The sequence below is a fragment of the Haliotis rufescens genome, unplaced genomic scaffold (genome assembly GCF_023055435.1).
Source record: "Haliotis rufescens isolate VD_foot unplaced genomic scaffold, xgHalRufe1.0.p SCAF_92, whole genome shotgun sequence".
Classification (NCBI taxonomy): Eukaryota; Metazoa; Mollusca; class Gastropoda; order Lepetellida; family Haliotidae; genus Haliotis; species Haliotis rufescens.
Window position 1 is genome coordinate 260,536 of NW_025964386.1, and position 144,179 is coordinate 404,714.

General features: G+C 39.4%; 6 protein-coding genes across 6 annotated transcripts; 2 read left to right on the forward strand and 4 right to left on the reverse strand.

Annotated features, from left to right (window-relative positions):
* Positions 1 to 2,704: 2,704 nt before the first annotated feature.
* On the reverse strand, positions 2,705 to 26,346 carry LOC124135627 (probable lysosomal cobalamin transporter). The gene is made up of 15 exons (XM_048391589.1): positions 26,194 to 26,346; positions 22,554 to 22,730; positions 21,339 to 21,402; positions 20,337 to 20,437; positions 17,679 to 17,746; positions 17,200 to 17,288; positions 15,642 to 15,715; positions 14,476 to 14,610; positions 10,635 to 10,843; positions 9,232 to 9,334; positions 9,020 to 9,124; positions 8,493 to 8,633; positions 7,244 to 7,310; positions 6,719 to 6,822; positions 2,705 to 5,296 (listed from the first exon to the last, which is right to left on the reverse strand). The coding sequence occupies exons 1-15, from the start codon at positions 26,251 to 26,253 to the stop codon at positions 5,180 to 5,182; spliced, it is 1,614 nt and encodes a 537-aa protein (XP_048247546.1). The 5' UTR covers positions 26,254 to 26,346; the 3' UTR covers positions 2,705 to 5,179.
* Positions 26,347 to 26,464: 118 nt separating this feature from the next.
* Positions 26,465 to 51,716, forward strand: LOC124135629 (DNA primase large subunit-like). Its single transcript, XM_046501046.2, has 12 exons — positions 26,465 to 26,707; positions 27,640 to 27,749; positions 30,858 to 30,952; positions 37,694 to 37,814; positions 39,385 to 39,471; positions 41,032 to 41,169; positions 42,186 to 42,329; positions 43,621 to 43,803; positions 44,993 to 45,119; positions 46,666 to 46,748; positions 48,410 to 48,572; positions 49,661 to 51,716. The coding sequence occupies exons 1-12, from the start codon at positions 26,554 to 26,556 to the stop codon at positions 49,822 to 49,824; spliced, it is 1,569 nt and encodes a 522-aa protein (XP_046357002.2). The 5' UTR covers positions 26,465 to 26,553; the 3' UTR covers positions 49,825 to 51,716.
* Positions 51,717 to 73,382: 21,666 nt separating this feature from the next.
* LOC125377683 lies at positions 73,383 to 75,582 on the forward strand. The gene is made up of 2 exons (XM_048391594.1): positions 73,383 to 73,464; positions 74,453 to 75,582. The coding sequence occupies exons 1-2, from the start codon at positions 73,383 to 73,385 to the stop codon at positions 75,580 to 75,582; spliced, it is 1,212 nt and encodes a 403-aa protein (XP_048247551.1).
* A 38,719-nt stretch (positions 75,583 to 114,301) lies between these two features.
* Positions 114,302 to 117,427, reverse strand: LOC124135671. The gene is made up of 5 exons (XM_046501113.1): positions 117,377 to 117,427; positions 116,321 to 116,568; positions 115,782 to 115,875; positions 114,654 to 115,337; positions 114,302 to 114,450 (listed from the first exon to the last, which is right to left on the reverse strand). Exons 2-5 carry the CDS (start codon positions 116,540 to 116,542, stop codon positions 114,440 to 114,442), a joined length of 1,011 nt encoding a protein of 336 aa, XP_046357069.1. The 5' UTR covers positions 116,543 to 116,568; positions 117,377 to 117,427; the 3' UTR covers positions 114,302 to 114,439.
* Positions 117,428 to 124,358: 6,931 nt separating this feature from the next.
* On the reverse strand, positions 124,359 to 127,678 carry LOC124135670. The gene is made up of 5 exons (XM_046501112.1): positions 127,608 to 127,678; positions 126,552 to 126,799; positions 126,095 to 126,188; positions 124,710 to 125,393; positions 124,359 to 124,507 (listed from the first exon to the last, which is right to left on the reverse strand). Exons 2-5 carry the CDS (start codon positions 126,771 to 126,773, stop codon positions 124,497 to 124,499), a joined length of 1,011 nt encoding a protein of 336 aa, XP_046357068.1. The 5' UTR covers positions 126,774 to 126,799; positions 127,608 to 127,678; the 3' UTR covers positions 124,359 to 124,496.
* Positions 127,679 to 134,659: 6,981 nt separating this feature from the next.
* Positions 134,660 to 138,896, reverse strand: LOC124135669. The gene is made up of 5 exons (XM_046501111.2): positions 137,909 to 138,896; positions 136,853 to 137,100; positions 136,396 to 136,489; positions 135,011 to 135,694; positions 134,660 to 134,808 (listed from the first exon to the last, which is right to left on the reverse strand). The coding sequence occupies exons 2-5, from the start codon at positions 137,072 to 137,074 to the stop codon at positions 134,798 to 134,800; spliced, it is 1,011 nt and encodes a 336-aa protein (XP_046357067.1). The 5' UTR covers positions 137,075 to 137,100; positions 137,909 to 138,896; the 3' UTR covers positions 134,660 to 134,797.
* Between the last annotated feature and the right edge of the window lie 5,283 nt (positions 138,897 to 144,179).

The window sequence follows — 144,179 nt, forward strand, 5'->3', positions numbered from 1 at the left end:
ACCGAGCCTGACCACCTGATCTTGTTAGTCGCCTCTTACGACAAGCATGGATTGCTGAGATCAGTTCCATAACCTGGATCTTGACGGATCGGCAGGCGAGTGTGCCGTGGTTCTAAGATATGTATTCTGCTCTTAATATTGCACAAACTTTGATTGTTCTTGCACATGACAGAAGTTTCACTTCGGTGACAACATGTACATTTCATAAAAAGTAAATATCCATATATAATGGATTCTTGTAACAGTATTTATTGCATAGCTTGATGAGATGAGTTTGAAACCGCTTTGAAAAGTTCAGTTATATCAACGTCTGACACGTATGAAAATAGAAAAACGGACGCTGACTGTCCTATATTTGGTAGTGTTAACGGCACCTCTATTTCCACGTGTCTACTTTTTATAACTTACCATGTGACACTAAAAATACCAACAGGCAGTGAGAGCATCCTCCGAATGTTTGTCAGTTACATCTATAAATGAACCATTACGGAAGTGCTGATGGACCTAGACCTTGCCTCGAAGATCAAACCAATGGCTGCTATGGCTTTGACCACCCCCGTCGTAACTGGAAAACAAGTCAAATTGGTCAAAACTGTCTCGCCGTCCATGTTTGTTTGTTTGTTGTTTGTTGTTTAACGCCGCACTCAGCAATATTCCAGTTAATTGACGGCGGTCTGTAAATAATCGAGTCTGGATTAGACAATCCAGTGATTGACATCATGAGCATCGATCCACGCAATTGGGATACGATGACGTGCATCAACCACGTCAGCGTGCCTGACCACTTGACTCCGTTAGTCACCTCTCACGACAAGCCGCCGTCCGTGGACAGTTTGGGCCAGATGAAACTTGTTCACCGTGTCAAAAGGGGTAGGATGGTGAAACATCGCCTGTACCATCCCCTCTTAATGTTGCTGGAACCATTTCTTTTAATAGTTTGTTTCCATGGCAATCATATTCGAAAACCTAGTTTTGCTTTTTTCCCCCTAAAGTATGCAGATTGTTTTGATGAACCATTGTGGCAGGCTAGTTGTTTGTTTGTTGTTGTTTAATCATATTCCCGAAACAAAGGAGTTAACTGACTATAAAAAATCCACACTGGGCTTTTACAGTTTACTCCCTAGCATCGGGAAGATGTTGTTTAACGCCGCATTTAGCAATATTCCAGGTATATCGAGTACGGGCCAGACAAGCCAGTAGCTGGCATGAGCATCGATCTATGATACAATGACATGCACCAAACCAAGTCACCGAGCCTGACCACCTGATCTTGTTGGTCGCCTCTTACGACAAGCATGGATTGCTGAGATCAGTTCCATAACCTGGATCTTGACGGATCGGCAGGCGAGTGTGCCGTGGTTCTAAGACATGTATTCTGCTCTTAATATTGCACAATCTTTGATTGATCTTGCACATGAAAGAAGTTTCACTTCGGTGACAACATGTACATTTCATAAAAAGTAAATATCCATATATAATGGATTCTCGTAACAGTATTTATTGCATAGCTTGATGAGATGAGTTTGAAACCGCTTTGAAAAGTTGAGTTATATCAACGTCCGACACGTATGAAAATAGAACAAGTATTTGTCACAGAGTGACGAAATATCCCCCGCCTGTACACCATACTACCAAATATGAAGACAATCCAGCGATTAGTTCTTGAGATATTGTGGCAACACCGTTTTCCAACTCCAAAAACAGATTTGCCTGCTGTGACCTTGAAAATGGGGACAAGGTCACCAAAACCGACTGGTGTCTGCGGAGTCTGTATATACACCATAGTTCCAAATATGAAGACAATCCAGTGTTTAGTTCTTGAGATATCGCGGCAACACCGTCTTCCAACTCCAAAAGCAGATATGCCTGCTGTGACCTTGAAAATGGGGTCAAGGTCACCAAAACCGACTGGTGTCTGCGGAGTCTGTATATACACCATAGTTCCAAATATGAAGACAATCCAGTGTTTAGTTCTTGAGATAACGCGGCAACAAACAGGTGGGACGGACGGACGGACGTACGGACGGTCGTGAATACTATATCCCCCGCTTCGCGCTTTCGCGCAGCTGGGGGATAAAAACGGACGCTGACTGTCCTATATTTGGTAGTGTTAACGGCACCTCTATTTCCACGTGTCTACTTTTTATAAGTTATGGCATGTGACACTAAAAATACCAACAGGCGGTGAGAGCATCCTCCGAATGTTTATTAGTGACATCTATAAATGAACCATTACGGAAGTGCTGATGAACCTTGTCTTTGCCTCCAATGGCTGCTTTGGCTATGACCAGCCCCGTCGTAACTGGCAAACAAGTCAAATTGGTCAAAACTCTGTCTCGCCGTCCATGTTTGTTTGTTTGTTGTTTAACACCGCACTCAATATTCCAGCTTTATGACGGCGGTCTGTAAATAATCGAGTCTGGACCAGACAACCCAGTGATTGACAACATGAACATCGATCCATGCAATTGGGATTGAAGACATGCATCAACCAAGTCAGCAAGTCAGTCAGTCGCCTCTTAAGACAAACACAGTCGCCTTTTACAGCAAGCATGGGTTGCTACCCCCGAATCTTCACGGGGAAGTTGGGATGTTTCCACATTGATGGCTTGATGAAATATGCATAACCAGATTTAGTTGTTGCTTTTACAAACGACAAGGGAATGAATGGGCGTGGGCTTTCTAATGAACAAAACAGTGTTGGTCATATTTGTGGTGGCATGTTTATTTCAAATCATCAATGAATATGAAATATACACTACAAAAAGCAATAAGCAATCATGGCCCCTAATTATTGCTGCTCGAGTTTGTTTAGATAAGTGCCGGTGTTTGAGCCACTCAATTTCCTTAAAGGCAGGGCTAATGTTTTTGTGTAATACTGTCAAACCTATCCACAATTTTGTAAAAGTGAAACAAATATTTAATAAAATGATGTTTGATTGAAGTAAAGCTATTTAAACATTTTGTGCTCTTATATTTCAAACACTTTTTGGGGAAATTATTCTCAAATCAACTCTGATAACATATTTTTGTATTTTGCCTTTGGGTACATTGACCAAGAAAACTTTATAAAACAAAAAAAGTAGTTTGGCCTGGCTTAATGTGTTTATATCACAGCAATAACACAAACCCAGAAATATGAAAACGAATCCTTGGTCAAAATACGATTGAGCTGACAAGCCTCAAATCATTACTACTCAAAAGAACACCTGATTCTTTCATATTAGTACAGTTAATCTACCATACATCAGTGAGTATGGTTTTCGTCGCTTTTAACAATATTCCAGCAATATCACAGGGGGGAGGGGGACACCAGAAATGGGCCTCACACATTGTACCCATGTCGGGTATCGAACCTGGGTATTTGGCGTGACGAGCGAACGCTTTTACCTCTCGGTGTATGAAAGAATCAGGAGTTCCTTAACTTGTTTTGAGTAGTACATAACCATAGACAAACTTCAGGGTATAACCTGCAATATTTCTTGCTATGTACAACTGCTCTACAAAATGTCGCTGACAAGGCTCAAGTCACATTTACCTTACACAACAAACATGATCAATGAAGCTCAGTTCATTGCAAATGGTCTTGTTAGAGCTGTATGACACATGTATATATATTTGACACATGTGATATATTAGTAATCATTTATTTGTGATAAAAAAACATATAAATAAGGACATATTTACATTATCAAATAATACTCCAGATTTGAATACAGGACTATTTATCCTTAAGTCTGAATTTTGTGTTTTCAGCATATTTCAGAAAAAGGTTGCTGGAACAGGTCATCAAGAGCTTTGATATGCACAAGTTGTTTTCAATCACTGTCAGTTTTGTTTGTAAAAATGAAATATAAGTACTTCCCACAATAATACAAAAATGTTTTCAAAGGAATAAACTTTGTACATGTGCTTCACAGACATCCCACAGAAAGCACATGGTAATAGCACATAGATGGGTACCAGCAAGTCCTTAAAACACTTTTTTTCAAGCACATGATCTTAAAAGAGGAAAAATAATCAGGTTTAGCCCATGAAATTATATTGAATGCTTAGCAGGTTAATCCATGTGGCAAATGTCAACTTTGAGATAAAGGTACAAGATTCTATATTAAAGTTTGGACCAAGTCCAAGGTTTGAGATGCGCTTTGTATTCTTATCTCGAATTCGAGTTAAGCTGTCAAGTTTATATACCCATTTATATAGTGAGGCGGTCAGGGCTGGAGAATAGGTTCAAAACATCGCTGCAATCGAGATAAAGTATTTTGAGATAATGGTGTTTGACTGTATTCCACATTATGTACAATATCACTATCAACATTTATATACATGGACAAACAAATTTACACATTTACAAATTACACTTTCTCATAAAGAGAGTATTGTTTGTTTATTTGATGCTTATACGCACTCAGCAATATTCCAGCTATAAGACGACAGTCTGTAAATAATTGAATCTGGACCAGACAATCCAGTGTTTGACATCAAAAGCATCGATCTATAGAATTGGGATAAGATGAAATACATCAACAAAGTCAGTGAGCCTGACCATCCTATCCAGTTGTTGCCTTTTACAAGAATCATGTGTTGCCGAAGACCAACATTAAGTGAGTAATGAACATATGAGTGGAACAAGTTTTACACATACAACACAGAAAAAAATGGATTCCAAAATACCAATAACAGGAATTCTATAAGCTTAAATAAGTGAGTTACAATTGAATACAGCCATGGCATTGTGTCAGCCATGCAGTCTCTTAAACTGAAACACCAATGACAAAGCAAACATCTAATAAATAAGGTAACCATCTGATAGTCATTAACATGTAACTATCTTTACGCATTAATCATTTGGAGTTATGAATTACATCAAATCAAGTTAATGAGAAAAAAGAAGAAATCAAAACAGAAATAAATATACAGAAAATAAATACACACCAGAATTCCAGTTTGTTCTTGTGCTCATGTTCTTTTTGCAGAAAGGAAACATTACCTAAATGTTTTCCTTGAATATTTCTTTCATCACTTTGAGAAACTGATTTAATACTAAACATATGCAGTGATAAAGGTCCCAAACTGTGTACCTTTCTTATAAAAAATGTGCCTGCTGCATATTTAAGATGTAATTTTTATTCACATCAGATGTAGCTAATTGTGACATAGTCCAAAGGCATTGTGTCTAGCCGCGAAGAAGGTCTTCATCGTCACTCTCATCAAAGTCATCCTCGTCAATTTCCCCATCAATTGACGACTTTCTTTTCTTTATCACAGCAATTATGAACCCAAGGACATATATCTGGATAAAGATAAAACAATCATTGCAGATTCATATATTTCTTGCATGGCCATTGAACAGTGCCTTTTCTAGGATTCAGAACTGAGTACCCTTGTCAGATAAATTGGGAATATTGGGTTATTTTGTTCTAAATTGGAACTTTTTTTAGTACAATTTTAACACTGTATTTTAACATGCACCACAGTAATGCAAAAGTGGCACAAAATAAGTATCGTGATAGTATTGTTTTGTCGTACACAAACTCCACAAGAGTAACAACAACACGTCTTGTCTTGACTTCATATACCGGTAGTCAAGTGGCTAGAGGTGCAGCGCAGGCACAATGATGTCATCAGCTTGAGTCATGTGACTTGATAGTCCATAAACACAACAGCGATATGCATCGATATGTGAGATAGATGCATGATGACATCCAGTTGCATACACATATTCTGCAACGCTTTGATATTTTGTCATTTTTGGCAAAACGGCCACAAAAATCAAATTAAGTTGTTCTGGATACTTAGGCATGAGATGATCAAATATCACATGTCGTCATATGGTTTTGAACCTAATTCGATGTGTTTGGAGACGAGCACAAAAACACATCTTTTCTGACTTTGAGTTTAAGTTGATTATGCATTTTCATTGTGTTTCAACAGTGTTTAAAATTCTGCAATGTTTCAGTCAGACAACAATTGCAACGTTACCAGACCAGATAAAATGTTGCCAGTCCAGAACTTTCTGGATTAACGAATAAAAGGGTTAACATAAGAATTGTATGAGGACAGAAACTTGATATCAACATAAGTGGAAGTGACTGAATAATGTGCTTAATGTTTACAGTTAATTTAACCTTTACATTGAATTAAAACTACAATTCTTAGGTAACCAAGGGAAAACAATAGTACCTCGACCATTGTGTGTACAACTTTTCAAATTAGACTGTCTGGGACAGTCAGGGAGGTGCTACTTTAAACTCTTGTTTCAGTATAGTTACTGTGCACTGCGCACTGCTCTGTGTATACTGACCCCAAGGAAGACCCAGGTGCCCCAGTAGTAGGCTGCTCCAAAGAATTAGACTGTCTGGGACAGTCAGGGAGGTGCTACTTTAAACTCTTGTTTGAGTATAGTTACTGTGCCTTGTGCACTGCTCTGTGTATACTGACCCCAAGGAAGACCCAGGTGCCCCAGTAGTAGGCTGCTCCAAAGAATTAGACTGTCTGGGACAGTCAGGGAGGTGCTACTTTAAACTCTTGTTTGAGTATAGTTACTGTGCCTTGTGCACTGCTCTGTGTATACTGACCCCAAGGAAGACCCAGGTGCCCCAGTAGTAGGCTGCTCCAAAGAATTAGACTGTCTGGGACAGTCAGGGAGGTGCTACTTTAAACTCTTGTTTGAGTATAGTTACTGTGCCTTGTGCACTGCTCTGTGTATACTGACCCCAAGGAAGACCCAGGTGCCCCAGTAGTAGGCTGCGCCAAAGAACCACATCTTGTAGAAGAACCGCGTCAGAAGCAGCGCCATCCTTGTCACCACACAGTCCTCTGAAGAACCACAAGCACATGCTGTCATGTTACAACTCTCTGAATAGAAGGTGACAGAATCATTCTCTAGATTTTTATGATTGTTGAAAGAGGCAAATAGAAAGGAGATTTGATGGTCAAAATGTCTGAATATTACTATGAGGGTGGCCACCATGAAGTCTAAGTCTTAACTGCAACCTGAGCAAATGTACATTGTTGCTCACACTATCTACTACTTGTTTGCCACACGCTCTTCTATCAGCCATCGTCAGCATCATATCCTTGCTCATAGGTTTCGACAAAGTGGTAAACATCTGAGACCTGCATCACTTCAGGCTTTCCTCACACATCAAGCTGACACGCCGTGATACAACTGGAATACTGTATAAAGCACCATTTAAACCAAAGTCACTCACTCACCCCTATCAGCCATCACACTCACCTGCCACCTCCGTTGTGCACTGATGCAGTGGAACAGATGTCGTGTTTGATGCTCCAGTCATGTTGCCCTTCAAACAGAAAGCAGTATTAATAAGTCTATTCAAACATGAATACACTTTATACCCCCTCAAATATTAATCATTGAAACTATCTTACTCCAAGAAAGCTGGTTGTTACATGAACGTATCACTCATTGTCTTCAGCCTAGGGGATGGTAAGAAGGCAGGAAGCGAACTCCTAAACCAGAGGTGACTATACCTTCTCTTAAGCTCTGACTGGGCTGAATCTTCTAAGGACATCCTCTGGATGTTACGTCAACTATAATATCCATGCTTGGTTGGTTGGTTTCTTGTTTAACGCCGTGTGATTAATGTCATGAGCATTGATCCACACAATTAGGATCGATGACAGGCATCAACCAAGTCAGCGAGCCTGACCGCCGTTAGTTGCCTCTTACGACAAGCATATAGTCGCCTTTTACAACAAGCATGGGTTGCTGAAGACCTATTCTACCTCAGATCTTCACGGGTCTAATATCCATGCAATTTAACTTTGTATTAACTGTTCTTAAGATAATATAGTATTGAAATAGTTACAAAAAGAGTGAAGCTGTTGGAACAGTGGAATAGCTATTGTAATAGAATTGTGTTTGTAAGATGAGTACCTTTTATTTCTCATAATACAGAATACTGGCATTATTCAACATTACAGAACAGAGGTTGTCAGGTATTATTGCTTTATGTAATTCATGAGTCATTCTAAATTATTATTTGTTTGTTTGCTTTTTAACACTGAATTCAGCAATATTCCTGCTATATCCTGTAAATCATCAAGTATGGACCAGATAATCCTGTGATAGATATTGTGAGCATCGATCCACACTGTCGGGATACCAGGACACACTATCAACCAAGTCACTGAGCCTGACCACCCGATCAATTTGGTCGTCTCTTATGACCAGATGGTTGCTGGGGACCATTCTACCCTGGAATTCCCACAGGGATCTGAATGATTACTCACATGTCTGTTAGATAAGGTATCTTTTGAGTTAATGACTGAAAGGTGAGGTAACATTATTTCAGCTACATTAAGAGCTATCGAGACTGGATCAGAAATTATTTTTTCATATCATGAGTAACAACACATCCAATCAACAGTGACAAACACAGGTTACTGGGAACCAATTCAATTCCAGGGTGGACAACTCTAATGGAGAGTCTCACCGTGTGTGTAACAAAAAACGGACTCACATATTTCTGGCTGCCAAAGGTGGAATATTGTGGCGTGAGTTCGTACACGATGATGTTGATGGCCAACACGATGAACATCAGTATCATGCACAGCATCAGCAGCCCCTGGGGGCGTGTGCGACGGGGACGGATCTTGTACATCTGATACACCAAGACATGCTCGATTATTGGCAACCCTTTAGGAATGTGTAGTTCAGGTACAATTTGAGCCTCATAAGGCCAATATAATTTCTTGTCTTAATCACCCATTTGCTAAACATACCAAAAAAACATGAGGCAAATACGCAATGTTAATATCTTTCTCCACATATTTACATTTTGCTTCCAATTAAAAGAATTTGTTTCTTTTGAGACACAAACATATCTACTTCAATAAAAGGGAATCAACTCACATTACATTGAAAGATAGATGCTCTGTACTTCAGCTCTATAGTAATTCAGCCTTAAATAAACTACTGTAATTTAATGGCTCTGCTTCTGAGTGATCTTTCTTCACATATAGGGAATATGAAGGAAGAAATGCTGACCCTGATCCACAGGAACCAGACGCCGATGTTGCGGATGCCGGACATGGAGCAGAAGACGAAGTACATGATGATGCCAGACATCAAGATGTAGTCCAGAGGGAACACCTGCAGAATAACAACAGCTAGTGTTGGTGACGTCATCTATCACAGACGTATTGATGCTTATGGTAACTGGAATTCTAAGGTCTGGAGTCTGACTGTGAAGTACGTACCATCTGACAGAAGACCAGCACGATGTCTATGGGGTTAGGCAGCTTCCTCTGAGCCAGGGCGTAGCCGATCTTGTACCCTTTACTGTGCATAGCTTTGTCAATACTGTAAAGAACATTGGTCATTGATAAATACATATTTGCCCCATACGAAATAGCACCAAGCACCATGACATTGCTGCTCACCAGGTACATTCAAACTGAGCTGAATGCTGTGCATAGTGAAAGTTTTAGCCAACAAATAAGAGGTGATGTGATTTGAAATAGGTTAAATATCACATTCAAGATTACTGCACTTAAATAGTGACATACATGCACTTGTGTGTGGCTGCTTGTACTAGTCCGGACGGTTTTATAGAGCTAGCCCACTGAGACACCTTGCTCCAGTTAAACATGAATACCCCACTCGGACACATTATCTGATTCCAAACAGTCCTTGTTTTATGCCTATATCACCAAGTGCCAGGCAGGGTAACAATTACAATCTTTTAACGTCTGTGGGTAAGACACAGTGTGAGTAAAAGTTGTGTCTATTACTGAATAAATCGTGTGTCCATTACAAGTAAAAGTTGTGTCCATTATGAGAAAAATGTGTGTCCATTACAAGTAAACCTTGTGTCCATTATGAGTGACACTTGTGTCCATTATGAGTAACACTTGTGTCTATTATGAATAAAGCATGTGTCCTTTATGAGTCAAACTTGTGTCCATTATGAGAAAAAAGTGTATCCATTATAAGTAAAACTTGTGTCCATTAATGAGTAAAACTTGTTTCTATTATGAGTAAACCTTGTGTTCATTACGAGGAACACTTGTGTCCATTATGAGTAACACTTGTGTCTATTATGAATAAAGCATGTGTCCATTATGAGTCAAACTTGTGTCCATTATGAGAAAAAGATGTATCCATTATAAGTAAAACTTGTGTCCATTATGAATAAAGCGTGTGTCCATTACAGTAAAACTTGTGTCCATTATGAGTCAAACTTGTGTCCGTTATGAGTCAACCTTCTGTCCATTATAAGTAAAACTTGTGTCTATTATGAATAATTGTGAGTCCATTATGAGTAAAACTTGTGTCCATTATGAGTCAAACTTGTTTCCATTATGAGAAAAACATGTATCCATTATAAGTAAAACTTGTGTCCATTATGAATAAAGCGTGTGTCCATTACAGTAAAACTTGTGTCCATTATGAGTAAAACTTGTGTCCATTATGAGTCAACCTTCTGTCCATTATAAGTAAAACTTGTGTCTATTATAAATAATTGTGAGTCCATTATGAGTAAAACTTGTGTCCATTATGAGTAACACTTGTGTCTATTATGAATAAAGCATGTGTCCATTATGAGTAACACTTATGTCTATTATGAATAAAGTATGTGTCCATTAGGAGTAAAACCTACTTGGTCAGCAAGAGCGAGATGAAGATGAGCAAGGCCACAAGGAGAAACAAAAAGCCAAAGAGCATCTCAAACGGACGTAGCACCAGCAGACATTTCCGTATACAGCTTCTATCATTGGCTTCCAGGTGGCGCAGCTGTCTTTCCATCAAACGATCCTGCTCATCAGTATTTTGTTGGTCACGGTTGCCAAACCTTTTGCGACTTGAATACTGGAACAAAATTTCATCCATAAACATTTTCCGCATGACACCCCTGGGACGGCCCTGAGACACATGGCTCAAGGTCATCCTGGAAACTGGTACTTAATGGTATTTGTTTGGTTATTGCTTACAGTGCACTCAGCAACATTTCAGTTATATAACAGTGGCCTGTAAATAATCGAATCAGGACCAGACAATCAATCCAGTGATTGACACTGTGAGCAGCGATCCACGACACACTATCAACCAAGTCACCATGCATGAGCTCCTGATACATTTTGTCACCTCTTACAACCAGCATAGGTTTCTGGGTAATGTAGAATCTGAATAACAAGTACATGCAGAATTTTACCAGAAACAAAATGTGGAATCCTATCTTGACAACGGAAAAAATAATTTACATTGCGACTCCTGTGGGAGGTAAACAAAAACTGTAGACTCAAGCTTACATAACAGACATCTCTATTCAGATAAACACTCGAAGTTGAGAGTGCCAGTGGTAGATTTTATTCACTTGAACACTGAAGGCCTCTGAGGATGTGCAATGATCAATCTCATTAAAATTAGATCTTAGTTCTCGTTACCACTACACAAAGATCTGAGGACATCCCATTATGGGTCACGTCAGACCGAACTTGCGCGAACTTTGACCGACCAATGGAATGACCAATCAGAAGGCAGCTTTCTTGTGCTTTACGTCACAAATTTCAAATTGGCGACTACGCTTCGAAACATATTTTGACAAATTCTTGATTAAAAATTTGAAAACTCAACAAAAAAATATTCTGGAATGGCTAATAGATGGTCTAGATTGTATGGATTCGGTCGTCAAACCCGTAACTATCGTTCGGTATGGTAAAGTTTTCGAGATTGCATGATTAAAAATCACATTCCGACTGTCACTTTCATAATTTGGTAAGCGACGCACTGATAGGTCAGATGAAAGGTTGTTCTGACGTGACCCCCAATGGTCTTCAGATCTTTGTTTTGCGGTAGCAAGAAATAAGGTCTGATTTTAATGAGATTGTGCAATGATAGGACATCAATACAATTCATGGAACTCAAGTGAAGCATACCACGTGCTGTCAGTATGGAACCCCTTGGACAAAGATTTCTGATTCCCCTGGGTCCTCTTGCACAAAGCGATCTTAGCGCTACAATTATTGTAAATCCTTAAGATCGCGATCTTAGGCTTACGCTACAATTGTCATCCACTTGCACAAAGCGATTGTAGGTTAAGATCATTGTAAGCTACAATCGAAACTTACAATTGGTCCAGACCAATCTTGTAGTCCCTGACAAAATGGCGTGCAAGACAGGGCCAGTTTCACATTAATAATCTGCTTTACGATCAAACACTGCCTATTTATTTTGTTAGATTTTATGATTCGAATCGACACTTCAACAACACGAAGACCGCACCACAGATTTAACGTCAAAAATATCGTTAATTGCGATAGTGAACCACATAACTATCGAGTCGATAGTTAAAAGTACTATTCCCACCCGTGTCAATGCTGAAAGAAGTCTAAAACAACATACCTTATCAAGGGAAGGATAAAACCTAAGTCGTCTGCAAGCGATTTGTAACGTCCGTGACCTTTAAGATAAATCAAGGGCAGCTAATCATAGTTTATATTCTAGATGGGAGTGGTTTCCCTTTGTATAAGTATCGTAGAATCTTCCTTGCCCAGTTAGTGTATTAATGTTGTAGAACCGCCGAGCTCCCCTTGTATATCTTTTGGGTCACATTCGTGTCAGTTATTTTGTCTTTAGTTTATCATTAAATAATCTACAAGTAAACACAAGTTGAAGTGCAAAATCATACGTTTATATCCAAAATCGAGTGGGACAGTCACGAGCGGTTGTAATATCTGAATTTATAAGAAACTAATACAAATATTCATCAAACAAGCAAATACACATGATGAGACATTTGAAATTTGTGTAAAATATCCCATAAATAGCAAAAGTAAAATTCACACATTTTAAAAAATATAATTAATACCAAATGAATATATATTAAACAACTTCTTTCTTGAAACATTATTCTTATTTCCCGTACATGCATTCTTGAAATCTCCCGTCTTACTGTGTTTTGAAAAGGTTGTCATAACATCCTTTGTAATAGCGGCAAAACTAAAACATGAAGGATATACATGTATTTAGGATTTTACGGAAAGCTCCCCCAAATAGATGACGATCATACATTTACCTGTTATGTTATTTGGACATAGAGATCTATTATTATTTTCTTTTTTTACTTTCAAAATAAGAATGTCACTAAATCTATATGCCAACATTCTAATTATAGTTTCCTTCAAATAGTTGAGACCTTTCAACTGTGCAAGGTGCGTGGAGGGAGGTACGTGTTGTATGTCGTAACCGGTTCTACACGTTGTATGCGCAGCAAGATTTGCGCGTTTGCAGACAACCATAGACAGGAGTCTAGTTTAAGATATTTGTACCTCCACCATTGAAGATTTCAATCTTAGTTAAGATCGCGATCTTAACTCCAAGCCGTCTTACAATCGCGTTAAGATCGGTTTGTGCAAGTGGAATAGGACAATTGTAGGGTGATTGTAAAGTTGATTGTAGCCGCCTAAGATCGATTGTAACTAAGATTGTTCTGTGCAAGTGGGCCCTGGACTTGTAAATAGATCGACCCAGGCAAATTTGTGTTTATGTCTTATTTGTCTGGACCATGTGGACCAACAGAATGACACAGTGTACAATAAGGGAATGTAATGACACACCTTGTCATGATGCAATGTATGTGATGATAGTAAGGTTGCACTATGAAGCATGCTAGAATACAGATTCTATTAAGTGTAAGGATGAGCCAGTTGGTTTCCTGTTAGAGTTTCTGAATGTGGTGCTCTTGCTATAACCTTGGCCAGTACAAATACAGCTGTGTCACTGTGATTACCTTGCTGTGTGGCTGTGATTACCTTGGCCAGTACAAATACAGCTGTGTGGCTGTGATTACCTTGGCCAGTACAAATACAGCTGTGTGGCTGTGATTACCTTGCTGTGTGGCTGTGATTACCTTGGCCAGTACAAATACAGCTGTGTGGCTGTGATTACCTCGGCCAGTACAAATACAACCATGTGGCCTGGATTACCTTGTCCAGTACAAATACAGCTGTGTGGCTGTGATTACCTTGTCCAGTACAAATACAGCTGTGTCACTGTGATTACCTTGTCCAGTACAAATACAGCTGTGTGGCTGTGATTACTTTGGCCACTACAAATACAGCTGTGTGGCTGTGTTTACCTTGTCCAGGACAAATACAGCTGTGTGGCTGTGATTACCTCGGCCAGTACAAATACAGCTGTGTGGCTGTGATTACCTTGCTGTGTGGCTGTGATTACCTTGGCCAGTACAAATACAGCTGTGTGGCTGTGATTACCTTGGCCAGTACAAATACAGCTGTGTGGCTGTGATTACCTCGGCCAGTACAAATACAACCATGTGGCCTGGATTACCTTGTCCAGTACAAATACAGCTGTGTGGCTGTGATTACCTTGTCCAGTACAAATACAGCTGTGTCACTGTGATTACCTTGTCCAGTACAAATACAGCTGTGTGGCTGTGATTACTTTGGCCACTACAAATACAGCCATGTCGATGTGTTTACCTTGTCCTTGATAGCCTGTCGTCTCCCTGCCCTCTCTACCCTTTCCTCTCTCTGACCACGCACTTCCATTTTTTCCTTCCTGGCGCTCAGACGGCCCTTGATGAGGTCAATAGGCATGGCCGACATACCATACGCCTGAAAATTGGAAAAATACAAGTATATTTAATTATCTCTGCATTTGCATCAGTTCAAAGAATCATAATCTCTAGGACAAGTGCCCTCACAGAACATATGAGACAACAAAATAAAGACCTTTATAAGCATGATAAGCGACAAAATGAAATATTTTCTCAGATTTGTTAAATGAGCATGAAGTCTTTAGAATAACTCATATCAGGTATCACTTTCACAAACGAAGTTTCAATCATATCAGTTTAAAATTTGGGTGGAGTATCTGGGATTTGACCCATGATCAGCAAAGCCTGCCTCGACCAAGGGATGGAACTCTGCACAGAGAACAGTAGCAAGGTTTTACCTGGACATACAAAAGTAGGGGACCAAGGGACACCCAATAATTAATTATAAGGGTCCTTGCAGGCAATATGAGGGTCCTGTAAAGTAATGAAATGGTGTCGTGTACTGTACGTTTTCATAACTACTTTAGAGCCTGGAATGAATCAATGATCATGTGGACAGTGATCATGACTGATGGGTTAAATGACAGACACCATTAACTGCTCTTGATGTGCTGCAGGTACAATGAATATTATTGTGCATCCTTCGGGATGCAGTACATTATTTTTCTGCATCCATTCTTAACATTTCTGCATCGCTTAAAACCCTGCAGTAGCATGAAAGATCACAAAGAAGCCAACTCTGCCTCTCTCAAACTTTTGGATATCTGGATTCTATGTGCGTGTTTGTTGCTCTCCAGCGCTGCACTCAGCAATATTCCAGCTATATGACAGCGGCCATTAAATAATGAAGTCTGGACCAGACAATCCAGGGACTTATATTATGAGTAACAATCCATCAATGAGAATGGCATGACATCAACCGAGTCACTGAGCCTGATCACCTGACCAATCCATAAAGTCACCTCTTACGACAAGCATAGGCTGTTGTGGACAAATTCTAACCCAAATGCCCCAAGGGAGCCAACAGGACATACATTTGATGGTTCTCACGACCTTGACTTAACAATCTTGTGATTTCTTTCCACATACCGTATACATGATGAAAGCCATCATCCCCAGCAGGCTCAGCACACTGATGACGAAGGACAGTGAATCTTCCATCCCTGTCAATACACACAATCCGATCACAGTGAGTCATGGAGTCAAGTCTACAGTAAGGGTGCTACAGCCGTATCACAACTGAATACCTAGAATATCAGAATGATTACTAGCCACAAAGCCAAAGAAATGATCTCTACACAGAAGGCCAGGGTTTGATGTATTACATGTGCATATATTTCAGGGATTACCGTATTCGACGTAATAAGTGCCCTGCTCTAATAAGCGCCCAGGGCGATATTTGCTAATATATTGGCTAGTGAACAATCCCAATCAGCACCCCTTCTGATTGATCAATGCACACAAGACTTATTTATTCGTGTATAATATGCAATCGTGTGTTATATGCACCCTTAATTAAATTCTTGAAAAATATATCTTTCGAATGTAAACAGTTCAGGCTGTTAGCATAAACCACAAAATTAACAATCTTTCAAATCAAAATAATATTCGAATAAGCGCCGCCTATTTCTAATTTTGAGAGCTCCCTCAGCACTTATAATGTCGAATATGGTACTGCAAACAGAATTGGGGAAATTCTATAAAAACTAGTGTTTATCAGTTCATATAAGATAGCTACGCGATAAACCGCAAAGACCAATGAAGAAAGAAGGGTGGTTTATTTCATGATAAAACATTTTTTCTATCATGACGTAATTTCTAGAGATTCGAACATGCGCTTGCAAATTGATAACATATGTTGGACGATGTTATTTTTGAAAGGGAAGAGCCTAGTGAGTTGTTCCCCATAGATGTAACTGGGCAACGCAGATAAACACTATGGCCAAATGATAGCATCCATAACTGTGAGAGATATGACAATCAGTATTTGGAGAAAAGGTATAGGTAATCGACGTGAGGACTGTGAGAATATATGGGAAACACCCACCTATACATAAAATGGACGTGTACGACATTGCCAAGGTCGGATTCTAATTAGGGAGTCATCATTATTTAAATACAGGTAAATATTCTCATATAAGAAAAAACCGACTTGTGCGCCCTTCGTGGTTTATTCTCCCTGCAGTGTTATAGTATGATAAACAACTCCCATTCATCGTCTATTTCTTAAATCATGTTAACAGTGTACTTATGAAAAACTTGCCTAAGTTCATCACGTTTTTACAAATACTCTTGACTGGACGAAAAAAATCATTCATTTTGAATGCCATATAACATGCATAAAGTACATTCTGTATTACCAGGGTTCCTCTTGGAATTATCTGACATGGGCCTGTTACCTGAACATTTCAAATATCCTACAGGATATGGCCTATACAACACCATGTTAAAATGCCCCTCTATAATGAGGGCCTGTTTTCAAATTTAGGGGCTAAAAGCACAAGGGCCGCTCCTAGAATTATCCCTGTATTACTAACATCCTAATGCCCATATTGATGAAACATATGCTCAAGACAATGTGCTTTCTATTTCTGCCATAAGGTTGGAACTATCCAATGCTATACAAGAAACAGACAAGTGAACTTACCATTGCTGGCCAGGTCCTTGAACAGAGCCTCTATCTGCTTCCACTCCGTAGAGTTAGCATTGGGTGCGCCCTTGGTGGGGACAAACGCACTGAAATAAAGCAGGAAAATAGTATTATAAATCAAATTTGAAAAAAAGAAGAAAAGCAGTACAGGTTCATAAAGGCACACTAATTGAGTCATGAAAACATCTTTACACATTACCATGAAAATCATTCAATGTGTTTTTATCAGAAGATAGGAGTGCAATTAGTAAGCAATATACAATTCTGTTCAACTATTCTCATGTAATATCTATGCTTGAAGCTGCTTTTCTTGCCTTGCTGAGCCTTGCTCAATGCTGCTTAACTGAATTCAATTTACAAGCAGTATGCCTTGTTTGTTTACAGATGGATCCTGCTCTATCTTGCTCTAGTTCAATGGATGCTAATTGGTACTTTCACTTCAACCCATAAATGACAACACACAAACATATACCCACCCAATCAACATGAGAGCAGCCACGACCAGGATGAACACGATCAGGTACTTCAGAGCAGTACAGCATCTCTGAATACACAAGTCTATTCACATAAGGATCTCTGAATACACAAGTCTATTCACATAAGCATCTGTGAATACACAAGTCTATTCACATAAGCATCTCTGAATACAAAAGTCTATTCACATAAGCATCTCTGAATACACAAGTCTATTCACATAAGCATCTTTGAATACAAAAGTCTATTCACATAAGCATCTCTGAATACACAAGTCTATTCACATAAGCATCTCTGAATACAAAAGTCTATTCACATAAGTATCTTTGAATACAAAAGTCTATTCACATAAGCATCTCTGAATACACAAGTCTATTCACATAAGCATCTCTGAATACACAAGTCTATTCACATAAGCATCTCTGAATACAAAAGTCTATTCACATAAGCATCTCTGAATACAAAAGTCTATTCACATAAGGATCTCTGAATACAAAAGTCTATTCACATAAGCATCTCTGAATACACAAGTCTATTCACATAAGGATCTCTGAATACACAAGTCTATTCACATAAGCATCTGTGAATACACAAGTCTATTCACATAAGCATCTGTGAATACACAAGTCTATTCACATAAGCATCTCTGAATACACAAGTCTATTCACATAAGCATCTCTGAATACACAAGTCTATTCACATAAGCATCTCTGAATATACAAGTGCTTTCATTTCACCATTATTGTTATTGTAAACATTATTTGTTAGGCCTGTAGCGATACACGTTGTAATGATGCGATGTACAATAGGGAACATTGTCTGTTAGGCCTGTAGCGATACACGTTGTAGTGATGCGATGTACAATAGGGAACATTGTCTGTTAGGCCTGTAGCGATACACGTTGTAGTGATGCGATGTACAATAGGGGACATTGTCTGTTAGGCCTGTAGCGATACACGTTGTAGTGATGCGATGTACAATAGGGAACATTGTCTGTTAGGCCTGTAGCGATTCACGTTGTAGTGATGCGATGTACAATAGGGAACATTGTTTGTTAGGCCTGTAGCGATACACGTTGTAGTGATGCGATGTACAATAGGGAACATTGTTTGTTAGGCCTGTAGCGATACATGCTGTAGTGATGCGATGTACAATAGGGAACATTGTTTGTTAGGCCTGTAGCGATACACGCTGTAGTGATGCGATACACGTTGTAGTGATGCGATGTACAATAGGGAACATTGTTTGTTAGGCCTGTAGTGATACACGCTGTAGTGATGCGATGTACAATAGGGAACATTGTTTGTTAGGCCTGTAGCGATACATGCTGTAGTGATGCGATGTACAATAGGGAACATTGTTTGTTAGGCCTGTAGCGATACACGTTGTAGTGATGCGATGTACAATAGGGAACATTGTTTGTTTGGATTATGATACATGTTGTAGCGATGCGATGCACGATGTCACAATACGATACATCATATGGAACATTGTTTGTTAGGCCTGTTTGTTTGTCGTTTAACGCCGCACTCAGCAGTATTCCAGCTATATGACAGCGGTCTGTAAATAATCGAGTCTGGGCCAGACAATCCAGTGATTGACATCCTCAGCATCAATACATGCAATTGGGATACGATGACATGCATCAACCAAGTTAGCAAGCCTGACCACCCGATCCCTTTGGTCGCCTCTTACGACAAGTATGGTCGCCTTTTATTGCAAGCATGGGTTGCTGAAAACTTATTCTACCCCGGATCTTCACGGGTCTTAGGCCATTGTTGTGATGTGATACACAATACGTAACATTGTTTGTAAGGCCTGTATGATACATGTTGTCACGATGTGAAACACAATATGATACAAGAAAACTATAAAAAGCCACATTAAGAGATATATTCAATCATCAAAGACTCTGAAAAGTCACACAACCAAAACATATTTAATATTAATTAACTCCCCACTCAGCATTATTTCAGCTTCATGATGGCAGCCTGTAAATAATCCAGTATGGACAAGACAAACCAGTGATTGACGTTATGAGCAACGTCTCAAGCTGTTGGGTTTGGATGACACGCAATGAACCAAGTCTCAGACTCACGATCCATTCTGTTACCTCGCATAACAAGCCTTATTCCTAATCGAAATTCCCAAAGCAGTTTGTGACGTTAGCCCTGAGTCTGAAGTAACAATCTGTTCTGTCTAGTAAGCTAAGCTAATCTTATAGCAACATCAAAATAGCTGAATTTAATCCTACTAGACTCAAAAGTATTTGGCACAGACTACAAAAGTGTTCAGTGCTCAGCATATATCAAAGATAGATATGAACAAAATAAACATTAATATTTCACACATGTGCCATAGTCCCCAATTCCCAAACTGAATCAGATGCAATATTACTGTGTGGTAGTCATGGTGAATCCCAGTTGGGAAAATCTGAAAGGGAGTGAGTAAGAAAGGATGGTTTTTCGCCACTTTCAGCAAATATTCCAGCAATATCACGGTGGGTGACACCAGAAATGGGTTTCACACATTGTATCCATGTGGGGAATCGAACCCGGGTCGTCGGTGTGACGAGCAAACGCTTTCACCACTAGGCTACCCGACCGCCCCGAAACCTGAAATCATGCATCCTGACTGTAAGTTTGCAGCAAAAGACTTACGCTCTTGCATGATGCAGGGGAACCCTCATCCTTCTCCTCATAGAAGAAATAGAAGAAGGGTAGCAAGATGAACAGACAGAACGTCACCAGGGCATACAGAGCTGAAAATGAATGAGATTCCCAAAATGAAATCAAGTACAGACAGCAGGCTGCTCACCTAACGTATTCATGGCTACTTTTATAAAGTGATTCTATGAATAACACTTTGGGAAAGTAATGAGCCTAAAATATAAATTGCTTGGCTTGGCTCAGAGCCTCTTAATGCTTTGCTCACTTGTACTGAGCATTTAGAAGCCTCGATGCTGATTGGCAAGTCAAAGATTTGAGTAATGGAGTGAGTGAGTTGGTTCTGATGCTGCTTTGAACAGTATTCCAGTTATATCAAGGCGTGTCAGCTTAATGTGGGAGGAAAGCTCGTAATGATGCAGGTCTCAGACATTTACCACTTCGGTGAAATCAACAAGCACGGGTATCGTGCTGACAAACCTAGAAACATAATTGGGACAAACCAGAATTTGAACCAACAATCATAGGTTCCTGGCAAGCCTACGGGGAGCAACTCTGCATAGCGAATTGCAGTGCCTTAGATGACTGGGCCACCTGTGACCCAGATAGGATTTGAATGAAACTGGATGTCCTAATCATGCTAATGGTGACAGGAACCAAACATTTTAACATCATATACTAGAGTCATCACACTATGACAAATCCGCCCCTGGCCCCACAATAGCAAAAGGCACCACTTCAGCCCCTTGTTAATACATGTACCAAGTTTGGATGAAATATCTTTCATGGTTTTCAAGTAATGCTCTGGAAACGAAACGCGGATGGACAGACCAGATGATGACTATATCCCCCAAAATTATATGCCAAGGGGGTAATAATATTAACAAAATGTCTTTATTCTTATATGATTACCAAATTCTTAAGTGCTTTTTGCTGCATCAGCATTATTACCCACAACAATTTGCAGCAACCGTTACAACAGTATATATCACTTACTGTAATAGCCATACAGGACTGACTGTTCAATTGACTCTCTGGAGGCGGAGTTGTTAGCCCAATCCTTTAATATGAAAAAACCCAACAATGTTCAAGTCATGACTTGTTAATAACAATGACATCAACTACAATTACTTTGAGCTTGAACACAAATGATATATTTCTTACGCATCATGTTAATTTAATCAACCTTCTTTAAGAATACCTATCCAAAATGAAACTTTTTTTGATAAATGTTTGTAACTGTAAAGGCTAAAAAATATAATAGTCTTGGTTCTCAGGCACTGCCCACATCATCATACAGTTCATTGCACGTTTTGTTTTTGTTTCCATTTTCCATTTTTTTTGGTATTGTGTTTAAGTACATGTATTAGGATTTTTATATTTTTAAAAAATGGAAATAAAAATAAAACGTGGGGCAGACATTATGATGATGCGGGCGGTGCCTGAGAACCAAGACTATTATTTTTTTTTATCCAAAGATAGAAAGATTAAATCTGATAATAATAAAACATTAATAAAAAATAACAATAATACTAAAATAACTTCAATATTCTAAAACTATATCACTTGTAATCATTTGGCACTATTTCTTACTCAACAGCCATGACATGAAATGTGAAAAATGGACATACACTCATCTAACTTTTGATAAAACTGTATTTTTGTCTGTTAACAATATGTCTTGATTCATTCCAATATGTACAATGCATTAAAAATGAATAATGTTTTTGAATTTCTAACCTAAACTTATTTTATGTTGCATCATTTATATTGTGTATCAAATAATTACACCAACTTTAAAAACAAATAATTTCATGACATACGTCTTGTTTGTTTGTTGTTTAACTCAACAATATGTCAGCTTAATGATGGCAGCCATGTCATGAGGGCCTGTTTGTACTGAAGCCCGGTCCAGTCAGTTGGGTTTAATGACGTGAACAGTATTTTAGTTATATCACAGTATCAGCTTGAAGGGGGTAGAAAGACTGGAGTGATGCAGGTCTTTGACCTCTACCACCCTGGTACTGACAAACCTTGAAACACCAGTAGGCAAACTGGGATTCAAACCCATTAACATATGTTTCTAGCATGACAAAGGGATACACACTGGGTCACCTGTGCCCTCCTTGGCCAACAAACTAGCAGTTAAAAGTATCAGTTAATAATAATATGAATAATAATATCAGTTAAGTATAACCATCATAATGTCACCTTGAATGTTCCATCAGACGTTTTCATGTAGGACACGAGGAAGATGTCGACGGGAACAATGGCCGATGTGAGCAAGGTGATAGTTAGAGCAAAGATGGTGGCCAGGGTTGTCGACAGCTCACTGTCATATTTGCTCATGTAATAACGGATGTATATTGCCGAAAACAACAAGGTCAGCTGAAATAAACATAAGTAAAACGGTCATTATTTGACATAGCATTTTATTTGTTTATTTGTTTGTGGTTTAACGCCACACTCAGCAATATTCCAGCTATATGACTGTGGTCTGAAAATAATCGAGTTTGGAGCAGACAATCCAGTGACTGACATCATGAGCACTGATCCACGCAATTGGGATACAATAACATGCTTCAACCAAATCAGCGTGTCTGACCACCCGATCCCGTTAGTCGCCTCCCACGACAAGCATAGTCGCCTTTTACAGCAAGCATGGGTTGCTCAAGGCCTGTTCTACCCTGGATCTTCACAGGTCTGGCCGTCCGTAGGAAGGATGGATGGTGAAACAGCGCCTCTTACGACAAGCATAGTCGCCTTTTATGGTAAGTGAGTGAAAGCTTCAGGAAGCAATATTCCAATTCCACCAAGCAATCTTAGCCTTGTTATTGTCATAAGTCTATGTTCATGTATGGAAGTTTCAATTGTCTTTGCAATAAGACTGCTTTGTCAAACTGGGAATGATCCTCAATGGCCACTTTTGAGTTGGGCTCAGAGAGCATTCCATCTAATCCTACAACAACCCTAACACTCATAGTACACCGGCCTGCATTAACACTTGTCTGTTGGCCCCAGTCTAGAATTATTTCTCAGGAACCAGTGAACTGACTAAATGGTGGTCCAGCGGGCTAGTGTTTTTTAGGTTGCTGTTTCAGTTTTCATGAACTTCGTAGTTTTGCACCTGCTTGACTTGTGGCAGACATTTTTAGGATAAACTTATCCATGGCTAGAATGGCTTATTGGAGTGAATCTGGAGATCACTAGTGTAAGCATACGGACATGCAATTTCAGTAAGCAAAAATAATACAAAGTCAATTTCACTGAAAAACGAAATCAAATCCTGTGTAAACCTAAATCAATCTTCTGACTTACATGTCAAAATTCTGTAGTGTATTTGACAATTTCTGCTGCAGATAAATGCCAACTTCTGCATAAGTTCTGAACAAAATATGAATTTCTACAAGATTGGTACATTTCTGCACCCAGTTGGCATTTCTGCAAAATATTCCACAACTGTGGAATACAACAGGGACTGATATAACAATTTAATTAAATATATGTTTGTTGCGGGCAGGACATTTCTATCTGCTGGTCCTCTGGACTACTAGCAAATTATGATGTGCGGGACCCAAGGGCAACACTGTGTGGAATGACAAATTCTATAAGACAACACAATTAACCAAATGATTGCTGTCAAGGACAAAAGACGTTGAATAGGTGAGATGGCAGACTGTGCCTGGGAAATAGGGTTCAAATGTATAACCTGGGTACCCAAATCCCTATTACCCAAACCCCTATTACCCAACCCTACCCAGGTACCAACTAGAGGTTTCAGGTTAGGTACAAAATGTCAAAAATATATCATGTGACTAGCCACAGGTCCGGGGAGTCTTCTGGGTACCCTGTTCCTACTCGGAACCCACCCGACCCAAGTACCCGAGTTACCCATCCCAGGCCTAATGGGAACTTGACTTCTTTCACCTAATCTTCTTAAATCAATCACAGAAATTCATAGTTGTGCACAAATAATATATTTTTAATGACCAACGTATCCTACAAGAATACTTCAATAATGATAACTCGCCAGAGATGTCAGGAAACATTTCTGAGCAGATTCTATTAGCAGTGCAGTTGTTTATGGGGGAAGTGGACAATCTGTACCCACTGAGACCCGTACCCAAACCATTTTGGCAGACTTGTACCCAAATGTTGGATAACCGTTACCAATTTGTATCTTATCAACTGGATGACTCGTACCAATCACTGACTGTGTAAACTTCTTACACTGGACAACTTCCAAGAATGTATTTTGTTTAAATACTAAAACAACAACATGCCACCATTGGGTTAACTTAATTCCTACTTCACATCGATTGAGTTAATTGGTTGATTGTTCTTTCTCCAACTAGTGAATGAAACTAATCAATGAGTGTTTGAAAAGTAAAATGAATGAATATTTGAAATGTATAATCAGGGAGTCTATATATAGACTTATTTAGTCTCCCTGTTAAAATGAATGAATGTTTGAGATAATAAATGAATAAATATTGGAAATGTCATAGTGCTATGAATACATTGCAATGAAAGTGCAGGTCAGAATATATGAGAATTTAGTGCTGAATAACTTATCAGAAACATATACATGTATTTCTTGTCGTTTTTAGGTCTATACTGGTTAAAGCAATCACAATTTGGACGTGTTGCTTTTAAAAATAAATGGGTACGAGTCTCATTAATCTCATTAAGACCCTAATCTGTGAGACATCACAGTTGTTTAACGTCTGTCCAATCTAATTAAATACAGATCAAGTTCTCGCTTCTGCTAAACAAAGATCTGAGGACATTCCATTACAGGTCACGTCAGACTGATCTTTCATCCGACAAATTAGAGCATTGCTAACAAGATCATGACAGTGACAGTTGGCATGTGATTTCTGATCATGCAACCTCGAAAGATTTAACATCGGGTATTCCGAACAACAGAACCTTACAGCTTTATAATTGAATCCATACAATCTAGGCCATGTATGTTTGTTTATTCCGTTTTCAAATTATTAATCGAGAATTTGTCAAATGTTTCAAAGCATATTCGTCAGTTCGGAACTATTACTGTAAAGCACGAGAAAGCTGCATTCTGATGACCAATGTTGACTTCTTGTCAGTCATTCAATTGGCCGGTCAAAATGTACAAAAGTTCGGTCTGACATAATGGGATGTCCTCAGATCTTTGTATAGCAGTAGCGAAAACTAAGAACTGATTTTAATGAGACTAGAGTCATACAAATTTGGGTATGGGTCCTCCAAATCAGGGTATGGGTGAGCCAAATAAGTATGAATGCTCCAAACCAGATGCGATTGTGACGAGAATTTTAGGTACAGGTTTGCCATTTTCGTTGGGTACGAATCTCTGTGAGTACAGATTGTCTAGCATCCGTTAGTGACAGTTTTACCCTGTCATTCATGAACATAAACTTCATTTTGAAGCAAAATCTTAATTCAAGAAAACGTTTACCTCTACAAAAAAAAGAAGAAAATCAGACTACGAATTTGTCTGGAAAATAACCTATTTTCATATTGATAATTTCTTTATTTCGGAAATGTGCTATTGATATAGTACACGACGATCGGGGAACAGACGATACGTAGTTTTGGGTATTATACTACCACTGACGTGATATTCTACGCTCATCTGTTGTTATCCCTGACCTGCTGAATGAATAACAGAAACGCATATTGTAGAAGAGCGACGTCCATGTCACAATGACAAATCTGCTAATGCTATTCATCAACCACTGTCTACCTATGCGTCTTCTACAAATATGAACATTTTTATGAGTATTGCAACCTAATGCGGGAGGTGCACGGTCTGACATTCCATATTTAATGATATTTTTATAACACTTACGACAATAACAACAACAAACGGAATCCATCCTGCAGCCAAAACTGCACTTGGGATCGCCATTTTGTTTTGTTTGTATCACATGATAAACGATCATACTACTTAAAAGGGACTACTCTTACTCTACTTTAGTTGATTCATTTTCACGAGGAGAACGGTTTATTAAATCGTTTTCCTCAAACTATCAAAACGCGTCAATCCATATAAAAACGATGTAAACATAAATACTATGTTGTTTTCCAATGTTGATCAAAGGAACACGAATAGTTGATAAGAATATATGATATTTCTGTATCGTAAACCGGAAGGGAATCCCCAGTGTAAATAATTTGGCGGGAGTTTCTCCGTGCACGAAAGTTAGCTATGGAAATCATTAAGACTAGACAGCGACGGCCAGGTGGTATTAAGTCAGAAGTTAAGCAAAAATACGCACATCCGATTCAGTTTTACTCACTGCCACCAGAAGAGACGATTTCACTTCAAGAATTTGAAGAATTTGCAGTAGAACGCTTAAAAGGTTGGTGCTGTCACAAAAGGCAGAAATGTGTCATCTGGTTGTCCTTGCCAATGCATGTCAGTTGCATTCTTCTAACGTATTCGAAATACAGGGATTTATCTGGGATTTCAGACTGACTTCCCTTGTCAGGCAAATTCAACATAATAATATATTAAATTTCAACAAAACAAATTTCTCTGATTCTAACATGAAACGTCAGCAAATGTTACTATTCAACATTCTCACCAAACAGTAATTATCATCTGTTGTATATTTTCGTGACTGACTTCATTTATTTCCTCCATGGGGATTCCTGGTTAGAATTTGTCCCCACCATCCGATGCTTGTTGTAAGAGTCGACCAAATGTAATTGGTTTGGGTCAGGCACTGTCTTGGTGGGTGGTGTGTCATAGTACTCAAATGGCATGGCATGTTGTTTACAATATCAATCACTGAATTGTTTGGTTCAGATGCAATTAATGACAGTTCGCTGTCATATAGTTTGAATCATACTGAATCATGCGGTGTGAAACAATAAACTACAATGAACAAACTAAACATTGATTTATTATATAATAACAATAATAATCCAATCATCTGCCGAATCACTTTCCAGATACTCCTACTTTTGTTTTTGAAAATAAATGTATCTAGTATGAACTTATTATACCCCCATTTATGAAGTAAATCGGGGGTATATAGCGTTCCGTCCGGCCCATAACTCTTTAACCATGCACCCTAGCTTCACCAAACTAGCTACACACATTTACCACAATGAGCACTTGTGCCTTTTGCTAGTTTGAAGATTCTGAACTTTTTAATTTTTGCCGTTTCCATGGAAACATTAAGAAACTTAAACTTTTAGGGTGGGTGTTTTGTACGGCCTATATCTTTTTAACTATGATAACACAAAGTTGTCAAACCCTGTTGTAGTGTATTCATTACTGTTTCAGTTCTGAAAGCTGTGGAGACTGCCTCTGTCCGGCATGTTCGAGGCTCAACTGAATATGTTGCATACTTGGAAAAGGAGATAAAGAACACCAAGTTCAAGTCACTACTGAAGGTAAAGATGTCAGAAAACTCCTCTCATGCTTTACCTATTAAAAAACACCTGGGACGAGAGAAAGTGTAACCTTTTGTTGCTTAAAATTGATGGATCCCATTTAGTGTCTCATTAGTCCTAATGATTTCCACCGAATCAGTGTCTGCGCTGGCTTAAATTTTCTTGGGGTCACTTGGACCCATTCATCATAAAATTAGGGGTCCCAAACAAAAATGGAGGGGTCCAATTTATAGCATCATAATATAACATAAACAACAGAATACAGTGGTTGTGAAAAATCAGACATCTTTTCGCAACTGCAAAATATCAACAAACAGGCAAAGTGAGAGAAAGGTTCACATCAGGGCACATCCTGCTCTAATGACCAAGAGGTTTACATTAAGGGACAAACAATTTCTTAAAAGGGACATTTGATATTAATGAATATTTTAACACAAAATTATCCATGTTAATATCTAACTTCGTAAATGAAAAGGCAGTGCACAGGTTATCAGCCATTGGTAAGGGGTCATTGTGACAGACATTTGTGAATGTTTTTACCGAGATCTACCAATGATTTGAAGTTATGGATTCAGTTAAGTTCAATGGCTGTTCTGATGCTACTGTACTGAGTATTGAGTTCATGTTGTAACTGTGACAATGATCAATGAGTCATAAAATATAATTGGCACATCAAACGGTTTTTTAGTAAGAGTATGTTCAGGATCCAGTATTTCCTTGATAAATCTAGTCAACATGTTTCAGGTGCTATAAATGTTTAAACATGTCAGTTACACTAATAACGGTTCTGATGTGTTTTGCAATTCTTAATATAACTCACAAGAGATTGAATTATTATCAGCTTGATAAGTCTGTTGTAGAATAACTAAATATTCAGAGTCCGCTAAATAAAAACAATGCTTACATCATTGTACATTCAAGTGTTCGCATTTATTCTTTATCATATACAGTATCGCGGTGTCGATAAATCTCGTAATCCACACAACCAGTCGACTGTTTACTTATGCAAATCTAAGCACGATATATTTCATCGCATGATCGAATACAGGACTCGTTGCGGTCTGTCACGGCAACTTTTTTATGATAGTTTCTGGGATGTTTTTTAAGTGGAATTACCCCTACCTCCATTCGAAATTGATTAGAAAAAGAACCCATTTGTTCAAACAAAGTCCCTTGACCAAACCTCGGTCGTATGCAAAATACAAAACAGGAAGTGATTCTAATCCACACAGCCTTACTTACTGCGGTAAGATTCACCAATGACAGGTACTTTGTTTACCCAACTCGGTAAAGAAAATCAGTATCGATCAATCGAATGAACAACAAACATTTTGTGAATCACATATTTAATATTTGGAAGCTTGCCCCATTACGATCCATTATAAATTAACTACCGCGATAACATAGCGTACCATCCCACACGGTCGTTGATTTCGCTGGTCACTGTTACCACGTTCTGAAGTATACCCTTGATGTGCCTGGCTATTGTTAGTTTGACACAAGGTCGGGATATTTTCGACCAATCATCAAGCTAAATGAATTACGACTATATCCGACCTGCTTAATACATGTAACATGCGGCACCTGATTGGCTGAAGCAAAGCTACGGACCATACCGAACATTAATACATGCAAAACCGAAAATAGATATAGGTCAAGAAACCGGTTTGGGTATTTGTCATAAAAAGGTAGAGAATAATGAAACTGGTTTGGTTTAGCAAACGGAAGTGTTAATCAACATGCTTTGCTGTCTTGTTTGGCAACAAATACCTTTACGCAAAGACGTACGTCTTTGATTTACGATAACAGTGTCAATTCGATATGAAATTAATAACGCCCCAGTCACTGCGTCCACGAGACCCACACATGATACGCAGGTGTGTTCAAACTCATTTTTGTGCGTCCAAGACGCAAAAACGCGCTCTTCAGCCAACACTGCGGAATACTAAATAATTTAGTATTCCATGGAAATCATTAGGACTAATGAGAGCTCTTTTGTTATGTGTCATTGATGTTGTGTAAAAAAGTGAAACTTGTTGCCAGTATTATGTTGACCATGTTGACCTGAAAAAATTCAAATGAAATCATTCCCTGCTATTCCCTGCTGACAGTGTTGCTTAATTTCACCTTATTTGTGATCATACCATAATTGATATAATTAGTCTTGGTGTTTAACCAGGTCAGATGCAAAAGTGTTCAAGAACGTCTACAGTTATCTGGTCATTTCAACAGAGATATTATTTTGGTAGAAATCTTTGTAAATGCATGAGTTTTGCCGAAGCAGTTAGAAATAAAAGCTTTTCTGACATGAACTGACAGTGGTTTAACTAAACCTGTTTAGAGGCCGATATTCAGCCCCAAGTCAAAAAAACCTCATCAAAATCAGATCTTAGTTCTGCCTACCGCTAAACAAAGATCTGAGGATATCCCAATTATTGACCGACCAATGAAATTAGAAAAACAAGAAGTCAACATTAGCCAGTTAGAAAGCAGCTTACTTGAGCTTTACAGCACTAGCAAACATAAAACTGAACATTAGAAATTTGTCATTGTCTTATCGTGCTAACAGATGGCCGAGATTGTACTACCCTCGGGCTATGGAAAGTCTCTTCCATTTATCCCATTGAAGCAAGAGATAGAATAGACAATGATTTTGACGGAGTCAGTTGTACAGCCAGCAGCTGTCGTTAGGAATACACTATCTTACCTATACCTCCATGTTTAAGAAAATATGATTTAAAAAAAATCCCAGTTTTAAACAAAAAATGATTTTTTTTCCAATTTGTCAGCCATGTGCACTTAGTTTGGAATCCCAGATAAATCCCTGACAAATCCCTGACCGACATCTTTTTGTGTAGCATTTGCATGTTCCACGAGGTTCCCACACTGTCATTGTCAAGAAGCGGTGGGGTAGCCTAGTGGTTAAAGCGTTCGTTCGTCACGCCGCAGGCCCGGATTCGATTCCCCACATGGGTACAATGTGTGAAGCCCATTTCTGGTGTCCCCCCACCATGATATTGCAGGAATATTGCTAAAAGCGGCATAAAGCCATACTCACTCACTCACTGACTCACTCATTGTTGTCAATGATGTGCTACTTTCCAACAGGTATCTTATGGCGGTGAGGTGAAAGAGGACGAGACGGATGCTCGTAGGCTGGACCACATCTCTCACTTCATCCTGAGGCTGGCATATTGTAGATCGTAAGTTTAACTTTGCATCCACTGCATCCACACGAAAGATGAAATTTAAAGTTTTTAAGCAGCGTTAAACCCAACTCACTCACTCACTCTTTAATATTTATTGTTGTACAGATATTCTTGATCAGAATGTCAAGAGGCATGGGGATAAACAAATAATATGTTGATTTGGGGACAGATTTGTAAAACAAGTCTTTATCAAAGTTTATACTGTGTAAAATACTATTTACCATATATACTTGAGTATAGTGCGCACCTAAGTATAAATCGCACCCCTCTCTAGCGGATTCAGTATTTTGGAAAAAAAAAAGTTCTAATATGCGCCGAAAAAAAATACCCCATACCCCTTCAGCGAATTCTGGTAAATGAATGGGTGGTGAGAAACTTGGTCAGTACAAATTTAAATTTTTTGATAAGAAATCACCAGACATGTTGATTTACTGTTTAAATTGTATTTTTTGTTCTGCTAGGCATTGTTTTACATCCAGGGATTAAGATTACCTTGTGTATTTTCCCGTATACTAAGCTGGAAACAGCAGTCAGCTGTACACACATTTTCTTGGAATCTACCGGTGATTCGGTCAAGACACACCCAATGATATAACTTTACAGGATTTTAATGCAAGGATCTGCAAAAATTGTATCTGAAACAAATTTTTTATCAGGAATAATATATTCCAATATCTTGTTATTTTAGTTGCAGCTTTTACTAAATATATTTAAGATAATAATAACCCTAAGCGTAGCAGCTGATCGCTCTTCCCGTTATTATTTTTCACATGGAACCAGTTTGACCAGTCACCGCCGAGGCTCCCGGGCACATGATCACGAGAACTACGTGTTGACATAGAATCGTCAAACTATAACAAATATGACTTTAAACGAGATTAGTATGGCATTTATGATATACGAGATGTATCACATTCTCTGTCAATTTAAGTTTGTTTCAAGGCGTCAATAGCGGTAATCTGACCGTGGTTGCAGTTAATAATGGTGAGTTGTGCGATCTTCAGATCGCTTCACACACGACTTTGCCAAAATTAATTAAAACAATATTGAAAGGAATTTATAAAATAAGTTTCAAACATAAGTCCAGATATACAAAAAAAACACTTTTTATAGCCAGACAGTGTAATTACATGATTAATTTGCGTACTTCAGTAAGGATTTGTTGACATGGTATTTCCGGTGTTACGTGCTCATGGTAAAGTCTTGTTGGGGGAAAATAACCCATCAAAACTCATTATGGCGTGCAAAATGAGCACCCCCTTCTACACAGCTGTGTTTTCTGGAAAAAAAGTGTGCACTATACTCCAGAAAATATGGTATTAGATTATCCTGTCTCAAACTGCGTTTCTTCTTTCGATCCTTATTTGGATCTTTGTGCTTCCAGCTTCTAAAAACATTGTAATTCCCTTTTCGTGTGACCTTTCATGACTTGGCCACCTGACTACCCCTGCCACATCATTCTGATCGCCACCCCGTGGAGTCATGTATTGAGTTCCAGTGAATACATAGTTTTCACGACCGTACGTCCGTACGTCCCACTTGTTTGTTGCCGCGATATCTCAAGAACTGAACGCTGGATTGTCTTCATATTTGGAACTATGGTGTATATACAGACTCTACAGACACCAGTCGGTTTGGTGACCTTGACCCCATTTTCAAGGTCACAGCAGGCAAATCTGCTTTTGGAGTTGGAAAATGGTGTTGCCGCGATATCTCAAGAACTAATCGCTGGATTGTCTTCATATTTGGAACTATGGTGTATATACAGACACCAGTTGGTTTTGGTGACCTTGACCCCATTTTCAAGGTCACAGCAGGCAAATCTGCTTTTGGAGTTGGAAAACTGTGTTGCCGCGATATCTCAAGAACTAAACACTGGATTGTCTTCATATTTGGAACTATGGTGTATATACAGACTCCGCAGACACCAGTCGGTTTTGGTGACCTTGACCCCATTTTCAAGGTCACAGCAGGCAAATCTGCTTTTGGAGTTGGAAAACGGTGTTGCCGCGATATCTCAAGAACTAAACACTGGATTGTTTTCATATTTGGAACTATGGTGTATATACAGACACCGCAGACACCAGTCGGTTTTGGTGACCTTGACCCCATTTTCAAGGTCACAGCAGGCAAATCTGCTTTTGGAGTTAGAAAACGGTGTTGCCGCGATATCTCAAGAGCTAATCGCTGGATTGTCTTCATATTTGATACTATGGTGTATATACAGACACCGCAGACACCAGTCGGTTTTGGTGACCTTAACCCCATTTTCAAGGTCACAGCAGGCAAATCTGCTTTTGGAGTTGGAAAACGGTGTTGCCGCAATATCTCAAGAACTAATCGTTGGATTGTCTTAATATTTGGTACTATGGTATATATACAGGCGGGGGACATTTCGTCACTTTCTGACAAATACTTGTTGTTTTTGTTTTTGCTTCTCTGTATTTTGCATGAGCTACCTCCTCATCCGTAATAACATCAACGATACTAATTGAAGAAGATGATGTGAATGGAACATGATAAACACCTGGCCTGTAAAAATCGCAGACGTACTTACTCCACTTGGGATCCTCATGATCAGTGCTGTGATTGTCGCGACCTTTGCCCAGTGTTCTCACCTCTCGGAGGAAGCTTTCCATTGATATTTACGCAAATGCCACAAGCGGAATGTTGAATGTTGGTCTAAATCTATGGATGTGGAACGCAGGCCATTCACTGCCAAGAAGCCCAAACATGTCACCAAGCCAGCTGTCCATTCCACTGTAACAGTCATGAAACCACCTCCTGCGTCTTCCATGCCATCCTTGTCGGTTGAAGACGATGGTGTTTCCTCACTGATGTTGTTCTCACCAAAAGGAACCAATCACAGACCACAATCTCTATCCAGACGCCTCATGTTGTATTGACCTCATCTTCCCAAGGCAAGAGAGTTAACTGACTTTAACAGTCCAGTTTCCACCCTTGCCGAACTAGGCTGGAATTCCTGGCCTCGATCGTAGCGCCACCAGAGGTTATTACATGTTATGTTCCATCTAAGCCTCTCCTATGGACCAATCAGATTCCACCTCTCGTATCACTTGCCTTTGCTTCACACAAAATGGTGGCGCCCGGTCAGGACGATCTGATCGATTATCAAGCTCCATATTGTAATAAAACGGGTCTTACATCGCGAAATGCATCAAATTACGTGAGCACCTTGATTATAGACATGGAAAGATTTGGAAAATATCTGTTGACAACGAGTTGGCGCTGCACATGCTTTGCAAATCTTGCAATCGACTGAAATCTGTCCGACAGTTTACGAATCGGATTTCGATTTCGGTACACGATTTTGATTGGACTATACATAGACTCGTTAGTCCAGCCAAAATGTAACTCCATAATACCAGTCTAGTTCGGCAAGGGTGGAAACTGAACGTTTATAGTCAGTTAACGCTCTTGCCTCGGGAAGATGTCCGCTGTCGACAGCCAGTAGGATCGCCATCGCTTCGACCTATATCCCTCTCCTAGCCGTTTAGTAGATCAACATTGATACCAATCTTCTAAGGATCTACATCGATACTCATCACCTACGGAACAACATCGTGATTGACGTCGATACCCTCCGCTTATGAATCACCATGTGGAGCGACACTGACACTCTCCTCGGGGTTGACATCAACATCGATATCGGGGCACAGGTTCTAATTATACACAATGTCTGCAATGTCACGGACTTTCTGAGATGGATTTATGACCTGACATCGCAATTGTCAAACGTTAGGCGGATCTGCGTTTCAAGGCTTTGTTGAAGAATTGTATACTATTGTCAGCCAAGAATCCTAAGCGAACAGGCACCCCATTGTTGACGTACCTCCCTCGGTTTTTTTCAAGACCACATCAGTGACTTCACTATCGATGGAGGAAGATGCACAATTGATCACTATTGACAAAAATCTTAACGTCGAACCACTTGCGGAGTAGAACTTTGAGTTGATCACCCTAAAAACCTTTTTTCTCCTGACCCTTAGAACTGCTGCTAGAGTGACTGAGATCCACACTTGTGATGTTAACAGGGTCCAGTTTGAGAGCAATTTCATTAAAAACAGATCTAAGTTCTCGCTGCTGCTAAACAAAGATCTGAGGACATCCCATTACGGGTCATGTCAGAACAACCTCGATCTTTACGGAATTCCTTTCAACCTGGCTACTTCCATTTCAGACTACGCTTGAAAAATATGTTGACACAGTTCTAGATTAAAATTTTGAAAACTGAACAAACGAACATTCTGGAATGTCTAATATATAGTTGAGATTGTATGGCAGTGCTTCCCACGTATTGTGCAACAATTCCTCCATTCAAAGTTAATCCCACAGAAGTGAGAGACGATAATTTTGACGGAATCTGTCTTGGGGTCCGTAACTTCGGAATACCCCGTGTTAACGTTTTCGAGGTTGCATGATTAGAAAAACATTCCGAGTGTCACTTTCATGATCTGGTAAGGGACACTTCTTTGATTGGTGGGATGAAAGGTCGTTCTGACGTGACCCGTAATGGGATGTCCTCAGATCTGTGTTTAGCGATAGCGAGAACTAAGATATGATTTTAATGAGATTGGTTTGAGAGAATACACAAAAGGAGAAGGTCTTTCTGGGACTTCCCACGGGATTACAGTGCCTGACCCATTTATTATGCCCCCGACAAAATGTCTGGGGTATATAGTTATACCAAGATTCCGTCCATCTGTCCGTCTGTCCGTCCGAAAACTTTGTCCATGCGATTTCTCTTAAACTATTCAGTGGATTCATCTCAAACTTAGTACATATAATCTATTTTACATATATTAATTTTCCATTTTTTTATGAATTTTTCAAACCCTAATGTCCATCTGAAGACTTTGTCCGCGCGGTTTCTCTTAAACTATTCAGTGGATTCATCTCAAACTTAGTACATATAATCTGTGTCATATGGAGGGGTAACAGTCAAAAGTAAAAGAATGTTTTTATTAATTTTCCATTTTTTTATGAATTTTTCAAACCCTAACCAGGGTTTCCCCTGCTGCAGTATTCTTGCGTATATGACTCTCAATTAAGGAAAAATACGTCCAGAAATTAATGACTGCGTCATGACTGACGCAATTTCAAAATATCTGTGTTGTTGTTTACCAGCTTTGGAATGAAATATTACAACTACTCACCTGAACTTAATTTATAAACATTTTCTGAAGACAATATATGCAAACATCTTAAAATTTATGTCTAGTTTGTAATTAATCGTCGTTTCAAAATATATTTATGCATCAAAGTGAACATAACTCTCACACTCCATGTGGCTTCGATGACAGCACGTGATGTAAACAAAGGAAAATTTCGCAAATGGACATGTTTTTTCACGTTTCGGCATATTTTCTCATTATAAGTTAACCATGACATATGTTTATCTAGATGTGTTGACTCGTAAAAAATGAAACAGAAGAAAATATTATCATTGTTGCGGTGAATAATGTGATTTGGCACGGTTACAGTATGTGGTTAAGCAGAACCTATTGAACGGGGTAAACAGAAGTTGTAAGTATCGGAGGGACACATGTTTTTGCCGAAAGTTAGGTAAACATTATTGAATGAAATTTTAAATAAAATTTATAAAATAGATGACAAACATAAGGTCAGATATACAGAGAACACATTTTTATTACCAGATAGTGTAACCACAGGATTAACTTGCGTAATTCAATTCGGATTTGTTATGCTATTTCTGATGACGGATCATGACAGCCTGAAATAAGACTTAAGAAAAGTCTGTGCGTATTATACACGAGAGTTATTTCTTTCAGGATTTAATAGCCCATAATTAGGGGTGTGTATTATACACGAGCGAATAAATATGGCATATACGAAATGTAAAGCTTTGGGCGTGTTTGTTGTTGCTAATAAACTGTATTCAACCAGAAAATATTAGAGTGTTCACAAGTCTTCAGTTCAACTTCACTGTTGATAGATAATACAAGATAACTAGATAAAAGATGTAAATGAGCTAGTGGTATTAGATTATAATCTGACATGAAATGTATTTTAATATCCATCCATGATTAAAAATTATGTCTCACAGTTGAGACTGATGTTATTTATTCCTCCTGTATTAGTGTCACTGTAAATTGTTTCATGAGCTGTGAAGTAATTAAAGATTGTGAAAAGATAAAACCAACAAACTTTGTTTTTCATTCATATGTCCTTTATTTCTCTGTAGTACAATCAGCTGAGAACATTAATTAGCACTTGTTAACTTAAACTAAAGACATATAATATTTAAAAGATACTTAACTTTAAGTGTAACATTAACAGTGAACACTTTAAATTTCATTAATCATACAATAAAACATTTGACTCTCAAAAAATATTTTTGAGTCCCAAAAATTCATAGGCTGAGTCAAGGTGACTCTCAGATATTGGAGTCTAGGGGGAACCCTGCCTAACCCTATCCTAGCTATTTAATTTGTAACTACTGACACACTAGGCAGGTCGGGGGTGTTAGTGAGCCATGCTCACTCTTGCACTTGTTTGAGTGGTGACCATGGTGATGCTGGGATGTGTTCGGGTGAAATGTTTTTAGTTCAAGCATGTTTCCACATAAGGATCGAAAGAAGAAGGAAGAAATGCATAGTGTGAGATACGATAAGTATATATGCAATTTAATGTAAAATGTACAATTTTATCTGTTCATCTGACAGTCTATTGTTTGGTTTCATTTTGTTTCAGAGAGGATTTAAGACGATGGTTTCTGCAACAGGAGCTAGACCTTTTCCGTTTCCGATTCCAGAGAGAGACAAAAGACTCTCGTCTTTCTTTCCTGAAAATCAACAATCTTGGTTACAAACCAGTAAGTATTCAACCAGATTTATAAAAACCCAAAGTACACGTGTTACAGTGTCCTTCCTTGTCTCAAGAGCTGACTGAAGATCGAGAGGTTACAATGTGTGATTGTGTAGCATCGTATCCCAATGGCATGGATCCTTCCTCTTACTGTCAACAAGTGGTTCGCCTGGCCCAGACTTAATTATTTACAAAGGTGTAATCAGAGCTACAGATAAGCTGTGTATTCGCGTAAAATACACCCCAACCCCCCCACCCCCCCACCCCCAAATTATTCAAAACCCAATTGCTTACAATTAACTTGCGTACAGAAACGTGTGTATTAAATAGAAAACAATTGTTTGAAAACAGCACCAGTAAATACCCAACGAAGCTTTTGCAGCATGCGTACAACAGAGCTAATTTCAGAAACACAATTACAAGCCAAGTTACTTTCTAAGTCAAGCCTATAGTTAGAACCATTAGATACATCTAAAACATTATTTCATTTTTTTAAAATCTCCAAGTGCTTACTCATTTTGGGAAAAACTCAATAGACTGAGTGAAAACATATTGGTTACCTAATGACAAATGTAATAACCCAAGTAAAAGAGAAACCATCGAGTAAAAACTCATTTGCTCAAAAATTTATCTGGAGCTGATTATGCTTGTCGTAAGAGGTGATTAATGGGATTGGGTGGTCAAGGTTGCTGACTTTGTTGATGCATGTCATCATATCCCAATTGTGTGGATCGATGCTCATAATGTCAGTCACTGGACACTGTCCCGACACGATTATTTGCAACCAACCGTCATATAGCTGGAATATAGCTCGGCATTAAGGGGCTATAAAACAAGGACAGGTCGGCTCGGAGTCAGTAAACTGTGTCTGAGTGGGGTATTAATGTTAAACTGCGGCATGGTATCTCAGTGGGCTAGCACTGTAAATCGGCATCAGTCCGGACTAGTACAAGCAGCCACACAAAGACACACATGTACATGCAAATCGCTATATAAGTGCAATAATCTTGGACGCGACGTTAAACCCAATTTCACCTCACCTCACCTCACCTCACCTCACCTCACCTCACCTCACCTCACCTAACTGATCAGTATTTACTGACCAATGTAGGCACCACATACATGAACTCTACTGCCGTGAATAATGCACAAAATAGTTACCTCACACTTATTGTGTCATAGGTATATATCATTGTTGTGGTCTTGAAATGAGGATCACATGATTTCATGCTTTGGAACAAGTGCATGATTTAAACACAGAAAATGTCTACCAAAAATCTGTTCCACAAACGGTGCCAAAATCCACCAAAAATTATTACAACCAAAAGAAATGAGGTCTGTCAGTTGGCTTAGAATACAATAGACAACTTTTGTTAAAAATAACCAAATGGACTGCACCGAAAGGTGTAAGTATATTGAAAACTTCAAATCAAAAGATTATCTGCATGAAAATATTTCTTTATTGCCTATATCTGCTGCATGTGCGATGAGGGATTACGATGTTAAGCCTAATTTACTTCTTCAGTATGTTTGAATGTGTTTATTCCTTTATTTAAAAGTAATCTTTCTGTCAACAGATTCCTGATGAAGAAAAGACAGAAGTGTTGCCATACCTCGTGGCTTGTGACACACCTGCACGAGTAGAGGTCAATGAGTACTACAAGGTACATGGTCAGCATGGGATTCATGGCACAGCTTAAACAAGGCTTTCAGCCTTCATCAGAAAGATGAACTTTGGCACATATGGTTCTCTTTATGATGACGTTGTTCAAATCATTAGGATATTTACAGTGTTTTTGTGAAACTATTAGAAAAATTGTATGGTATTAGAATAATTATTCCATGAGACATGTTAGAAGGTTTATGAGTCTGGAGTTGAACTGTGTGTAAAGTAAATGTAACTGTTGTGTGTGGGACAATGTTCGACAGTAGTACTTCATTCTTGGATTTGGTTGGTTGGTTGGTTTGTTTGTTGTTTAACGCCGCACTCAGCAATATTCCAGCTATATGAGGGCGGTCTGTAAATAATCGAGTCTGGACCAGACAATCCAGTGATTAATATCATGAGCATCGATCCCCGCAATTGGGATCGATGACATGCATCAACCAAGTCAGCAAGCCTGACCACCCGATCCCGTTAGTCGCCTTTTACGACAAGCATAGTTGCCTTTTACGGCAAGCGTGGGTTGCTGAAGACCTATTCTACCCTGGATCATTCTTGGAGATTTAGAAACATTGTAGATAGTTACTTGTTCTGTATTTGTTTATACCTTGGCTCTCAGTATTTATGCAGAAAATATTTGAATAGCACTGCTTACACAATCACATTTAAATCAGATCTTAGTTCTCGCTACCGCTTAACAAACCTCTTAGGACATCCCATTACGTCACGTCATCCGACCAATCAAAGTGTCGCTTACCAGATCATGAAAGTGAGAGTCGAAATGTGTTTTCTAGTCATGCAACCTTGAAAACGTTAACACAGTATATTCTGAACAACAGTTACGGCCCGTACGACTGATTCTGTCACAATTATAGTCTATATTTCGCTTCCCTGGGATAAACATTTGAATGGAGGAGGCGTTGCACAGTATGTGGGAAGCCCTGCCATACAATCTCAACCATATATTAGACATTACGGAATGTTCGTTTGTTCAGTTTTCAAAATTTTAATTGAGAACTGTGTCAACTTATTTTTCAAGCGTAAACTGAAATGGAAGTCGCCAGGTTGAAACGAGTGCCATAAAGCTTGAGAGAGCTGCTTTCTAATTGGCTGATGTCGACTTCTTATTAGTTATTTCAGTGCTCGGTCAAAGTTCACGAAAGGTCGTTGACGTGGTTGTTGACGTGACCTGTAATGGGATGTCCTCAGATCTTTGTTTAGCGGTAGTGAGAACTTAGAACTGATTTTAAGGAGATTGACTGCTCACAGGAACTTTATGTGCCTGCTCAGGTTGACATTTTTTACGGCTGATTACATACCTAGGTGAACTATTTCTTTCATGGTGATCAGTACTTATCCATTGAAAAATAAATCTTGTTTTAAAATTAGTCTAGATTTTAAAAATACAGAAGCATTCTCTCCTTGTTTAAATGATGACTCTATTGTTGCTGGCATGTTTGACAAGTTTCTGCCTTCTGAGATGAAAGGACCTGTTTTGAAAATATGCTCTTTCACTCAAACTAAATATATGTTTGTATCAAGGTCCTTTACTCTGTCACAGGTTCATTTCACTGAAGCACTGGATTTGGTCCGAGGAAAGAGAGTATACTTGGAACAAGGCTTTGCGTTTGTTGCCCAGGATGACCTGGCTTCCATTTTGTTGTCTGTGTACAGGACGAGACTGTCACATGCACTGGCTGTAAGTAGAACTGCTTTTCAAGAAAACAGAATTGAGGGACATGCTCCAGTTAACATGGGGCGGTCGGGTAGCCTAGTGGTTGAAGCGTTTGCTCGTCACGCCGAAGACCCAGGTTCGATTCCCGACAAGGGTACAATGTGTGAAGCCCATCATCAACCACTATCTAAAGACTTCCAGACATATTGTACATGTTACATGGTTCCCTTACTGTCTCATCTAAGTAGGGAACACTGTTGTCAAACTGGAAAGGCAGCCCCAATGCCATTGAACTCGCACCCAATTGAAATCCGACGATTACAGACCTTAGAAACTTTTTAGATCTCTTCTGAAAACTCACCTGTTCAAAGCCTGTTGCTACTGACGTGCAAACAATGATGTCCAAGTCCTTGCAAAACTGCAGATCCATCTCTTTATTGTGTCTTACATTACATTGCATTCCTTCTAAGCCATGCCCAGGACAGTTCATTGCACCGAAGCGCTTCTGTGCAGTTATAATCAACTGGAAATAAGCTCTTAATAAATGTATAAGTTTTAAGTTATTCTTCTTTTTATTTTTAAGTTATTATTTTTAAGTTGTTGTTGTTGTTATTATTATTATTCACTGGATTGTGTGGCCCAGACTGAATTATTCACAGGTGATATAGTTTGACTGTTAATGAGTGTGGCTTTTAACGAATAAAGATACAAACAAACTGAACTATTTAATCGTTGTAATGCAAAGTTCGTACACCAGCCAGATGACACAATTGTACGATGGTATTTGTCACACTTTCATATTTGATCTTGTAGCTGTTTTGTACTGACACTAAACCTTGGAATTAGTCTGAGCAACAATATCATGAAATCACCTTGGATATTTTTTCTGCAATTACTTCTGCAGTCATTTATGGATACAAATCACCTGCTGTTATTAACAACGCCACAGGAGCCTCATTCTGGCTAGTTAGAAAAACTTGTGACGACTTCCAGTTGAGACTAATACTCCCAATTAATTCTTTTTGATGATTACGTATCAGGTGACTTGTCGAGCCTTGCCGCATCTGGAGGAGGACGATCGCCTTCTGCCAATGTTGTGTGGTCTGAGCAAGCGCTACCTGGGTCAAGACTATAACAACAAGAAAACCACAGTAGGGCAGATCACTGCTGACATGATCGATTTGGTGAGTGTGTAAATCAGATAGACCCATCCTCCCGAGGCAAGGACATTAACCGACTATAAAAGTGCAGTTTCCACGCTTGCCGAACTAGGCTCTATCGTAGCGGCACCAGTGACTACTGTATTCGACGTAATAAGCGCCCAGAGAGCTCTCAAAATTAGAAATAGGGGGCTCTTATTAGAATATTTTTTTGGGGAAAAAAAACAGAGTTGAAAGATAAGTTTTGTGGTTTAAGCTGACAGCCTGAATTGTAAATGTACGACAGATATATTTTCTCAAAATTAAATGCCCATAATTAAGGGTGCATATATCACACAAGTGCGTATTAAACGCAAATAAATAAGTCTTGTGTACATTGATCAATCGGAAGGGGTGCTAATTGGGATTGTTCACTTGCCAATATCTTAGCGCTGTGGGCGCTTATTATAGCTTGGCGCTTATTACGTCAAATTATTAAGAGTTATTTCCTTTCTATGTCCCTCCTATTGACCAGTCAGATTCCATCTCTCATATCACTTGCATTTGCGTCAAACAAAATGGCGGCAACCTGTCAAGAAGATCTGATCTATAATCAAGATCTATATTGTAATAAAACAATGCCCAGTTGGCATACACATGCTTTTCAAATCTTGCAGTCGACCGAAATCTGCACTTTGAAATCAGTGTTGTTTACGAACCAGATGTCTACTTCATAGCGCGATTTTGATTGGAATATGCATAGACATAGTCTAGCCAAAATGTAACTCCTGTAATCCAGCGTAGTTCAGCAAGGGTGAAAACTTGACTTTTATAGTCAGTTAATGCCCTTGCCTCAAGAAGATGGATAGCCCTTCCAAGCTGATAAACTTTTCATGAAGTCTAGCCCCGCCCCCCCCTGCGAAATATACACCACTCATTCTAGTCATGTATTGAATCCAAGTTCCACAGCATCATCAGTACTGGTGGTGTATATCTACCGTAAGTCATGAAATTAATGCATCACCAAATTAATGATCCATAATATCAAATGGATACTCAAATACTTTGTTTTGTTTCTTGTTTGTTCATGTATTGATGCTTAGGGCCCACAAATACTTATTGCTCCTCTTATCATATATTGTGGAACATTGCTCTTGCTGTCAACCATAGGTTTGCCTGCCCAAGCTTCATATATTTACAATATGGAATTTAACCCTTTGTTTTGCTAACTGTAATGTAAAAGAACAGAGACACACACAAGTTCCTGTGAAATATGCCATTGCTTGAGTTTCATAACAGAAGAGATCCTGATTGATGATGTTTCTTCCTTGTGCAGCTGTCGCGGACATCCTTTCCGCCTTGCATGCAGCAGCTGCACCAAGGCCTGCGCAGCAACCACCACCTGAAGCACGGCGGCAGGATGCAGTATGGACTCTTTCTCAAGGGCATCGGTCTCTCTCTGGACGAGGCTATGAAGTTCTGGCGAACTGAGTTTGTCAAGGGAATGGATCCTGATAAGGTTGGTTTTGTGGGTGGAGTTTAGCTTGGTGATCATTGGTTCAAGCCCTAGTTTATATTCTGATTTTGTTTCTTGGTTTGTCCGCACCATACTGTTGAAACCATGCCGTGCAAAGTGGTGTTAAACCCAACTCTGTCACTGGTTGTTTAGCATTAGGAGTGCAGTGATATGGAAGGCTACAGTATCAGAGCTCCAGATAAGCTTTTGGTGTTGTGGGATTTTACCCATGCATTTTAAAATCATTGGGTATCAGTAATTCTATCTAGGTATTCAAATTTCTGTTACCCACTAGTTTTTACACATGTGGGTATTTAAGTTAAATATTTAAAAACACTATTCATCTAGTCCCTGCAAACTGGTGTTGTGTGGGTTCGAGAGCTTTATAGGACTAAAAAATACCACGATTCTTCCACAAAAAAGTGTTATGTCAAATGATCATGATGTAACTGTCATCGTGGAGTTTGGCAAGGTTGACAGAATGCCCGTTTCTAATTTCAAAATAAGTTGCTGATTTGCTAATTGAATATGCAGGGTTACTTCACAATATTTTGATGATACGCACAAGTTTTATTTTTGTAGCGTATCTGTAACGTTCGTTGCGTATTTGATACGCTTGGATTTTATTTTACTGCATATTTCTGCATTTCTGATGCGTATTTTACGCAGATACGCAGCTTATCTGGAGCTCTGCGGTATGATACATATTTCGATACACTGGATATGTTATGTATCATTATACGTCAGAAAAACAACGCAAAGGTTATGAATGGAACAGATTTGTTTAATTTTAAAGAGGAATAAAGCCACTTACATGACAACCACTTACCTTGATGAAGAAAATTCTGTCATAACCTTAATACATCCTTAAGACGAAGCTGACAAGTCATTTGGTCAAACAAAAAACAAAATAAACTGAACACTACTGTACCATATATAGAGCATTAACTAACCTCCAACTTTCCCTTTGAAATCCAAAACTCAAATTAGATCTGATGATCTGTAAACAAAGTCAATATAATTGAAATAGGTTTGTTTGGCCATGTTGCAGTTTAGCCTCATTCCGAGGCTCCAGTTGGCCTTTTGAAAAACTCTTAGAACAGGATATGAACATATGATGGGGAAAATAACGTAAAATATATGATTCAATGATTCAAGAAATGATTCAATGATTCAACATGTTTATCGTCAGTTTGACAAGCAGTACTCGTACAACATCCGTCACAACTACGGCAAGGAAGGGAAGCGAGCAGACTACACCCCGTACAGCTGTATGAAGATCATCATGTCAAACACACCCGGACAGGGGGACTCGCATGGTGAGACATAAATCTACGGCACGAGATTGCAGGATTCTTGCAATGTCACTGTTCATTCCTGCAAAATTATAGGTGAGGTGAAGTGGGGTTTAACGTCGCGTCCAAGATTATTGCACTTATATATCGACGTGCTTGCACGTGCATGTGTGTGTGTGTGTGGCTGCTTGTACTAGTCCGGACTGATGCCGATTTATAGTGCTAGCACACTGAGATACCATGCCGCAGTTTAACATGAATACCCAACTCAGACACTGAGCCGACCAGTCCTTGTTTTAGCCCCTTAATGCCGAGCGCCAGACAGGGTAACAACAAGTACCATCTTTTAACGTCTTTTTGGTATGACACGGCTGGGGATCGAACCCCGGACCTTCTGCTCTCCGGGCGGACGCTCTACCATTAGACCACGGAGGCGGTCCTGCAAAATTATATAATGGGAGATGATGTGAGCACAGATACGATCTGTCACACAGTAATCATCTTCCATTAAATCAATGAGCCAGTGAGAGAGTTTATCTACCTATAGCACTGTGATAATTAAGTAAGGATAAGATATATGAATGAACAACTTCTTTATTACAATTAGGAGCCACTTTCGGTGTAGGTACTAACACAGTTTTCAAGCAAGTGATGTGAGTATGGTTGACAAGCGTACATATACATGTAGGAGGCAGTGTTTATACAGTCGAGTAGATTGGATGTAGTTACGCTGGAGTGGAGAAGCCTGTCATGTACACAAAAGGGGAAACATCTTTATTGGAGAAGCCAGTTGTATAAACAAAGGGATTATGACTGACCCTTTGAGTTGATGGTCACAGGGGGTATGTAATAGCCTTGATCCCGATTGATTGATTGGTTGGTAGGTTGGTTGGATGGAAGGTAGTTTGGTTGGTTGGTTGGTTGGTTGGCTGGTTGGCTGGTTGGCTGGTTGGTTGGTTGGTTGGTTGTGCATGCTTCTGTAGATGCTCATGTGTTAGTTTATGTCCCTCTCCCTGTTATACATGAAAGACATTCCAAATACCCCCATTAATGATTTGGATGCAAGGTGTGATGTGACCTCTAATGGGATGTCCTCACTCACTCACTCACTCACCCACCCACCCACCCACCCACCCACTCACTCACTCACTCACCCACCCACCCACCCACCCACTCACTCACTCACTCACTCACTCACTCACTCACTCACTCACTCACCCACCCACCCACCCACCCACTCACTCACTCACTCACTCACTCACCCACCCACCCACCCACTCACTCACTCACTCGGCATTCAGAAGATACCGGTATGAAACAAAGACTGGTCTGTTCAAAAGTCAGTTTACTGTGTCTGAGTGGGGTATCCATGTTATGTGGCATGGTATCTCGGTGGGTTAGCACTATAAAACCAACATTAGTCCACACTTGTACAATCAGCCACACACATGTGCATGCTCATCACAATATAAGTACAGTGATCTTGAATGCAGCATCACATCCCATTTTCTCACACCTGACCTACAGCTGTATGCTGAGAGTATTTCTACACTCTCATATCTCACTTCAGGTTGTCCCTTCCGACACTGTGATGGCGACTTGCTCAGACAGAAACTAAGAGCCCAGAATATTTCCAAGGATGCCATTGATGAGGTAATATTGATTTGTGCATGTCAGAAAGATTTAGAGAATAAGCAGTAAACTACAAGGAATTATGGATTATCTATTCCGATTGAATTAATTTTGTAAATGCAGAGTTTGTTGTTTGTTTGTTGTTTAACACCGCACTCAGCAATATTTCAGCTATATGACGGTGGTCTGTAAGTCTGGACCAGACAATCCAGTGATTGACAACATTAGCATCGACCCATGCAATTGGGATCGATGACATGCATCAACCAAGTCGGCGAATCTGACCACCCGATCCCATTAGTCGCCTCTTACGACAAGCATAGTCGCCTTTTACGGCAATCATGGGTTGCTGAAGACCTATTCTACCCCTGATCTTCTCGGGTCTGTAACTCCAGAGCCTGGGTGGTGGGTGACCACAAATTTGTTAAAATGTGATGGCTTCCCCATAAACACCCCCAGATTATGGACCATGCTCCATTGCAAAGATGTTTCAGCTGAAAAGGAAAATATTCATTCTCATCCCTGCATGATTCTTATTTGCGAGTAGGTTATTCTATATATTACCAGTGGGTTTTTTTAATCTGAGAAATGAAGAAAAATGTGTGTTTCTAATCACAAGTGGAGACAAATAGTTGATCTATTGTTGTGAAACAAGGTCACATAAAGCTGTCTGTGACATGTACAATGGATGCAGTCATGTTTAATTTTTCACAATAACGATTTAATGATAAATAATTATAAGTGTGTTTGTCAGGCGCTGTTTTCCATCCACTATGTGGTTGCTCAAAGCGCACTTCTTACGCTGGTCAATGGATCAGTTTGCACGCAACAATCATTCTCAGCTCCATGGGGAGTATACAACCCAAGCTACCTGTGAGGTGTTAGAATGTTAGATGCCATCTCATCCTACCGGGTACCCATTCACTTCTGAGTGAACAGAGGCATCTTGCAAACAACGTCCCTTGCCCAAGGAGACACCACTTCAGTGTGGGGCAGGACTGAAGCTCTAGAAACTCTCAGGAGTCAAGCTGCCGAACACTGTCACCCATCCTGTTACATCGATTAAATGTCGCTGCACGTCAGAAATTGAGGGAAATATGATAAAATGTTCATGTTTTATCCATTTGCTCTTTATATTAAAATATACTATTCCAGTTTTGATAGTTATTTATATCTTTCCATGATGCACAAACATGATTCTAATATGTCAAGTTATATTTAATTGGAATGACATATCTGATTCTCCCAATCAAAAGTTCATAACATTTTTATTAGTTAAATTCTGGGTTTTACCTTGTCTTTCAATAATTAATATTAAGGGTCCTTGCAGGCAATATGAGGGTCCTGTGAAGGAATGAAATGATGTAGTGTACTGTACATTTAGATGATTACTTCGGAGCTTGGAATGAGGCAAATGATCGTGTTGACAGTGGTCATGATTGATGGATGAAACGGCAGATGCCCACAACTGGTTTTGATGTAATGTTGATGCAATGAATATTATTCTGCATCCATCGGGACAAATTTTTATTTTTTTTTCTGCATCCATTCTTTTACATTTGTTTTGTTGTGAAGGCTTTATAATTATCCTTAACGAATGGGGATGCAACACACATAACTGAATATGGAAAATATGCATGTATGGTATCATGTACAATGTTTCTGTATCATTGTCTTTCCAGATATCCAAGTTTGCAAAGGAAGGTCACTATCAGTTAGCATGTGGGCGATACTTCGATGCATCTCACAACATTTCTGGGGACAATGTTGAAACAAGCATCAACCATCCCAACCAGTACTTCGAAGAGAGTCAAAACATACGCAAGGATGGGGGAAAGAAACTAAGTTAGTATTTTCACTATTTTTGAGTACTTGAGCAATATTAATGAAATAGACAAGCCATTACATTATCGAATACTATACAACATCTCCTAGCAGTCAGTCACATTGTTCCTATCTGGGCACTTGGAACCTCAGGGCACTGGTCTCCCAGTCTTTTTTGGAGCTATAAATAGTTTGTCATGGTTGCAGCCCTGAGAAGTGCCAGGATCTGATGTGGTTTGAAACCTGGATTTATCCTGATTGTGGTTCCGGCTTTGTCAGCATGCTAGAGTGTCAAAATCGAAATGCATGACTTGGGCTTTTTCCCACATCAAGAAGACCTTTGATATAACTTTGGTACTGTTCAAAGGTGATTTACACCAACACACGCACTTAAAATGTCCCTATTAGCATGATTAGAATTTAGGTCGTATATATTCATGATTAATCTTTGTACCTATTTTGATGCATCTTCCTGAGGCAAGGGCGTTAACTGACTATAATAAAGTCCAGATTCCACCCTTGCCAAACTAGGCTGGAATTTCCAGGCTTGATCGTAGAGCCACCAGTGGCTAATGCGAGTTATGTCCCTTCTAATACTGCAGTCGACTGAAATCTGTACGTTGAAATCCATGCTGTTTACAAACCGGATGTCTAGTTCGTTACGCGATTTTGATTGCACTTTGCATAGACTCGTTAGTCCAGCCAAAATGTAACTCCATAATTGCAGCCTAGTTCGGCAAGGGTGGAACCTGAACTTTTACAGTCAGTCAACTCCCTTGCCTCGGGAAGATGATTTTGATGAGACTTGTTATAATGCAACCATTTTTGAAAATATATTTATAATTTGTTGCAATGTTTGTACCACTTTTCATAAATATTAGCATATATGCTAAACTTTGTAATTAATATAGTGTTCATGTGAAATCACTTATTTCATTAAATCTTTACAAGAGGAAAGGATTTTTCTTGTGCACTTCTTGCACTGATCATGGTAAAGTACCGGTCATGAACTAATCTGTCCAATCCTGTAATTAAATATTACTTGACATGAGCATCAGGCAATTGTTATTTTTAGCCCCTGCATCAATGTCTTCAATCATCTTTTGCAGACACCCCTAATCCTGGTAGGGTCATTCGGGTCAGCGCATCTCAGAATTCTCAGGCTGTGAAAACTGCAAGTCAGCTGACAGACACACAGAACACTGGTCTGGATGAAATGGAGGATGATTTTCCCATGGAGGAATTAGATTCAATGCTTCAAGAAACTCAATAATCCTGTAATTCTACAAGGTTTCCAGTTAGGAAGCACTGTACATTACATAGAAGTAATTATTTATGGACTAAATTTTGACAAAGCAAGCATTTATCGGGACCGTTCAAAGGCTGATATTTGTCCCCATTCATGTTTAGTTATTCATGTTCTACCTTACCTGGTGCAACACAGTGCTTCTGCTTCCCTACCGTCACAAACAGACTATAACAGCCCACGCCTCGATTCCCCCCGAGGTATCCACCTTGGCCCATGCTCCCTCATATCCTTCTCCATCTGCCTACACGACAGATGTGCTTACAGTGAACTGAGACTCACCTCTGATACTTTTAAGTTGATTCCTGACGGATGTTCAATGTTTTCCCTTGAGTATATCCTTCCGCTGACATATATTCCACTTCTGTGCGGTATATTTTCTCTTTTTCCTGTTTTCCCGAGCAAAAAACAGCGACCAAGTACCTCAGCACTTTTTCATGTCAAGGTCGCCATTTCGTGGGTTGCGTTGAACTCTCTATTACAAATAATAATAAATCTCTCATATATTTTGTGGACGGTCGGGTAGCCTAATGATTAAAACGTTTGCTCGTCTCGCCAAAGATCCGGGTTCGATTCCCGACATGGGTACAATGTGTGAAGCCCATTTCTGGTGTCCCCTGCCGTGATATTGCTTGAATATTGCTAAAAGTGACGTAAAACCAAACTCACTCACTGGCTCTCATTTATTTTCCTTTAAATTAATTTTTTTTCACGTTTCGTATTATATAGGTGGGATATGATTGTTGCCTGGTTTGCACTGTCTACACTGAAGTGGTGTTTGGGTGCATGGTTCCACACGTTTACTTTTTGATCATTTATGGCAGGAAAGGGAAAGGGCTATAGTCTGTTTCAACTGTCTCTCTGTTCCAGTAGGGGGCACGGGTGGCCCAGTCGTCTAAGGCGTCGCGATTCGCTGTGGAGAGTTGCGTCCCTTGGTCGTGCCAGAAACCTATGATTGTGGGTTTGAATGACGGTTCGCCCCGATTATGTTTCTAGGTTTGTCAGCACCATACCCGTGCTCATGGGTTTCACCGAAGTGGTAAACGTCTGAGACCTGCATCACTTCAGGCTTTCCTCCCACATTAAGCTGACATGCCGTGATATAACTGGAATACTGTTGAAAGCGGCTTAAACCCAACTCACTCACTCACTCACTCTGTTCCAGTACTGTCTGTTTGTAAAGGTAGGGAGGGAAGCTAAAGCAGTGTGTAGCGTCAGGTAAGTATAAAAACATTGCATTTGTCACAAAATGCTCATTATTGCATTGAATGAATGTGAAATATGTCTGAATTTATGTAAATAAGAACTAACGAAGCAGCAATAGTTGGGAACACTAGATAAATTCCTGTAATGGTCATAGTGTAAATAGGACTCAGATCGCACGTAATTTTAGAGTGCTTATGTTGTGTGATGCGGATATTGTGTCATCATACCCCATGGCATGGAAAGTGCTCAGGCTATCAACCACTGGTTTGTCTGATCCAGGTGTGATTAGTAACAGAATGCTATCTGTTTGACATGGCTGGAATGTAGTAAACTACGGTTATAACGAACACACTTATAATAAACTGAAGGATATAACGAACTTACTTTTTGGTCCCGACTACTTGCTGTAGTCATGCTGTATATGTACTTATAACGAACTACGGTTATAACGAACTAAAATTAGTAGTCCCTTTGAGTTCGTTATAACCATAGTTTACTGTAACTGTTCTATGAAAACTTTCCTTGATTCTACCAAATTATAAGGAACCACAGCCATGCAACTATTTCTTGTTAAATTCTGCTGTTGTACACTGTATATCTTCTGTCTACAATGTCTCATTGCAATGAAGTAAAGAAAAGTGAAATAAAAAAAATGCTGTCATATTGTCATTCATGTATTCATCTAAACAAAAAACCCAAAGACATATAGTTAATACCATCATTTAATATACTGAGATGGCCTGAGATTAAAGTTACAGACAGAATATTTTTTGGGTTCCATGTTCACATGTTTTTTTTTAAAAACAAATGACATGCCTATGCACGTATTTGCATGAATATGCGCGCCTTTTTTTGCAAAACACCTGGTATCATCACTATTTAATAGTTATTCATAAACACATCTTTACTAAATAGTTTGAATGGACTTTGCTTTCAGAAGAAATTTATTATGATTATAAATATGTTTTTTGCAGCTTTTATTAAAAATATACAAGTCTTTCTTTGAGAAGAGGAACCGAAAATTTTAGGGTTTTTTGTTCACAAAACCTAAGATATCATGTAAAGAATATAGTTAGGGGGTATCCATGGACAAGTGACATATTTCCAGTTTTTGTAAGGAACAGCTTCTTTAACTTCTCAATGAAACTTTTTTTTCAAATTGCAGAGAATTTTAATTTACAAGCATTTATTTACAACAAATAGAGATTGGGGGCTAGTTTTTAAAACCTTCCAGTATTATTATCCCCCGCCGGGCTAGAATGGCCGAAGGGGGATTATGTCGTGGCGCAGTCCGTCCGTCTGTCTGTCTGTCTGTCTGTCCGACCCACAGAGGGTCCTAAGCTTGTGAAATCAACTCCTCCTACAGTTTCCAGAGGGGGCGGTCGGGTAGCCAACTGGTTAAAGCTTTCGCTCGTCACGCCGAAGACCCGGGTTCAATTCCCGACATGGGTACAATGTGTGAAGCCCATTTCTGGTGTCCCCCACCGTGACACCAATATTGCTAAAAGCGGCGTAAAACTAAACTCACTCACTCACTACAGTTTCCAGAGAATATCCCTGACTCTACACACAAGATGTTGACATGTTGATGATACGCATATCGCAGTCCCGTTTCATTTCGACAAATTTTGACAGAGTTACTACCCCTGTTTCACGGAATTTCATTTGCCTAATTGTGAGAGAAGGTAAGTACTAAGCTTGTGAAATCAACTCCTACAGTTAAGATGTGCACATGTTTAATTTGCATAACTGTGAGAGAGGGTACTGTTTTTGTGATGTCAACTCCTACATTTTTCAGGGAATATCAGAGACGCTCTAAACACATGCCGCTCTACACACAACATGTGTTATTTATACACATATCGCAGTTGCTATAGATTTGATTTATTTTAACAGAGTTACTACCCTGGTTTATGATCCTCATTTTGTCAACTGATACAGGTACAACTTTGCCTGGGTAACAACCATTAGAAAACATTGTCATTTAGTCTCTGTTGTGAAAATGTCACAATATCTAACTATAGTTAGTTTCCTTGTATAAGGCTTTTGTGGGGAGAGCTACATCCTTATGGCATTAGCATTCAGACTGGATTACTCCCAACAAAATGTTCTGCACAATTTGGTTCAAATGCAGTGCCATCTACTGTTGTTATTTCATAAAATACAAAGAAAATATATACGCGTTAAAAATGCGGGGGATGTTGTGCTCTCAGAACACTCTTGTTAAAAAGGGTGTGGTGCAAACTGTGACAACAAAGTTCTATTTTCAGAATAATATTTTATCATTTGTTTGTTGCCATGGTTTTAGTGAACATTCTCCTACATAACATCGATCTATCTGTCTGTCTATCTTATCTGTTAACATTCTGTCATACTGACTGTAACCCTGGCAACTGGTGACAGTTTTTTTTGTGAAAATGAAAACATTTCCACCATCCCACTTTCTGACAAAGAAAATAGTAAATCAAACTTCTAAAAGGTACAATTGAATTTTTGAATTTTCATACTTTGAAATATTTATTGAAGTATGTATGGTCTGTTTTGTAAATCAATATATCATCAAAGCAGTGTTAGGGATATTAAAACGAATAAGAAATTATTAATGATCTGAATTTGATATTTATATATTCTAAAGTGAGTGGGTTGGGTTTAACACCGCTTTTAACAGTATTCCAGTTATATCACGGCGTGTTAGCTAAATGTGGGAGGAAAGCCCGAAGTGATGCAGGTCTCAGACGTTTACCACTTCGGTGAAACTCACGAGCACAGGTACGGTGCTGACAAACCTAGAAACATAATCGGGGCGAACCGGGATTCGAACCCACAATCATAGGTTTCTGGCGTGCCCAAGGCAACTCTGCACAGCGAATCGCGGCGCCTTAGACGACTGGGCCACCCGTGCCCCCGTTTGTGCGGGAAGTGTCTTGTGAGTTGACTGGGCCATACATCATTAAAGCAGTGTTTGATATTAACACAGAATAAAATTATATTTTCACCTCTACCAGCACAGTTCAAGAGGCAAACCTTTTATTTATCCCCAAACCTGAACCTGAACCTGAACCAAATCCCTCTTCTACAAACTCTTAAATACCGTATTCGACGTAATAAGCGCCCACGGCGATATTTGTTAATTTATTGACAAGTGAACAATCCCAATTACCACCCCTTCCGATTGATCAATGTACACAAGACTTATCTATTCGTGTATAATACGAACTCGTGGGTTATATGCACTCTTAATTATGGGCAATTAAATTCTATTAAATATATCTGTTGTATATAAACAGTTGAGGCTGTCAGCATAATCCTCGAAATTGATCTTTCAACTCTGTTTTTTTCCACCAAAATAATATTCTAATAAGAGACCCCTATTTCTAATTTTGAGAACGCCCTGGGCGCCTATTACGTCGAATACGGTACTCAGTATCCTATAACACCACGTGTCCTACTGGTGCAACCAATTGCCCTCCCCTACCAGTCGTCTCCTCTAGACCTCTAACAGAAGGACCTCGGGGCATTCAGGGTAAGGAAACCGATCCCAAGCAACCTATGCCTATGGAATTGTTGTTTTGTTTGTTTGTTGTTTAACGCCGCGCTCAGCAATATTCCACCAATTTCCCACCGGCGGTCTGTAAATAATCGAGTCTGGACCAGACAATCCATTCATTAACATTATCAGCATTGATCCACGCAATTGGGATGCGCTGACATGCATTAACCAAGGCAGCGAGCCTGACGACCCGATCCTGTTAGTCGCCTCTTACGACAAGCATAATCGCCTTTTACGGCAAGAATAGGTTGCTGAAGACCTATTCTATCCCGGATCTTCACGGGTCGGAAAGGCATGGACGAATCCATATAGATCAAAGGTGGTGAGGTGAAATGGGTTTTAACGTCGCGTCCAAGATTATTGCACTTATATAGCGACGTGCATGTTCCATATTAACCAAAATGCGCAGATGTCATCTTGGTTCGTCAGGAGCCCCAAAATGTCCACATTCTCAACACACATTGAGGGGAAAGCCGATGACCGGAGGACGTATGGCACTGTCATTTGAAGAAGTTTTTTTTAATTCTATGATTTCATGCTGTTCTCTGAATGGTGACATTTTGATTGCATCCATCATTACTATACATTTCTTGCCATGAAATTCCTGATGATCGAAGACACTTAAAGCTTTCACACCACGCAGAAAACCAAATTACCAGCGTGTGATACCCGGAGAAGAGGATCTCGATCTAAGGAATGCATTAACCTTTGACCATAGTAAGCCAGGTTCCTTTGTCAGTTCCATTTATTAAAGATCAGATCTCGTAGCCCCATAGGTCAAATACCCACCCGGACATAGTCTCCGAAGGATAAGAGCATCACTTGGATAAAATAACCAACAACCTTCTTAAGCAAAAAAATAAAATATGTTGAAATCAAACATCTTTTTTTTTCAACATTCTATCATCAACACGATTATTATGCCAACATCAATCACCAGTTTGTTGGTCTGTCAGGGATCCGCTTGAAGATTCCACTGATGAAGGTGTGCTTGACCATCAAGCATACCAATAAAATGTTTAGTTAACTTAACTATATCTCCCTGAAGCCAGCTAACCAGCTGTGTTTGGCAGAAAATTGCAAGATAGAAGAAAAGTCATTTCTATGATTCATAATGGATTTTAATTCTTGAGATGACAAATCAAAGTACATTTCATTCAAAACAAAAGCAAATGTTAAAAACAATGGCAATTTCTCTAACTTATCTATACAATTGATTTTGTGTTGTATTAAACTACAACCTTCCGTACATTCTATTCAGTCATACACCTGGAAGTATAACAAGAAGAGTTCCACAACTGGTTGTATATGTACAAATCAGAACATGTCTAAACAACCTTCAGTCGCATTTAATGTTCAAAGCAATGCCACAATGAAACTGCATCTTAAATGTCATCTGCCACAAAAGGCAAATAAGAAGCCGGTTGCCTTTTCCTCAGTCTCGGCATCACTGGGATAAACAGATTTGAAGACCTTCGCCTCGGATGCCTGTGAATAGGTTCAATGTAGTGCACATTTTCTAAGTCGGAATCACTGTGATCTGCCCAATGCACAGAAAGCTGTTTGCCACGACGCGGTGAAGAATAATCTGACATGTAGCAATCCGAACTTGTCTTTTTCGAAATCCCTGAAGGTTGTTTTCGCCGTGAGGTACATTTGTTGTTTTCTGATATACATGGTAGAAGTGGGACCTTGGAAGCCTCGGTAGTTACATCATAGATCTTTGAATCTGTTGAATACTCACAGTCTTTTGGTGAACCTTTTTCACATCTTTCCATAAAAAGACGATGTATTTCTGTCCCGCTACTGGTTGTATGTTTAGATCTGCGCTGAACACGTTTCGATCTGGTAGAGGGTTTGACAGTGGTATGCAATCTTTGCCTTTGAGATATTGTTGTAGTCATTTCAGAGTTGTACCCTTCCACGAGAATCCTAGTGTGATTGGATTCCTCAATGATAACTTCTTCTTGTCCAAGGTAAACATCAAGAACCGTCAGGTTTCGTTCGTTAAAATTCATGCTTGGAAATAATTTCGTTTTCATTTGTTCCTCACTTTACTCTGTTTTTCTAGAAGCCAACCTCGTGTTAGACTGCACCGTCTGTGTTGACCAGTGTCGTCTTCTCGGTTGGTCTGAACGTTAACGCTTGCCTACCTATCTCTGTTGGCCAGTCTCTTATATACACGTTAATCTTCTGTACGTCTGCTTGGAGACTGTCTTCTGATGTGCTGTCTACAGGAGTGTGACGAGGCTTGTCGCGTGGCTTAGTTTATAGCATAACGTTTCAGATGCAGACGTCATTATCCTTCCAGGAGGTGTGAGTTTTTGTGAAAAACACGTCTCCTGGACTTAACAAACAAGTACTCAGGGGAAAAACGCTGTCATGCCATACCGAACGTTGGTAGGTGTCACCTATATTTTTGAAATTGTGATTTCAACCGAGCACACTGATCATTATGTTTTTGTGTTTAGCGCTTTTTATTTGATATTTTAAACTAACTCTAACTTATATCTTGCACCAAGGGCAATCTGACATTAATCGAAAGCAAGGTACTTTTCAGCGTGAAAACGACATTATCATGTCATACTAGCCTACTTTTGTGTCAATTTTACCTTCATTGGGCTGTTTTAGGATTGGTATCAATGTATTACCTTCGTGTGGTGTATATATTCCAAGATATTTAACCAATGGAAAATTTTAAAGTTGATGGTTGTTGGTTTAGCACTGTTAGTTTGTTTATTTTCCAGATAGGGATATCTTAGAGAACTAGATAGTCACCAAAATATATACTTTTACCAATTAAATCCGTTTTGAATATATTGCCACTACCCTCATTGTGATATTTATAATCCATCTACACGAATCCACCTGTTTATATGCTAATATAGCAAAGTTAAACCTCATTGTCAAAGCACTAGTTATGGAAGTGGATTGTCTCTATAGATGTCAGTGTCGCAATTTTACATAAATATCCCACTAAGACACAGACACAGTATTACTGACTCCGAGTCATTAGCCCCTTAATGCCAAGCGCCAGACAGGGTAAGAACAAGGACCATCTTTTAACGTCTTTTAACCCCCTGTTAGACTGCACCGTCTGTGTTGACCAGTGTCGTCTGCTCGGTTGGTCTGAACGTTAACGCTTGCCTACCTATCTCGGTTTGGATATCATCGACTGTTGGCCAGTCTCTTATATACACGTTAATCTTCTGTACGTCTGCTCGGAGACTGTCTTCTGATGTACTGTTTACAGGAATGTGACGAGGCTTGTCGCATGGCTAAATTTATATCATCACGTTTCAGATGCAGACGTCTTTACGTCTTTAAATCTTGTTAGGAAATGTGTCGTCTGCTGGGTCAGTCTGAAAGCTAATGCTTCTCTATCTTGTCTTTATTTGAATATTGTCGTCTGCTGAGCCAGTCTCTTAATGGTTGCCTGATGTACTTCTGTTTGGAGACTGTCCTCTGCTATCATGTGCTGTCCGTTCCGAAGTGCTGTCACCTGCTTTAATGGAGGAATGTAACGAGGTTCATCGCTTCGTTGTCAGATGCAGGCGCGCACACCATGACAACGGTCCTTCTATATACTCTGCAAAAAAGAAACGCAACTGTGATTTTAGATTTGTAGTTTATATATCATTTAAATAATCAAAAGATGATAATTGATTATTCAAATTTGACACATATCATTGTCATTGACCCAGGTTCCATATGGTACACATGGAATAGTAGATTTTCAAGTTGTCTAAAACTTTCCGGCATCGTCGTCCCATGGAAGCAACCAGGTGCCCAATTGTGGCCTGGGGCATTTCTAACCACCCTGCCTGCAGTGCCTGTGCCAAATCGAGGTTCTATGGTTGTTACTGACGGGCTCGCTGTCGTTGATCAAATGCATCCAAAAATGTTCGAGTGGGTTTAAATCTCGAGACCTGGAGGGCCATAGCAGGACCTTGATGTTGTGATTCCAGAAAAAGGCTATTGTCAGTTTTGACGTATGAGTTCGGACGTTCGCTTGTTGCATAATGGGAAGGACGTGCGGCCGAAGAATCACATCCGTGTAAAGTTGTGCCGTTAAATTCCCCAGAACTTGCACCAAGTCTGTTCTACCAGTGTAGGAGATGGCTTCCCACATCATCACCGCCACCAAATTTTTCCACTTCCTGTACGCGATTTCGTGAAGTTTCCCCGCAAAGCCTGTAACATGACGTCTACCATACGCACGGTGAAGCATAAAATGTGACTCGTCACTCAACCGAACTTGTCTCCATCGCAGTAGTGGCAATATTCTGTGACCATGACACCAGCTTACGATGCAGGTCAGTCAAAATGACTCCATAAACTGATCGTCTTGGGTGAATACCTTCAGCGCGTAAACGGCTCCACGCAGTCAGGGCTGATATCCCGTGCAATCTTGGTACTCCCGTATTTGAAGAGGTGGCCGTTGTGGCTCTTTCACGGAAGGTCAAGTGTTGTCACGTGTGCCTGATAATGGTTCCACCGTCTAGTAATGGTGCTTGGTGTTGCTTGGAAAAAGCTGCCAACAGCTGAAGATGATTCTCCTGTTTGCAGTTGGCCGATGGTGTTGTTGCGTTGGGCTTCCGTCAGTCGTGGCATGTTTTCGATGTTCACTTGCCGTAAGATTGTGATGGCAGGCAAATGAAAACCCAACAAATGATGTTGTTCGATAAACCTGAATATATGTACGTCACCCATTTATGTAATTTAAAAGCTGTACTATTTATTACATTAAGTTTTCATTAACAATGTAAGTCCGTATTTAATGCTGATCGTTTTACGATAGCTTTCTTTTCGTTTAAAAAAATCGAAATAATTCGTCGAATCAACAACATGTCTCCTCGACTTCAAAAAACAAGTACACAGGGGATACACACTGTCCATGCCAAACCAAACGTTGGTAGGTAACAACTACAGTTTTGAAATTGTGATTTCAACCGAGCACATTGAACATTATTTCGGCAAGTTTTTAGCGCTTTTAATTGATATTTTGAACTAACCCTAACTTATATCTTGCACCAAAGGGCATCCAGGCTAGTCGAAAGCAAGGTATTTTTCAGCGTGAAAACGCAATATTATTTCATACCAGCGTACTTTTGTGTCAATTGTAGCTTTATTGGGCTGTTTTAGGATTGGTATCAATGTATTACCTTCGTATTCCGAGATATGTAACAAAATAGAAATGTACGAGATGATGGTAGTTGGTTTAGTTGTTAGGTTATTTGATAAGCAGCCTGTCTTGTAAGTTAAAGCTTGACAACATCTCATTTATACTTTGGTCCTGCCTTTAATACTGCCCATCAGCCAATTATTTTTAGGATATATATGCTGTCCTTATAGGAAAAACTGGAAGCCTTTTCGTGATTGATATACTCATTTCAGTGAATTCCTTTCACACCGTGTGAGGGGCCACATTTAGATTATTTCGTCCTTCGACATGATTCACACATTAAATCGTTTCCTTTTGACGTGGATGCTTGAAGCTAATGGACAACCTGTAAAATGACTCACATGACTAATCAATTCCCTCCATGTCCATGATTCTGAAATAAAAAGAATAATGTCAAATTGGTACCAAAGACGCATGAAAAAACTTGGTACAAGCGACATACCAAATAATACTATAAAATAATACAATATACTATAGTACTATCATCGTGACTTGACTTGACTCTAAAACCTGTACAAGATTTCAAATCATCATAATATTGCTATATTGCTATATTGCTGGTTCCATCACATGTACCTCCAAAACCCTGTCTCAAAGATTAACCATAATCCTTAATACAATAAAGGAAGGACTTCCCGATCTTTCGATATATATCCACAGAAAGTATTTGAGACAAGCGGAATTAATATAAGGCATCAGATTTTAAAAAAAATTTCAAAGGTTGTGCTTGGTTTGGCAACAATCTCAGAAAAGAACCAAGGGCAATTAATTGTGTCAAAACATTTGATTTTACATCTTTGTACGCCCCCTTCATCCCACAGGACAAATAAAAGTAACACATTCATTAATTCCTTGACCCATCCATGGGGCATTTCTTAGTGACCATAGTTACAAACATACAGACATCAAACATACTACAAGTGGTCCGGATGCCCTTCGGTGCATGATAAAAGTTAGATTTAGTTCAAAATATATGTTAAAAGCATTAAAAACTTGCCCAAATCTCTGTGTGTGTGTATGTGTGTGTGTGTGTATGTGTGTGTGTGTGTTTGTGTGTGTGTGTGTGTGTGTGTGTGTGTGTGTGTGTGTGTGTGTGTGTGTGTGTGTGTGTGTGTGTGTGTGTGTGTGTGTGTGTGTGTGTGTGTGTGTGTGTGTGTGTTTAGGGATATCTTAGAGAACCAGATAAACTCCGAAATATATATTAAAACCAATTAAATCCGTTTTAAATATATTATCGGTACCCTTAATTTGATATTTATTATGGTTATGGTAAGAGGAGACTAAAGGGATCGGTCGGTCAGGCTCGCTGATTTGGTTGATGCATGTCATCGTATCCCAGTTGCGTGGATCGATGCTGGATTATCTGTTCCAGAGCGATTGTTTACAGACCGCCGTTATATAGCTTGAATTTTGTTGTGTGTGGCGTTAAGCAAAAAACAAACAAACATGTCCTGACGCGCATTCTGATTGGATTACGCCATTTCGTCGCATGGCGGCCTTCTTGCCTCATTGTAACCCGCGTGTGGAGACGTATGCGTCATAGCCTTGTATTAACTGCTCCACACATTGCTTCAATGTCAGGCAAAGGTAGGGTTCGCGCAGAGGTCTTGTATGGAGCGTGAAGTTTAAATGATATTAGCAGCCCGCATCCGAATCAAACTCGGGGCTCTCATTTCATTGCAATTCCATGTTTCTGTTTTTCATGTTTTTATATTTCCACAATTTCATTTTTCTTAATATGCAGGACGTCTTAGGCAGCTTTTATATGAACAAATCAACTTGGATTTTTGTAAGATAGAGGATATACGTTTTCGGTTTCTTCTTCAAAATACGCAGCTATAATCTGTGATTGTTCACAACACATTTCTGTTGAGGACACCTAGCATATCCAGCCACAAATACACTCATCGCCAAAGGAAAGGCGAACTATAGAAACATATAGAGAAGCATGTACGTTAAGAAGAGATGTTTCCAATGTGGACAAATGAATGACAATGCTAACCATCAGTCAAGTGTTACCACAGAGTGTCTTCATTCTTATCACGATATGTTGCGCGTGATTTAAATTTACACCCTAATTCTGCACGAGACAAATGGTGCATCCCGAGTCATGGATCTATGACGTCACATGTGATGCGTTCATGAGCATCTGTTCACACAACATACCAGTATGTTCCTTTTTGCATTTAACTGATCTAATATCTCTTGAATATCAGTAAGTCGTCCTATTTTAACCAACATGTATGGTATTCGCTTTTCAGTATATATTGGTAAAGAATGAGGGCAATTATGTTTTTACGTTAATATTTTTTTCCAAACGTCCACCGATACACCCCTCTCTCCCTACACACACACACACACACACTCTCTCTCTCTCTCACACACACACTCTCTCTCACACACACTCTCTCACACACACACACACACACACACACACACACACACACACACACACACACACACACACACACACACACACACACACACACACACACACACACACACACACATGAGCTATCGGTGGATCGGCTGTTTCTAGGAGTTCTCCAAAACGGATAGAGGGCACCTGACAGTAGTTTATCGGGATAAAGAAACTGTTGTAAAAGCAATAGAACAAATTCCTTGTTCTCGCAAATGTATCTTTAGATCTATCCCGATTTAGTATTATTACGAGTCATCTACTACCAAGACCTGAGTTCCTAACAAGACATAAGCTTCGTTTGTCAGAGTCCTCTGCTAATCATGTCACTGTAAAGTACATTTTTAAAGGTATGTATCGAATGCAAAACATTGATACAGTTGCCTATGTTTGATAAAGTATGGACTACAATTCAACTGGAATACAAATCTATCTCAGTTAAAATTGTAGTTAAAGAGTTTCGTAATGGATTTCCTCTTCCTACTGGTGAGCAGAGAGAAGAAAATAACCTTGACCTGACTGTTGACCCTGGTAAATATACCTGGATGGCATAGTCTATTATATTCCAGGTGTGATGGGTATAGATTGAATACATTGAGTATATGTTAGCTTTACCAGTAGCTTGTTAAAGTATCACAGCAACCAGCACGTAAAGCAATGAATGCGGTTCGATGTTCAGTGAAAATATTATGATATGAAGTATGTATGGTCTGTTTTGTAAATCAATATAGCATCAAAGCAGTGTTAGGGATATTAAAACGAATAAGAAATTATTAATGATCTGAATTTGATATTTATATATTCTAAAGTGAGTGGGTTGGGTTTAACACCGCTTTTAACAGTATTCCAGTTATATCACGGCGTGTTAGCTAAATGTGGGAGGAAAGCCCGAAGTGATGCAGGTCTCAGACGTTTACCACTTCGGTGAAACTCACGAGCACAGGTACGGTGCTGACAAACCTAGAAACATAATCGGGGCGAACCGGGATTCGAACCCACAATCATAGGTTTCTGGCGTGCCCAAGGGACGCAACTCTGCACAGCGAATCGCGGCGCCTTAGACGACTGGGCCACCCGTGCCCCCGTTTGTGCGGGAAGTGTCTTGTGAGTTGACTGGGCCATACATCATTAAAGCAGTGTTTGATATTAACACAGAATAAAATTATATTTTCACCTCTACCAGCACAGTTCAAGAGGCAAACCTTTTATTTATCCCCAAACCTGAACCTGAACCTGAACCAAATCACTCTTCTACAAACTCTTAAATACCGTATTCGACGTAATAAGCGCCCACGGCGATATTTGTTAATTTATTGACAAGTGAACAATCCCAATTACCACCCCTTCCGATTGATCAATGTACACAAGACTTATCTATTCGTGTATAATACGAACTCGTGGGTTATATGCACTCTTAATTATGGGCAATTAAATTCTATTAAATATATCTGTTGTATATAAACAGTTGAGGCTGTCAGCATAATCCTCGAAATTGATCTTTCAACTCTGTTTTTTTTTCCACCAAAATAATATTCTAATAAGAGACCCCTATTTCTAATTTTGAGAACGCCCTGGGCGCCTATTACGTCGAATACGGTACTCAGTATCCTATAACACCACGTGTCCTACTGGTGCAACCAATTGCTCTCCCCTACCAGTCGTCTCCTCTAGACCTCTAACAGAAGGACCTCGGGGCATTCAGGGTAAGGAAACCGATCCCAAGCAACCTATGCCTATGGAATTGTTGTTTTGTTTGTTTGTTGTTTAACGCCGCGCTCAGCAATATTCCACCAATTTCCCACCGGCGGTCTGTAAATAATCGAGTCTGGACCAGACAATCCATTCATTAACATTATCAGCATTGATCCACGCAATTGGGATGCGCTGACATGCATTAACCAAGGCAGCGAGCCTGACGACCCGATCCTGTTAGTCGCCTCTTACGACAAGCATAATCGCCTTTTACGGCAAGAATAGGTTGCTGAAGACCTATTCTATCCCGGATCTTCACGGGTCGGAAAGGCATGGACGAATCCATATAGCGTCCAAGATTATTGCACTTATATAGCGACGTGCATGTTCCATATTAACCAAAATGCGCAGATGTCATCTTGGTTCGTCAGGAGCCCCAAAATGTCCACATTCTCAACACACATTGAGGGGAAAGCCGATGACCGGAGGACGTATGGCACTGTCATTTGAAGAAGTTTTTTTTAATTCTATGATTTCATGCTGTTCTCTGAATGGTGACATTTTGATTGCATCCATCATTACTATACATTTCTTGCCATGAAATTCCTGATGATCGAAGACACTTAAAGCTTTCACACCACGCAGAAAACCAAATTACCAGCGTTTGATACCCGGAGAAGAGGATCTCGATCTAAGGAATGCATTAACCTTTGACCATAGTAAGCCAGGTTCCTTTGTCAGTTCCATTTATTAAAGATCAGATCTCGTAGCCCCATAGGTCAAATACCCACCCGGACATAGTCTCCGAAGGATAAGAGCATCACTTGGATAAAATAACCAACAACCTTCTTAAGCAAAAAAATAAAATATGTTGAAATCAAACATCTTTTTTTTTCAACATTCTATCATCAACACGATTATTATGCCAACATCAATCACCAGTTTGTTGGTCTGTCAGGGATCCGCTTGAAGATTCCACTTATGAAGGTGTGCTTGACCATCAAGCATACCAATAAAATGTTTAAGAAATTAAGTCAGTTAACTTAACTATATCTCCCTGAAGCCAGCTAACCAGCTGTGTTTGGCAGAAAATTGCAAGATAGAAGAAAAGTCATTTCTATGATTCATAATGGATTTTAATTCTTGAGATGACAAATCAAAGTACATTTCATTCAAAACAAAAGCAAATGTTAAAAACAATGGCAATTTCTCTAACTTACCGATACAATTGATTTTCTGTTGTATTAAACTACAACCTTCCGTACATTCTATTCAGTCATACACCTGGAAGTATAACAAGAAGAGATCCACAACTGGTTGTATATGTACAAATCAGAACATGTCTAAACAACCTTCAGTCGCATTTAATGTTCAAAGCAATGCCACAATGAAACTGCATCTTAAATGTCATCTGCCACAAAAGGCAAATAAGAAGCCGGTTGCCTTTTCCTCAGTCTCGGCATCACTGGGATAAACAGATTTGAAGACCTTCGCCTCGGATGCCTGTGAATAGGTTCAATGTAGTGCACATTTTCTAAGTCGGAATCACTGTGATCTGCCCAATGCACAGAAAGCTGTTTGCCACGACGCGGTGAAGAATAATCTGACATGTAGCAATCCGAACTTGTCTTTTTCGAAATCCCTGAAGGTTGTTTTCGCCGTGAGGTACATTTGTTGTTTTCTGATATACATGGTAGAAGTGGGACCTTGGAAGCCTCGGTAGTTAAATCATAGACCTTTGAATCTGTTGAATACTCACAGTCTTTTGGTGAACCTTTTTCACATCTTTCCATAAAAAGACGATGTATTTCTGTCCCGCTACTGGTTGTATGTTTAGATCTGCGCTGAACACGTTTCGATCTGGTAGAGGATTTGACAGTGGTATGCAATCTTTGCCTTTGAGATATTGTTGTAGTCATTTCAGAGTTGTACCCTTCCACGAGAATCCTAGTGTGATTGGATTCCTCAATGATAACTTCTTCTTGTCCAAGGTAAACATCAAGAACCGTCAGGTTTCGTTCGTTAAAATTCATGCTTGGAAATTATTTCGTTTTCATTTGTTCCTCACTTTACTCTGTTTTTCTAGAAGCCAACCTCGTGTTAGACTGCACCGTCTGTGTTGACCAGTGTCGTCTTCTCGGTTGGTCTGAACGTTAACGCTTGCCTACCTATCTCTGTTGGCCAGTCTCTTATATACACGTTAATCTTCTGTACGTCTGCTTGGAGACTGTCTTCTGATGTGCTGTCTACAGGAGTGTGACGAGGCTTGTCGCGTGACTTAGTTTATAGCCTAACGTTTCAGATGCAGACGTCATTAACCTTCCAGGAGGTGTGTATTTTTTGTGAAAAACTAGTCTCCTGGACTTAACAAACAAGTACTCAGGGGGAAAACGCTGTCATGCCATACCGAACGTTGGTAGGTGTCACCTACAATTTTGAAATTGTGATTTCAACCGAGCACACTGAGCATTATGTTTTTGTGTTTAGCGCTTTTTATTTGATATTTTATACTCTAACTTATATCTTGCACCAAGGGCAATCTGACATTAATCGAAAGCAAGGTACTTTTCAGCGTGAAAACGACATTATCATGTCATACTAGCCTACTTTTGTGTCAATTTTACCTTCATTGGGCTGTTTTAGGATGGGTATCAATGTATTACCTTCGTGTGGTGTATATATTCCAAGATATTTAACCAAATGAAAATTTTCGAGTTGATGGTAGTTGGTTTAGCAGTGTTAGTTTGTTTATTTTCCAGATAGGGATATCTTAGAGAACTAGATAGTCACCAAAATATATATTTATACCAATTAAATCCGTTTTTAATATATTGCCACTACCCTCATTGTGATATTTATAATCCATCTACACGAATCCACCTGTTTATATGCTAATATAGCCAAGTTAAACATCATTGTCAAAGCACTAGTTATGGAAGTGGATTGTCTCTATAGAAGTCAGTGTCGCAATTTAACATAAATATCCCACTAAGACACAGACACAGTATACTGACTCCGAGTCATTAGCCCCTTAATGCCGAGCGCCAGACAGGGTAACAACAAGTACCATCTTTTAACGTCTTTGGCATGACGCGGCCGGGGATCGAACCCCCGACCGTCCGCTCTACCACTAGACTTCGGAGGCGGTCATTTATGTGAAAGATACACTCCATCTTAAACACAAGGCAGACTTGGATTTACCTGGTTTAGAAGCTGTATGAGGTCAGATCATTTATAAAAACACTATTTATTTAATTAGCACAGTTTCTAGAGCAGCTTAGTAGTGAACTGGTCCCTTTTGATGAATTGGTATTTTAATTTTTGGTCTTGTTTTGTTTTCATGACGACAAGTTGGACTTATACTGAAAATAAGGGTGGTGCTCGTGTCCCGTGCAGAACTCCAAAACCATTGACTATTTCTGGATGAAACTTGCTATACAGATCAGTCTAGTGGTGAAGTGGTGCCTTTTGATGATTTGGGATATTGAAAAATGCTAAACAGCATTATTATTTTTTTTCAGTGAACTAATGGTATCCAATGGCAACGAACCAAAAGTGGGGTATGGGTAGCCAAACACCAATTCCGAATTGTACCAGATTGGGGGCACCTGTCATCACCTGATGACTCTTGTTTAGAAAAAGTAGTTAAAGTAACACCCATGTCGTCAACAGTAATAGATTTAAGTTTTGTATCGTTTGTAGTGATCACTATTCGGTTAATAGTATCTTATAATCAGGAAATTCAGCATGAAAAGCACATTCTAGTATTATTAATAATTATACTAATCCAGACATATTATTATTTAAAGAAAATACGAACAATGTAGATCGGCAAATTATTACAGATAATGAAGATATTGATAAATCTTCCACAATATTAGTATATACTTTAAAGAAGTTATGTAAATCAAACATTCTTAATAAAACTGATACGTAAGAGAAAGATAATTCACCGGAAACCAACTGTTAACATTACCCGGGCTAAATTTAAAAAAACCTCAAGTTTCGTAATAGCAGAAAAAACGACGAAAATGTAAGTTAATACTAACAGAAAAACTAGATAATATTATTAATACAGAACTTGGCAGCTAACACCTGGTGGCGTAATGTGAAAACTTATCTTAAACAAACTAATAAGAGAGGTGCAAATTTTCCACATACTGAACAAAATAATGTTGTATATGAAATGGATAATGATAAAGCTATTAAATTAAATGACTAGTTTGTTACTCATCTAAAACTAATGAGATTGCCTCAATCGTATAAGTTTGCAAACATTTGAACTTAGAAGGTGAGATGAGGTGAAATTTGGTTGAACGTCGCGTCCAAGATTATTGCACTTATAAAACGACGTGCATGCACGTGTGTCTGTGTGTGTGGCTGCTTGTACTAGTCCGGACTAATGCCGATTTATAGTGCCAGTTCATTGAGATACCATGCCGCAGTTTAACACCAGTCCGAGCCGACCAGTTCTTGTTTTAGCCCTTTAATGCCGAGCGCCAGACAGGGTAACAACAAGTACCATATTTTAAGTCCCTTGGTAAGACGCGCCCGGAGATCGAACCCCGGACCTTCCGCTGTCCGGGCGGACGCTCTACCACTAGACCACCGAGGCGGTATTGAAATTAGAGGTATCATTTCGTTACTAGATGCTTCAAAATCATCTGGGTCACATTCTATTAGCAATCGTGTTGTAAAATGAATAGAAGTCTTGCTGTCAGAATCGTTGTGTAATTTATTTAATATGTCCTCATTAGATTCAATCTTTTCTTGTGTCAGGAAAGTTTCTGCTATAGTATATAGTATACAATACATAAAAACGACTATGTTTATTATTGCACAAATTATAGACCTGTAGCCCTAACTAGTTGGTTGTCCAAAGTGTTTGAGAAGTGTGTGTTTTAACGTGTAAGGCATTTCTTTTTGGAAAAGAGAACAATTACTTCATTTCAATCTAGATTTACAGCGGGGCATTCAACATCATATCAAGTCAAGTTTAATCTCAGAAATGACAACTTGTGATATAGAGAAGATAGTGAAGCTTTCGATAGAGTTTGGTATTCAGGGATTATACATTAAGCTATTGTGGAATAAGGGGCTCTCTATTATCATGGTTTGGAAGTTACTTACGCAAAAGGAAACAGTACACTGTAATTAACGGCTATAAGCCTAATGTTAAACCAGTTGTTGCAGGAGTTCCTCAATACGAAAACCTAATGGCTTATATATTTTTTTAAATCAAAATTTCTCTTTATATGAATGGTTTGTTTATGTTCCCCAAATTTCGAGTTTTTCTCGTTACTTCGATGAAATTTTCGTGATTTTGATTATTTCGTCGTTATATTTAGTATATTTAAGTATATTTAAAAAACTCGAAATTTCGAATCTTTTCTTGTTACTTCGTTTATTTTCTCGTTATAATCGCTAAATTTCTGTTAGATGTAAATTTCCTTTTATTGTACTGTCAAATTTATAATTGTTATTTTGTACGGGAGAGGTGTTAAATAACCTTTTACAGTCCTCCCATCCTAGTTCTTGTTTAAATATAAAAAAATAAACTCTAACTGTGGCCATTGACGTAGTCAAGACCCCAACAAAATGAAGTGTTGAACAACAGATCTCCTGGCAACAAAACAATAATACAAATTAACGGCTATAAGCCTAATGTTAAACAAGTTGTTGCAGGAGTTCCTCAATACGAAAACCTAATGGCTTATATATTTTTTTAAATCGAAATTTCTCATTATATCAATGGTTTGTTTATGTTCCCGAAATTTCGAGTTTTTCTCGTTACTTCGATGAAATTTTCGTGATTTTGATTATTTCGTCGTTATTTCAAGTATATTTAAAAAACTCGAAATTTCGAATCTTTTCTCGTTACTTCGTTTATTTTCTCGTTATAATCGCTAAATTTCTGTTAGATGTAAATTTTCCTTTTATTGTACTCTCAAATTTATAATTGTTATTTTGTACGGGAGAGGTGTTAAATAAGCTTTTACAGTTGTCCGATCCTATTTCTTGTTTAAAAAAACCAAAAAACAAAACTATAACTGTGGCCATTGACGTAGTCGAGACTCCAAGAAAATGAAGTGTTGAACAACAGATCTCCTGGCAACAAAACAAAAATACAAATTCCCCAACATATAGCATGGTGTGTTTACAATCGTCTGGGACCGCCTCTGTGGTCTAGTGGTAGAGCCTCCGCCCGGAGAGCGGAAGGTCCGGGGTTCGATCCCCGACCGCGTCATACAAAAAGACGTTAAAAGCTGCTACCTGTTGTTACCCTGTCTGGCGCTCGGCATAAAGGGGCTAAAACAAGGACTGGTCGGCTCGGAGTCAGTATACTGTGTCTGAGTGGGGTATTCATGTTAAACTGCGGCATGGTATCTCAGTGAGCTAGCACTATAAATCGGCATCAGTCCGGACTAGTACAAGCAGCCACACAAACACACACACGTACATGCACGTCGCTATATAAGTGCAATAATCTTGGACGCGACGTTAAACCCCATTTCACCTCACCTACAATCGTCTGGCGCTTTTCATTCTTTTTTTAACCAGTATTATTTATTTGTAAATTTTCTATAACATGTTTGTCGAGAGTATTATGGGGCTAAAACAAGGACTGGTCGGCTCGTAGTCAGAATACTGTGTCTGAGTGGGGTATTCATGTTAAACTGCGGCATGGTATCTCAGTGAGCTAGCACTATAAATCGACATCAGTCCGGACTAGTACAAGCAGCCACACAAACACACACACGTACATGCACGTCGCTATATAAGTGCAATAATCTTGGACGCGACGTTAAACCCCATTTCACCTCACCTACAATCGTCTGGCGCTTTTCATTCTTTTTTTAACCAGTATTATTTATTTGTAAATTTTCTATAACATGTTTGTCGAGAGTAGATATTCCTCACCGTTCACCCGCACCCGCACTTATGATTATGGATATAATAACAACAAAGGATATATAGGATTAGGCCGTATCAGCATCTGCCAAGTGTTAATTAAGGGTGCCCACCACTAGGCAAATTATATTAAGCTATAACCAATGCACAGGTTTGCATCTGATGATTTACATAGGTGGATAGAGGGTCCTTTTGAAAATCAAATGTAGTATGTTGTAGACCCCATTCCCTCACTGACCCACTGAGAGAGGATTTTGTTATTGGATCTGTCTTTAAAAAGGCTGGACCCGCCCATGATTTATACTTTATATGAGGTACACAACCATATTTGTACAAGTAAATGTATACATTACAAACATGTTAATACATTCATCATATATGTGTTATGTTTATAACCCAAACATACCCTTGGAGACCGAAAAGTATCCCAAGCAAGATATTGTATGTGTTATCCCGTCTAGGTCACGAGGTCACTCTGGTCTAAGATCACCTGAATTACGTGACTGGATGGGTAGACTGACCTCAAGCAGCAGCTACAGGGATGTACTGTCAGTCCTCTTCTTTTTCAGGTTAAATCAAGGAATTAGTGGAAGACGATGGTGCTATCAGAGGAAATGTACAACATACTTTGTTTATAATTTGAAGATGATATCATACCAGTGGCGGATACTGATATACAACTACAAAGACGATTGTATCTTAAAAGTTAAACCACGCTCAAATATTCAGTTCCACTGCGCAACATTTGGTAACAGAGCGTGGTTTCACTGGTTAGAATATTTTAGTTTTGTATTAGGCTTTTGTTAGTTTAGATTAGCATTAGGTATAGCTAATTGTTACATGCAATCAGTATGTCGTAGTTAGGGTCTGCGAGTAAGGCGGAAATAGAAAAGTATACTTCTTCAGACGTAGGACTGAAGAACAATTCTGAATTTGAGCTAAAGATAGCTAAACTTAAGCATCAGAAAACTATTTCAAAGTCAGCTTTGACAAAATCAAAGAACAAATTGTTGTATTTAGTTGAACTTGAGACACCAGATCGTAAGACAATTAGGAGTTTAATTGATCAGGTAAGTTTTCTGCAAAGCAAGGCTTTAGGTCTCATAGTGGAATTACTAGAAGTTTACAACTGGGTTGGTGACCTAGAGAAAGTTCAGAAAAATAGTAAGGAGATAGAAACTGTTGAAGATGAAATTGAACTTGCCCTTGATATGGCTGAAGCATTTCTTAAGAACAGATCACATGTTAGTTCGGACGCAAAAAGCATTCAGTCAGAAATGTTAAGGTCACGTCAAGCTGATGCGACTCGGTCGCAAGATAGCTTTAAAGGTTTGTTGCATGATGCAGACTTGGACAATGATGGCACTGGACAAATCAGTAACCAAGGTTACAAACATGCTACGTTCAATTTAGGTCATTTTCAACAAAGGTCAAATATGGATATGAAACGGACACCAGTCCCAGATAATACAAAAGGTTGTTATACAACTTCAGATAAGTCATCTAGGCAACACAATTTAGGTGAAGACATGTGGAAACAATTGAAGAGAGTTTCCATTCCAGTATTTTCTGGTGACGTCAGAGAATATGAAGGCTGGAAGTCTGCTTTTATGGCATGTGTTGATAAAGCTCCAGCCACCAATGAATATAAATTTCTGCAATTGAAGCAGTACCTTTCTGGAGAAGCAGCACACATAGTTTCAAGGCTAGGTCACAGTGCTTCGGTCTATGATGTAGCCTTGGAGAGATTGGACAGAAAATATGGCGGCAAGAGACGCCAGGTAGCATTACAATTGGACGAAATATACAATTTCAAGCCAATACGATTAGGGAATGCTAAGGATATGGACAAATTTGCGGACATGCTTGATGTAGCTGTAGTCAGTCTGAGGGAATCTGATAAAATAGAGGAACTTGGTAGTGGATGTTTGTATTCACTACTGGTTAAGAAAATGAATGAGCCTATGATTACTCAGTTCCACAGATGGTAATTTGAGCACCAAAGACAAGAGTCTGTTGAGAAGCTTACGGAATGGATTCTGCAAGAAGCAGAGTTCCAAACGATAGCTTCAGAGGTAAAACATGGAATAGCTGATAGGTCAAAGACAACAGACAAGAGAGATAGCTCTAAGAAAGGAACATATGCAACCACACATAATAAAACTAGGGCAAGGCAATGTCATGTGTGTAATGAAGCAGATCATGACATTTCAGATTGCATAGAGTTTAAATCTATTGGCCTACCTAAACGCTGGGAAAGGGCAAAACAGTTAGATTTATGCTTTCGTTGCCTTGATATCGGTCATCTGGGAAGATCGTGTAGCAGAGTTTTGAAGTGTGGGATTGATGGCTGTAAAGCAAATCATAACAGGTTACTTCATGATCAAACCAAAGTTACAAGCAGTGCTAGGGCCGACAGTGGTAATGTAGAGATGAAACATACAACAAGAACACCACAAGCAGGTAGGTCAGAAACAATCACCATGGCAACTTCTAAGCAGGAAGGTCATTACCTTTCACTTAGGACAGTTCCTGTTATCCTTAAAAATGGTCAGCACAGAATGACGGTTAATGCCTTGCTGGATGATGCCAGCACGCATACTTACATCAACGAGGATGTAGCAGCAGAACTTGGTGTTCAAGGTCAGACACAGCAAGTGTCAGTCAATGTCCTCAATGACAAACATTCAAATGAAATATTTGATAGTATGCTAATTGATATCGGCTTAAAAAGTACTGATGGTTCAGTTGACATGAACATCACAGCTTTGACAACTACCAAAGTACCAGGTAGAATGGAAGTCATTGATTGGCGAAAACATGCCAAGGAATGGCCACATTTGACGAAAATAAAATTTCCAAAGGTCAGTTCTCGCCCAAGAGTTGACATCCTGTTAGGTATGGATTATTTAGAGCTGCATTCCTCTCTTAAAGAGGTCCGTGGAGCTCAAGGAGAGCCTGTGGCTCGGTTGACACCTTTAGGTTGGACAGGTGCTGTATCAGGTTCAGACAAAACACACGTAGCAGGTTCCTTCTTCATCAGAAATACAGAAAAAGAAGCAACAGCAGATACAGATATTGAATCTTTGATTCACTCATTTTGGGAGTCTGAAAGCATTTCAGGTTTGACATCGATTAGAAGCATTGATGAGAATGATGCAGTTAAGGCTGTAGAACAGTCCCTTGTTTACAGAAAAGACAATATCAGGTTGGCATTCCATGGAAGGAGGGTCATGAGAATCTGAAAAATACATCAGAAAGGTACCTGAAACAGAAATAGATCAAAGTAAATGGTACTTACCACATTTTCCAGTCATTAAACCAGACAGAAGTACAACAAAGGTAAGAACCGTATTTGACGCATCTGCAAAGAATAAAGGCATATCTTTAAATGATGTCATTCATCAAGGACCAAAACTCCAGAATGATCTATTTGAGATCTTGCTTCGTGTTCGCAAACATCCTGTTGCAATCATTTGCGATATTGCTGAAATGTACCTTCAAATTGAAGTCGCTCAGGATGACCGTCCGTATCTAAGGTTTCTTTGGAGGTCTATGGATCTGAACAAAAAGCCAGATGTGTTTGAATTCTTAAAGGTTGTGTTTGGACTAAATTGTTCCCCCTTTTTAGCTCAGTATATCACTCAAGAACATGCTAAGTCCATGGAGAAAGAACTTCCATTGGCTGCAGCAACCGTGGAAAAGTCAACATATATGGATGACAATATGGATTCCGTTGACACAAATAGCAAAGCTATAGAGCTTTACAAACAGCTGCAACAGCTGTGGAGTACAGCAGGTATGCACGCTCGTAAGTGGGTTTCCAATTCCGTGCAAGTTCTCCGAGAAATACCAGAAGAGGATAGATTGAAAGAGATTAATATTCAATTGAGTGAATTGCCATCTGTAAAAGCACTGGGCTTACTGTGGAATGCAGAATCAGATGAGTTTAGATTTTCTTTCATGTCCTTAAAGCAGGATATCAAGATGACTAAGAGGAACTTCTTGAAAGAAACTGCTAAGCTGTTTGATCCTCTTGGTTTCTTAGGTCCATTCATCATTTGGGCAAGGGTTCTTCTGCAAGAAATGTGGATATCCGGTGTTAACTGGGATGAAACCCTCAGTCCAGATCTGGAACAAAAAGCATGGTCATGGTACCTTGAAATTGAAAAGTTGTGTTCTGTTAAAATTCCAAGGGGGCTTGAGGTTAGCTTAGATACTTCAAAGATGAAGTTGCATACATTTGTAGATGCTTCAGAGGCAGCATTTGGAGCTGTGGTATATTTAGTAACCACTCGTGAAGAGGACACAAAGTCGAGTTATCTAGTTGCTTCCAAGTGCCATGTTGCTCCCCTCAAGGCAGTTAGTATGCCTCGATTGGAGCTGCTTGCGGCAGTTCTGGGTGTACGACTGTTACTGGCTATAACAAAAGCATTAGAATTACCTTTGCAACGTGCAACGCTATGGTCAGACCGCCAGAACGTACTGTGGTGGATCAAAAGACAGAGTCGGTGTTTTAAGCCATTTGTAGCAAATAGGATTGGATACATACAGGAGCATACAAACATCAGTCAGTGGAAATACGTACCATCCAAGCTGAATGCTGCAGACATTCTTAGTAGAGGTGTAGACGCTGAAGCACTTTTGACAGAAAAATGGCTGAATGGACCTGAATTTATGACGCATGATGAAACTGAATGGCCGAAGCAGACCATTGACATGGACAATACTGAGACATCAGAACTGAAGAAGCCTTCTTAAGTAAACATCGCCATGTTTACTAAAGCTGATCCAATCTCTTGGAGATTAGCGCCATCTAGATTTTCAAGAATGAAGAGATTGTGTAGAGTGTCGGCATGGATCTATAGGTTTCTGAACAACGCTAGGGTTCCATATTCACTTAGGAAAAAGGGTGAACTTGATCCTGAAGAAATTGAGGACGCCGAAACTACAATTATGGTCAGGACTCAAAGAGAAGTATTTTCTGATGACTATTCGTCACTGATGCGGAAATCAAACTTGCCTTCAAACAGCAAGTTGTTTGGCTTACAGCCTTACGTTGATAAAAATGGGTTAATGAGGACAAGAGAGAGACTCAGATTTGCTGACGTATTGTCATTCAGTGCCAGATTTCCAATTATACTCCCTAGACATAGTTGGGTCACCAAACTGATTGTCAAGTTTTACCATGAGCAGGTCAAGCACACAGGTACGAACAGTACGTTATCAGCAGTGTCATCTAGGTTTTGGATTATTTCAGCTAGAGAGGAAATTCGTCAGTGGGAAAGAGAATGTTCATGGTGTAGACGACAAAAAGCCAAACCAGCGCATCAGATAATGGCAGACCTACCGAAGATCAGAGTGAGGTGTACAATGAAAGCATTTGTGACAACAGGTGTGGACTATGCAGGTCCCTTTTTCACTGTACAGGGTCGAGGCAAGAGTCGACAAAAACGTTATCTTTGCCTTTTCACATGTTTGCCAACCCCAGCGGTTCATTAAGAAATGGCATTCGGTTTAGACAGATTCATTTCTGAATGCTCTGTTTCGTATGGCTCATAGATGAGGTATGCCAAAGGAGGTAATCTCGGATAATGGAACCAACTTTGTTGGTGCTGCAAAGGAGCTGAAGCAGCTCATTTCTGGACTAAACTCGGATGTGATGAAGTCAACCTTAGCAAACAAAAGTGTGAAGTGGTTGTTTAATCCTCCAAACGCACCATATTTTGGAGGTGTTTTCGAGTCATTAGTGAAGTCGGCAAAACGGGCTATCAATGCTATACTGAGTTCAGGTGACGTCAGCGATGAAGAGCTGATGACAGCCTTTACAGGAGCTGATACATGATACATGTGATAGGAAATACTTAAACTGAGCATCTCATATTAGAAATGTGCTGTTTCTTAACCGATTCGAGCATTTTTGATATCCCAGGGAGAAGGTAATCTAGAGACATTTATCTTTGTCCTAAACAACGTATTGTTGACTGTGCAAAACAAAATACTGGCATTCTCTTCTTATAGATACAAAATCACTTGTATATTATTTCACAATAAAATCAGAACATTAGTTTGAATCGTACGACAAAATATTAATGTACTTAGTTCAGAAAGGCCTGGTTAAACTTTAGAAGTGGGTACAATACATTTGGTGTTTAAAACGTACGTAAAGGTAAATGTGATGTAGGTCATGAAGACTCTCTCTTCTCGCAATGTAAATGTCTAGAAGATGAAAAACATGTTTTGTTTGTGTTTCCTCTGGATACCGATCCATCTAACCATTGTAAAGTGTTAATGAACAACCAAGCACACGGTATGGTTTTCTATAATTACTTGTAAAAGACTTAAGAATATATTGCCTCTGTAAAAATATATGTATATTGTATCTAAAATGGGAACAATTGTAATATAATCCAATATCTTGATGCATGTGCAATGTAATATAATTGTATAATATACATGTATTTAATATGGGTCATATGTACAATAAACTGAAATGAATAATCTGTTTTCGAAGACTTGGTTTTACAGAAACAGAAACTGTTGAGTATTGTTAGATTAATTTCCAATCGGTGTCTTTTTAAAGGTGCCACTTTCAAGTGCCCTATTAAATCTTATTGGTGGGAATTCTCTGTACAAATGAAGTGACAGATGACAGAACTGTTGGCTTTTCGAGAGGAAGTTACTGAAGTCATTCCAGTTTTAAAAGACGATTGCGAAATTACCAACAACAACTATGAACTTCTCCATGGAGAAAGGGAAGGCGAACCTCTTTGTGTCGAACTCGTGGGGACCTGGAAAATAGTTCGAGGTATCTGGGACTCGAGACACCAGAGGCATTTAAGAATTAATTTGGATACTTGGGTCTCCCAAATGAGTTCGAGAGAACCGGGAATTCGACACATCCAAGTTTGACACAACGAGGTTCGACTGTTTTCAATGCGAAATGACAGTGTTTGGTTTGTTTGTGTTGGAGCGAATGTCTACATACGACAGAAACGTTTTGTGTCCATATTCTTACATACAATATATTTGTAGTTATACTTTTGAAGTTATATATACACTTCTAATCTTTATAGATAAAATATGTTCTACTGTGTATTACTTTGCTCAAAGGGGGCACGGGTGGCCCAGTCGACTAAGGCGCCGCGTTTTGGGAGTTGCCTCCCTTGGGTACGCCAGAAACCTATGATTGTGGGTTGGTTCGAATCCCGGTTCGCCCCAATTATGTTTCTAGGTTTGTCAGAACCATATCCGTGCTCGTGGGTTTCACTGAAGTGGTAAACGTCTGAGACCTGCATCACTTCGGGCTTTCCTCACACATGAAGCTGACACGCCATGACATAAATTGAATACTGTTAAAGCGGCGTTAAACCCAACTCACTCACTACTTTGCTAAAAACCACAACCTTAAACAGAATTCTGAAGTCAAATCAGATCATTTGTAGTAGAAATTGCCAACCTTTCAATCAAAACACTGGCAGACGCTGTCCTTCAGACCATGCGGAAGAGCCAAACTATTTGTATGAAAAATATTACCATATAAAGGTTATAAAGGTGTGTTTTTTCAGTTCCCTGAACATTTGTTTTGTAGATATAGGATGACAAAATACTGTCTTCCAAGTCATGAGGAAGTAGAATTTATACCTGCATACCACGTGTGCTCCCTTTTTGCGGATAAATTTCATTATACACATGAATTGGTATTTATGCCAAGATTGTCAAAATCAAAACAAAGGGGAATAGGCCAATAGGTTTAACTAAAGATTCGAAATGACAAAATACTCTCCATCGGACTGTATTATTTGGGGATGACTTCATCTTTCCAATAGTGAACTTTCCCTTTAGAAATCAAGTTACAGGGTATCTTAAAGGATTTCCTCTTCATGGTGAGCAGAGAAAAGACAAACCTTGACCTAACTGTTGAGTACCTGAGTGGCATAGTCCATTATGATCAGGGTGTGATGGGTATAGATAGCTTATTGAGTACATGTTAATGTCTGTAAACAGTGGTTTCTTGTATCACAGACTGCCTCCGTGGTCTAATGGGAGAGCGTCCGCCCGGAGAGCGGAAGGGACGGGGTTCGATCCCCGACCGCGTCATACCAAAATACGTTAAAAGATGGTACTTGTTGTTACCGTCTGGCGCTCGGTATTAAAGAGATAAAACAAGGACTGGTCGGCTTGGAGTCCGTATACTGTGTCTGAGTGAGGTATTCATGTTAAACTGCGGCATGGTATCTCAGTGAGCTAGCACTATAAATCGGCATCAGTCCGGACTAGTACAAGCAGCCACACACACACATATGTGCATGCACGTCGCTATATAAGTGCAATAATCTTGGACGCGACGTTAAACCCCACTTCACCTCACCTAAACTTCTTGTATCACAGCAAACAACACGTAAGGCATTGACTACGGTTCAATATTCAGTTCATAATAATATAATATTATTGGAGAGAGTCTCTGACTGACCCAGGTGTGCACAAAAGCAAAGCGAGGATGTCACGTTGTCATAAGTAGCTCATGCTCTGTGTGTACTCCAACCAATTCAGTGAACTCGGCTCTGTCACGCATTTCGCCTGCGCGTTCATAACTCGACTTTAGCACAGATCAAAAACGTCTGTGTTTGGCAGTTAGTCGCAAGATAAAAGAACATTCATTTCTGTAATTTATTATGGATTATTATTCGCGATATGATAAATCAAACATGTAATACAAATCAAAGGGAAATGACAAAAATAATGGACATTGCTGATACTAACTCACTCTCCTACCCAGAATTCCATGCGGCCGGCAGTCAGCCAGCATAGTACCTCTGCCACAGGCCAGCGCCATGTGACGATTCGTCACATCTTTCACAGTCCATTTAAGATATTGCATATGCTTTTCATCCGTTTCATGTTTGACAAAATGTCAAAGAATGGTTACGGTTCATTAAGAAAGTATCCTAAAACGTGAAAATCTACTTGTTTTTGCGTAGTTATCCTTTGTTGGCATTGGTTGTACGGCTCCACGGAAAGAAGAGTTCCACAACTGGTTGTTAAAAGTTCAATTCAGAACAATTCTAAACAACCCTCAGTCGTCTTTTAATGTTCAGTTTAGTGTCACGATGAAATCGCATCTTTATGTCTTCACTTGCCGTTAAAGGTAAATATGAACCCAGTTGCCTTAGTTTCAGGCGGCGCGTCAATGGGAGAAACAGAGCTGAAGACCTATTCTGCCTCGGATGTCTGTGAATAGAAAATGTACACTACATTGAACCTATTCCCGAATAAGTGTGATTTGTCCAACGCGCAGAAAGCTTATTCGCAAACGCGATGAAGAATCATCTGACATACAGCAATCCGCTCCAGTCGTCTTAGCTTTCCTGGAAGGATGTATGCGCCCAGAGGTGTGACCTTGGAAGACCCATTAGTTGTTTCAGAAACCTTGTAATCTGTCGAATGCTCAGAGTCTGTTGAAGAGCCTTTTCACACTTTTTCATGGCGTATTTTTGTCCCGCTTCTGTCTGTATATTTAGATCTGCGTGGAGCACGTTTTGAATTTGTAGAGGATTTCACAGGCCATGTATGGAATCTTTGCCTAGGAGATATTGTTGGGGTCTTACTTGTAATTTCAGAAGTGTACCCCTCTACAAGAAGCCTAGTATGATTGGATTCCTCTATGGTCACTTCTTCCTGTCCAAGATAAACATCAAGAATCGTCAGGTTGCGATCTTTAGAACACATACTAATGCTTTTGTTTCTCACTTTGTTGTCTTTTTCTTGAAGCCAACTTCGTTTTAAACTGCGTCGTCTATATTGAACAGAGTCCTCTGCACGGTCGGTCTAAACGTTAATGCTTGCCTACCGTACCTCTGTTTGGAGAGTGTCTTCTGCTCGGTCAGTCTATTACATGCACGTGATGGTTGTCCGCTGCACCTCTGCTTGGGTTGTGCCCTCTGCTATGATGTATAAGCTTTCTGCTCCGAAGTGCTGTCCTCTGCTTCAGTGGATAAATGTGACGAGGCTCGTCGAAAGGCTTCATTTATAGCAACACCTACCGACGTTACATTCCCACCTTCCTTGAGGTGTGTATGTTTGTTTACAACACATGTCCTGGCAACAAAACAAAAATACATAGTCACCTAGCTACCAAAATAGGTTTCTACCTCTTGAGGGAAGTGGTGTGCGCGTGTGTTTGTGTGGGTGTGTTTGTGTGTGTGTGTGTGTGTGTGTGTTTGTATGTGTGTGCGTGTTTGTGTGTTTGTGTGTGCGCGTGTGCGTGTGCGTGTGCGTGTGCGTGTTCGTCTGTTTGACTAAAGTCAAGTGAGCTTATATTGTGGTGCGATGTCCGATGTCATTGTTAACTTTTGCCAGGTTGACATCTCCTCTGAAACTCTGAAACCCCCCAAAGTTACAAACGTTATCAAATAAAAGTGACAAAAGCCTTTCCATATTCATAAGAAACTCCCGCCAAAAGCAGTGTCGATTGTACGATTCCGACTATATCATGAGCAAATGGTAATGATACCAGGTGTTCGTGAAAAGGTGAGAGTAACCTGACACACGTCACAAAGACACGCAAAGGCAAGACAATTGTTCACCTGAAGAGTGAGTAAGTATGGTTTTGCGCCGCTTTAACCACTAGCCTACCCCACCGTCCCTCGCCTGAAGAAAACCCATATGGTACAGGTCATCAGACATCATATTTGTCACATATGCGTCAAATTTTGAAATGTCCTCCACATGTTTACCGCAAAACCTTTTGAAAGCTAAACTAAGGCCTTGAATGCTGTAACCCTGATCAAAAAGCTTTTCTGACGAAATCTTCGTAGAAAGAGCATTCTAGATTGTACCTCAAACGTTGCGAAATACACACACCCAAAACTGGAGCTGTTTGCATATTGCTCGATTTAACGCGAAAGTCGACTACTGGAAAGTTGAAAACATCCCACTTCTCAGTCTTATTAGTAATGAAAAAGATGAGGCGTTATCACTAGTTTCTTCTATTTGTAGCTCAGATGGGTAAACCAATGGAAGGGAATTGGCTATTGCACAGCTTATAAACGATATCAGATAATCTATATACTTGAAGCTTAAGTTCAACCTATTGGCTAAATTCCTTGTTTTGGATTTTGATTCCGAAGGAAAAGACCAAATGTTCACGCAATTACATTTTTATAACATGTTCTTGAAGTGTATCGAATCGATACTTACCTAACATTTGGCAAGATTTCACATGCAAAAAAGCACTTATTAATATTCTACAATCAAAAATTAATTACTTTAGTGAATCTGTTCATGAAATATGCATTTCAGTTGTGATGGTTCAAATGGGTATTTTATGAATGCTTCAAGGACACACCCATACACGAATTGTTTGATTGGCATTACTTAGAAGTTGATGGATGACAAAGTAGACACAATTAATGGATAACAACGTCTTTAATACCACAAAGGCGACGTTTCGGTATAGATCCTTATAACGTTGTCAAGCACGACTGTATGAGGAACATTGTACAGAATATATATAGTAGGTGGAGGATTAACAGTAACAACAATTGCATACATGAGTGGGATAACATGAGTAAGAAATGACAACAGAAGGATAATACTGTCACAACATGATGGCCAGAGAACGCATAGGTAGAAGAAAATGGGACATGAAGCCAATTAAACAGGATAAGCTTGTATAGGTGTAGTGATTATTGCTTTTAAGATAGTACATATCTGGCAACTGTGGTCGGAGCAATAGTTTCGGTGTCGACTGCCACAGTCTGGTTGGAACATTTGTTACACTAGTTGTATGGCTCACAGAAACGCGGTAGAGACTGGCGGTTGATATGAAAGTAGGGACTCTTGAACTTGCAGATAAATCTCCTCGAATGAACTTGTAAGCTAGTGTCACATGTTATATACACTTCGTGATAGGATATATACAAAACAATAAAATATAACATCCGGCCAAATATGGCCTACGAGACACTATAAAACGTATCAATCATAAACTATTCAGTTGAAACAGAATAAAAAATGTAGCACACGGACACATACCTACGTGAAGCTACTTTTCAGCCACACGGAGGTGCGTACTCATACACCGCACATATACATACATCCATAGACACATATACATAAATACATAACTCGTGATGCAGGCGCGGAGCACGGCCGAGGGCGGTTTCAGTGAGGAGCGCACCAGTATGCCAGAATACAGGGCAACTGACTTCGAAAGTCCTAAGTTAAAAAGTGCGCCCCCCCTTGACTCCCCCACCGCGTTGCGCCGCACCCGCTCCCCGAGTGTACAATTACTCACCCTACACACACACACACACAAACACACACACACACACACACACACACGCACGCACGCACGCACGCACGCACGCACGCACACGAAAATACATACATACATACATACATACATACATACATACAAACATACAAACACACATACATACATTGATAATAAACTTTTCTAAACTACTCATATAATGAAATGCATTATCTACTGAAATTGCTTCTTTAGCTAAGTTGTATCTTAAATCATCATAAAATGGACATATTATTAAAAAGTGACATTCATCTTCAACATAATTTACATGATCATTAATAGGATTGTCGTGACAATCTTTACAAGTCCTATCCAACAGTGGGGTAGGTGGCTTGGCGTAACGGCCGGTCTCAACATGTAAAGGTAAAATACCACATCGAAACGATGCTAAAAGTCTTCGATGATCTCTAAAGTGTACATGACATAAATAAGGCTAAGCAGTAGGTAATGATTTGTACATTCTGTATGTGCGTATTATATTGCCATTTGGATTATTCTTGTCATTCCAAAGCGCAGTATACCACATATCACAATCTTCAGCAGTTAAGATACACTTTAGACGATCAACACACTGTTTAATGCTGTATCTACAATAAGGTAAATATGACAAATTATAGTGAGCTAAAATATTTACGGCACTGAATGTTCAAAACAATAATTAATAATATGGTGAAGTAAGTTAATACAATGAGGATTTCGTAGTACTTCTACCGGTATACCGTCTACCCCAGCCGCTTTTCCTGTCTTCATCTGCATAACAGCAAAGTCAACTTCCTGGACTGAGAAAGAGCGTTCAAATCCGACAGATCATAATCTGCACACTCCTCGGTACCGCTACGCACGCGTTCACACACAGTATCATAATAAGCACGTTCAAACGCTGTATTCTCACTACCGTTATAAAGCGTGCTGTAGGAGGTTTTCCAGTGATCCAATACAGTGTCAGTCTCGCAGGTCACGGACCCGTCGTGCATCAACACCTCCATAGGGATAACGGAACTATACTTTCTGTCGTTGGCTGCACCAAGTCGACCTATCTTTTTCCAGAAGTCTCTGCCGCTGTTAATGTTCTGTAAACTGATTAGTTCTTCTTGTTTCTGTAGCTGGTATGATCTTCTCGCCTTGCGGTTTGCTTTGTTAAACAGTTTTCTTGCATCTCGAAAAACGTCTTTAAGAACACGTTTACGATGAACACAACCTTAAAAAACAAAAACCCAGCGCTTTTCCTTTACACCAACCCCATCCCATAACACTTGTAATTCATCAGTCCAATATGGCTTTCGCCTACAATAATGCCTGTTGTTGGTGTTTTTCTCAGTAAATATCTTTATCTTATTCAGCTTTAAGTCCATTTCTTTTTTAATAAAAGTGGTAAAGTTCTTATATGCAGAGTGAGCGTCTTGACCTTGTGTTAGGACATCGTCTATCTTCTGAACTGTATCTGGTAATTTGCGTGCAGTATGTTCATCATTCAGGAAACTGTCCGGTATATTAGCTACATTGTACCTTGGTATATCCCAGCAACCCGATAACAGCTTCATAACGTCAGACTGAGAATCTGGTTGAATTGCAAGTAAGTCTAGCGTTACATCCAGCACAGAATGATCAGGAATACAGTTACATCCCATCTGAGTAGTAAAATTCTGTACGTCTAACATAAGATGCAGGTTAAAATCTGACACATCATTCAGCTGCTCATGAGGCACAACAATGTAATCTACTACAGCCCGACCCCTATGCAACACAGAAGTGAAGTTGTCGTTTCCAAGTCTACCGTTAACAACACACATATTACAGTCTATAAGAAAGTCTAGTAGTAGGTACCCAGCTGCATTAACGCTCTCGTCTATCGCATTCCTTTCCCCCACACTGTCAACACCTTCGATGTAGTCGGAGAATGATCAGGAATACAGTTATATAAAGGATCGAATACTTTGTACAGATGTGGACTAGCTCATAAGGTTCCATTTGACCTCATCCGAATGGTGGTAGACTGAGATCCTTAGATTGTTTGCTTTGAGGGCACACAAAACACGACGCCAATTAGTCATGACCCACCGGAAGTTTTGTCACTACAGACAAAATGAAAACAGAAACAAAATCAATGAAATGGCGCAGATCCTCTCCAAAAAGTATGTCAGCTTCCAGTTAAGTTGTGGGAGTACAGTCTAACACAATATATGTATAGTTACATCTGTAGATGGTATTTAAAATATACTACGGTTTAAATACACAATGCCATTTAGAAAGTGATCAAATGTAACGAAGGTTATATTTGGGATAGCACATCTTTGTAAAGAACAAATTCTAGTACTCTTTTGGGTTGAGTCCCATCTGGGATTCGAACCTACACTCTCAGAGTGAGGCACCTAATCGCCAGCACCCAAAGTCAGCGATCTAACACACTCAGCCAATAAGGCTTCAATTCATGTCCATAGGGGAACATATGTTGAATTTATTTAATGCAGTATTTTATTAACATTGTGTGTCCTTGAAGCATTCCTAAAATGCCCAATTGAGACATCCTCGTCTACTTGTCAACCATCAACTTCTAAGTAATGCCTTATATGCGTGTGTGTCCTTGAAGCATTCATAAAATATATAAATAAACAGGTACTTTTTTCCTTGTATTTAGACAAGTCCCTTCAAGCTGTGGATTCATCATGTCATCTCCGAGTGTCATTGAAATCCACGTTCTGTTCTATACACAGTCAAGCAGTCCTCCACCTGTCTATTGATGTGAACGTCGCTGCGGACTTCATGAAAAGCTACGACAAACTCATGTTCGTCCTTCGTGAAGCTGTGTCTCGCCTGATCGACAGTGACACGTGAGGAGCTACGCAAAGCCATCCCTTTGCTTTGCTTTGACATTAGATATCCTGGTGGTAGTGGCACCACAATCAGGGTTGGTCAATCAGGGTTGGTCTGCACCAGAGTTTATTTTCCTCGACAAGGATCCACAGCTGAAAATCGTTTTGCACTTGGGATTGTCCCTCCGAAAGAATGTTAACAAGACCCCCAGTCGCAGAACGAGCCATTGAAGACCTTGGCACAGAATACTTACATCTATGATCTGAAGGTGCCCCGTTGTCTCGGGTAAAGCAATAGCCACTGCCAATATGAATTCAAGACTTAGTAAAGGTTATCTGTCTGCCTGTGAAGTGTTTACCCAACGTGATCAGTTACCTGGCGAATAACTACCTATCGCAGACAGGCAACTCATTCTTCAACAAAATAGGATCAGAACATTTAACTATCCACATCGCAGCAAATCTAAAACTCAAGGTAGCACTACCTAGCTGAAACTTATTTTCAAGTTGTTGAATGTGTATTTCACAAAAGAGAGAAACAAAAAACACGTGTAAGGGATAAGTCTATGGTTACTAGAGTTTCGCATTATCAGTGTTAGATCAGAAAGTTCACCAAATCACAGTTTCGTTCCAAGTAATACACTGTTTGACCCCAGAACTATTACCATGTAAAACCTACCATGCTTAGCATGTCATCCTCGGGGCCCAATTAGAGGTATTGATAGAAAAATATCCCAGTCGTGAAGATTCAGCCTTTACCTTTCCCAGCTGGCGAATTTGTGCTAGAACCTAAAATTAACTCTGTTGACAATGACCAGCAATTTCAAAGAGTTGGACATGAAAAAAACAATTTTCATGATAATGAACCACAACATGTTGAACATGAAGCTACAGAGCAACGTGAAGATACCACACCTGTCGTTGAAGTTCCTTTAAGGATGCCTGCCGACCTTAGCAAACATCTGGAGATAGGAGATTGGATTTTGGACTGACTGATTCCACAAAGCTCACCCATACCGTTAGTTCCTTTAATGTCTACTAGCAGCAATTATGTGGATCTCCATATACGAGAATATGGTTGCGCCATTTCACAGATTTCGTTTCTGTTTTCGTCAAGTCACAGATATTTTTGGTGTGAAAACCCTTCCGGTTTTGCGTGCATTACATTTGTGTCACGAAAGACTGGATTTGTCCACACTGGCGCTGTGCTTTTGGCCATATGGCCAATATATTGAATAATCCTGTCAGTCCTTTTGTCTGTCTGTCTGATTCGTTCTTTGTTCTGCGTATCAAAATGAAGTATGATCCCCTATTTTACCAATATTCCCTTGTGAACAATTGATTTGACTTTGAAATGTGTTTGTGACTAGTTTCACCCGTGGGGCAGGATACACTCACCTATTCGCGAACACCTGGTGTCATCACTGTTTGACAGGAATTCATAAACACATGCTTATTAGGGAAAGGGTGTGATGACCAACTCGGTGTGAATATTTCCTTGTAGGAGTGTATTCATTCCTTCTTTTCCAATGACGCATTTGGTGATCAACTGGGTTATTATTATATTCACAGGATGTTGTGGCTTTTACTTACTAATGGAGCATGTGCCAAGTGGTAGTCTGGTTGGAAGGAAAGGTCCCCATATCGTTGGAAGATATATCTTTTAAACCTACATTTGTGCAGTCGTCATAGTGACCACTAAATCGATTTTGATGTTTCCAAGGCGAAATATTGTGCCATGGTGTCCATTGCCCGTGAAGATTCCGGGGTAGAATAGATCTTCAGCAACCCATGCTTGCCGCAAAAGGTGACTTTGCTTGTCGTAAAAGGCGACTAACGGGATCGGGTGGTCAGGCTCGCTGACTTGGTTGATGCATGTCATCGATCCCAATTGCGTGGATCGATGCTCATGATTTCAATTACTGGATTGTCTGGTCCAGACTCGATTATTTACAGACCGCCGTCATATAGCTGGAATATTGCTGAGTGCGGCGTTAAACAAAAAACCAACAACAACGAAACTATATGATCAGCATTACTTTTGGAAAGGATATGGTACATAAACATATAGGACAGCATTTGGCTGTAATTTGAGCACGAGGAAGCGTTTGAAAGGGATTTTAAAATGATTAAGATATTATTGAGACAAGTTGGGTACTTTTAAACATGAAAAACATGAAAAAGGCAGTATAGTTGCCTCATATGGTTGCAAACATCTATCTACATACTAAGCAAATTCATGGGCCTGGAAGGAACAATGTTAAGTTTACTTACACGGATGCTTTTCAGAATACTAGCAAACAATAAGTCACAGCAACAAAGAAACGATTATACTGCTTGTGCAAAAGGGTGAGCTACACAAGTTGCATCCAGTTTTGTACTGGTAAGAGCATAAGTGAGGGAGGTATTTTCAGTTAGAACTATAAATTTGTGTCTATGCAGACAGTCATGATATTTAAACAGTAAGTGCCAACTTGAACAAAAGAACTCTAGCTTATATGCACGAGAGTTTTGTTCTGATTCCCACGACATGCATGCGGATCACTCCCTTCTCTCCACCTTGGGTTTGGTAAATAAATGCTCCTAAACCTTTCTGGCTTGTATCTACATGCAACTCAAAAGGAAAAGAAAGACCACAGAAACCAAGAATACATGGTCCCATATTCTCCGTGGAGTGTTACTTTTCCAATCCCTGGTTTTTAAGAGATTAGGTAGAAGTTAAAGAGAAGGTGAGGCAATTTGGGGAAAATTCGCAACACAAGGTCGATAGTAACCAGAAAAGCATTAAAAATCGCGTAACTTTCTCTGGAAAACTTGGTCTAGGTCATGAAGATGTTCAAGAGAGCCATGATCATCTGCTCTCCCAACATAGTGACCTTGACCATAAACAAGTCAAGAGGACCACACTCCAGCCCAAACCCAAACCAATCAGCCCCCATCTCAATCACCCTACCGTACTCGTACATCGGCAAAACCTCTCATCAAATCAGCAGATTACTTAAGCACCAAGCAGACATCGATACCCTCTCAATGGCTCCCCATCCCTGTGTCATTATCTGTGTGAAATTTGTTATTCTCACGGTAAAAGATTGGCTTCAACCAATTATCTGTATGCTACTTGTTATCTGTGACCTGTTGTTGTCAGAGTTAATCTGCTGCTTATGCATACATACCTCTCATCACTTGGTTGTTGTCACTTCAGCTTGATAACGGTGTAAGAATCTACATCGAAACGTCGCTATATGCTATAAACAAGAAGTTGATATCCATAAGGTTGTACGTTTACGTAGATGTGTGATAGTAACTGAAGGGGCTAACAGGAGTGAGGGTAGAGGAGATGCTGCAATGGAGGATGCCACCCACTGTTTCAAAACCTCTGGGTTATCAGCCCTTGCTTTTGGACACACGTCTTTTAGGGTCTTGGCTACACATTACATTTCATCAGACCAAAGAATTATTAGGCGTTACACTACACTCCACGTGATCCAGGTTGTTGGCGAAATTTGGTAACAACTTGAACGGTAGTCAATTGATTCTAAATCTTCACCAGCAAAACTTTCTGGAATTACCTCATAAGAGAAATAGTCTGATATGTTTCCTTGCCATGATGCAGCGATGCACACAAACCATGCCTCACCGCTTGTGTAGCTTGTCCTTTTGCACAAGCCATATTCGTTCTTTTGTTACTGTGACTTACTGAAGTAAATTTGATGCTGTTCTTTTTAATCATGAAAATAACCATTTCAATCGCTTCCTCATGCTCATATTAGACACAGGAAAGCTCTCATATGTATACTCACACGCAAAAGAAACGCAAGTCGAGTATGCAGTATACATGTTATTTATTTTCAACAGTAAAGACAAGAAATACTAATAGGGCAAGATTGACAAAAAGTTGACTGAAGACAGTTTAATGGATTAAAAGGCAGATGACATAATTGGTTTTTTTCAAATGTTAAGGGCTTACACAGTTTCGGGTCAATACCCAAAATGTCAATACCTGGTGTGACCACCATTAGCATTGATCACTGCCACACATCTCCTGTACATTGAGTCGATCAGACGATTTGTGAAGGCCCTAGGGATCCTCCTGCACACATCCAGAGCAGCTGTGCGTAGTTCATCGGCATCGGGACTGGGCGCACATTGTGCAGACGCCTTTGAACCTCATCCCACAAGTGTTCGATGGGGTTCAGATCAGGGCTGAGGGCTGGCCACGGTAGAACACGGATGTTGTGTTGTTGCAGAAGGGCCATGGTAGCTCTGGCAACATGGGGACGAGCGTTGTCCTGCTGGAAAATGTGTTGTAGATGTTGTGGGGTCTGATCACTTGGTCGATATACCGCTGAGCAGTGACGCCGTGTCCCCGACCTTGACCAACATTCAGAAAGCACATTGGTCTCGCATTAAGTCCAATCCCTGCCCATATCATGACGCTAGGTCAACCCCATGGATCCCTTTCCGAAATGTTTCTGTCAGCGAAACGATCACCTCGACGCCGCCAAATTCTGACTCTTCCGTCTGCACGGGAGACACAAAAGCGACTTTCATCAGAGAAGATGACACGCCTCCACTTACGATGACGCCAATTGTGATGACCCTGTGCCCACTGAAGTCGTGCTTGTCCATGCCGCGGTTGGAGAACAGGACGACGTGCTGATATTGATAACACCATCAGACTTCACTACATGCTAAAACAATTTATGGTTCCGTGTTTGTTACCTATTTGCTTAAAACCACTTGCGTTTCTTTTGCGTGTGAGTATATATCCGATTATATAAACTTTCGTCAGAAATCTAATAGGGCCGCCAATGGACTATATGAGACACTATTTCGCCTTGGGAACCTCAACATTGTTTCAGTATGAAGATTGAATAGATGTAAGTTATTTTTTTTACATCTTTCAGGAACATGGGGACTCACTACTCGAATATAGGCTTTAATTATATTCTCACGTATTGAGTGACTGATTCATAAACATGGTGTTGTGGTTTTTGTTCACGAATGACGCATGTGACGACCGACTAGGTGTTTGTTTGTTGTTTAAGCCTCACTCAGCAATAATCCAGCTGTATGACCACAGACTTTATCGAGTCTGGACCAGACAATTCTGTGATTGTTAACAAGAGCACGTAATTGGGATACGATGCCATGCATCATTTCTGACCCGGATGTTTATGGTTACCCCGGGTAAAAATTGATTTCCTGATCAGGCACGGTGACTTGGTTGATGCATGTGTACATATCCCAAAGGCGTCGGTCGATACTCATGATGTCACTCACTTGATTGTCTGGTCCAGACTTGATTATTTAGAGACCACTAGATGTTAATTATATTCCTACGTATTCATATGTTTGACGACGCTTGAACAGCATTTTGGTAATATGAGGGCGTGCCAGCTTGATGTGCACATGTGAGTGAGTGAGTATGGTTTTACGCCGCCTTTTAGCAATATTCCTGCAATATCACGGCGGGGGACACCAGAAATGGGCTTCACACAATGTACCCATGTCGGGAATCGAACCCGGGTTTTCGGCGTGACGAGCGAACGCTTTAACCACTAGGCTACCCGACCGCGCCTGTGCACATGTGATGTACGTTAGACGCTTACCTCTCTGGGGAATCCAATGAGCACGAGTGTGGTGCAGACAGACCTGGAACCATGATGAGGTTAAAACGGTATTGAATACCTTGACCAGTAGGATAACTGCTATCAGTTTGTCACGTGTATCTGATTGTCATAACTACCGCCAAACAAATTTTCTTTAGCTTTAAAGCATGTTGTGTTTGTTGTCTTACAATAACAATACATCAAAACCCTTGACGTACTCATAATTGTATCTCTGTCACTTGAAACGAAACAGACAGACGGACGTCTGTGTCCTTCCTACATGTTCAACGACACCTTCAGTCGTTAGGTTAGGTCGATCAAGGTCTTTATAGACAGGACCATGGAACATTCCATGTTAAAAGTGTAACAGGTCTTTAGGGTGTTGGGGGCACGGGTGGCCCAGTCGTCTAAGCCGATTCGCTGTGCAGAGTTGCGTCCCTTGGGCACGCCAGAAACCTATGATTTTTGGTTCGAATCCCGGTTCGCCCCAATTATGTTTCTAGGTTTGTTAACACCATACCCGTGCTCGTGGGTTTCACCGAAGTGGTAAACGTCTGAGACCAGCATCGCTTTCTTCCCACATTAAGCTGACACGCCGTGATATAACTGGAATACTGTTAAAAGCGACGTTAAACCAAACTCACTCACTCACTCAGTTATATTTCGCATTCACTAACTATAGAACTATATATATACAACATAAAAAAATAATCACATTTGTTATTATCTTTTTATTGGATAAACAGCGATAGTTGTACATATTATACAGATATATAACACGTCAAGTTCATTTAGCATCAGCTATGCAGTGACAGGTGTAATCAAAATAACCAAAATGAATTCAGTCAGTATTCAAAATATATTTACATATTTAAAAACCTCAACCAGTTACAACATGGAACATTTTTTTGATACGAAGATTTGTCCATTGATTCACTGCAGTACTCCCCATCAAGCATCGTTATACCTCCACAAATCGTTTTATACTGCATAACACAATATACACCCAATCGATGTCGCTTAAAGTAAAGGCCAGCGTATTAATAAAAAACACTACCTGTCTTGTTGTTCAAGGCCCTAGTTCTCTGTATAAATGACCCCTTTTTGATCCGTGTCTTTTCAAAACCACATAGAATCTGGATATCTGACTCGACACTTTGACTGACTTCAGACGACAATTTTCGGTCATGTTTTGACGATTTACGAGTCTTCTGAACCCGATCTTTCCATCCTAATGATCCACAGCTGCTATGGCGTCGTTGCTTATTATGTTGTCCATCATTCTTCGTGTTACTGTCACTAACAATGGAGGCTCTTGGACTACGCTTAGGTCCGGTGGAATTATTCTCTCTTTCAAGATTCATACTTGATTTCAGTCGTCTTTCTATGGTGACTGTCTCTTTAGGCATGTCGGTTCCTCCATCTGCAGTATTTTCTGTAAAATCGGCCGCGCCACTGTATAGGTCCATTACAGTAAGGCCGTAGAACGCATCAATGTTGTGAAGGAGGCTCATGCTACTGTGCTGCTGGTACTTAAATGTGTGGCACTGAGTCTTACTGCTCTTCGGGCTTGTTTATAAACCATTGCCAACATACGTCAGTACAGTGACTCTTTCCTATCACACGTTGCCCAGGTGATGCTGACGCATCAGGATGACCCGTTTTATAACGTATCGTCGCAGTCATGTTAAAACGTTGTATCCGACGTCAATAAAGTTTTGAGATAATCGAAAAAAACTGTTTCATTCTTTTACGTTAAGACTTACCACAATGAATTTTCAACTAGAATTTTACATCTGTATTTGCAATGAAACCAAACTACGTTGGTATCTAAAATCCAAAGGACTAGACCTGGGTTAAAATACGAGGTTTTTAATCGTTTGTATTTGTAAATGAGAGATTTTGATATTAAAGTGAAAACAATGAAAAGCATACCATTTAAAAAAAACATGAGCAAGAAACCTTCTTTAATTATCTAATTTAAAAAAATGAATAAGAAAATATTATTTTACTGTCCATTGTTGAAAGTATATATTTAGTGTACCACTTATGTACGACCATTGTACAACGATTAATTGAAACAGGTCCTATCGATAAAGTATCCCATCTCCCATACAGTATCTTAGACAAACACGTTGCACACAACGGAGCCCTGTATCTGTACCGATCAAACACTGAGAAAAACACTTATGAAAAAACTTCGTAATTTAAACATGTAAAATATAACATACTGTAAATGAAAAAGACAAAACCTTTTCCAGATTCATAAGCAATCCCTGCGAAAACAGAGTCGATTGTGCGATTCATATTATCATGAGCATATGTTTATGAATCACAATCCAGTAGCTATGATACTATGTGTTCTCGAAAAGGTGAGCGTATCCTGTTCCACATGTCTACAATTCAACTTGTTGAAAGTTTTTCTGAGGCATTGAATGTTGTAACCTTGATCACACAACTTCTCAGAAAGTCTTGTATAACGCTCTTTGAAATTTTGCTGGTAAGAGCATACACGATTGTACCTCCTAAGTTGTAAAATGTAGACATCAAGGACTGGAGCAGCAGGAATATTGCTCGACTTAAAGGGAAAGTTGACTACTGGACTCATACAGTCTTGTGGGGAGTGTTTTGTTACTCTGAATCTGTATGCATAGATCTAAATATGAAACAGATGAGGCGGTCTCACTGTCTCCTTTGTTTCTAGGTCAGGTGGGTACATCAGTGGCATTGGCTATTTGATGGTTATTGAACGATATATGATCATCGAAAAACCTGAAGTTTAAATTAAATGTTTTGGCCTCAAACTACCTTGTTTTGACTTTGCCAATCCGAGCACAAATTCCGTTTCATACGCATAAAGAAAATGACCAGAAATAAGGGAGCACAATTGGTATCCATTGGGGTGCCTGCCTTTCGCCTAAACGCCCTTACCTAAATTTTACATTAATGTTATCAAAGAGGAAATCCAGCATTTCACATATTGTTTTCTCATTTAACTTCAGATGTCATTTGCTTTCATTTTTGTCAAATTGTCCCGAACCTCTGAAGATAGATAATTATGTTTCTGTTTCTATGATCACCACGTTTTGTAACAAAGCACAATGGATCAAGGAATGAAGTTTTTACTTATGTTTGTCTAAAATATGTTAATCGCCATCATTAAAATAAAAACAACAGTTATTTCTGGCAAAATCTATTACTAGTATCTTAGGATCAAATATTGATCATATATGCTCTTCAGTGTAGGCAGATAGTCCGATGAAATGTGTGGCTACTTTGCGGTGGGGTCTAAGATTTTTGCAACCTTTTCAAATTTGCACTCTCTTGTCCATGTAGCTTCTGACAAGAAGTTTGAAAATATTTGATTTCTTCACATCTGTGAATATTTAACAAAATGATCAATTTTGATATTTTAGCATCACGACAATCTTATTATGGTGGCAACAATCTATGCCTACTTTTCGTGCAACGCATATAATATATGGAAGACCGACATTCTTTGTAACATCGACTAAGACACTAATGGTGACTGCCGATCATGATGCGTTGAAGTAACCAGAATCTACTTTTAACCATTTTCATTTAGTTTATCTTTCTACATTTTGTGGCTCTTGAGAATAAGATTTTGTGAAATTCGATTATTAAAATATTCAAGGCAGAAAATATTACACTTCAAAAGGTGAGATGAAATTGGTTTTAACGTCGCGTCCAAGATTATTGCACTTATATAGCGACGTGCATGCACGCGTGTGCCTGTGTGTGCCTGTGTGTGCCTGTGTGTGCCTGTATGTGTGTGTGTGTGTGTGTGTGTGTGTGTGTGTGTGTGTGTGTGTGTGTGTGTGTGTGTGTGTGTGTGTGTGTGTGTGTGTGTGTGTCTGTCTGTCTGTCTGTCTGTCTGTGTGTGTGTGTGTCTGTGTGTCTGTGTGTGTGTGTGTGGTTGCTTGTACTAGTCCGGACTGATGCCGATTTATAGTGCTAGCCCACTGAGATACCATGCAGTTTAACATGAATACCCCACTCAGACACAGTATACTGACTCCGAGCAGACCAGTCCTTGTTTTAGCCCCTTAATGCCGAGCGCCAGACAGGGTAACAACAACTACCATCTTTTAACGTCTTTTGGTATGACGCGGCCGGGGATCGAACCCGGGACCTTCCGCTCTCCGGGCGGACGCTCTACCATTATAGCTAGACCACGGAGGCGGTCACACTGCATAAAGTCACCTACTGATACCCTGAACTACTGAGTGGAGTCCTTCCTAATAAAAAAATGTCAGTTATATGTGAAATCAATCTACAATTATGATATGTTTAATGATTCAAACAGCCATGCTTTCTTGTTTCCAATTGAATTCACAGTATAAATTATTTGCTTACCAGGGCGGCCTTTTTGAAAATCGTAATGAATTTTTTTAAACAAATTCAGATTTCACCAGTCTCAACTTCTAGTGGTTTTTGAGAAGATGACGCAGGACGCCGGACGAACAGACCATGGCATCAGATCACATTTGAGCAACAAGTAGGGTTGAGCTGCAGAATTTAGCTGATTTCATCTCCAATGTCCTTGAGGGTATTTTAATTGTCTGCCAATAAAGGTGACAAGACAAACCGTGAGCTCGCTTAATCATGGTTGCCATGGTTGCCATGGTTGCCATGGTTATTGAAGCCCAAAGAACATTTAGCACAGTACTGTGAAAAATATAAAACCCGTGAAAACATTGAAACTTAATTAAGGTGTGACAAATGACTATTTGTGTTCATGAGTCACATTATATATCATGGACACGGTAGGCCCAGTCTAAATCCGGCGTCAAACAATCATGGAAGAAAATCCGTTTTAGCTACTGTGATCTTTAATGAAACAAAACAGTGGACAAATGAAAAATAAAGTACGAAGTCTGATCAAACTTCATTCTTTGTGTCGATCCTGGCTTGATGGAGGTCCTCTGCCTTGATTAGATGCACTATCCCTGTCCTAAACTTTTCAAGTATAATTCTGTTAGTTAGTTTGTCAATACATTTTCATTGTTATCAAAACACGGACTTAATCAGAATCATTTCCCTCTCCTGGGTTTTTACTTCGTTTCTGGGACACCTACCACCTCCGTGGTCTGCCCGGAGAGCGGAGGGTCGGGGGTTCGATCCCCAGACGCGTCATCCCAAGGGACTTAAAAAGGTGGTTCTTGTAACTATGCCTGGCGCTCGCCACGAAGGGGCTAAATCAAGAACTGATCCCTGATCCAAGGGGCATTTGTCGCTTAACGTGGTGATATCTAGATCTTAAAAAGTACAGGCCAGTTTGTCAAAAACGAAAGTATATGTCACCTCAAGTTTAATGAAAAAGCAATATGTGAAAGACTGGACGTTTGGGCCAAAAAGTAGGCCACGCGACTGTATGCCAAGAGGGGTGACTGCAAATGTCTCTTCATGTCAAACAACTCAAATCTTTGGTGTTTACACTTCAAAACATTTGCAATCGAGCATGTTCGACGATTTCAAAGAGCGTCTTATGATTCTTACTCAAAAGTCATTTGATCAAGAATCACATTGAGTGAGTTGGGTTTAGCGCCGCTTTTAACATTATTCCAGTTATATCACGGCGTGTGATCAAGATCACAGCATTCAAGGCATATGTATAGCTTTCAAAACATTTTGTGGTAGACGTGGAAGTAACATAAAATACGTCCGATGCGATTCCCTATTTTGATTGTAGCATATGTTCCTATAATATTACAGGTGAACAGTTGACTTGCATCTGGCTTTGTTTGTGCCGAATGCCACTGCTGGGGCATGAGAGTCAGTACTACTGTAACACTTATTTATCATTAAGCATTTTAAACTTTTCATTTCAAGAGGCCATATTGTGCAAGATTTGTATCCAAGAAGAAGGTTGACTCCACTTGCTCCGCTGTGATATGGCTGAAACAGTGATGACTGTGATGTAACATGCCCATTAAGCATTATTTACCCTTTCCAACGTTGTTCCTTAAACAGGATCAATGTCAAGGAAGATGCATGAATTATCAAAAGACAGGACTTAACAACATCAGTACAAGTTATACCGTGAATAAAATTGGGTCAGTTGTTCAGTAACTTATCACCCATCCACACAGAAATCAACACATGAAACTCTCTTTCATCCTTTAGAATCTGCTTATTGATTCTTCATATATGGGCGACCTAGTCGTGCACTAATAACGGTCAAGGTGACCCCAGAAGTGGACTGGCTACAGCTGCCACCTTGACTTGACTACAGTTGCCACCTTGACATGGCTAAAGATGCCACCTTGACCTGGTTACAGATTTCACCTTGACATGACTACAGTTGCCACCTTGACTTGACTACAGTTGCCATCTTGACATGGCTGCAGATTCCAGCTTGACTTGGCCACAGGTTTCACCTTGACTTGGCTACAGATTCCACCTTGACTTGGCTACAGATTCCACTTGGACTTGGCTACAGTTGCCACCTTGACCTGGTTACAGATTCCACCTTGACATGACTACAGTTGCCACCTTGACTTGACTACAGTTGCCACCTTGACATGGCTACAGTTGCCACCTTGACCTGGTTACAGATTTCCCCTTGACATGACTACAGTTGCCACCTTGACTTGACTACAGTTGCCACCTTGACATGGCTACAGTTGCCACCTTGACCTGGTTACAGATTCCACCTTGACTTGGCTACAGATACCACCTTGACTTGGGAACAGAATCCACCTTGACTTGGCTACAGATTCCACCTTGACCTGGCTACAGATTCCACCTTGACTTGGCTACAGATTCCACCTTGACTTGGCTACAGATTCCACCTTGACCTGGCTACAGATTTCACCTTGACTTGGCTACAGATTCCACCTTGACCTGGCTACAGAGTCCCCCTTGACTTGGCTACAGATTCCACCTGGACTTGGCTGAAGATTCCACCTTGACCTGACTTCAGATTCCACCTTGACCTGGCTACAGATTCCACCTCCACTTGGCTCCGGATTCCTCCTTGACTTGACTACAGTTGCCACCTTGACATGGCTACAGATTCCACCTTGACTTGGCCACAGGTTTCAACTTGACTTGGCTACAGATTCCACCTTGACTTGGCTACAGATTCCACCTTCACTTGGCTACAGTTGCCACCTTGACTTGGCTACAGTTGCCACCTTGACTTGACTACAGTTGCCACCTTGACATGGCTTCAGTTGCCACCTTGATCTGGCTACAGATTTCAGCTTGACATGACTACAGTTGCCACCTTGACTTGGCTACAGATTCCACCTTGACTTGGCTACAGATTCCACCTTGACTTGGCTACAGATTCCACCTTGACTTGGCTACAGAGTCCCCCTTGACTTGGCTACAGATTCCACCTTGACCTGGCTACAGATTCCCCCTTGACTTGGCTACAGATTCCATCTTGACTTGGCTACAGATTCCACCTTGTCTTGGCTACAGATTCCACCTTGACCTGACTACAGTTGCCACCTTGACATGGCTACAATTGCCCCCTTGACATGACTACAGTTGCCACCTTGACATTGCTACAGTTGACATCTTGACCTGGTAAAAGATTTCCCCTTGACATGACTACAGTTGCCACCTTGACTTGACTACAGTTGCCTCCTTGACATGGCTACAGATTCCACCTTGACTTGACTACAGTTGCCACCTTGACATTGCGTCAGTTGGCACCTTGACCTGTTACTGATTTCAGCTTGACATGACTACAGTTGACACCTTGACATGGCTACAGTTGCCACCTTGACCTGGTTACAGATTTCCCCTTGACATGACTACAGATGCCACCTTGACTTGACTACAGTTGCCTCCTTGACATGGCTACAGTTGCCACCTTGATTTGGCTACAGATTCCACCTTGACTTGACTACAGTTGCCACCTTGACATTGCTTCAGTTGCCACCTTGACCTGGTTACAGATTTCAGCTTGACATGACTACAGTTGCTACCTTGACATGGCTACAGTTGCCACCTTGACCTGGTTACAGATTTCCCCTTGACATGACTACAGATGCCACCTTGACTTGACTACAGTTGCCTCCTTGACATGGCTACAGTTGCCACCTTGACTTGGCTACAGATTCCACCTTGACTTGGCAACATTTGCCACCTTGACTTGGCTACAGATTCCACCTTGACCTGACTACAGATTCCACCTTGACCACCTTGACCTGAAACTGTTTCATTCTTTTACGTTAAGACTTACCACAATGAATTTTCAACTAGAATTTTACATCTGTATTTGCAATGAAACCAAACTACGTTGGTATCTAAAATCCAAAGGACTAGACCTGGGTTAAAATACGAGGTTTTTAATCGTTTGTATTTGTAAATGAGAGATTTTGATATTAAAGTGAAAACAATGAAAAGCATACCATTTAAAAAAAACATGAGCAAGAAACCTTCTTTAATTATCTAATTTAAAAAAATGAATAAGAAAATATTATTTTACTGTCCATTGTTGAAAGTATATATTTAGTGTACCACTTATGTACGACCATTGTACAACGATTAATTGAAACAGGTCCTATCGATAAAGTATCCCATCTCCCATACAGTATCTTAGACAAACACGTTGCACACAACGGAGCCCTGTATCTGTACCGATCAAACACTGAGAAAAACACTTATGAAAAAACTTCGTAATTTAAACATGTAAAATATAACATACTGTAAATGAAAAAGACAAAACCTTTTCCAGATTCATAAGCAATCCCTGCGAAAACAGAGTCGATTGTGCGATTCATATTATCATGAGCATATGTTTATGAATCACAATCCAGTAGCTATGATACTATGTGTTCTCGAAAAGGTGAGCGTATCCTGTTCCACATGTCTACAATTCAACTTGTTGAAAGTTTTTCTGAGGCATTGAATGTTGTAACCTTGATCAAACAACTTCTCAGAAAGTCTTGTATAACGCTCTTTGAAATTTTGCTGGTAAGAGCATACACGATTGTACCTCCTAAGTTGTAAAATGTAGACATCAAGGACTGGAGCAGCAGGAATATTGCTCGACTTAAAGGGAAAGTTGACTACTGGACTCATACAGTCTTGTGGGGAGTGTTTTGTTACTCTGAATCTGTATGCATAGATCTAAATATGAAACAGATGAGGCGGTCTCACTGTCTCCTTTGTTTCTAGGTCAGGTGGGTACATCAGTGGCATTGGCTATTTGATGGTTATTGAACGATATATGATCATCGAAAAACCTGAAGTTTAAATTAAATGTTTTGGCCTCAAACTACCTTGTTTTGACTTTGCCAATCCGAGCACAAATTCCGTTTCATACGCATAAAGAAAATGACCAGAAATAAGGGAGCACAATTGGTATCCATTGGGGTGCCTGCCTTTCGCCTAAACGCCCTTACCTAAATTTTACATTAATGTTATCAAAGAGGAAATCCAGCATTTCACATATTGTTTTCTCATTTAACTTCAGATGTCATTTGCTTTCATTTTTGTCAAATTGTCCCGAACCTCTGAAGATAGATAATTATGTTTCTGTTTCTATGATCACCACGTTTTGTAACAAAGCACAATGGATCAAGGAATGAAGTTTTTACTTATGTTTGTCTAAAATATGTTAATCGCCATCATTAAAATAAAAACAACAGTTATTTCTGGCAAAATCTATTACTAGTATCTTAGGATCAAATATTGATCATATATGCTCTTCAGTGTAGGCAGATAGTCCGATGAAATGTGTGGCTACTTTGCGGTGGGGTCTAAGATTTTTGCAACCTTTTCAAATTTGCACTCTCTTGTCCATGTAGCTTCTGACAAGAAGTTTGAAAATATTTGATTTCTTCACATCTGTGAATATTTAACAAAATGATCAATTTTGATATTTTAGCATCACGACAATCTTATTATGGTGGCAACAATCTATGCCTACTTTTCGTGCAACGCATATAATATATGGAAGACCGACATTCTTTGTAACATCGACTAAGACACTAATGGTGACTGCCGATCATGATGCGTTGAAGTAACCAGAATCTACTTTTAACCATTTTCATTTAGTTTATCTTTCTACATTTTGTGGCTCTTGAGAATAAGATTTTGTGAAATTCGATTATTAAAATATTCAAGGCAGAAAATATTACACTTCAAAAGGTGAGATGAAATTGGTTTTAACGTCGCGTCCAAGATTATTGCACTTATATAGCGACGTGCATGCACGCGTGTGCCTGTGTGTGCCTGTGTGTGCCTGTGTGTGCCTGTATGTGTGTGTGTGTGTGTGTGTGTGTGTGTGTGTGTGTGTGTGTGTGTGTGTGTGTGTGTGTGTGTGTGTGTGTGTGTCTGTCTGTCTGTCTGTGTGTGTGTGTGTCTGTGTGTCTGTGTGTGTGTGTGTGGTTGCTTGTACTAGTCCGGACTGATGCCGATTTATAGTGCTAGCCCACTGAGATACCATGCAGTTTAACATGAATACCCCACTCAGACACAGTATACTGACTCCGAGCAGACCAGTCCTTGTTTTAGCCCCTTAATGCCGAGCGCCAGACAGGGTAACAACAACTACCATCTTTTAACGTCTTTTGGTATGACGCGGCCGGGGATCGAACCCGGGACCTTCCGCTCTCCGGGCGGACGCTCTACCATTATAGCTAGACCACGGAGGCGGTCACACTGCATAAAGTCACCTACTGATACCCTGAACTACTGAGTGGAGTCCTTCCTAATAAAAAAATGTCAGTTATATGTGAAATCAATCTACAATTATGATATGTTTAATGATTCAAACAGCCATGCTTTCTTGTTTCCAATTGAATTCACAGTATAAATTATTTGCTTACCAGGGCGGCCTTTTTGAAAATCGTAATGAATTTTTTTAAACAAATTCAGATTTCACCAGTCTCAACTTCTAGTGGTTTTTGAGAAGATGACGCAGGACGCCGGACGAACAGACCATGGCATCAGATCACATTTGAGCAACAAGTAGGGTTGAGCTGCAGAATTTAGCTGATTTCATCTCCAATGTCCTTGAGGGTATTTTAATTGTCTGCCAATAAAGGTGACAAGACAAACCGTGAGCTCGCTTAATCATGGTTGCCATGGTTGCCATGGTTGCCATGGTTATTGAAGCCCAAAGAACATTTAGCACAGTACTGTGAAAAATATAAAACCCGTGAAAACATTGAAACTAAATTAAGGTGTGACAAATGACTATTTGTGTTCATGAGTCACATTATATATCATGGACACGGTAGGCCCAGTCTAAATCCGGCGTCAAACAATCATGGAAGAAAATCCGTTTTAGCTACTGTGATCTTTAATGAAACAAAACAGTGGACAAATGAAAAATAAAGTACGAAGTCTGATCAAACTTCATTCTTTGTGTCGATCCTGGCTTGATGGAGGTCCTCTGCCTTGATTAGATGCACTATCCCTGTCCTAAACTTTTCAAGTATAATTCTGTTAGTTAGTTTGTCAATACATTTTCATTGTTATCAAAACACGGACTTAATCAGAATCATTTCCCTCTCCTGGGTTTTTACTTCGTTTCTGGGACACCTACCACCTCCGTGGTCTGCCCGGAGAGCGGAGGGTCGGGGGTTCGATCCCCAGACGCGTCATCCCAAGGGACTTAAAAAGGTGGTTCTTGTAACTATGCCTGGCGCTCGCCACGAAGGGGCTAAATCAAAAACTGATCCCTGATCCAAGGGGCATTTGTCGCTTAACGTGGTGATATCTAGATCTTAAAAAGTACAGGCCAGTTTGTCAAAAACGAAAGTATATGTCACCTCAAGTTTAATGAAAAAGCAATACGTGAAAGACTGGACGTTTGGGCCAAAAAGTAGGCCACGCGACTGTATGCCAAGAGGGGTGACTGCAAATGTCTCTTCATGTCAAACAACTCAAATCTTTGGTGTTTACACTTCAAAACATTTGCAATCGAGCATGTTCGACGATTTCAAAGAGCGTCTTATGATTCTTACTCAAAAGTCATTTGATCAAGAATCACATTGAGTGAGTTGGGTTTAGCGCCGCTTTTAACATTATTCCAGTTATATCACGGCGTGTGATCAAGATCACAGCATTCAAGGCATATGTATAGCTTTCAAAACATTTTGTGGTAGACGTGGAAGTAACATAAAATACGTCCGATGCGATTCCCTATTTTGATTGTAGCATATGTTCCTATAATATTACAGGTGAACAGTTGACTTGCATCTGGCTTTGTTTGTGCCGAATGCCACTGCTGGGGCATGAGAGTCAGTACTACTGTAACACTTATTTATCATTAAGCATTTTAAACTTTTCATTTCAAGAGGCCATATTGTGCAAGATTTGTATCCAAGAAGAAGGTTGACTCCACTTGCTCCGCTGTGATATGGCTGAAACAGTGATGACTGTGATGTAACATGCCCATTAAGCATTATTTACCCTTTCCAACGTTGTTCCTTAAACAGGATCAATGTCAAGGAAGATGCATGAATTATCAAAAGACAGGACTTAACAACATCAGTACAAGTTATACCGTGAATAAAATTGGGTCAGTTGTTCAGTAACTTATCACCCATCCACACAGAAATCAACACATGAAACTCTCTTTCATCCTTTAGAATCTGCTTATTGATTCTTCATATATGGGCGACCTAGTCGTGCACTAATAACGGTCAAGGTGACCCCAGAAGTGGACTGGCTACAGCTGCCACTTTGACCTGCTAACAGTTGCCACCTTGACATGGCTAAAGATGCCACCTTGACCTGGTTACAGATTTCACCTTGACATGACTACAGTTGCCACCTTGACTTGACTACAGTTGCCATCTTGACATGGCTGCAGATTCCAGCTTGACTTGGCCACAGGTTTCACCTTGACTTGGCTACAGATTCCACCTTGACTTGGCTACAGATTCCACTTGGACTTGGCTACAGTTGCCACCTTGACCTGGTTACAGATTCCACCTTGACATGACTACAGTTGCCACCTTGACTTGACTACAGTTGCCACCTTGACATGGCTACAGTTGCCACCTTGACCTGGTTACAGATTTCCCCTTGACATGACTACAGTTGCCACCTTGACTTGACTACAGTTGCCACCTTGACATGGCTACAGTTGCCACCTTGACCTGGTTACAGATTCCACCTTGACTTGGCTACAGATACCACCTTGACTTGGGAACAGAATCCACCTTGACTTGGCTACAGATTCCACCTTGACCTGGCTACAGATTCCACCTTGACTTGGCTACAGATTCCACCTTGACTTGGCTACAGATTCCACCTTGACCTGGCTACAGATTTCACCTTGACTTGGCTACAGATTCCACCTTGACCTGACTACAGAGTCCCACTTGACTTGGCTACAGATTCCACCTGGACTTGGCTGAAGATTCCACCTTGACCTGACTTCAGATTCCACCTTGACCTGGCTACAGATTCCACCTCCACTTTGCTCCGGATTCCTCCTTGACTTGACTACAGTTGCCACCTTGACATGGCTACAGATTCCACCTTGACTTGGCCACAGGTTTCAACTTGACTTGGCTACAGATTCCACCTTGACTTGGCTACAGATTCCACCTTCACTTGGCTACAGTTGCCACCTTGACTTGGCTACAGTTGCCACCTTGACTTGACTACAGTTGCCACCTTGACATGGCTTCAGTTGCCACCTTGATCTGGCTACAGATTTCAGCTTGACATGACTACAGTTGCCACCTTGACATGGCTACAGTTGCCACCTTGACCTGGTAACAGATTTCAGCTTGACATGACTACAGTTGCCACCTTGACTTGGCTACAGATTCCACCTTGACTTGGCTACAGATTCCACCTTGACTTGGCTACAGATTCCACCTTGACTTGGCTACAGAGTCCCCCTTGACTTGGCTACAGATTCCACCTTGACCTGGCTACAGATTCCCCCTTGACTTGGCTACAGATTCCACCTTGACTTGGCTACAGATTCCACCTTGTCTTGGCTACAGATTCCACCTTGACCTGACTACAGTTGCCACCTTGACATGGCTACAATTGCCACCTTGACATGACTACAGTTGCCACCTTGACATTGCTACAGTTGACATCTTGACCTGGTAAAAGATTTCCCCTTGACATGACTACAGTTGCCACCTTGACTTGACTACAGTTGCCTCCTTGACATGGCTACAGATTCCACCTTGACTTGACTACAGTTGCCACCTTGACATTGCGTCAGTTGGCACCTTGACCTGGTTACTGATTTCAGCTTGACATGACTACAGTTGACACCTTGACATGGCTACAGTTGCCACCTTGACCTGGTTACAGATTTCCCCTTGACATGACTACAGATGCCACCTTGACATTGCTTCAGTTGCCACCTTGACCTGGTTACAGATTTCAGCTTGACATGACTACAGTTGCTACCTTGACATGACTACAGATGCCACCTTGACTTGACTACAGTTGCCTCCTTGACATGGTTACAGTTGCCACCTTGACTTGGCTACAGATTCCACCTTGACTTGGCAACATTTGCCACCTTGATTTGGCTACAGATTCCACCTTGACTTGGCTACAGATTCCACCTTGACCTGGCTACAGATTCCACCTTGACTTGGCTACAGATTCCACCTTGTCTTGGCTACAGATTCCACCTTGACCTGACTACAGTTGCCACCTTGACATGGCTACAATTGCCACCTTGACATGACTACAGTTGCCACCTTGACATTGCTACAGTTGACATCTTGACCTGGTTACAGATTTCCCCTTGACATGACTACAGTTGCCACCTTGACTTGACTACAGTTGCCTCCTTGACATGGCTACAGATTCCACCTTGACTTGACTACAGTTGCCACCTTGACATTGCGTCAGTTGGCACCTTGACCTGGTTGCTGATTTCAGCTTGACATGACTACAGTTGCCCCCTTGACATGGCTACAGTTGCCACCTTGACCTGGTTACAGATTTCCCCTTGACATGACTACAGTTGCCACCTTGACTTGACTACAGTTGCCTCCTTGACATGGCTACAGTTGCCACCTTGATTTGGCTACAGATTCCACCTTGACTTGACTACAGTTGCCACCTTGACATTGCGTCAGTTGGCACCTTGACCTGGTTACTGATTTCAGCTTGACATGACTACAGTTGCCACCTTGACATGGCGTCAGTTGCCACCTTGACCTGGTTACAGATTTCCCCTTGACATGACTACAGTTGCCACCTTGACTTGACTACAGTTGCCTCCTTGACATGGCTACAGTTGCCACCTTGATTTGGCTACAGATTCCACCTTGACTTGACTACAGTTGCCACCTTGACATTGCTTCAGTTGCCACCTTGACCTGGTTACAGATTTCAGCTTGACATGACTACAGTTGCTACCTTGACATGGCTACAGTTGCCACCTTGACCTGGTTACAGATTTCCCCTTGACATGACTACAGATGCCACCTTGACTTGACTACAGGAGCCTCCTTGACATGGCTACAGTTGCCACCTTGACTTGGCTACAGATTCCACCTTGACTTGGCAACATTTGCCACCTTGACTTGGCTACAGATTCCACCTTGACCTGACTACAGATTCCACCTTGACCTGGCTACAGATTCCCCCTTGACTTGGCTACAGATTCCACCTTGATTTGGCTAGGGATTCCACCTTGACCTGGGTACAGATTCCCCCTTGACTTGGCTACAGATTCCACCTTGACTTGGCTACAGATTCCACCCTGACTTGGCTACAGATTCCACCTTGACTGGGGCTACAGATTCCACCTTGACCTGGCTACAGATTCCCCCTTGACTTGGCTACAGATTTCAGCTTGACTTGGCTACAGATTCAACCTTGTCTTGGCTACAGATTCCACCTTGACTTGGCTACAGATTCCACCTTGACTTGGCTACAGATTCCACCTTGACCTGGCTACAGATTCCCCCTTGACTTGGTTACAGATTCCATCTTGACCTGACTTCAGATTCCACCTTGACTTGGCAACATGTGCCACCTTCACTTGGCTACAGATTCAACCTTGACCTGACTACAGATTCAACCTTGTCTTGGCTGCAGAGTCCCCCTTGACTTGGCTACAGATTCCACCTTGACCTGGCTACAGATTCCACCTTGACCTGACTACAGTTGCCACCTTGACCTGACTACAGTTGCCACCTTGACATGGCTACAGTTGCCACCTTGACATGACTACAGTTGCCACCTTGACATGGCTACAATTGCCACCTTGACATGACTACAGTTGCCACCTTGACATTGCTACAGTTGACATCTTGACCTGGTTACAGATTTCCCCTTGACATGACTACAGTTGCCACCTTGACTTGACTACAGTTGCCTCCTTGACATGGCTACAGATTCCACCTTGACTTGACTACAGTTGCCACCTTGACATTGCGTCAGTTGGCACCTTGACCTGGTTGCTGATTTCAGCTTGACATGACTACAGTTGCCACCTTGACATGGCTACAGTTGCCACCTTGACCTGGTTACAGATTTCCCCTTGACATGACTACAGTTGCCACCTTGACTTGACTACAGTTGCCTCCTTGACATGGCTACAGTTGCCACCTTGATTTGGCTACAGATTCCACCTTGACTTGACTACAGTTGCCACCTTGACATTGCGTCAGTTGGCACCTTGACCTGGTTACTGATTTCAGCTTGACATGACTACAGTTGCCACCTTGACATGGCTACAGTTGCCACCTTGACCTGGTTACAGATTTCCCCTTGACATGACTACAGTTGCCACCTTGACTTGACTACAGTTGCCTCCTTGACATGGCTACAGTTGCCACCTTGATTTGGCTACAGATTCCACCTTGACTTGACTACAGTTGCCACCTTGACATTGCTTCAGTTGCCACCTTGACCTGGTTACAGATTTCAGCTTGACATGACTACAGTTGCTACCTTGACATGGCTACAGTTGCCACCTTGACCTGGTTACAGATTTCCCCTTGACATGACTACAGATGCCACCTTGACTTGACTACAGGAGCCTCCTTGACATGGCTACAGTTGCCACCTTGACTTGGCTACAGATTCCACCTTGACTTGGCAACATTTGCCACCTTGACTTGGCTACAGATTCCACCTTGACCTGACTACAGATTCCACCTTGACCTGGCTACAGATTCCCCCTTGACTTGGCTACAGATTCCACCTTGATTTGGCTAGGGATTCCACCTTGACCTGGGTACAGATTCCCCCTTGACTTGGCTACAGATTCCACCTTGACTTGGCTACAGATTCCACCCTGACTTGGCTACAGATTCCACCTTGACTGGGGCTACAGATTCCACCTTGACCTGGCTACAGATTCCCCCTTGACTTGGCTACAGATTTCAGCTTGACTTGGCTACAGATTCAACCTTGTCTTGGCTACAGATTCCACCTTGACTTGGCTACAGATTCCACCTTGACTTGGCTACAGATTCCACCTTGACCTGGCTACAGATTCCCCCTTGACTTGGTTACAGATTCCATCTTGACCTGACTTCAGATTCCACCTTGACTTGGCAACATGTGCCACCTTCACTTGGCTACAGATTCAACCTTGACCTGACTACAGATTCAACCTTGTCTTGGCTGCAGAGTCCCCCTTGACTTGGCTACAGATTCCACCTTGACCTGGCTACAGATTCCACCTTGACCTGACTACAGTTGCCACCTTGACCTGACTACAGTTGCCACCTTGACATGGCTACAGTTGCCACCTTGACATGACTACAGTTGCCACCTTGACATGGCTACAGTTGACACCTTGACCTGGTTACAGATTTCCCCTTGACATGACTACAGTTGCCACCTTGACATGGCTACAGTAGCCACCTTGACTTGGCTACAGATTCCACCTTGACTTGACTACAGTTGCCACCTTGACATTGCTTCAGTTGCCACCTTGACCTGGCTACAGATTTCAGCTTGACTTGACTACAGTTGCCACCTTGACATGGCTACAGATTTCAGCTTGACATGACTACAGTTGCTACCTTGACATGGCTACAGTTGCCACCTTGACCTGGTTACAGATTTCCCCTTGACATGACTACAGATGCCACCTTGACTTGACTACAGTTGCCTCCTTGACATGGTTACAGTTGCCACCTTGACTTGGCTACAGATTCCACCTTGACTTGGCAACATTTGCCACCTTGATTTGGCTACAGATTCCACCTTGACTTGGCTACAGATTCCACCTTGACCTGGCTACAGATTCCCCCTTGACTTGGTTACAGATTCCATCTTGACCTGACTACAGATTCCACCTTGACTTGGCTCCGGATTCCTCCTTGACCTGGCTACAGTTGCCACCTTTTCTTGGGTACAGATTCCACCTTGACCTTCCAGATTCCAGGACATCGGACATCATTGGTGTCACTGATTTGTCAAATTGTAAATAACCTCCACATTTCTACCATAAAACGTTTTGAAAGCTTTTATACTAATTCCTTACATGTTGCAAGCCTGATCAATCAACTTTGGAGTCTTATTACGCTCTTTGAAATCTTCGTAGAAATAGCATGCTCGATTGTACCTCAAAAGTTATAAAATGTGTACTGGAGCAACTGGAATATTGCTCGAATTAAAGGAAACGTTGATTATTGAAAAGTTGACGTCGTCCCTCGTAAGACAGCCTTTTGGATAGTTTTGGTCACTCTGAATCTTAATGTAGATACAAATAAGAAACCGATGTTACTGGTTTCTTTTATTTCTAATTCAGGTGATTAAATCAGCAATATCCCAGTTATATGACGGCGGTCTATGAAGACTCGAGTCTGGACAAGGTGTTTTGAACGCTTCTCTTTTATAAACTAGGACATACTTAACACAATTTAACAATACCTATTCCAAAAATAAGTTGGTCGCATCCTTAACGATCATGACGCACTTACTTGATGTAAGTCGCAATCATTACCGTCATAAACACATGCCAAAGACGTTGGGAGTACACATCCTTGAACTACGCCTTTCTGTTGACAGGTCGGTGTGGCGGGACAGGGGTTTCGGTCATTCTTTGCATCTGTACACGGGCAACACAGTATCAGAAGATCGCAAAGGACACATATTGGGAAGGACATTGTTGCTCCGGATATCACCAAGACGCATCTTTTAACTGTTATAACTGTAAGCATCTGGGCAATTCTACACGAATCAACGAGCTGACATGGAAAAAATGACAATTGAACTCAATCCTGCAAGCGGTTCGAAAGCAGTCGACGGTTGACCAGACACAAGGGTGAATCAAATTGGATCCAGTCCCCCGAACTTGACAATACAATGTTTTAGTGCGGGAAGGACACGAATCCAGTTCAGATGCAGCCTTTTTCTGGTTATTGGTTGGAATTCGAGATTCGCGTCAGTTACGATGCTTGTTCTGTTAGGATCACACGTCTTCTCGCTGGTTTCACTTCGACCTGTGCCTTCTTGTACTTTCGTCCCACATGAGGCAGACACATGTTAATATGAGGAGGCTACCTTTAAGAAGCAGAGTTAAACCGAACTATATTTATAATTTGCCTCACCGAAAGATCTCCTAAGCAGAACCCAATTTATAATAACAACTCTAAATTGAACCTCCCGCTGACGCGTATTTAATTTAATTAAGTGTTATCGGGGTCATACAAGTCACGTTACATTAAAAACAAAGTATGTTTAAATTTTAATCGTTACATACCTCGTCATTTTATTATTCAATGAGCCTTTACAAAACGGCATGTAATTTCACCCAAATCTACATTAAAAACGAAAAAAGGTTTATGATTAAATTGTTACTTCCCTTGTAAGTTTATATTTCAAGTAAGCCTTATGAAACTAACACTGAACCATTGCTATACAGAGTACATACAAAAACATAACAAAGGTTGTCAATATCAGCTTAATACATATTATATTAATGATTCCTTATTTTAGAATGACTATATTTAGTATTCACGTTACTAAGTTCCGTAACGTCAGGTCCAACAATGTCCTTTAGCATATTAGTCACGAAAGGAATGCTTTATACAAGCTTTTCAACATCAACATACTTGTACATATACACAACAATATATTTTCAGTTTAAACATAATTTCTTCTCATGAAAATGATTAGGCAAACGTCATCACAACTTAGAACGTCTTTTTCACATTGATTTACATGTATGCTTATTTACAAGTTAATCCACTGAATGACAGAAAGGAAAGAAAAGAAATAGAGAAACAATGTACATTCACATTGCTCACTCAAACCTTTTTGTTTTCTTTATATATGTATGTACATTCCTTTCGTTCACATAATTAGGTAAAATTGCATGAACCCATGTTTCTGGCTGAGTTAGATAAAGGACATTAAGAAATTGATGAAAACAATTATATGAATTTTCTCATTTTGGATCCTCGTTTAAACCTTTTCTAAATAAGTCATAATTTATTCAAAAGACACAAATCATAGTTCTGACATTCAACAAGCAAATACAAGTGACACGATTCAATGTTCATAGTATCAATACACACATTAAACACTAACGCAGGCGCCCATTGGGACAGCTCTGACCTGCTCTAATATTACCCAAAACATTGACGAGGTATAACGCACACTTTGCTCTGATTGGTCAAACTGTATCTTTATTGTTTCATATCTACGATTAAATTGACATATAATAAATTTTCATGTGTTGTTCCCGGATTTAACAAAGCTCACATAACTAAGACAAAATTGTTATGGATGAGCAACTTCTTTATTACAATTGGGCGACGTTTCGGTGTAGATTCTAACACCGTTATCAAGCAAATAATCATCATTTGCTTGATAACGGTGTTAGAATCTACACCGAAACGTCGCCCAATTGTAATAAAGAAGTTGCTCATCCATAACAATTTTGTCTTAGTTACCATTCCAACTTCTAAATGCCACTCAAAGAAGTTAAAAGCTCACATAGTTAACCTAGTGAGACTTGAATTAATTTAAACAAAGACACATGGTGTGATTAAGCCCTTGTGTATTCTGATGAAGGCGCACATTCGCTTAAGGGATGAAACTGTTACACATAGTGACCACTCTAATTACATGACAGGATTGGCTTGAGTTGCCCTGACGCAGCAGTAACACTGAGTGTTGACTTCGGCAAAGCGGTGTAACATTTTGTATAATAGAAAATAGACCAAATATATAAAGCATAATTACATTTGATATGTTATCAAATATTAAACTTTCTTTTGAGGAATAATAGGGCAAATGGCGCGCTATAACAATAATTACGCAGTTTAACGCTTACATGTATGTGTTTGCTAAGTAACTGTAACTGCGATTGACCAGTTGCGATAGCTGCAAGATATATTTTAATTGTGCTTAGCAAGTTGCAAAAATACAGTTATGCTTTGTTCAGGTTAATGTGTACAAATTACAAAAATGTATCGAGAAACCCAAGCACCGTTTAACCCCTAACACCAGTACAGCGTATACATCTACTGCCAGAAAGTTTAATGCAACATGAAATGTAATATTAATGAGTAAAGAATCCATGTAAATTAATAGCTACAAAAAACATCCATAATCATAAGAATTCGCAACTAATATCAGAATCCATTGTACGATTCCGACTAAATCGTAAGTATAAGTTGTTAATCACTTCCTCATTCACACGTGTGCATTGAACACCTACACTCTTCAAAAAAAGAAAAACGCACAAGTAGATTTTTAGTAAATTTATTGTACATATTATAGTCGATATATTTAATTTAAGTGAGTGAGTATGGTTTTACGCCGCTTTTAGCAATATTCCAGCAATATCACGGCGGGGGACACCAGAAATGTGCTTCACACATTGTACCCATGTCGGGAATCGAGCCCGGGTCTTCGGCGTGACGAGCGAATGCTTTAACCACCAGGCTACCCGACCGCCCCTATTTAATTTAATATCATAGATACAAATATGAAAGTTTGGAGCTCGATAGTCACATATTGTCGTTGTACAATGGGATTGAAAACTGGTCATTGCCATGTCACATTAGGCCACAAGAATGCGCTGAACTCAGTATCTCGTGTGACCGCCCCGGGCAGCAATCACGGCTCTGCATCTCCTCGACACTGACTGGATAAGTGTACGAATTCTGTCCTGCGGAATTCTGCGCCATTCTGCTTGTAACGCTTTGACCAGTTGTGGGTGTGTCTGCGGCGTGTTCTGACGTTGACGCATACGTCGATCGAGTTCATCCCAGAGGTGTTCGATTGGGTTGAGATCTGGATATCTCGACGGCCAGGGTAAGCCGTTGTTTGCATTATGAAGGTAGTCTACCGTGACACGAGCTGTGTTAAAACAGACGTCGGTTAGAAGAAATCCCAGTTTTAATCTCACATCAATGACATTAGGAGGATATTCATGTGGATAATTCATGTTGGCTTTAACTAACTTAATGTTGTTTACACAAGGGTTGTTAAACACTGTCAAATACGGACATGTATTGTGGTAAATAAACAACAGAAAAACAGTGTGAATCTCTGTGTAGCAGTGCCTCGTATCATTCTTAATACTGACTTTGAAATCGCTTTACACATTAAGCAATAATTACTGAATCCTTGATCTTTCACGACAAGCTGTATATCCGTGTCATGCGAAACGTAACCTTGTTTATTAAAATTGTGTTTCGAGGACCGAGTATTCATGAAATGTATTCTCAACCAATTAATATACCATGTAGGTGTGTGACGAATGTTCGCCTGGTTGTTGGGGGCGTGGTTACCTCCGCACTAATTGCAACCAGTGTGGGGAGATAAGGGATTCAAGATTTGAATTCATACTATTTATTAACGTTATAGGTGTACAGGCATAATCATCACGTGGTCTATGGCGCTCCTTCTTGCTGTTGTTGCAGGCATTTGACAACAACGTTAAATTCCAAAGTCCAAGGGTAGGGCCTTTGTGTTTAGCCGTGAACTGGAGATGAAAGGGAATATTACATCACATTCAGTTTTGTCAAAGTATTGGTTGGAGATATTAACAGAAAAGGCTAATGAATAGGCTAATGATTATATATGACAAAAACAAATAAAGTAGTAAAACCTAGATCTATATTGAACATTTCTATCTAAAGCAGAAAAAATAAAAGATAAGACTTTACTTAAGTTGATGATACTGACCATATACGACCCCGAGACCTATACCGCCGAGACTTGGATTACTAGGAGAGATGGCGTAAGTACCACATCCCCCGAAGTGTAGTTCCGTGTCGTAGAAGTAGTCGTCGTTGAGATGGTCAGTTGTACTTAACATTTTGGCACCCGAATTCCACTGATCCGTCAAAGGATGATGAGGGTTCACCCATCCTGTCCTTGAAGGCGAACGCTGATTGGGATTCGTATAGAAGGTGAAATAGGCATTGGGGTTTCCGTCACAATTACTGAATGACTTGTCAACTCCATTTGCGTTGTATCCATGCACGAAACCTTTCGAAAGGAGGACTTTGGGATGAAAACCCAGGTATAGATAGGGACCTAGATTCGGGTTGTGTGGGCTTGTGTAGAGTGTATATTCATTGACCATGATGCCAAGAGGTAGGAATGAAAACCTATCAAGCTGAGAGATTGTGGATTCGGATTGTGTCATGTTGCTCCACTTTGCAACAAAGCTGACTTTGGACTTAGTGTTGAAGTGGAGACTTAAATCCTCTGTTGTCAATGTGGCTGCAGCGGATTTGGAGAAGTAGGTGATGATGTCACTGCTGCTGAAGCGGCACCAAACTCTGATGGTACTGCCATTGTTAGTCCTGAGAGTATACTCGCCGCTAGCTGTGCCCGGTGCAACATTGTAGATGTCATGACATGCTGGAAAAATAATTGTAAATTGACTTCTTTTTGAACAAAAATAGTACTGAGCGTAGAACATGTATGGAAACAGATATGCTCTTTGAGATGGAAATAATAGTGACACAATCATTTCCGTAGTGATAAGAAACTCAGAACAAACAACTTTTGTTTAAGGATAGTAGCAGTCGTAAATGCTGGAATATTGCGGGACAAACTTGACATCGTCCCTCGTCAGCGAGCCTGGCCACCCGATCCCATTGGGCTTCCTTTACGACAACCACGGATTGAAGACTATTTCTAAAGCGGATATGCGTTGCAATCTAATGCAAACGTCTCGGTATTCATATCGATAATGTACTATGTATTCTGTCCAGCTGAAAACCAGAAACAACCGGGTCAAATGCTAATGTTACAAACAAGATCGGTCTGTAGGAGAATTGGGAGTGGTGAACAAATACTTACTGCGGATGTCATGTTGACAGATGTCTCCCATATAGCCTGGTTTGCACGCACAGGTCTGTTTAGTGCCCCCATTCATACAATCAGTTCTCTGGCCCTATAAAATCAAAGCATTTCAATATTAGTAAGTAAGATTTAACGCCGCTTTGAATAGTTATATCACAGCGTATCACCTTTGTTTCAGATAAATAAACAGATGGTAAACGCTCCTCCCAAACAAGATTCATCAGAAGATGACAAATCCCTCGGGCCCAAACAGTAAGTATAAATAGTAATACAAAGATTCCTCTTTTCATACCTTTTCAAAATGAACAAAATATACGGCATGCTCAACACAATGTCTATTAGGTGGTCGCTCCCTTAACTATCATGACGTACTTACACTATGAAGGTCGCTCCCTTAACTATCCTTACGTACTTACACTATGAAGGTCGCTCCCTTAACTATCATTACGCACTTACACTATGAAGGTCGCTCCTTTAACTATCATTACGTACTTACACGATGAAGGTCGCTCCCTCAACTATTATGACGTACTTACACTATGGAGGTCGCATCCATTACTGCCATAAAGACACGCCAAAGATGTTGGGAGTCCACATCCCTCACAAACAACAACACCATTCTGTTGGCAGTTAGGTGTGGCGGGACAAGGGTTTCGGTCATTCTTTGAATCTGTACACGGGAAGCACAGTATCAAAAGAGCGCAAAGGACACTCAGTGTTGGAAACATATCGGGAAGGAAATTGTTGCTCCAGATCATCGGACGCCTTTACGACACTTCTTCAACTGCAACATGAAATGTAAAATGAAAATAATATGCACATATGTAGTTGAATCTGATCATTTCCCTGTTTTGTACATTGTAAACGTGAACATTAAAACCCATCCTAATACCACCAACCGCACCTATTAACTGTTTTAACTGTAAGCATCTAAGCAATTGTATGCAAATATCGAGCTGATACGGTAAAAATAACAATTCGCTTAAAGCAGTGACCAACTGCTTGTTTATGCCTTACAGAAACATTTGGAGTAGGAACTAACATCTCAATCCAACAAACTGTCCATGACTATTCCAACATCGTCTCTGCCTCGAACAGGCTTCATTACCAATGTACCATCATGGCAATTAGCATTCGCTTTCATGGTTCGGAGAATGAGAAACCCAAACATTTCTGTTGAGGCCTCGAAGAAAGGTGACGCACTTTCTGAGCAATTAACCTTACAAATAGTGAACTCAATCCCTCAAGATGTTCGGAAGGGATGAATAACATAAGCAGAGCGCAATTCATTATGGGAATGCTAAATTTAACAACTGAAACCTCGCACTGATACGTTTTTAATTCAATTAAGAGTTATCAGGTATAACGGGTAACGTTACTCTACAGGTCATACAGGTCATTGCTTTTAGCCTTTTAACATGAATATTCATGTATTCACTATTAACAAGAATGAAGTAAGATTTCTGACTTTGAACTAGCAAATACAAGTGACAAAATTTAATGTTGATAGTATCAATACACCCATTAAAGATAAACTTTAAAGATAAAGAATCATATGTTATTTTAGGCAACAACACAAAGAAAAGGCTTACCTTAAAGTAGAAGCAACGTTGAGTAACTTGTGCCTTCCAAAGATTATTACAGGAGCAGAGTGATTCGACAGCTCTGTCCTGCTCTTATATTACCCAAAATGTTGACGAGGTAGAACGCACAGTTTGCTCTGATTGGTCAAACTGTATGTTTATTGTTTAATTAATATCTACGGCTAAAAATGAATTGACATAAGCTTTCCTTTCATGTGTTGTTCCTCGGATTTAACATTGCTCACAAAGTTAACCTAATGAATTGATATTGGAAGGAGACTTGAATTAATTTAAACAAAGAAGCATAAAAGAAGTAAACTCATTGTGTATGCTAATGAAGGCGCCCATTTGCGAGGGGGATTAAAAGTGTGACACGTAGCCACCACGGTTTACCCTCACTTTGCCAGCAGCTTGATGTTTACAGCTAGAAGGGATAAGTGGTTACACCTGACTGAGCGTGAAGGTCCAATTTATTCCCCGTGTAATTCTATCCGGGGTGTACAACCATGAACTATATCTAGCCTAAGAATGTCAGATTCAAGTATTAATTGCAACACATTCAACAGTCAATAAATATGTTATATTAACTAAAACACACACCAAAAAAAAAGTTTTACATTCATCTTTTATTTCACACAGATATTTGCAACATTTTACATTCATATTTTATTTCACACAGATATTTGCAACATTTTACATTCATATTTTATTTCACACAGCTTCCAAAGTCAAACAATATATGAAACATATCATCCAATTTATAGTCCGACAAGATGTGAGACATTGTCTCCATAGATCAGGGGGGTTGTGACACCTGTCACAAGTAGTCTCTTTTGCTGCTCTAACCTTTCCTCTAGCTGGCGGTACACCTTCTTCTTGGGTCTAACACTTCCACCTGCATTCAGCTGCATCACCGTCAACTCTGCAAATTTCTCTTCGGACTTGATCAGGTTCACAAACAATATAATATTTAAAAAACACTGCAAAACAGATATTACTCATTAAGTAAGATTCTCTAAATCTGAGAAAAATGTCACAAATTCAAATAAACCTGACATTGAAAAATAAAATAAACCTGACATTCAAAAACACTGCTATGCTATGCCTTGAATGCAAGGATTTATGAATGCAAACATATTATTTTAGTAAGAAAATTTAAATTGATTACTTACTGTTAAGTTCCTCTTGAAATATACTAGGCACTGGTCTGTGGTCTGTTCGGACAAGGTCCTTCATATTGGCAATGAAAGTATCTACTTTCAGTCTAGCAGGATCTCGAAGATGGTATTTCAATAACGCAATAAAATAGTTGAAATCAGTTAAAATGATTTACATTATGTGTCATTAAACTTGTAAGAACACCTGTATGTATTTGCGAAACAAAAACATGAGTTTTGAGCAAAGGAAAATATTCTCACCCATGGGCCAAAGCTTTTACGCGCCCCTGGGCGAAATATTTCAATATCGCTATAAAATCGTTGAATTAGGTTAAAATGATTTGAATTTTGTGTCATGATACTTGAAAGAAATACATTTATGTATTTGCGAAACAAAAACAAGAGTTTTGAGTAAAGGAACATATTCTCGCCCATGGGCCACTCTTCGACCATGGGCAGGCCCATGGGCGACATAGTGTAAATGTTTAGTTTTTGAACAATTTTTTATTCATTTTTTCTTCCTTAGTATGTTCCCTTGAAAACAGCATGTTTAATTTTGTAATTACCTTTAACCGAGACTGGGCATATACCGTAGAGTTTCTGGACTGTTTGGGTTTCCAGAATTAAAATTGGACGTTTTAAAAGATAAAATGTACATCAATCCATTAAAACGGGATTAACTGGGTAGTGACATGATATTAAGAGAGTGTGTGACAATGACGCTTTTACATTTGTGTTAGTAATACAGCTAACTTATTACACAGTGAATCATTATTCATTACATAATTAAACTGGTCAGCTGGATCAAGTTATAGGAAGGAGGGATCTAAACTAGAAATAGAATGAAACAAATTAAAACGTAGGTATGAGTAAAGCTCACAAGTTGCAAGAAAGTGTATTTCATCTTCTATTTAGTCTATTTATTAAAAGTGGTACAGGTTTTGTGTATCATCCTAATTCAATCTCTAAAGGTAAGGTTCCACAACGAAAGTTACTAAAAATACTTCTTTCGTATCCATTAAGTGAAGCACTGACATACTTCTCGATATAAAAATCAGTTTTAAATCGTCTATACGTTCATAGCGTATTACCATTTACTAAATTTCTATCATTCCATAATTCTACAAGCCAGTTATTATAATCAATACACATTAACCACTGTTTTGCAGAATCAATCAGCTGAGGATATGTCAAAACATTTGACAGGGGTATAGCCCAGTTTTAAAGAAGTGAATATGTAACATTATGCCAGGATTTTCTAAACTTAAGCGACCTTGTTATTCACAGATCTAACAATGATGGATTGCTGTGCTCTGTGTAAACGGCGCCGGAATCTGAGAACCTCAACATGTTGTTTCCTCCACCCCATATCCCAACACCTTGGTTGAACAAGATTTGCATAAAGAGTATTAAAAACTTCATAAGGTAGTCCACCAACTGATTTAAATTTGCAAATTATTACATCCAAAGCACGACTTGCAGATTTCATTCGCTGTAAAATTAAGATTAAGGTGTTAATGAAACCATAATTCAATATATTTATAAGCTTCTGTTTAACCAATGACATTATCATCATCGTTTTATTTCTGATTAACTTTTAATTGCAATGCAGAGTACCAATTGGCCGCACGTTCAAGCATACGCTGTAAAAAAATGTTCATTAGGTGCTTTTAAGGTTATATCATCAGCATATAACAAAAGGCTAAGTATAGCATCACCAACGTTAATACCACGACGTAAACTATTAACATATTCTAGATCATTAATGGAAACCGAAAAAAGTGTCGGCGACATAACGCAACCTTGTCGCACACCGTAATATGCAGAAAATACATCAGTATTGAGATCATTCACTCTTACACAAGATTGAATGTTATCATACATGGGTTGAACAACATTAAGGAACCTACCACTGATGCCTAAACGTTTCAATTTATACCACAGGGACTGTCTATGGACTTTATCAAAGGCCTTCATAATATCAATGGAACAAACAAAAGTGGACTGTTTTGATTGTTTACGGTTATTAACAACTGAATATAATGAATAAATATGTTCTTGGGTACTACATTTTGAGGGAAAGCCATTTTGCTCGTTAGCTGAAATTTCGTTATTTTCTAACAAGGTATTTAATTTGGAATTTAAAATGTCAGTACATTTGACAAGGAATTGATAGTAGGGAAATTCCTCGGTAGCTGAGGGGATCCCGAGGATTTGTATTAGATTTTCCTAATTGGATTACCAACACTAAGTTGCCATAAATCAGGGCAAATACAATTTTCAAAAACCATATTTTCAAAACAGTTTCCACAAAATATCAATACATTTGTTGTTTTTCAAAGCTTCAGCCTGGAGTAGGTCATTACAAGCAGCCTTACCACGTTTAGCACGTGTTACAGCACGTTCAACCTCAGCACGCGCGATAGCTGCATCAAGGTAATTAGTGTCAAGTCCTACGTCACAGTTGACCACATTCTCTGGATCAGCTTGATCAGAATTTTAACAATCAACATTAATATGCTTTGAATACAGAGAACTATAGTCATTTTTCCATTTTTCTAACACATCATCTTTATCTGTAATTACAACATCATCATCAATAATTTCTAGTTGAATACTGCTATTTCTGTCGTTTGATATGCCTGTTTTGCCAATGGTCTTCTCTGTTTAAACTTTACTAGTAGGCGTGCTTGTTCATTACGTTGATAATTTCTTTGACATTTTCTTAAAAGTTTATCAAACACTTTACGTTCAGCAACGAACCTGCCCTTTAAGGTTTGTAGGAAGACCGTGCCCTGGGGTTGCTGACTCTCTGACTGGCAGGTAGAGCCACGTTATCCAGCTCCTTGTGCATGGAAGCAAGTAAATCAGAATTAGGCAAAGCTGTGTCCCTTTTTGATATGTATAAATGACTTTGGTAAATACATTCGTGTCGAAGCTGTGTGTTTCCATATATAAATAAATAGTGCAATTTACAATTATCCAATATGCTATACATTATATATATTATACTTAAATATTATAATAGGTTAGCATAAGCTTTATCTTATCACATAATGATAGTATACTATACAATATCCTTACTTCTTAAACTATCAACATTTATACTGGTGTAGCACCATCTCTTGTAACATTAAAATTTAATCGTTACATACCTCGTCATTTTATTTTTCAAGTAAGCCTTTACAAAACTGCATGTAATTTCACCCAAATCTACATTAAAAACCAAAAAAAGGTTTCTGATTAAATTGTTACCTTCCTTGTAAGTTTATATTTCAAGTAAGCCTTATGAAACTAACACTGAACCATTTCGTATACAGAGTACATACAAAAACATACCAAAGGTTGTCAGTATCAGCTTAGTACATATTATATTAATGATACCTCATTTTAGAATGACTATATTAAGTATTTACATTACTAAGTTCTGTAACGTCAAGTCCACTAATGTCTTTTAGCATATTAGTCACGAAAGGAATGCTTTATACAAGCTTTTCAACATCAACATACTTGTACATATACACAATAATATATTTTCAGTTTAAACATAATTTCTTCTCATGAAAATGATTAGGCACACGTCATCACAACTTAGAACGTCTTTTCACATTGATTTACATGTATGCTTATTTACAAGTTAATCCACTGAATGACAGAAAGGAATGAAAAGAAATAGAGAAACAATGTACATTCACATTGCTCACTCAAACCTTTTTGTTTTCTTTATATATGTATGTACATTCCTAAAAATGCTTTCGTTCACATAATTGGGTACAATTGCATCAATCCATGTTTCTGGCTAATTTAGATAAAGGACATAAATGAAAACAATTATATGAATTTTCTCATTTTGGATCTTCGTTTAAACCTTTTCTAAATAAGTCATAATTTATTCAAAAGACACAAATCAAAGTTCTGAGTTTCAACAAGCAAATACAAGTGACACGATTCAATGTTCATAGTATCAACACACACATTAAACACTAACGCAGGCGCCCATTGGGACAGCTATGTCCTGCTCTAATATTACCCAAAACATTGACGAGGTATAACGTACACTTTGCTCTGATTGGTCAAACTGTATCTTTATTGTTTAATATCTACGATTAAATTGACATATATCTAATTTTCAAGTATTGTTCCCGGATTTAACAAAGCTCACATAGTTAACCTAGTGAGACTTGAATTAATTTAAACAAAGACACATGGTGTGATTAAGCCCTTGTGTATTCTGATGAAGGCGGATATTTGCTTAAGGGATTAAACTGTTACACATAGTGACCACTCTAATTACATGACAGGCTTGGCTTGAGTTGCCGTGACGCAGCAGTGACACTGAATGTTGACTTCGGCAAAAACTGTGTAACATTTTGTATAATAGAAAATAGACCAAATATATAAAGCATAATTACATTTGATATGTTATCAAATATCAAACTTTCTTTTGAGGAATAATAGGGCAAATGGCGCGCTATAACAATACTTACACAGTTTAACGCTTACATGTATGTGTTTGCTAAGTAACTGTAACTGCGATTGACCAGTGGCGAAAGCTGCAAGATATATTTTAATTGTACTTAGCAAGTTGCAAAAATACAGTTATGCTTTGTTCAGGTTAATGTGTACAAAATATAAAAATGTATCGAGAAACCCATGCACCATTATACCCCTATCACCAGTACAGCGTATACATCTACTGCCAGAAAGTTTAATGCAACATGAAATGTAATATTAATGAGTAAAAAATCCATGTAAATTAAAAGCTACAAAAAAACACCCATAATCATAAGAATTCGCAACTAAAATCAGAACCCATTGTACGATTCCGACTAAATCGTAAGTATAAGTTGTTAATCACTTCCTCATTCACACGTGTGTAATGAACACATACACTCTTCAAAAAAGGAAACGCACAAGTGGATTTTTAGTTAATTTATTGTACATAATAAAGTCGATATATTTATATAAATATGAAATTTTGGAGCTCGATAGTCACATATTGTCGTTGTACAAAGGCATTGAAAAATGTTCTTTGTCATGTCACATTAGGCCACAAGAATGCGCTGAACTCAGTATCTACGTGTGACCGCCCCGGGCAGCAATCACGGCTCTGCATCTCCTCGACACTGACTGGATAAATGTACGGATTCTGTCCTGCGGAATTCTGCGCCATTCTGCTTGTAACGCTTTGACCAGTTGTGGGAGTGTCTGCAGCGTGTTCTGACGTTGACGTATACGTCGATCGAGTTCATCCCAGAGGTGTTCGATTGGGTTGAGATCTGGATATCTCAACGGCCAGGGTAAGCCGTTGATGTTTGCATTATGTAGGTAGTCTACAGTGACACGAGCTGTGTTAAAACAGACGTCGGTTAGAAGAAATCCCAGTTTTAATCTCACAGCAATGACATTAGGAGGATATTCATGTGGATAATTCATGTTGGCTTTAACTAACTTAATGTTGTTTACACAAGGGTTGTTAAACACTGTCAAATACGGACATGTATTGTGGTAAATAAACAACAGAAAAACAGTGTGAATCTCTGTGTAGCAGTGCCTCGTATTATTCTTAATACTGACTTTGAAATCGCTTTACACATTAAGCAATAATTACTGAATCCTTGATCTTTCACGACAAGCTGTATATCCGTGTCATGCGAAACGTAACCTTGTTTATTAAAATTGTGTTTCGAGGACCGAGTATTCATGAAATGTATTCTCAACCAATTAATATACCATGTAGGTGTGTGACGAATGTTCGCCTGGTTGTTGGGGGCGTGGTTACCTCCGCACTAATTGCAACCAGTGTGGGGAGACGTGAAATAAGGGATTCAAGATTTGAATTCATACTATTTATTAACGTTATAGGTGTACAGGCATAATCATCACGTGGTCTATGGCGCTCCTTCTTGCTGTTGTTGCAGGCATTTGACAACAACGTTAAATTCCAAAGTCCAAGGGTAGGGCCTTTGTGTTTAGCCGTGAACTGGAGATGAAAGGGAATATTACATCACATTCAGTTTTGTCAAAGTATTGGTTGGAGATATTAACAGAAAAGGCTAATGAATAGGCTAATGATTATTTATGACAAAAACAAATAAAGTAGTAAAACCTAGATCTATAATGAACATTTCTATCTAAAGCAAAAAAATAACAGATAAGACTTTACTTAAGTTGATGATACTGACCATATACGACCCCGAGACCTATACCGCCGAGACTTGGATTACTAGGAGAGATGGCGTAAGTACCACATCCCCCGAAGTGTAGTTCCGTGTCGTAGAAGTAGTCGTCGTTGAGATGGTCAGTTGTACTTAACATTTTGGCACCCGAATTCCACTGATCCGTCAAAGGATGATGAGGGTTCACCCATCCTGTCCTTGAAGGCGAACGCTGATTGGGATTCGTATAGAAGGTGAAATAGGCATTGGGGTTTCCGTCACAATTACTGAATGACTGGTCAACTCCATTTGCGTTGTATCCATGCACGAAACCTTTCGAAAGGAGGACTTTGGGATGAAAACCCAGGTATAGATAGGGACCTAGATTCGGGTTGTGTGGGCTTGTGTAGAGTGTATATTCATTGACCATGATGCCAAGAGGTAGGAATAAAAACCTATCAAGCTGAGAGATTGTGGATTCGGATTGTGTCGTGTTGCTCCACTTTGCAACAAAGCTGACTTTGGACTTAGTGTTTAAGTGGAGACTTAAATCCTCTGTTGTCAATGTGGCTGCAGCGGATTTGGAAAAGTAGGTGATAATGTCACTGCTGCTGAAGCGGCACCAAACTCTGATGGTACTGCCATTGTTAGTCCTGAGAGTATACTCGCCGCTAGCTGTGCCCGGTGCAACATTGTAGATGTCATGACATGCTGGAAAAATAATTGTAAATTGACTTCTTTTTGAACAAAAATAGTACTGAGCGTAGAACATGTATGGAAACAGATATGCTCTTTGAGATGGAAATAATAGTGACACAATCATTTCCGTAGTGATAAGAAATCTTTCCTGAGTACTGTACGATTCCAAACATTTCATATGCATGTGTTTATGAATGACTGTTAATTAATGATGATATAAGGTATTCGCGGATCGGTTAAAGTATCCTAACCCACTTGTCACAAACACATACAAAGGCAAGTCAATTGGTCACCTGTATAAATACGCGGACACATGAAAATTTAGCAGTGTCCTCGACATTTCTACCAGAAACTGTTTTTAAGGCTTTAAGAAGGCCTGGCATGTTGTGACTCAGAACAAACAACTTTTGTTTAAGGATAGTAGCAGTCGTAAATGCTGGAATATTGCGGGACAAACTTGACATCGTCCCTCGTCAGCGAGCCTGGCCACCCGATCCCATTGGGCTTCCTTTACGACAACCACGGATTGAAGACTATTTATAAACCGGATATGCGTTGCAATCTAATGCAAACGTCTCGGTATTCATATCGATAATGTACTATGTATTCTGTCCAGCTGAACTTAAGGAAAACCAGCAACAACCGGGTCAAATGCTAATGTTACAAACAAGATCGGTCTGTAGGAGAATTGGGAGTGGTGAACAAATACTTACTGCGGATGTCATGTTGACAGATGTCTCCCATATAGCCTGGTTTGCACGCACAGGTCTGTTTTGTGCCCCCATTCAAACAATCAGTTCTCTGGCCCTATAAAATCAAAGCATTTCAATATTAGTAAGTTAGATTTAACGCCGCTTGGAATAGTTATATCACAGCGTATCACCTTTGTTTCAGATAAATAAACAGATGGTAAACCCTCCTCCCAAACAAGATTCATCAGAAGATGACAAATCCCTCGGGCCCAAACAGTAAGTATCAATAGTAATAAAGATTCCTCTTTTCATACCTTTTCAAAATGAACAAAATATACGGCATGCACAACACAATGTCTATTAGGTGGTCGCTCCCTTAACTATCATTACGCACTTACACTATGAAGGTCGCTCCTTTAACTATCATTACGTACTTACACGATGAAGGTCGCTCCCTCAACTATTATGACGTACTTACACTATGGAGGTCGCATCCATTACTGCCATAAAGACACGCCAAAGATGTTGGGAGTCCACATCCCTCACAAACAACAACACCATTCTGTTGGCAGTTAGGTGTGGCGGGACAAGGGTTTCGGTCATTCTTTGAATCTGTACACGGGAAGCACAGTATCAAAAGAGCGCAAAGGACACTCAGTGTTGGAAACATATCGGGAGGGAAATTGTTGCTCCAGATCATCGGACGCCTTTACGACACTTCTTCAACTGCAACATGAAATGTAAAATGAAAATAATATGCACATATGTAGTTGAATCTGATCATTTCCCTGTTTTGTACATTGTAAACGTGAACATTAAAACCCATCCTAATACCACCAACCGCACCTATTAACTGTTTTAACTGTAAGCATCTAAGCAATTGTATGCAAATATCGAGCTGATACGGTAAAAATAACAATTCGCTTAAAGCAGTGACCAACTGCTTGTTTATGCCTTACAGAAACATTTGGAGTAGGAACTAACATCTCAATCCAACAAACTGTCCATGACTATTCCAACATCGTCTCTGCCTCGAACAGGCTTCATTACCAATGTACCATCATGGCAATTAGCATTCGCTTTCATGGTTCGGAGAATGAGAAACCCAAACATTTCTGTTGAGGCCTCGAAGAAAGGTGACGCACTTTCTGAGCAATTAACCTTACAAATAGTGAACTCAATCCCTCAAGATGTTCGGAAGGGATGAATAACATAAGCAGAGCGCAATTCATTATGGGAATGCTAAATTTAACAACTGAAACCTCGCACTGATACGTTTTTAATTCAATTAAGAGTTATCAGGTATAACGGGTAACGTTACTCTACAGGTCATACAGGTCATTGCTTTTAGCCTTTTAACATGAATATTCATGTATTCACTATTAACAAGAATGAAGTAAGATTTCTGACTTTGAACTAGCAAATACAAGTGACAAAATTTAATGTTGATAGTATCAATACACCCATTAAAGATAAACTTTAAAGATAAAGAATCATATGTTATTTTAGGCAACAACACAAAGAAAAGGCTTACCTTAAAGTAGAAGCAACGTTGAGTAACTTGTGCCTTCCAAAGTTTATTACAGGAGCAGAGTGATTCGACAGCTCTGTCCTGCTCTTATATAACCCAAAATGTTGACGAGGTAGAACGCACAGTTTGCTCTGATTGGTCAAACTGTATGTTTATTGTTTAATTAATATCTACGGCTAAAAATGAATTGACATAAGCTTTCCTTTCATGTGTTGTTCCTCGGATTTAACATTGCTCACAAAGTTAACCTAATGAATTGATATTGGAAGGAGACTTGAATTAATTTAAACAAAGAAGCATAAAAGAAGTAAACTCATTGTGTATGCTAATGAAGGCGCCCATTTGCGAGGGGGATTAAAAGTGTGACACGTAGCCACCACGGTTTACCCTCACTTTGCCAGCAGCTTGATGTTTACAGCTAGAAGGGATAAGTGGTTACACCTGACTGAGCGTGAAGGTCCAATTTATTCCCCGTGTAATTCTATCCGGGGTGTACAACCATGAACTATATCTAGCCTAAGAATGTCAGATTCAAGTATTAATTGCAACACATTCAACAGTCAATAAATATGTTATATTAACTAAAACACACACCAAAAAAAAAGTTTTACATTCATCTTTTATTTCACACAGATATTTGCAACATTTTACATTCATATTTTATTTCACACAGATATTTGCAACATTTTACATTCATATTTTATTTCACACAGCTTCCAAAGTCAAACAATATATGAAACATATCATCCAATTTATAGTCCGACAAGATGTGAGACATTGTCTCCATAGATCAGGGGGGTTGTGACACCTGTCACAAGTAGTCTCTTTTGCTGCTCTAACCTTTCCTCTAGCTGGCGGTACACCTTCTTCTTGGGTCTAACACTTCCACCTGCATTCAGCTGCATCACCGTCAACTCTGCAAATTTCTCTTCGGACTTGATCAGGTTCACAAACAATATAATATTTAAAAAACACTGCAAAACAGATATTACTCATTAAGTAAGATTCTCTAAATCTGAGAAAAATGTCACAAATTCAAATAAACCTGACATTGAAAAATAAAATAAACCTGACATTCAAAAACACTGCTATGCTATGCCTTGAATGCAAGGATTTATATATGCAAACATATTATTTTAGTAAGAAAATTTAAATTGATTACTTACTGTTAAGTTCCTCTTGAAATATACTAGGCACTGGTCTGTGGTCTGTTCGGACAAGGTCCTTCATATTGGCAATGAAAGTATCTACTTTCAGTCTAGCAGGATCTCGAAGATCGTATTTCAATAACGCAATAAAATAGTTGAATTAAGTTAAAATGATTTACATTATGTGTCATTAAACTTGTAAGAACACCTGTATGTATTTGCGAAACAAAAACATGAGTTTTGAGCAAAGGAAAATATTCTCACCCATGGGCCAAAGCTTTTACGCGCCCCTGGGCGAAATATTTCAATATCGCTATAAAATCGTTGAATTAGGTTAAAATGATTTGAATTTTGTGTCATGATACTTGAAAGAAATACATTTATGTATTTGCGAAACAAAAACAAGAGTTTTGAGTAAAGGAACATATTCATGCCCATGGGCCACTCTTCGACCATGGGCAGGCCCATGGGCAGGCCCATGGGCGACATAGTGTAAATGTTTAGTTTTTGAACAATTTTTTATTCATTTTTTCTTCCTTAGTATGTTCCCTTGAAAACAGCATGTTTAATTTTGTAATTACCTTTAACCGAGACTGGGCATATACCGTAGAGTTTCTGGACTGTTTGGGTTTCCAGAATTAAAATTGGACGTTTTAAAAGATAAAATGTACATCAATCCATTAAAACGGGATTAACTGGGTAGTGACATGATATTAAGAGAGTGTGTGACAATGACGCTTTTACATTTGTGTTAGTAATACAGCTAACTTATTACACAGTGAATCATTATTCATTACATAATTAAACTGGTCAGCTGGATCAAGTTATAGGAAGGAGGGATCTAAACTAGAAATAGAATGAAACAAATTAAAACGTAGGTATGAGTAAAGCTCACAAGTTGCAAGAAAGTGTATTTCATCTTCTATTTAGTCTATTTATTAAAAGTGGTACAGGTTTTGTGTATCATCCTAATTCAATCTCTAAAGGTAAGGTTCCACAACGAAAGTTACTAAAAATACTTCTTTCGTATCCATTAAGTGAAGCACTGACATACTTCTCGATATAAAAATCAGTTTTAAATCGTCTATACGTTCATAGCGTATTACCATTTACTAAATTTCTATCATTCCATAATTCTACAAGCCAGTTATTATAATCAATACACATTAACCACTGTTTTGCAGAATCAATCAGCTGAGGATATGTCAAAACATTTGACAGGGGTAAAGCCCAGTTTTAAAGAAGTGAATATGTAACATTATGCCAGGATTTTCTAAACTTAAGCGACCTTGTTATTCACAGATCTAACAATGATGGATTGCTGTGCTCTATGTAAACGGCGCCGGAATCTGAGAACCTCAACATGTTGTTTCCTCCACCCCATATCCCAACACCTTGGTTGAACAAGATTTGCATAAAGAGTATTAAAAACTTCATAAGGTAGTCCACCAACTGATTTAAATTTGCAAATTATTACATCCAAAGCACGACTTGCAGATTTCATTCGCTGTAAAATTAAGATTAAGGTGTTAATGAAACCATAATTCAATATATTTATAAGCTTCTGTTTAATCAATGACATTATCGTCATCGAAATAAAATGAATAATCTGATCTTAAACATGAAGCTTGACGGAAATGAACAACTTTAGTTTTATTTCTGATTAACTTTTAATTGCAATGCAGAGTACCAATTGGCCGCACGTTCAAGCATACGCTGTAAAAAAATGTTCATTAGGTGCTTTTAAGGTTATATCATCAGCATATAACAAAAGGCTAAGTATAGCATCACCAACGTTAATACCACGACGTAAACTATTAACATATTCTAGATCATTAATGGAAACCGAAAAAAGTGTCGGCGACATAACGCAACCTTGTCGCACACCGTAATATGCAGAAAATACATCAGTATTGAGATCATTCACTCTTACACAAGATTGAATGTTATCATACATGGGTTGAACAACATTAAGGAACCTACCACTGATGCCTAAACGTTTCAATTTATACCACAGGGACTGTCTATGGACTTTATCAAAGGCCTTCATAATATCAATGGAACAAACAAAAGTGGACTGTTTTGATTGTTTACGGTTATTAACAACTGAATATAATGAATAAATATGTTCTTGGGTACTACATTTTGAGGGAAAGCCATTTTGCTCGTTAGCTGAAATTTCGTTATTTTCTAACAAGGTATTTAATTTGGAATTTAAAATGTCAGTACATTTGACAAGGAATTGATAGTAGGGAAATTCCTCGGTAGCTGAGGGGATCCCGAGGATTTGTATTAGATTTTCCTAATTGGATTACCAACACTAAGTTGCCATAAATCAGGGCAAATACAATTTTCAAAAACCATATTTTCAAAACAGTTTCCACAAAATATCAATACATTTGTTGTTTTTCAAAGCTTCAGCCTGGAGTAGGTCATTACAAGCAGCCTTACCACGTTTAGCACGTGTTACAGCACGTTCAACCTCAGCACGCGCGATAGCTGCATCAAGGTAATTAGTGTCAAGTCCTACGTCACAGTTGACCACATTCTCTGGATCAGCTTGATCAGAATTTTAACAATCAACATTAATATGCTTTGAATACAGAGAACTATAGTCATTTTTCCATTTTTCTAACACATCATCTTTATCTGTAATTACAACATCATCATCAATAATTTCTAGTTGAATACTGCTATTTCTGTCGTTTGATATGCCTGTTTTGCCAATGGTCTTCTCTGTTTAAACTTTACTAGTAGGCGTGCTTGTTCATTACGTTGATAATTTCTTTGACATTTTCTTAAAAGTTTATCAAACACTTTACGTTCAGCAACGAACCTGCCCTTTAAGGTTTGTAGGAAGACCGTGCCCTGGGGTTGCTGACTCTCTGACTGGCAGGTAGAGCCACGTTATCCAGCTCCTTGTGCATGGAAGCAAGTAAATCAGAATTAGGCAAAGCTGTGTCCCTTTTTGATATGTATAAATGACTTTGGTAAATACATTCGTGTCGAAGCTGTGTGTTTCCATATATAAATAAATAGTGCAATTTACAATTATCCAATATGCTATACATTATATATATTATACTTAAATATTATAATAGGTTAGCATAAGCTTTATCTTATCACATAATGATAGTATACTATACAATATCCTTACTTCTTAAACTATCAACATTTATACTGGTGTAGCACCATCTCTTGTAACATTAAAATTTAATCGTTACATACCTCGTCATTTTATTTTTCAAGTAAGCCTTTACAAAACTGCATGTAATTTCACCCAAATCTACATTAAAAACCAAAAAAAGGTTTCTGATTAAATTGTTACCTTCCTTGTAAGTTTATATTTCAAGTAAGCCTTATGAAACTAACACTGAACCATTTCGTATACAGAGTACATACAAAAACATACCAAAGGTTGTCAGTATCAGCTTAGTACATATTATATTAATGATACCTCATTTTAGAATGACTATATTAAGTATTTACATTACTAAGTTCTGTAACGTCAAGTCCACTAATGTCTTTTAGCATATTAGTCACGAAAGGAATGCTTTATACAAGCTTTTCAACATCAACATACTTGTACATATACACAATAATATATTTTCAGTTTAAACATAATTTCTTCTCATGAAAATGATTAGGCACACGTCATCACAACTTAGAACGTCTTTTCACATTGATTTACTTGTATGCTTATTTACAAGTTAATCCACTGAATGACAGAAAGGAATGAAAAGAAATAGAGAAACAATGTACATTCACATTGCTCACTCAAACCTTTTTGTTTTCTTTATATATGTATGTACATTCCTAAAAATGCTTTCGTTCACATAATTGGGTACAATTGCATCAATCCATGTTTCTGGCTAATTTAGATAAAGGACATAAATGAAAACAATTATATGAATTTTCTCATTTTGGATCTTCGTTTAAACCTTTTCTAAATAAGTCATAATTTATTCAAAAGACACAAATCAAAGTTCTGAGTTTCAACAAGCAAATACAAGTGACACGATTCAATGTTCATAGTATCAACACACACATTAAACACTAACGCAGGCGCCCATTGGGACAGCTATGTCCTGCTCTAATATTACCCAAAACATTGACGAGGTATAACGTACACTTTGCTCTGATTGGTCAAACTGTATCTTTATTGTTTAATATCTACGATTAAATTGACATATATCTAATTTTCAAGTATTGTTCCCGGATTTAACAAAGCTCACATAGTTAACCTAGTGAGACTTGAATTAATTTAAACAAAGACACATGGTGTGATTAAGCCCTTGTGTATTCTGATGAAGGCGGATATTTGCTTAAGGGATTAAACTGTTACACATAGTGACCACTCTAATTACATGACAGGCTTGGCTTGAGTTGCCGTGACGCAGCAGTGACACTGAATGTTGACTTCGGCAAAAACTGTGTAACATTTTGTATAATAGAAAATAGACCAAATATATAAAGCATAATTACATTTGATATGTTATCAAATATCAAACTTTCTTTTGAGGAATAATAGGGCAAATGGCGCGCTATAACAATACTTACACAGTTTAACGCTTACATGTATGTGTTTGCTAAGTAACTGTAACTGCGATTGACCAGTGGCGAAAGCTGCAAGATATATTTTAATTGTACTTAGCAAGTTGCAAAAATACAGTTATGCTTTGTTCAGGTTAATGTGTACAAAATATAAAAATGTATCGAGAAACCCATGCACCATTATACCCCTATCACCAGTACAGCGTATACATCTACTGCCAGAAAGTTTAATGCAACATGAAATGTAATATTAATGAGTAAAAAATCCATGTAAATTAAAAGCTACAAAAAAACACCCATAATCATAAGAATTCGCAACTAAAATCAGAACCCATTGTACGATTCCGACTAAATCGTAAGTATAAGTTGTTAATCACTTCCTCATTCACACGTGTGTAATGAACACATACACTCTTCAAAAAAGGAAACGCACAAGTGGATTTTTAGTTAATTTATTGTACATAATAAAGTCGATATATTTATATAAATATGAAATTTTGGAGCTCGATAGTCACATATTGTCGTTGTACAAAGGCATTGAAAAATGTTCTTTGTCATGTCACATTAGGCCACAAGAATGCGCTGAACTCAGTATCTACGTGTGACCGCCCCGGGCAGCAATCACGGCTCTGCATCTCCTCGACACTGACTGGATAAATGTACGGATTCTGTCCTGCGGAATTCTGCGCCATTCTGCTTGTAACGCTTTGACCAGTTGTGGGAGTGTCTGCAGCGTGTTCTGACGTTGACGTATACGTCGATCGAGTTCATCCCAGAGGTGTTCGATTGGGTTGAGATCTGGATATCTCAACGGCCAGGGTAAGCCGTTGATGTTTGCATTATGTAGGTAGTCTACAGTGACACGAGCTGTGTTAAAACAGACGTCGGTTAGAAGAAATCCCAGTTTTAATCTCACAGCAATGACATTAGGAGGATATTCATGTGGATAATTCATGTTGGCTTTAACTAACTTAATGTTGTTTACACAAGGGTTGTTAAACACTGTCAAATACGGACATGTATTGTGGTAAATAAACAACAGAAAAACAGTGTGAATCTCTGTGTAGCAGTGCCTCGTATTATTCTTAATACTGACTTTGAAATCGCTTTACACATTAAGCAATAATTACTGAATCCTTGATCTTTCACGACAAGCTGTATATCCGTGTCATGCGAAACGTAACCTTGTTTATTAAAATTGTGTTTCGAGGACCGAGTATTCATGAAATGTATTCTCAACCAATTAATATACCATGTAGGTGTGTGACGAATGTTCGCCTGGTTGTTGGGGGCGTGGTTACCTCCGCACTAATTGCAACCAGTGTGGGGAGACGTGAAATAAGGGATTCAAGATTTGAATTCATACTATTTATTAACGTTATAGGTGTACAGGCATAATCATCACGTGGTCTATGGCGCTCCTTCTTGCTGTTGTTGCAGGCATTTGACAACAACGTTAAATTCCAAAGTCCAAGGGTAGGGCCTTTGTGTTTAGCCGTGAACTGGAGATGAAAGGGAATATTACATCACATTCAGTTTTGTCAAAGTATTGGTTGGAGATATTAACAGAAAAGGCTAATGAATAGGCTAATGATTATTTATGACAAAAACAAATAAAGTAGTAAAACCTAGATCTATAATGAACATTTCTATCTAAAGCAAAAAAATAACAGATAAGACTTTACTTAAGTTGATGATACTGACCATATACGACCCCGAGACCTATACCGCCGAGACTTGGATTACTAGGAGAGATGGCGTAAGTACCACATCCCCCGAAGTGTAGTTCCGTGTCGTAGAAGTAGTCGTCGTTGAGATGGTCAGTTGTACTTAACATTTTGGCACCCGAATTCCACTGATCCGTCAAAGGATGATGAGGGTTCACCCATCCTGTCCTTGAAGGCGAACGCTGATTGGGATTCGTATAGAAGGTGAAATAGGCATTGGGGTTTCCGTCACAATTACTGAATGACTGGTCAACTCCATTTGCGTTGTATCCATGCACGAAACCTTTCGAAAGGAGGACTTTGGGATGAAAACCCAGGTATAGATAGGGACCTAGATTCGGGTTGTGTGGGCTTGTGTAGAGTGTATATTCATTGACCATGATGCCAAGAGGTAGGAATAAAAACCTATCAAGCTGAGAGATTGTGGATTCGGATTGTGTCGTGTTGCTCCACTTTGCAACAAAGCTGACTTTGGACTTAGTGTTTAAGTGGAGACTTAAATCCTCTGTTGTCAATGTGGCTGCAGCGGATTTGGAAAAGTAGGTGATAATGTCACTGCTGCTGAAGCGGCACCAAACTCTGATGGTACTGCCATTGTTAGTCCTGAGAGTATACTCGCCGCTAGCTGTGCCCGGTGCAACATTGTAGATGTCATGACATGCTGGAAAAATAATTGTAAATTGACTTCTTTTTGAACAAAAATAGTACTGAGCGTAGAACATGTATGGAAACAGATATGCTCTTTGAGATGGAAATAATAGTGACACAATCATTTCCGTAGTGATAAGAAATCTTTCCTGAGTACTGTACGATTCCAAACATTTCATATGCATGTGTTTATGAATGACTGTTAATTAATGATGATATAAGGTATTCGCGGATCGGTTAAAGTATCCTAACCCACTTGTCACAAACACATACAAAGGCAAGTCAATTGGTCACCTGTATAAATACGCGGACACATGAAAATTTAGCAGTGTCCTCGACATTTCTACCAGAAACTGTTTTTAAGGCTTTAAGAAGGCCTGGCATGTTGTGACTCAGAACAAACAACTTTTGTTTAAGGATAGTAGCAGTCGTAAATGCTGGAATATTGCGGGACAAACTTGACATCGTCCCTCGTCAGCGAGCCTGGCCACCCGATCCCATTGGGCTTCCTTTACGACAACCACGGATTGAAGACTATTTATAAACCGGATATGCGTTGCAATCTAATGCAAACGTCTCGGTATTCATATCGATAATGTACTATGTATTCTGTCCAGCTGAACTTAAGGAAAACCAGCAACAACCGGGTCAAATGCTAATGTTACAAACAAGATCGGTCTGTAGGAGAATTGGGAGTGGTGAACAAATACTTACTGCGGATGTCATGTTGACAGATGTCTCCCATATAGCCTGGTTTGCACGCACAGGTCTGTTTTGTGCCCCCATTCAAACAATCAGTTCTCTGGCCCTATAAAATCAAAGCATTTCAATATTAGTAAGTTAGATTTAACGCCGCTTGGAATAGTTATATCACAGCGTATCACCTTTGTTTCAGATAAATAAACAGATGGTAAACCCTCCTCCCAAACAAGATTCATCAGAAGATGACAAATCCCTCGGGCCCAAACAGTAAGTATCAATAGTAATAAAGATTCCTCTTTTCATACCTTTTCAAAATGAACAAAATATACGGCATGCACAACACAATGTCTATTAGGTGGTCGCTCCCTTAACTATCATTACGCACTTACACTATGAAGGTCGCTCCTTTAACTATCATTACGTACTTACACGATGAAGGTCGCTCCCTCAACTATTATGACGTACTTACACTATGGAGGTCGCATCCATTACTGCCATAAAGACACGCCAAAGATGTTGGGAGTCCACATCCCTCACAAACAACAACACCATTCTGTTGGCAGTTAGGTGTGGCGGGACAAGGGTTTCGGTCATTCTTTGAATCTGTACACGGGAAGCACAGTATCAAAAGAGCGCAAAGGACACTCAGTGTTGGAAACATATCGGGAGGGAAATTGTTGCTCCAGATCATCGGACGCCTTTACGACACTTCTTCAACTGCAACATGAAATGTAAAATGAAAATAATATGCACATATGTAGTTGAATCTGATCATTTCCCTGTTTTGTACATTGTAAACGTGAACATTAAAACCCATCCTAATACCACCAACCGCACCTAATAACTGTTTTAACTGTAAGCATCTAAGCAATTGTATGCGAATATCGAGCTGATACGGGAAAAATAACAATTCGCTTAAAGCAGTGACCAACTGCTTGTTTATGCCTTACAGAAACATTTGGAGTAGGAACTAACATCTCAATCCAACAAACTGTCCATGACTATTCCAACATCGTCTCTGCCTCGAACAGGCTTCATTACCAATGTACCATCATGGCAATTAGCATTCGCTTTCATGGTTCGGAGAATGAGAAACCCAAACATTTCTGTTGAGGCCTCGAAGAAAGGTGACGCACTTTCTGACCAATTAACCTTACAAATAGTGAACTCAATCCCTCAAGATGTTCGGAAGGGATGAATAACATAAGCAGAGCGCAATTCATTATGGGAATGCTAAATTTAACAACTGAAACCTCGCACTGATACGGTTTTAATTCAATTAAGAGTTATCAGGTATAACGGGTAACGTTACTCTACAGGTCATACAGGTCATTGCTTTTAGCCTTATAACATGTATATTCATGTACTCACTATTAACAAGAATGAAGTAAGATTTCTGACTTTGAACTAGCAAATACAAGTGACAAAATTTAATGTTGATAGTATCAATACACCCATTAAAGATAAACTTTAAAGATAAAGAATCATATGTTATTTTAGGCAACAACACAAAGAAAAGGCTTACCTTAAAGTAGAAGCAACGTTGAGTAACTTGTGCCTTCCAAAGTTTATTACAGGAGCAGAGTGATTCGACAGCTCTGTCCTGCTCTTATATTACCCAAAATGTTGACGAGGTAGAACGCACAGTTTGCTCTGATTGGTCAAACTGTATGTTTATTGTTTAATTAATATCTACGGCTAAGAATGAATTGACATAAGCTTTCCTTTCATGTGTTGTTCCTCGGATTTAACATTGCTCACAAAGTTAACCTAATGAATTGATATTGGAAGGAGACTCGAATTAATTTAAACAAAGAAGCATAAAAGAAGTAAACTCATTGTGTATGCTAATGAAGGCACCCATTTGCGAGGGGGATTAAAAGTGTGACACGTAGCCACCACGGTTTACCCTCACTTTGCCAGCAGCTTGATGTTTACAGAAGGGATAAGTGGTTACACCTGACTGAGCCTGCAGGTCCAATTTATTCCCCGTGTAATTCTATCCGGGGTGTACAACCATGAACTATATCTAGCCTAAGAATGTCAGGTTCAAGTATTAATTGCAGCACATTCAACAGTCAATAAATATGTTATATTAACTAAAACACACACCAAAAAAAAAGTTTTACATTCATCTTTTATTTCACACAGATATTTGCAACATTTTACATTCATATTTTATTTCACACAGATATTTGCAACATTTTACATTCATATTTTATTTCACACAGCTTCCAAAGTCAAACAATATATGAAACATATCATCCAATTTATAGTCCGACAAGATGTGAGACATTGTCTCCATAGATCAGGGGGGTTGTGACACCTGTCACAAGTAGTCTCTTTTGCTGCTCTAACCTTTCCTTTAGCTGGCGGTACACCTTCTTCTTGGGTCTAACACTTCCACCTGCATTCAGCTGCATCACCGTCAACTCTGCAAATTTCTGTTCGGACTTGATCAGGTTCACAAACAATATAATATTTAAAAAACACTGCAAAACAGATATTACTCATTAAGTAAGATTCTCTAAATCTGAGAAAAATGTCACAAATTCAAATAAACCTGCTATGCTATGCTATGCCTTGAATGCAAGGATTTATGAATGCAAACATATTATTTTAGTAAGAAAATTTAAATTGATTACTTACTGTTAAGTTCCTCTTGAAATATACTAGGCAGTGGTCTGTAGTCTGTTCGGACAAGGTCCTTCATATTGGCAATGAAAGTATCTACTTTCAGTCTAGCAGGATCTCGAAGATGGTATTTCAATAACGCAATAAAATAGTTGAATTAAGTTAAAATGATTTACATTATGTGTCATTAAACTTGTAAGAACACCTGTATGTATTTGGGAAACAAAAACATGAGTTTTGAGCAAAGGAAAATATTCTCACCCATGGGCCAAAGCTTTTACGCGCCCCTGGGCGAAATATTTCAATATCGCTATAAAATCGTTGAATTAGGTTAAAATGATATGAATTTTGTGTCATGATACTTGAAAGAAATGCATATATGTATTTGCGAAACAAAAACAAGAGTTTTGAGTAAAGGAACATATTCTCGCCCATGGGCCACTCTTCGACCATGGACAGGCCCATGGGCGACATAGTGTAAATGTTGAGTTTTTGAACAAAGTTTTTTTCATTTTTTCTTCCTTAGTATGTTCCCTTGAAAACAGCATGTTTAATTTTGTAAATACCTTTGACCGAGACTGGGCAAATACCGTAGAGTTTCTGGACTGTTTGGGTTTCCAGAATTAAAATTGGACGTTTTAAAAGATAAAATGTACATCAATCCATTAAAACGGGATTAACTGGGTAGTGACATGATATTAAGAGAGTGTGTGACAATGACGCTTTTACATTTGTGTTAGTAATACAGCTAACTTATTACACAGTGAATCATTATTCATTACATAATTAAACTGGTCAGCTGGATCAAGTTATAGGAAGGAGGGATCTAAACTAGAAATAGAATGAAACAAATTAAAACGTAGGTATGAGTAAAGCTCACAAGTTGCAAGAAAGTGTATTTCATCTTCTATTGAGTCTATTTATTAAAGTGGTACAGGTTTTGTGTATCATCCTAATTCAATCTCTAAAGGTAAGGTTCCACAACGAAAGTTACTAAAAATACTTCTATCGTATCCATTAAGTGAAGCACTGACATACTTCTCAGTATAAAAATCAGTTTTAAATCGTCTATACGTTCATAGCGTATTACCATTTTCTAAATTTCTATCATTCCATAATTCTACAAGCCAGCTATTATAATCAATACACATTAACCACTGTTTTGCAGAATCAATTCAGCTGAGGATATGTCAAAACATTTGACAGGGGTAAAGCCCAGTTTTAAAGAAGTGAATATGTAACATTATGCCAGGATTTTCTAAACTTAAGCGACCTTGTTATTCACAGATCTAACAATGATGGATTGCTGTGCTCTGTGTAAACGGCGCCGGAATCTGAGAACCTCAACATGTTGTTTCACGAGAGGGAACCTCCACCCCATATCCTAACACCTTGGTTGAACAAGATTTGCATAAAGAGTATTAAAAACTTCATAAGGTAGTCCACCAACTGATTTAAATTTGCAAATTATTACATCCAAAGCACGACTTGCAGATTTCATTCGCTGTAAAATTAAGATTAAGGTGTTCATGAAACCATAATTCAATATATTTATAAGCTTCTGTTTAATCGTCATCGAAATATAATGAATAATCTGATCTTGAACATGAAGCTTGACGGAAATGAACAACTTTAGTTTTATTTCTGATTAACTTTTAATTGCAATGCAGAGTACCAAGTGGCCGCACGTTCAAGCATACGCTGTAAAAATTGTTCATTATCCGGGACTTTCAAAATATTTTTCAAATATACTGCAATTTGTGTGTTCATTTGTCCATATGAACGTAATAAAGCGAAAACATGTAAAAAATATATAATGTTACTGGGCATACAGGTCCTTTATGAATGAAGGTCAACTCGGAGGCTTCTCATGTCACTGAGGCGATCTGAAAGTCATACCGGAAGCTAATTTTAAAAGGGAGATAACTCTAACTTTCGTGTAATGAGGGAGCATACGTTGTGGCAAAAATATATCGCACAGATCGGTTAAACAGAATACAAAGTGTAGAAACATTTCCTCTGATAATGTGAACACATGTAACTAGGATTCAACACACACATACACATTCGATATATAAGTGAAAATATGAGATGTTAATACATATATCAATTATGCAGACAAGTATTAAGTGATAATAAAGTTCCATACACACATTTAGAGTAAAGTTCAAAATATCAGGCACAATATAGTAATAATAATATATATATATATATATATATATATAGAGAGAGAGAGAGAGAGAGAGAGAGAGAGAAAGAGAGGGAGAGAGACACACGTAACATATATAGATGCATAAGCACATACATATATATGTAGTCGCACACATAAGGTAATCAGTAATAATTAAGTGAATATGAAAACAATGAAATAGGTATGTGACGAAAAAATGTGTATTGGTTACAAAAGAGCCTGCCCAATGTGCCTAGAGTGGTTGTGGGTGGTGATAATACAATATCATGAAACTTACGCTGGGCAAAACGTGCAGCTCGCCTTTCTCCAGATCGTCAAATAAAGTGAATGTGTACACTTTTTCTGGTTCGTTGTCATACACGATATTGTGCCATTTTAAATATCCCGGTACTTGGGAAATGACCATCCCCGGAAACCATTGTAAATTACCCTCCACATCCCATACATGATTCACCCTCTCTCCAACAAGAATACTCCTTGAGGAACCCTCACCAGTGTTGTTAGAAGTTGCCAGAGATATTAAACATTGTTAGTGAGAGTTGAAAGGTCAATTGTTTTTTTTTATTGTTAAAAAACTGTAAGAGCAGAAGATTTTCGGGTTTTTGTTTTTGAACTTTATTTCGGAAACGAATTTGACACTTCAGTGCCTCCATACGCTCCTTCTTTGACCGATATTGATTTAAACGGTTGTCCACTTCATTGTAGGACTGCCACAGTCCATGTATCATAATTGATTCTAGGTTGGCATCATGTTTACTTTGCTGTCTTTTAAGTTTTCGAGCAACTTCCTCTTGTTTGTGTTTGAGGGCATCCTGTTTTTGTTGCTGAATAATTAATTTGCGATGTTTAAATTGGGCGAGGGATGTTTTTGTAAGTTTTGAGGCATGGTTGAGGACATTCTGTTGGGAATCATATGATAGAGTGGCTCTCCACTCATTAACTCCGTTGACATTGAAAATGATGTGTGATTCCTGAGTGTAAACGGACGAAGATGGATTGTGGTTTTATGTGATACAACTGACCAAATACAGATTCCGGGAGTTTGGTGTGTTTTAAAGATGACGTGCAATGTGGATGTGATTGTGAAGTTTTGTTCCAATGAATGCCACCAGGGAGCTGATTTGCCAGAAGGCGCTGCAGAAGTGATGTGATGTCTGGTATGATATTATCCAAGAAGAGGTGGGTGGTGACGTCATTACCGCATGACGTCGTGAGGGCTTTAAGCACAGAATCCGGTTTATCTGTGGGTTTCTTAACATATGGAAAAACCTCGACATCCCCTCTCATAAAACTTGGGATGTCCAGTGACTTGAGCCAGTTGATAAGTGTGTCATATAAAATATTCATATCTAAGATTGTCCTCTTATGCTAGGGACATTTACAAAACGTTTCAGTTCAGTCCATCAAGCTGTTTCAGAGAGTATGTCGAAATTGTGTATGAATAATCTGTATTAGAGGGTACATTCATCGAGTTTCTGTATAAATTTCCGATTTGTTCAAGGCTTTAGGATCAGCAAACATTTAAATCATTGTTCCAGATCGCAAACATAGCTTACGGTAATGGAAATATTCATATGGATATTATTCTGTTGATCCTATCTGTTTTAACTCAAGGTGAAGCAGGTGCAATCGGATCAAAGGCAACTTTGGTTGCAAATGAGCTTATTCTGTAGGAGAATTAAGAATGGTGAACGAATTAAATACTTACTGCGGATGTCATGTTGACAGATGTCTCCCATATAGCCTGGTTTGCAAGCACAGGTCCCGTTCGCCTGTTTAGTACCCCCGTTCATACATTCAGCCCTACAGCCCTAGAAAATGAAAACGTAAACATTCCACCATTTGTTAGGGAGTGAGATCTTTCTTCTTGACATTTGTGTGTTTTTATGCCAAAAATAAGAGGGTCGCATCCTCTCCGATCATGGGGTTCACGTACTTACATGATGGAGGAAGCAACCATTATTGCCATAAAGACATGCCAAAGACGTTGGGAGTCCACATCCTTGACAAGTAACTACACCATTCTGTTGGCATCTAGGTGTGGCGGGACAAGGGTTCCTAGGCGTCCTGTTTCGACCATGGGCATCTGTACATGGGTAGCACAGTATCAGTACAGCACAAAGGGCACTCAGGGTAGGGAACATATCGGGAAGAACGTATTTGCGAAACATAATTGGACACCAATTCTTCAACTGGACTTCAACAAGTCATATCCTAATATCATGCGCACACATCTATTAATTGTCATATCTACAGGTATCTGAGCGAATTTACCTGTACAACGAGCTGACCTTGCTTCTGTTGTGCTCTTTTGCTGTTGTTTAACGCTGCACTCTGCAATATCCCAGCAATGTGATTCATTGCTGTCTGTAAAATTACTATGATTTGACCAAACAAAATCCATTGATTGGTATTACAACAAATGATCCACACCTTTAAGAGCGCGCCTGATTGATGCATTTACTTAGGATAGATGAAATGTATTGATGGGTCTTGAGCTGACAGCTTCGGGGAATACACAGTACTTGCAGCATATTATGATATCAGGTATCCAGTGTAATATACAGATCTATTACAAATGTCATGAATCATTGTCTTAGAAACAATCATTTAGGGCAAAGAGAGTTGATTATCTCACACGTTTGATTAATGTTATCAGTAAACACAAATAACCTCATGAGCTCTCCTTTATGATCTTTCAGCTTCAGCTTCATGGCAAGTTTGAAAATGAGGTGAAAGATTTTTAAGGGACTGTACAATTGTTGTCAAGAAGAAGTTTTAGGTAACATAGACTCACAACAAGATGCATGGAGGAACGGACGAATAGACAGACTTATTAATGACTTACTTTCTTACATTATACGGAACATAAAATGGAATATTAAAGCAAAACCCATACAGTAAAGTAATATGTAACGATATCAAGTGAATAAAACTGAGGGTGGGATAAAACATCAAAAACACATATTCA

Excerpts from the sequence above, each read along its gene's own strand:
- LOC124135627 (XM_048391589.1), bottom strand. The coding sequence starts at position 26,253 with ATGGCGATCCCAAGTGCAGTTTTGGCTGCAGGATGGATTCCGTTTGTT. Across the intron at positions 15,716-17,199 it reads CAAGGACCTGGCCAGCAATG|GGATGGAAGATTCACTGTCC; the intron begins GTAAGTTCACTT and ends GTGTATTGACAG. Across the intron at positions 8,634-9,019 it reads TCTGGTTCCTGTGGATCAGG|ATGTACAAGATCCGTCCCCG; the intron begins GTCAGCATTTCT and ends TTGGTGTATCAG.
- LOC124135629 (XM_046501046.2), top strand. The coding sequence starts at position 26,554 with ATGGAAATCATTAAGACTAGACAGCGACGGCCAGGTGGTATTAAGTCA. Across the intron at positions 37,815-39,384 it reads ACAATCTTGGTTACAAACCA|ATTCCTGATGAAGAAAAGAC; the intron begins GTAAGTATTCAA and ends TTCTGTCAACAG. Across the intron at positions 46,749-48,409 it reads CCAAGGATGCCATTGATGAG|ATATCCAAGTTTGCAAAGGA; the intron begins GTAATATTGATT and ends TTGTCTTTCCAG.
- LOC125377683 (XM_048391594.1), top strand. The coding sequence starts at position 73,383 with ATGACGGTTAATGCCTTGCTGGATGATGCCAGCACGCATACTTACATC. Across the intron at positions 73,465-74,452 it reads AGCAGAACTTGGTGTTCAAG|CTCAGTATATCACTCAAGAA; the intron begins GTCAGACACAGC and ends CCCCCTTTTTAG.
- LOC124135671 (XM_046501113.1), bottom strand. The coding sequence starts at position 116,542 with ATGATCTGGAGCAACAATTTCCTTCCCGATATGTTTCCAACACTGAGT. Across the intron at positions 115,876-116,320 it reads ATGGATGCGACCTCCATAGT|GGCCAGAGAACTGATTGTAT; the intron begins GTAAGTACGTCA and ends TTGATTTTATAG. Across the intron at positions 115,338-115,781 it reads CTGTCAACATGACATCCGCA|CATGTCATGACATCTACAAT; the intron begins GTAAGTATTTGT and ends TTATTTTTCCAG.
- LOC124135670 (XM_046501112.1), bottom strand. The coding sequence starts at position 126,773 with ATGATCTGGAGCAACAATTTCCCTCCCGATATGTTTCCAACACTGAGT. Across the intron at positions 126,189-126,551 it reads ATGGATGCGACCTCCATAGT|GGCCAGAGAACTGATTGTTT; the intron begins GTAAGTACGTCA and ends TTGATTTTATAG. Across the intron at positions 125,394-126,094 it reads CTGTCAACATGACATCCGCA|CATGTCATGACATCTACAAT; the intron begins GTAAGTATTTGT and ends TTATTTTTCCAG.
- LOC124135669 (XM_046501111.2), bottom strand. The coding sequence starts at position 137,074 with ATGATCTGGAGCAACAATTTCCCTCCCGATATGTTTCCAACACTGAGT. Across the intron at positions 136,490-136,852 it reads ATGGATGCGACCTCCATAGT|GGCCAGAGAACTGATTGTTT; the intron begins GTAAGTACGTCA and ends TTGATTTTATAG. Across the intron at positions 135,695-136,395 it reads CTGTCAACATGACATCCGCA|CATGTCATGACATCTACAAT; the intron begins GTAAGTATTTGT and ends TTATTTTTCCAG.